This window comes from Triticum urartu, chromosome 1A (genome assembly GCF_056163025.1).
Source record: "Triticum urartu cultivar PI428250 chromosome 1A, HENAU_Tu73, whole genome shotgun sequence".
NCBI classification, from domain to species: Eukaryota; Viridiplantae; Streptophyta; class Magnoliopsida; order Poales; family Poaceae; genus Triticum; species Triticum urartu.
This window is the reverse complement of record NC_141873.1, coordinates 452416837-452559709: the sequence shown is the minus strand read 5'-3', so window position 1 is coordinate 452559709 and position 142873 is coordinate 452416837. Positions and strand designations below refer to the sequence as shown.

The 142873-nt window shown below is 44.9% G+C and overlaps 8 protein-coding genes, 1 long non-coding RNA gene and 1 pseudogene across 16 annotated transcripts; 4 read left to right on the top strand and 6 right to left on the bottom strand.

The window, feature by feature from the left end:
* Positions 1-44715: 44715 nt before the first annotated feature.
* On the bottom strand, positions 44716-48594 carry LOC125517862 (cysteine proteinase inhibitor 3). 2 transcript variants are annotated; one of them, XM_048682894.2, is made up of 4 exons: positions 48280-48592; positions 47226-47451; positions 46712-46803; positions 44716-45073 (listed from the first exon to the last, which is right to left on the bottom strand). In XM_048682894.2, exons 1-4 carry the CDS (start codon positions 48490-48492, stop codon positions 45059-45061), a joined length of 546 nt encoding a protein of 181 aa, XP_048538851.2. In that variant the 5' UTR covers positions 48493-48592; the 3' UTR covers positions 44716-45058. The 2 variants fall into 2 exon arrangements, with proteins under 2 accessions (XP_048538851.2, XP_048538852.2); XM_048682895.2 differs by lacking the exon at positions 46712-46803 and having other exon boundaries at positions 48280-48594.
* A 15047-nt stretch (positions 48595-63641) lies between these two features.
* Positions 63642-70316, bottom strand: LOC125517836 (uncharacterized). 2 transcript variants are annotated; one of them, XM_048682892.2, is made up of 9 exons: positions 70032-70316; positions 69433-69646; positions 69198-69311; positions 67742-68742; positions 66223-66396; positions 66015-66131; positions 65563-65742; positions 65037-65083; positions 63642-64263 (listed from the first exon to the last, which is right to left on the bottom strand). In XM_048682892.2, exons 1-9 carry the CDS (start codon positions 70080-70082, stop codon positions 63918-63920), a joined length of 2244 nt encoding a protein of 747 aa, XP_048538849.2. In that variant the 5' UTR covers positions 70083-70316; the 3' UTR covers positions 63642-63917. The 2 variants fall into 2 exon arrangements, with proteins under 2 accessions (XP_048538849.2, XP_048538850.2); XM_048682893.2 differs by having other exon boundaries at positions 67742-68715.
* A 971-nt stretch (positions 70317-71287) lies between these two features.
* LOC125517820 (RAN GTPase-activating protein 2) lies at positions 71288-74448 on the bottom strand. The gene is made up of 2 exons (XM_048682891.2): positions 74247-74448; positions 71288-73208 (listed from the first exon to the last, which is right to left on the bottom strand). The coding sequence occupies exon 2, from the start codon at positions 73178-73180 to the stop codon at positions 71525-71527; it is 1656 nt and encodes a 551-aa protein (XP_048538848.2). The 5' UTR covers positions 73181-73208; positions 74247-74448; the 3' UTR covers positions 71288-71524.
* Positions 74449-75081: 633 nt separating this feature from the next.
* Positions 75082-87522, bottom strand: LOC125517764 (nucleoside hydrolase 3). 3 transcript variants are annotated; one of them, XM_048682886.2, is made up of 12 exons: positions 87093-87522; positions 79522-79701; positions 79294-79404; positions 78837-79169; positions 78532-78708; positions 78158-78445; positions 77878-78000; positions 77210-77407; positions 76856-77091; positions 76455-76659; positions 76065-76370; positions 75082-75734 (listed from the first exon to the last, which is right to left on the bottom strand). In XM_048682886.2, exons 1-12 carry the CDS (start codon positions 87276-87278, stop codon positions 75459-75461), a joined length of 2619 nt encoding a protein of 872 aa, XP_048538843.2. In that variant the 5' UTR covers positions 87279-87522; the 3' UTR covers positions 75082-75458. The 3 variants fall into 3 exon arrangements, with proteins under 3 accessions (XP_048538843.2, XP_048538844.2, XP_048538845.2); XM_048682887.2 differs by lacking the exon at positions 87093-87522 and adding an exon at positions 80147-80778; XM_048682888.2 differs by lacking the exon at positions 87093-87522 and adding an exon at positions 80147-80778 and having other exon boundaries at positions 79522-79655.
* A 6158-nt stretch (positions 87523-93680) lies between these two features.
* Positions 93681-107800, bottom strand: LOC125517748 (uncharacterized). Of its 4 annotated transcripts, none has more exons than XR_007287787.2 (8): positions 107289-107800; positions 107092-107204; positions 106903-106982; positions 101331-101444; positions 101148-101225; positions 95143-95242; positions 94279-94350; positions 93681-94196 (listed from the first exon to the last, which is right to left on the bottom strand). It is a non-coding gene; the product is annotated as an uncharacterized LOC125517748 (long non-coding RNA). The 4 variants fall into 4 exon arrangements; XR_015603635.1 differs by having other exon boundaries at positions 101349-101444; XR_015603636.1 differs by having other exon boundaries at positions 101349-101444; positions 107092-107198.
* On the top strand, positions 95517-98622 carry LOC147991663 (uncharacterized). The gene is made up of 9 exons (XM_087542987.1): positions 95517-95562; positions 95646-95711; positions 95819-95873; positions 95960-96867; positions 96977-97063; positions 97143-97246; positions 97302-97397; positions 97498-97604; positions 98439-98622. The coding sequence occupies exons 1-9, from the start codon at positions 95517-95519 to the stop codon at positions 98620-98622; spliced, it is 1653 nt and encodes a 550-aa protein (XP_087399113.1).
* LOC147991662 (ATP-dependent DNA helicase PIF1-like) lies at positions 98896-100616 on the top strand (annotated as a pseudogene).
* Positions 103817-109665, top strand: LOC125535314 (uncharacterized). The gene is made up of 16 exons (XM_087524901.1): positions 103817-104224; positions 104908-105024; positions 105096-105272; positions 105372-105566; positions 105669-105891; positions 105992-106191; positions 106276-106452; positions 106544-106669; positions 106766-106896; positions 108063-108138; positions 108212-108504; positions 108584-108770; positions 108838-108957; positions 109045-109274; positions 109351-109426; positions 109507-109665. The coding sequence occupies exons 1-16, from the start codon at positions 104171-104173 to the stop codon at positions 109663-109665; spliced, it is 2541 nt and encodes an 846-aa protein (XP_087381027.1). The 5' UTR covers positions 103817-104170.
* Positions 109666-112554: 2889 nt separating this feature from the next.
* Positions 112555-119112, top strand: LOC125517692 (uncharacterized). The gene is made up of 17 exons (XM_087524896.1): positions 112555-112575; positions 113034-113118; positions 113262-113376; positions 113455-113558; positions 113658-113699; positions 115133-115354; positions 116096-116206; positions 116303-116437; positions 116550-116609; positions 117034-117136; positions 117215-117264; positions 117344-117450; positions 117542-117745; positions 117854-117998; positions 118116-118397; positions 118685-118725; positions 118872-119112. Exons 3-7 carry the CDS (start codon positions 113292-113294, stop codon positions 116162-116164), a joined length of 522 nt encoding a protein of 173 aa, XP_087381022.1. The 5' UTR covers positions 112555-112575; positions 113034-113118; positions 113262-113291; the 3' UTR covers positions 116165-116206; positions 116303-116437; positions 116550-116609; positions 117034-117136; positions 117215-117264; positions 117344-117450; positions 117542-117745; positions 117854-117998; positions 118116-118397; positions 118685-118725; positions 118872-119112.
* Positions 119113-125318: 6206 nt separating this feature from the next.
* On the bottom strand, positions 125319-126812 carry LOC125535305 (uncharacterized). Its single transcript, XM_048698363.2, has 2 exons — positions 125778-126812; positions 125319-125569 (listed from the first exon to the last, which is right to left on the bottom strand). Exons 1-2 carry the CDS (start codon positions 126709-126711, stop codon positions 125538-125540), a joined length of 966 nt encoding a protein of 321 aa, XP_048554320.2. The 5' UTR covers positions 126712-126812; the 3' UTR covers positions 125319-125537.
* Between the last annotated feature and the right edge of the window lie 16061 nt (positions 126813-142873).

Here is a 142873-nt window from a genome sequence, read left to right as displayed (position 1 = left end):
CAGTTGAACATCAAGATCGTCACCACGCCGTCGTGCTGACGGAACTCTTCCCCGATACTTTGCTGGATTGGAGTCCGGGGATCGTCATTGAGATGAACGTGTGCTAGAACTCGGAGGTGCCGTAGTTTCGGTGCTTGATCGGTCGGGCCGTGAAGACGTACGACTACATCAACCGCGTTGTCATAACGCTTCCGCTGTCGGTCTACGAGGGTACGTAGACAACACTCTCCCCTCTCGTTGCTATGCATCACCATGATCTTGCGTGTGCGTAGAAAATTTTTGAAATTACTACATTTCCCAACACTAAGACCAGTCACACCAAAAAGGAATTGTCAGTACAATTGGGTAGCAGACTTTCTGGATGAATATGGAGCATGGGATGTGCAGAGATTAAGAGAACACTTTTGGGACATGCATATTAATGAAATCTGAAAATTAGGACGTCACCAAGAAATAGACAAGATTTTCTTGCATGGTTCCGGGAGAAGTCCGGATGTTTCTCGGTCCGAAGTGCTTATCGACTAGCTACAGCAGAACATAATAGTCTGGTGGCGGGTGGGGCATCAAGTACTATTCCTAGTGATGGACGACCCATCTCGCAATCTATTTGGGGTTCCAAGGTATCTTTGAAAATGCGAATACTGGCCTGGAAGGTCGCATCTAGTGCTCTAACTAAATGAGTGCAAGAAGTATAGGCACTTATCAAGACATGATACATGTCCCCTATGTGAAAAGGAAAAAGAAACAACATTTCATGCATTGATCACATGCGATCACACATGCATGCTTTGGGATCAAATGCGTATGGTCTGGACACTCCTTGGTCAAAATTCTTTAATTGATACAGGAAAGAATTGGTTAGTAAATGTTCTTGCAAACTGTCGTCAAGATGAGCGTGATCGTATGATTATGTTAATTTGGAGGATTTGGTCGCTACGATCTGACTTGGCGCATGGCAAGAATGTGCCGTCTACTTCTGTTTCCGCTGATTATCTCCAGAGTTATATATGTTCACTTGATTTGTTCAGGAGATATAGCACGGAGGAAATTTTGAAGGGAAAGATGCCGCTAATGGAGGACGGCTCAACTACTCGTGTTGTAGTGGTTTCTAGCGCGCTTCCATGGTCACCACCGCCGACAAATCAGGTTGCACTATCTGTTGATGGGACCTTTTCTTCGATGGATGGCTCGGCGGCAGCTGGCATGATCTTAAGGAGACATGATGGAAGTGTGGTTTTTGCTGCGTATCGCTGCCTGTTTAATTGCGATGACGCACTAGAGGCCGAGTTGCATGCACTGATGCAAGGCATGGCTCTGGCGGCTCAATATAGTGATATTCCTATAATAGTGCAATTGGACTCCTCAGAGGCATTGACGTCCCTAACCGGTGATAACCTTTCTCGGTCGGCATATGGACATTTAGTAGCTGAGATCAAGCATCTTATGGTACTTCGTGAGTTTATTCCTCAGAAAATTAAGCGTGAGTAAAATAGGGTAGCAGATTGGTTGGCTTTGTATAGTCGTATTGAGAATGCAACTGCTATATGGCTAGATCGTGGACCACCGTGCGTAGAGGAATTTTTGCCTCTCTATTGTAACCCTATTCTTATAGAATAAAACTCTTTACCCTCGCAAAAAAAAATACAGCAGGGCCAACCAAAACGCGTCGTACATTCTTCAAGAATGAAGTCGATATCTCCAACTTGCCCTGAAAAACGATTCGAAAATGTTGTAGGATGGAGAAGGCAGATATCTCGTAATGAGGGAAATTACCACGCTTGAGGAAAACCAACATACACAAGATTAACCTGAAGGTGGGGTGGGTCTATCTGTTTCCGAAATGACAACATGAACCAGACGGGCGGGATCTGGGTGCGCTGCAGTGGCATTGCCCCAATTCGGACCTGGGGATTTGGACTCGCCGCACTTGTCCTGAAGAGCTCATGGTGGCACAGGGAAGCTTCCGCTCCGTGCTTTGTCGCCGACAACACTAACACTGGCGAGCGCCACTCTCTTCTCAAAGATGTCGTCATAATGCTTCTGTCTGTGTCCGAGTTCCGGATGAAAACCCTTGTCCGTTTTGGACTCGGCAACGACGACACTTAGCGTTGTTCTCCCTTCTGAGGGCATATTGTCACGGAGTTTATGTGTTATAGGGCGTAGTGTACCGTTGTTCTCGGTTCTTCCTATGTTCTCTTTCGGTAGCGCAGTCACTTGCAGTCTACATGATCCGGTTATCTTGGGACCGGCGTTGTACGATGGCTACCTCATCATCTTGTATCATTCGGTCATGTACTTTGTTCGGTTGTTGCTTTATATATAAAGCGGGGCGAAATCTGTTTCAGAACGAGAAGGGCAGGAAGGAAATCAAGTAAATAGCTATTTCATCTGTTTGTTAAGTCCCCCCCCCCCCCTTTCCTTATTTTGGTCAAAGTTTGATTATAAATTTAACAAATAAAATGTAAATATATGTCATAAAAATTATACTCCCTCCATTCTTTTATATAAGGCCACTTTATATTTTTACGTCTAACTTTGATCATTAATTTTACCAACAAAAAGTGAGTTACATGCCACAAAAAGTATTTCATTGGATACCCGCAAAAAATATTTCATTGGATGCACATTTCAAAGAACTTTCCAATGATATGTTTTTGATGACATATGATCCATATTTTGTTGACCAAAATTACAAGTCAAAGTTTGACACGGAAAATGAAGTGGCATTGTATAAGGGGATGGAGGGAGTGTCATGAAAAACTTCTTTCATATACAAATCCAATATTGTATTTTTTTGCATATCCTTTATATTTTGTTAGTCATATGGATGGCCAAAGTTTAATCTAAAATACGAGGAGGCTTAATAAACCCATACAGAGAAATTTTCTCGTGTCTTTGTATGTTATTGTCATTACTAATAGTAATCACATTGTGAATTTGTGATGATAGCTCGAAAGTTTCCAATCCAAGAGTTTATTTTACGGGCAATGCAAGAGAGTTACATGTGCTCTTTTAATCATTCGACTCCCATTTTTGGAGTGGCCTTATGAAAGTGAAAGACAATCTTCTTTTTTGGAGTGATACATTTCAACATAAAAGGTCAGCGGTGATACGATTTTTGGATGATGTTTGGGTTAATGGTTCCACATTTAGTTTCTGATATCAACATAGATGAAGGAAGCGTTGAGGGATTCGTGTGATCAGTCCCATGTCCCTGCAAACCCAAGAAAGAACAGTCCCCTAAACATCTCCTTCCGAGAGCTCTTGCGAAAACTTGTGGGGGCACGCACGTGCGGGAGCACACATGCATACGACCACATTGTCTCAAGATTGGTGAAGTTGTTTAGATTTAAGCCCTTAATTACTGTAGGGGTCCATGCATGCTTTTGGCAGAGTTGCACGTCTCACCCACCCCATCTTCTAGGCTTCTCATTTGACCTCTAAATTGGAATTGAATATATCTTTTGAACCAAAAGTCCAAATTAATTTTGTTTGCATATTTGTGTTCGTTGCAACGCGAGATTTCGAACAGACCTCTCTTGAATACATTTCGACAACTTTTAATTTTTTTACTAAGCTTCAGATATTAAAACTTGGTAGTATTACTTTTTACCAACTTTCACCAAGTTCTACAAAGTTTCTTTTTTTTAGTGTTCGGTGTTTAGGGTTCAGGGTCTAGGGCTTAGGGTATGGGGGTTGCGGCTTAGGGCTTAGGGCTTAAGTTTTAGTTTTGGAAGCTTGGTGAATTTATCATACTTTCCTTAGTTTCCTATAAAGTATCAGCAATTGAGACTTGGTGAAAATTTTAAAACTTGTCAAATTTTACTCAAGAGTAGTCTTGTTTTAAAGTGCTCGTCGCTAGGAACACGAATATGCAAATGAAACACAAATTAAACTTTCGGTCAAAAGATATAATAGATTCAAATTTTAAAATCAAAAGAAAAAACATAGGGATAGATGGAGCTGCCAAAAGCTACGGAAGTTGCATGCATGGACCTCATTAAGGTAATTAAGGTCTAAAGCACATGCAACAACCAAACCAATTACCGAATCGCGAGGCAATCGGACGGCCAGAAATCCGCATGCTCCTGCGTCTACGTGTCGTAAATCCTCTCCCAGTGCTCTTGTTGGACCTAAGTTAGTCTCCTTTAGAGAGCTCCTATTGGACCTAAGTTAGTGGTGTGGAATTATTTACGATGTTACATTCCTAAGTTAGTCTCCTTTAGAGAGCTCCTATTGACGATGTTGCTTCAAACTTCACTATTTTTCCAACTGGTTGTCCCATTAGCTTGCTTTCTTGGCATTGACGATGTTGCTTCAAACTTCACTATTTTTCCAACTGGTTGTCCAACTTCTTGAATTATTTAGTCCAACTGGTTGTCCCATTAGATTTGCTACCGGAATGGGGATGGGATACAATGAAGCGGCCCTAACATTATAGTCATGGTCCATTCCATATGCTCCCCTTCCCCACGTTGAATCAAATTCCACTTCAACTAAAGATAATTGACGGGGTAGTATGAATGTTGCTTGGATTGTCAATTAGCTTGTTTTCTTGGCATTGACGATGTTGCTTCAAACTTCACTATTTTTCCACCCCATAGCATCTCCCATTTTTTTTGTGAATTGACCATTTGTGGGTAAGTGGGTTTGCTCGCTCCTTAAATTGTTTGTGTCGCCTTTTGCTGATCGCGGCTATGCAAAAATGACATTATTTTTGAACAAAAAAAGTCTCTCCAATCCAATCCTTGCAGGTTACCTACTTATGTGTTAACTATCATGGTCTTGATTTTTGTTGCATTGCCATTAGTATTATTAATTGATAGCTTGTGTTTCCCAAAGGAAAGTCAATTGTCAGGGCTATATGTCCCTATTTGGCTGCTTCCTTTAACATGATTGATGTTTAGTTTTATGATTTTGTTACTCCTCCCACTTGCTTTGCCACTTGGGAGCAACCTTTGGAAATTGGGCTCCTTACCAGTGTAATACAACAAACATGAAACATGTAGAACATGTACTTAGCAAGCACAGCTGTTTCTTTCAACATTGCATTGATCATCTACCATCTCATGTCTTGCCACACATGAACAACTCGTTGGGCGATAAGGTAGTTCCTACCTCATGCATGGTCTTATTTGTTCCGACCAAGGCCTCATTGGAATTGAGTAAAAAAAACTAATTTGTGTCCATCATTCGAATTGAGTCACTAGTTTGTCACACGGCCTGTGCAAGTATTTTCGTCCAAGTGATCATATATGTGTTGTGGAATATTTGAAAGGAGCGGAATAGGTGAATTTTCAACGTCACCTCCCAATATGTGCTTGACATTGCTTTTCTAGTCATGAAGGATATTAACCAAGTGCAGTTAGCCCTTGTTACGGAGATGTAATAGTCGGTGCAGTTTCTTTTTTGCTTCTTATTTGTCACATAAATAACTTATATATTCCTTTTTTTCTATCTTAATGAAATGGCCAGAGCACTTGCCTCCCAAGCCAAAAAAGAGGTTTTTTGTCCATCACTATATAAGTATATATATGTCCATTAAAAAGCTATACTGAATCATGTTCTTGTATTATATACATTCCTAAAGAGCATGATTGGGCAATGCATATCTACTCCTTGATCCCTGCTTCCACTGTTGCTGCTCCGTCCTTGATGGATTGAAGAACTGCCTTTATTTTGCCTGCTTTTCTTGCGCTATTGCTGGAGCTAGAGTCTAGACAGCATCACTACATGAGAACATCCTCAATCAAACCTTTATTTTATTTTTTTGCCTTTGCCCTTGTGTCGTCGCCGGCGTGTCGATGAATGGTTCACTCGCTCGGGCAGGTAGACACTAAAGTTTGATGCATATGTGAATCCCTGGTCAAAGATTCATTCATCTTTGTTGCGCTACCAAAAAAAGCTAGGATCTTTAAGTTCAATCAGGCTCCCACTCAAGTTGGATGGTGCTCTCACTTTTTTGCTCTGATCCTGGAACAGAAAGAGAACTCTATACATTTTGCATGGGCAGTTGGCTTCCATTGGCTGCCTTGTTCTGAATTTGCCATTGCTTGCATCACTGGCAAGTATGCTAGCCTTCACACCTATTGGTCTTCTTTAAGGCTATGGTATGAGCTAACCTACATTGCCTAGATAACATTTGCAAAATGTGATGCATGGCTTTTCTCCGCACTGAAATGCGCACAGATGCCAGGCCTAGCTAGCAAAGCAGAGCAAAGCGAGCAAGGCCTATCATGCAAAAGAAGGGTGCAGTAGTCTCAAACTAGAGAGGCATATCATAGGGCGCATTGGCTTGTCTGATTCCATTTGGGATGGCTTCTTTATTTCCCTGTCACGGAAAAGATTCATGAATGGTCGGGGCGGGAAAGCGCAGTCAGCGGCTAGCAAGCTGGTCGCTGTGCTCCATCGTGCATTACGCAAAGCGCAAGCGCAAGAGGTTGTCGATCACAAAGAGCTCTTGGACGCCATTGGAGTGCTTCAACTAAATACGTACGAAAAGCTCTGATAAACTAACACACAGTCCGTTGGGGTTGTATATGATTGGAACGGATGCATGATTGGGCATTGCCATAAGAAACGCCTTGGCTTTGTACCAGTAGTACCTGCTGGTATGGTTATCAACTCAATCACCCGCAAAAGAGCTCAACGACGTTCGATCAGTTGGGAGCAACGGCTCAACTTGCGAGCTAAGTCGACGAACGAACGAGACAAACCGGACAAAGCCGTCGCGTAAGATAATTATAAGCGGCTTTCCGCAAAGGCGAGCGATAGATTAAAGCCGCTGCCGACAGCCGACGTACTCGCCGCTCAGAGGGCGACGAGAGAGAAAACAAACGGGCCGGCGCATGCAGCCTTTCGTTCTGCTTGCGAGTCGCGTAAGAGAGAAAGAGAGAGATGAACCGTGTTGAAGGGACCAAGTTCCTCGGTGGCATGTGTCGACGTGTCAGTTTGTGTGTGTGCGCGCGCACGCTTCACACACGAACACGTCATCATGTCGCCCTTTGCGTCGTGCACGATGCATAGAACACCACATCGGGAGCGCGATACGCAAGGCACGTCGGCGAGGTCTTTTGAAGATTCGAAACCCCACACTCCCGAAGGAACGACATCAGGAGGTGCGGCGGTTATGGTCTGCCATGTATTAATCTGACCACCGTTAGGGCCTCAAGGTTCACTCTCGTCGAACACAAAGAACGAGAAAGAAGAAAACAAGGGCCTCAAGGTTCATTTTGGACCATTTTGATCTTCTTAGAGAGAGTTATCCAATGGTATACTTCAATCTTTAAGTTGGCGTCATCTTCACGTAGGTTCAAGCCATTCTTTGTGATTGTGCCACTTTTGAGCGTCTAAATATGCCCTTTCACCTGTTTCTCTGGCAATTCCTTGTGTCAAAGAATAAATTGCGCCAAGTTTCATTCTATGGATGACATCAAAACTTCATTGGCTATTTTATACTCGGGACGATAAGTATATTAGTGCATGGCGTGCAATCAGTGAAATAGTAGCTTTCCATTTTTCATTTGCGTGCACTACTACCTTCAACAGTCAATAATTGCATTCAAAAAAAATATTATGTTGATTTCCTAGCAATAATCCCTTTCCAAATATTATGTTGATGTATTATGCCTAATGAAAATATACGCATACGCGGGCTATTATATCTAATAAAATGTACACATACCATAAATATTACTTTATAAAAAATATACATATACCCGTGGTATTATACTAAGAACATACACATACTCGAGGTATTATACTAAATAAAAATTATGGGTATACCTCGGGTATCTCAAATACCTACTAACAAGACGTAATGAATATATCCAGAAATATCATGGGTACGCAGATACTTTCAAAATATCATGAGTATGTACACGAATCTGGTATGTATATATATAAATGGTGTACGTACTCCAAATCATTGACACATGCTGTGGCGGATCCAGGACCCAGGCTGGGGGGGGGGGGGGGGGGGGGGGGCTGGGCCTGGGGCGTGAAGTGTAAGGCCAACTCCACCGCGCGACCCCAAACGGACGTCCGGTTTGGCCGGATTTTGTCCTTTTTGGGGCGGCAATGAGTTCGCTCATGTCCGTGTTTGTTCGATGGGTCGTGAGTGCGCCCAACGCACGGCCTCACCCCAAAACCTGTCCGGGGTGGACGTGAATAAAAAAATATATACAAACTTAAATGAAATGATTAAAAAAGTAAATAAACACAATTAAAAAAACATAAAACATATATAGGGGTCAAGGCCACAAAACGGCCCAGTTTCTCAGTCCACTTAAACGGCCCAGTTTCATAATTAATATAAAAAAAATAAAAAAACGCCGCCGCGAGCACGCTCCTGCCCATGCCCATCGATGTCGTCGCCGTCGCCGCCTTCAGTGGCCACCGGCGTCGTCGTCGTCGCTGACGAGGTCCACGTAGGCCGGCAGCGTCCAGAGGTGGGCCGGCGGTGCGTGGTAGACGGGGGCGGCTGGATGGCGGGAGGTGCCTGCACGACCTCCTCCCATGGCGACGCCTCCCGCTCCGGTGACCGCGGCGGAGTGACGCACCAGTTCACGCCCACGACGGCGGCCATCTCCGGTGCATTGCAGGACTAGCCCTACCCCTGGCCCAGCAGTCCCGGGTGGAACGCGGCCACCGGCTCCTCCTCCATCGCCTCCTCGGGGATGGCTACCTCGCCGCCGGCGGAGCGGGCCATCATCTCCTCCAGGCCCTCCCATTGCCTCTCATCGTGCGTGTACATGGAGTCCTCCATGACACGCGCCATGAGACGGGCCTCCTCCTCCTCTGTCATGCGAGGAGGTGGTGGTGGAGATGGCGAAGGCGATGGTGACAGCATGGGCATGAGGCCGCGCACCAGCCTACGCCCGCGCTCCTGGGGAGCAGGCACTGCGCGCTTCCGACATGGCCGCCGCGGCCCAGACGCCGTGCCGGCGAAGAAGGAGGCACGCCGCACGCCGTGCTCGTCCCTGAGCCAGGTATACTAGAGGAAGGAGTCCGGGGCGTACCTGTCGTCGTAGTACAAGTCGTCGGGGAGGAGGCGGCGGCGGCGCTCGATCTCTTGACAGTGCGATCGGCCGCTCGCCGGGACTGGCGAGATCGGCACACGGTCCGCGGACAGGTGCCAGTTGTTGGGGAGGTGGACGTCGCTCCAGGGGAGCGGCGTCCTCGTCTCCCAATAACGGCGAGACACCGACGCACGGATGTAGTGCCGGTCGCGCTCGCCGGCGGATGTGGGGCGATGGAGAACGCGGGCGGCGTGGGGGCCCGGCGTGGTGGTGATGCGGCCTCCTTCACGGAGCCGGCGCGGCGCCCCGACGAGGAGCCGGCCTCGCGGTCGTGCTTCCCCTAGCGGTTCCAGAAGCCCATGGCTTCGAGGTGGCCGGACGGCGAGCTCGAGGACAAGGGAGGGCTAGGGTTTGGCGCTGTCGCGTTTCGAGGAGGCCGCGGGATGGAGTGGGGCAGTGTGGACGACGACCGGTCCACGGGTTTCTCATTTAAGAAGGACGGCGACCTTCCACTGGGCCAATTATAGATGGGGCCGGCCACCCATGCGCATTGATGTTGGCGGGCGGGAGGTAGGTGGCCGCCCCGTCACGCGGCCAGACGGGGACGAGCGGCGCGTCCGTTCGGTGTCCGCGGCGACCCAAACCCGGCGCAAAGATGCGCTCGAAATGGGTCAGCCCAGACACAAAACGGACCAGATGGGTCCGGGCCGTCGCGCACTGAGCCGCCTCGTTTGTCCGTTTTACCCCAAACGGATGGGGCCGGACAGAATGGGGTCGCGCGGTAGAGTTGGCCTAAGCACTTTGTTCACTGCAGCATCATGTCCACTGTAGATGTATTATACATGCAGTGTAGCAGCCTGGGGCCCGGGGCTTGGCCCAATCCTGGCTCCACCCCTGGACACATGCCCGAGGTACCAAATACCTGCTAACGAGACACAATGTATATATATCCAGAAATATCATGAGTATTCAGATACCTCAAAATAAATTTGCGAGTATGTGGATTTTTTTTTATATCAAAGATATTCTCGGGTATGTCTATACCCCAAAAAAAATTGTGTATTTCGAGATTTATTAAGATGTACCTACAATCAGCTAATCCACCTACAACAAACATAAAAGGATGTACATATTTACTTTTTGAGTATTTTATATTTTTGGATACGTGAAACATGAGAATACCCAATATATTTCTAGATAACTTTGTTTATAATAAGATGATACATGCACATACTCTACATACCTCAGACACAAAAAAGGCCGCGTTCCTACAAAAATGAAGATATATATGACATATCAGGAAATATGATTTTATTAGTTTGGCATATACGTAGAGTATCCATATGGCTCCCTCTAGCAGTCACGTAGTTCATGCACATCCCAAATTTCGGATTCATTCCTTATTGTCGTGAACCAGTCAAATTAATTTCTTATTAAGAAGGCAAGTAAAAACGAGTTTAAATAGCGTTAATTGATGGCAGCGCTGCAGATTCTTTCCAAATATAAGGTACCATAACATGCGTGCTTACTATATTAGCACGTGTCCCAAAGCAATCTAACGGCAGGTACATAAGGTGTTTGGGCTCCTAGGTGTCTCAAACGGTCGTCCTGTTTAGGCTCGTGTAAACTCCATCCTCCAAAGCATGCATTGTCGGAATAAACAAATGAATTAACAAATCGAATATTTTGATCATTTGGATCAACAACAAAATTGTAGCTAATCAAATGTATAGTGATTTTGTAATACCCTTCATAATGTAAGAAATTGTATTGCATCCATTGATCAAAATAAGCCCATAGAGGATAACTGATACGTCTCCATCGTATCTACTTTTTCAAACACTTTTGACCTTGTTTTGGACTCTAACTTGCATGATTTGAATGGAACTAACCCGGACTGACGCTATTTTAAGAAGAATTGTCATGGTGTTATTTTTGTGCAGAAATAAAAGTTCTCGGAATGACCTGAAACTTCACGGAGAATATTTTTGGAATATATAAAAAATACTGACGAAAGAATCAACATCAGGGGGACCACACCATGTCCACGAGGGTGGGGGCGCCCACCCCCTGGGGTGCGCCCCCTATCTCATGGGCCCCCTGAGGCTCCACCGACCTCAACTCCAACTCTATATATTCACGTTCGGAGAGAGAAAAACAGAGAGAAGGATTCATCGCGTTTTACGATATGGAGCCGCCGCCAAGCCCTAATATCTCTCGGGAGGGCTGATCTGGAGTCCGTTCGGGGCTCCGGAGAGAGGAATCCGTCGCCATCGTCATCATCAACCTTCCTCCATCACCAATTTCATGATGCTTACCGCTATGCGTGAGTAATTCCATCGTAGGCTTGCTGGACAGTGATGGGTTGGATGAGATTTATCATGTAATCGAGTTAGTTTTGTTAGGGTTTGATCCCTAGTATCCATTATGTTCTGAGATTGATGTTGCTATGACTTTGCTATGCTTAATGCTTGTCACTAGGGCCCGAGTGTCGTGATTTCAGATCTAAACCTATTATATTTCCATGAATATATGTGAGTTCTTGATCCTATTTTGCAAGTCAATAGTCACCTACTATGTGTTATGATCCGGTAACCCCGAAGTGACAATAATCGGGACCACTCCCGGTGATGATCGTAGTTTGAGGAGTTCATGTATTCACTAAGTGTTAATGCTTTCTTCCGGTACTCTATTAAAAGGAGGCCTTAATATCCCTTAGTTTCCGATAGGACCCCGCTGCCACGGGAGGGTAGGACAAAAGATGCCATGCAGGTTCTTTTCCATAAGCACGTATGACTATATTCGGAATACATGCCTACATTACATTGATGAACTGGAGCTAGTTCTGTGTCACCCTATGTTACAACTATTACATGAGGAATCACATCCGACATAATTATCCATCACTGATCCAATGCCTACGGGCTTTTCACATATTGATCTTTGCTTAGTTACTTTTCCGTTGCCACTGTTACAATCACTACAAAACCAATACTGTTACTTTTGCCACCGTTATCATTACTTCCATATTACTTTGCTACTAAATACCTTGCTGCAGATATTAAGTCTTTCAGGTGCGATTGAATTGACAACTCAAATGTTAATACTTGAGAATATTCTTTGGCTCCCCTTGTGTCGAATCAATAAATTTGGGTTGAATACTCTACCCTCGAAAACTATTGTGATCCCCTATACTTGTGGGTTATCAAGACTATTTTTTGGCGCCGTTGCCGGGGAGCATAGCTCTATTCTTTGAGTCACTTGGGATTTATATCTGTTGATCACTATGAATAACTTGAAATATGAAAGAACCAAGATTTATCGCTCAACTACAAGGGGAGGTAAGGAACTGCCATCTAGCTCTGCACTTGATTCACCTTTTGTTATGAGTAAACTTGCGACACCTACTCCTGCTATTCATTCTGATATGTCGCATGTTATCGATGATGTCACTTCTTCTTTGCATGATGCTTATGATGACACTATTTCTATGCTTGATAATACTGTGCCAGTAGGTGAAGTTTTTGATGAATAACTTGCTAGCGTTAGAGAGAATGAAATTATTGAAACTGATAATATTGATGAAAGTGATGATGAAGATTCTTCCCCTAGATGTGAATTGCCTGTTGTGCCTGAGTGTTATGTTATGGATGAAGAAACTGCTAGAGACTTTTTAGCTTCCAATGATAGATATCATCTTAAGAAACTATTAGCTAAGCTGAAAGAAAAATCCTTGAATGCTAGAATGAAATATGACCCTGCTTTTTCTACTTCACCTATCTGTATTTCTGATAAGGATTATGATTTCTCTGTCGATCCTGAGTTAATCACTTTGGTTGAATCTGATCCTTTTCATGGCTATGAATCTGAAACTGTTGTGGCGCATCTTACTAAATTAAATGATATAGCCACCCTGTTCACTAATGACGAGAAAACTCGCTATTACTTTATCCTTAAGTTGTTTCTGTTCTCATTAAAGGGTGATGCTAAAACATGGTTTAATTATCTTGATCCTGGTTGTGTGTGTAGTCCCCAGGATATGATTTATTACTTCTCTGCTAAATATTTCCCTGCTCATAAGAAACAAGATGCCTTAAGGGAAATATATAATTTTGTGCAAAATGAAGAAGAGAGTCTCCCACAAGCTTGGGGGAGGCTTCTCCGATTACTTAATGCTTTGTCTAATCATCCTCTCAAGAAAAATGAAATACTTGATATCTTTTATAATGGACTAACAGATGCTTCCAGAGACCACCTGGATACTTGTGCTATTGAATAATATGCTGAGTAATGAAAATGATTGGACACTTACTGAACTAACTCCTAATCCAACTCCGAAGAAAAGGGGTATTCTATTTCTCAGTCCTGAAGATATGCAAGAGGCAAAGAAATCTATGAAAGAAAAAGGTATTAAAGCTGAAGATGTTAAGAATTTACCACCTATTGAAGAGATACATGGTCTTGATAACCCTACACAGATAGTAAAGGTAAATTCTCTCTATAGATTTGATGAAGGTGATATTTCTCGTTATAAGTCTGCTAGCCAATGCTTAGATGAGTTTGATAATTTTATTGTTAAACAAGAAAACTTCAATGCTTATGTTGATAGAACAATTGAAACGTAATGCTTATATGATTGAACACTTGAGTGATTATATGTCTAGAGTTAAAGGTGAACTTAAACTTATTAGTAAACATGCTTCTATGGTTACCACTCAAGTAGAATAAGTGCTTAAAGCTCAAAATGATTTGCTCACTGAATTAAATAATAAGAAAAATGATAATGTTGTTAGAGTTATGACTAGAGGGGGTAAAATGACTCAGGAACCTTTGTATCCTGAGGGCCACCCTAAGAGAATTGAGCAAGATTCTCAAAGAACTAATGTTGATGCACCTAGTTCTTCTAAGAGGAAGAAAAAGAAAAATGATAGAACCTTGCATGCTTCTAGTGAACCTGTTGTTAACACACCTGAGAATCCCAATGATATTTCTATTTCTTGCTGAAACACAATCTGGTAATGAACATCAACCTAGTGATAATGTTAATGATGATGTTCATGTTGATGCTCAACCTAGCAATGACAATAATGTAGAGATTAAACCTGTTGTTGATCTTGATAACCCACAATCAAAGAATCAACGATATGATAAGAGAGACTTCGTTGTTAGGAAGCACGGTAAAGAAAGAGAACCATGGGTTCAGAAACCCATGCCTTTCCCTCCTAAACCATCCAACAAAAAGGATGATGAGGATTTTGAGCGCTTTGCTAAAATGATTACACATATCTTTTTGCGTATGCGTTTGACTGATATGCTTAAAATGAATCCTTATGCTAAGTACATGAAAGATATTGTTACAAATAAAATAAAGATTGGAAGCTGAAATTTCCACCATACTTGCTAATTATACTTTTAAGGGTGGAATACCAAAGAAACTAGGAGATCCCGGAGTGCCAACTATACCATGCTCCATTAAAAGAAACTATGTTAAAACTGCTTTATGTGATCTTGGAGCCGGTGTTAGTGTTATGTCTCTCTCTTTATATCGTAGACTTGATTTGAATAAGTTGACACCTACTGAAATATGTTTGCAAATGGCTGATAAATCAACTGCTATACCTGTCGGTATTTGTGAGGATGTACCTGTTGTGGTTGCAAACGTTACTATTTTAATGGACATTGTTATTCTTGATATTCCCGAGGACGATAGTATGTCTATTATTCTTGGTAGACATTTTTGAATACTGCAGGAGCTATTATTGATTGCAACAAAGGCAATGTCACTTTTCATGTTAATGGTAATGAGAATACGGTACACTTTCCGAGGAAACAAACTCATGTCCACAGTATTAATTCTATTGGAAAAACTCCAACGATTACTATTGGAAGTTTTGAATTTCCTCTTCCTACTGTCAAGAAGAAATATGATATTCTTATTGTTGGGGATGTGCATATCCCCATTGAGGTAACCTAGTGTTATTAGAAAATTCTCCGATTTCATATTATTCGAAAAGAGTTTGTTAACAAGACTTGATCAACCTTGTTAGTGGATTCCTTTTGATGAGCATGAGATGGATGAAGTTAGAAAGCACAACTCTCTGTACCCTCCTTTTTACTTTCTGTTATTTAGATTAAATAAAGCAAAAATATTAATTTTTTTGTCCGTTTTCTGAATTATCCTTGCAATAAAAAATACCCCAAAATAGAAGTTCTCCAAATGCCCTAAAAATTTTACATGATTTTTTTAGAATATTTAAGAATTATTGGCACTGAGATCACACCTGGGGGCCACACCACCTGTCCACGAGGGTCCAGGGCGTGCCCACCCCCTGGGGCGCGCCCCCTGCCTCGTGGAGCCCACGTGGGCCCCCTCCACTTATTATTGCACCCACACACTTCGTCTTCCTCCAGAAAAAATCCTCCACCAGCTCAAATCCGAGTTCTAGCTCATCTTGTTGCCATTTTCGATCTCCTAGCTCAAAGCTCCATTCACAAAACTGCTTTGGGGGATTGTTCTTCGGTATGTGACTCCTCCAATTGTCCAATTAGTTTTTGTTCTAGTGCTTTATTTGTTGCAAATTTTTGCTGCTTAGGTGACCCTATTCTTGAGCTTGCATGTCAAATTTATGTGGTCAAAAGTAGTTTTAATGCATGATATAGCCTCTAGGCACTTGTAGGAGTAGTTGCTATCAATCTTATTGAGTTTGGTTCACTTTTATTTTGAGTCACTAAAAATTTCAGAAATTTTTCAGAGGAACAAATATGTTTAGGAAAATGTACCAAGGTGGTTCCTCAAGGAAGCAAGGCCCAAGGCCCGCGATATGTGAGCCAGACAATGAACTACCAAGGGAAGTGCGGCCTTGTGAATGGCCGTCAGAGGATTTCATGGTCCAGGCGGGTATCAAGGATGAATTTGGCGCATATGTGCGTAACGCTGATCTTGAGAGCTTCGTGTAAGATAAGTGCCGGCAATACCTCTATCTAACTGATTCATTTGTGAGAAGGTTTAAGTTTACATCCTCGCGCAATTCTCACACTGTCCTATTTGATCTTTATGATAAATCATATACCATGGACCTAGAAGATTTTAATACTGCTTGTAAACTCCCGCACTGGGGCAATGTTAGTGAAACTCGCAAATCTGAATATAAAGACTTTCTTGCTAGTATCACTGTGGGCGAATCTAGAGAAATCACACAAGCTACCATAGGGAACATTCATTCTCCTTCCATACATTATTTTGCTCTCTTCATTGGTAGATGCATTAACGGTAAAGATGAGGCTTGTCACATGTGTGTTCCAGATCTTAGTGTCCTCAAGAGTGTGGTATTAGGTGACAAACAATATAACTTGGGGGCTATTGTTGCACGTAGGTTGCATCACAACAGTATAAGTGGAGATTTGTTTGGTGGAATTCATGCAAGTCATGTAGCTAACTATCTTGATATAACCATACATGGAAATGATATTGAGTTGCCTCCTGCTTACCTAGATTATAATGACATGGTTCACCATCAGTTTGTTGAGAGGAACGATCAGTTCCTCCAGTACCGACTAATCTTTGATAGACGGCGCACCGTCCATGTTGCTCTCCCTGCTCCTGCTTTCTTTGACTTTCACGCAAAAATGAGATATGTTATAACCAGGGAGGAGGCGAACGAGTATGAAAGGAGGACGGAGGTAGCTCGCCTCCAAGCTGCAGCTTGTCAGGCAGTAGTTGCTGCATCTGAGTACGACCCCAGCTATAACTTTGGATATCCACCAGGCCAGCCGTGGTCATAGACCAACTTAGGCCAAAAGCCTAAGCTTGGGGGAGTACGTATTCCTCACCAACATTACATTCATGTTCACACACTCATGCCAGTTGTCGGTGCTCATACTTTTTCATTGTACAATCCATGCTAGTTTATTTTCTTTTCCAGCATTCTTCTTGTGTGTTTGAAAACCCTTAAGAAAAACAAAAACAAAAATTAGTTGTAGCTTTTAGCTAGTTTACTTTCCATGCTTGTAGTAGTAGTAATTAAAAGAAAACCCAAAAGATCTCTCGTTCTTCTTTTGCTTGTTGGGAGCTTTCCCGTGTAAATAGTTTTATTTCCTTTCTTTTCTTTGGGGGTCGAGAGGAGAAGACCATGATGAAAATGTTGAGTGGATCTCATATGCATTATTGTTGATCTAATCAAGAGCCCATATTACCTTGTCTTCTCCCTTATATTGAATGCTTGTAGATTCTAGCTTAGTCCAATGCACATGCACTATTATTATTATCCACACCGTTCGGTCGTGCAAGTGAAAGGCAATAACGATGATATATGATGAACTGATTGAGATGAGAAAAACTGGTATGAACTCGACCTATCTTGTTTTTGTAAATATGATTAGTTCATCGTTCCTGATTCAGCCTATTATGAATGAAACATGTTTGCAATGAAAATTAGAGATTATAGTTGCTCATGATATGCTTAATTATCTAGGAGTTTATAATGGTTTACCTTGCGTGCCAACATGCTATTAAGATGGTTGTGATGTTGTATGATAGGGTGGTATCCTTCTTTGAACGATTCGAGTGGCTTGACTTGGCACATGTTCACGCATGTAGTTGAAACAAAATCAACATAGCCTCCACGATATTTATGTCCATGCATGGTGAGTTATATCATACTCATGCTTGCACTCAGTGTTGATTAATTTTAATGCAGGTTCATGACTATTGTAGCTCTCTAGCTGGTCGCTTCCCAGTCTCTTTCTAGCCTTCACTTGTACTAAGCGGGAATACTGTCGGATTTTGGGTTCTGGCAGACCCTTGAGGTTTGAACACTGGGGTGTGCACGGAGATCTCTCCCCTACCAATCTACGTCCAATCTCCTCGCGTGATCTAGCTGGAAATAACGAACAACACAAGAGACACAATGTTTATACTGGTTTGGGCCACCGTTGTGGTGTAATACCCTACTCCAGTGTGTGGTGTGGTGGATTGCCTCAGGGGCTGATGATGAACAGTACAAGGGGAGAACAGCCTCGCGAGAGGTGTTCTTGAGTTGGTGCGATGAACTTCTTGGGTGAGTTCAATCACCTCTCTCTCTCTCTCTCTCTCTATCTCTCTTTTCGGTCCCTCCTTCTTGTTCCCCCCTACTCTGTGGTGGCTAGCTCTATTTATAGAGGCACTGGGCCTCTCCCCAAATAATGAGCGGGAAGGGCGCCAACAGTTGGCCATTTTGAAGGGAAACATCTAGTACAAGTTATCCTAACCAAAGGTGGTCTTCGGCTACCAAAAGCACTGGTGATGACGCCGTCTTGGGCTCCATGGTGACCTCCGTCCTTCCGCTCTGTTGGTCTTGGTCTCGTTGCACCGGAATGGTAACCTTTGCCCGGTGCCTTGGCCTGTGCTTGCCCCCTTTGCACCAAAGGGGAAACAAGGACACTGCACAGGCCGGCGCCTGCCTGGCGCCTTCCTGGTCTCGATCGTCATGGCTTGCATCACGGGCTCCTTGTGAGGTACCCCTGCCTTGATCTCTCCGCCTCCTCGCGAGCCTGCCTGATGAGGCTACCTCTGAGGAAGCTTCCGGTCGTCCGCCCCGCGAGGCTTGGCCCCTCGCGAGGGTCTTGAGCTTGAGCTGATGAAGATGGGCCGCGCTGGGGCCCCACTTGAGCCACGCCGCAGGCCGCAGGCAGGCAAGTCTGGGGACCCCCGTTCCCAGAATGCCAAAAGTAGCCCCCGGGCCCAAGGCGCGCCCGGGCTTGGCCTAGCAGGGAAGCGAAGGGGCGAGCGCGAAGCGCCGCGGGCCCCAAAAGCCTGCGGCCTTGGGCGCCGTGTGGCGATTGATTGGACGTGGGCGTCTGCGCTTCCCCATGATGCCTCGGCAACCGCACGACTTGACAAGTCCCTGCATGCAGAGAAACCGGTCATGATTACCTACGATCGTGGTGCTCGACGGTTGGCCTCCTCCGGCTATAAGTATGGGGCTGTGCGAGCCCCTTCAGTCCATCCCTTGCTGCCGCTCCTTTCCTTCTTCTTCCTCGTTCTTGCTTCTCCTTACGCCAATGGCACCAATCCGCCAGTTTTCTGCGGAAGAGAAGGGAAAGGCCCCCCGAGAGGGTCCTGACCCACTTCCGCCTAAGAAACGGCTAGTCCTCTGCCACCGAGATGTGGGTGCTCAGCCGGAGGCACCGAGGCCCTGGTACGAGCGGTCGCCGCCTGGGTATCCGCTACCCTTGTATGCCCGCGTCGTGGGTCCTGGGGGAGAAGGCGTTGAGCGACATCGACGGTGCCGCCGTCGACGCCGGCGAGTCACGGTGGTGCGCGTCGTTCCTCCTGGAGTCCACGCTAAGCGCTCCTCTCGCAAGCTCGTGCTCCACGCGGCCATGCCTCTGAGCTCTTGGATTCGCCTTCCTCCCTCCTTCGCCTTCGAGATGCCGCTGAGCGGGGCTCTGGAGCTCTGGCTGCAGCACGCTGACTGCGGTACCCTTGCGACTGGAGCGGAGGTCGCAGTCGTCGCTCCGGGCAAGGTCTTCATGACCCGGGGCTGGGGCGAAATCACCCGGGTCTGCCGGACGGTAGGTGCCCTCGTGATTCATCTTGAATAAGACGGCGCCTCCCTGATGTTCTTCAAGGTCTTCGATGCTGAAGGACGTCGGCTGGAGTGGTGCCCCAGGGAGAGCGACAGGGGCAACGAACCGACGAGGACCTGGCCCGCCCATCGGCCCTCCAGCAGCTCCCCAGGCGGCAGCGGAGGAGCTGGGGAATCCAGCGGCTCCCCCGAGCTCCTCGCGACTCCGGAGATGAGCGACGACAGCTACGAGCCCCCGAGCTCGCGCCGTGCTCGGAGCGGGGCAGCTGCGTCCAGCCGCCGACGCCACTGATCTGGATGGGGTTGGCGCCGGTGTTGGGCAGCCCACTGTTGATGATGGCGTCCCTTGTGGAGGTGCGGGCGATTAGCGTTCCTTAGGATTAGTACTCTTGTTCCCTGCGAGGAATCAAAGCAACACCCCGTGGGGGTATGTAAGGCGCCTGCCATGTCTTTTGTGAACATTATATCCTTAATATGAATCGAAGCGAGGTGCTTGCTTTGTCCTGGCTCGGCTCCCCCTTTCTATCCTCGCGAGGACTCGGCGCTCTACGCTGACAGGTCCTAGTCCCCAGGCGGGCTTCAGTCGTTGCTGGTATGCCAGGTCGCGATGCCGTGGTCAAGGCCAGGAGGTGAGCGGCCCGAGGTCCGATAAGAGCCCCCGAGTCGCGATGCTCGGGAGGTCCCCTTTAGCGCTCAAGCAGCCCTCGCTAGGCGAGAAAGGAAGGCAACGTCGCCATGACAGAGCCGCTCTGGGCGAGGGTTTGGCACTGCGTTGGTCCAACTCTTGTAAGGGCGTGACTTATCTCTTGAGTTTGGTGTAGTTCCTCGATGAAGCGCCCGGCCCAAGTGGTGGCAGCTGAGGCGCTGCTGGGTTAGGTCCTCACGAGCTCCTTCCCACCCCCCCTCCCCCGCACTTTCCTTAATGCTCTACGTCCTCAGGTCCCGGCCCTCGAGCGAGCTCAGCCGCCGCTGGTATGACAGGTTGCGATGCCGTGGGTCAAGGCCAGGGGTGAGGGCTGGAGAGCCAATAGGAGCCCATGAGTCGCGATGCTCAGGTACCCCCCCTTTTAACGTGCAAGTGGTCCATGCTGGAGAGAGGGTGAGGCGGCTCGCGACGTCCCTGATGTTGCTCCTGGAGTAGGTCCTACACACCAATCATGAAGAGAAACAAGACCTGTTGTTACGGTTGCCAGCCAACCTTTGGTCGCTCTGGGGAAGTGATTGGGGCACTGAGGGCCTCGTGAGGTGGCGCCTTGCGGGGCTGCCGCAGCCAGAGCTCAACCACTCAGGTTTATCAGCGTTGCAGGGACGGACCCATGCGCAAATGCCGTGCCAAAGCGAGCGGCTCCATAGGTAGGCGCCAATCGAGCGGGCGATTAGGTCGGGTATGTTAAGCACGCAGGAGGAAATTCATTTTAAATAGACGCGAGGAAAGCAAACGCCGATGGGCCAGGCCCGAGCAGCTCGGGGATGATGCAGCCGAGGGGCGCCCCCGACAAGGTAAGTAAAGAGCATAAGCAAAACAGATACATGCCGCAGGGACGGACCCACGCGACCTGGGAATGATGCGGCCCTGTGGGCGCTCCCAGATAAAAACGGGACTTAGAAAGATGTCACCTGGTGCCGTTGAAGATGAAGTGATGCTAAAGAAGCGGGCGATGCGCGATGAAGACGTCGATCCTCATGAGCCCCCACGCCCAAGAGCCTCGGGAGGCTCCGGGGGCACAGGTGGGTCTCCGAGAGCCATCTCCATCTCCGCCAGGAACGCACGATGCCTGACCTCCTGAGCCTCTAGAATGCTCCTCAGCAGGCGCTGATGAGCGGCGACCGCATTCGGCAGGCCGAAAGGCATGCGAACGTAGCTGTGAGGTGGACCCTCGCAACGCCCCACGCGTGAAGGCCAGAGGCGCTCCTGAGATGCGGCTCGGTTGAGCCCTGGCACATCGATGCAGACGCGCAGCCCACCATCCTCGCCTGGATGTGGGGCTACGGTGGGCAAGCGGCGGCTGCCGCGCATGACTCTCGACTCCTGTAGCTCCTGGGTGTTTCTTGCGATGAACTCCTTAGGGTTTGGTCTTCCTTGCCTTGTATCTTCCTGAGGGAAACGTACCTGGAAGCACCCCTCCAAGTGGTGCCCGAGCGCCTCCCTTGCGACCTTGGCAAAGTCGGTGGCTCTCCAAGAAAGAGCCCCCGAGCCCTGCCTGAGGAAGGCGCCGGCGTGCCTTCCTATGCGAGAGAGGGTGGCGCTCCCTGATTGGGCACAGATCCTGACGCAACACCTCCGGAGGCGCCTGCCTCCTTGTGGCTTGGGCCAGGCGAAACCTTCTTCTTCTTAAGGGTCGCCTCGGGAGGTCTTCCGTTCCTGTGGTCCGGGTCTTCTATTGCTGCGGCTTGGAACACGCGCTCGAGTGAACACACTGCGTCCCTTTCTTCACAGGGTACGGTGATGACTCCACCGCTTCCTGGCATCTTGAGGACATTGTATCCATGGTGAGTCACCGCCATGAACTTGGCCAGGGCTGGGTACCCAAGGATGGCGTTGTATGGCAGGCGGATGTGGGCGACGTTGAAGTCGATGAGCTCGGTGCGGTAGTTGTTGCGCTGCCCGAAGGTGACTGGAAGGCGAACCTGCCCTATTGGAATAGTGGAACCATCAGTGACTCCTGAGAGGGCTTGGTCGGCTAAAGCTGATCGTACGGCACTTGGAGATTGTCGAACGTCTCGACGGATAGGACGTTGAGTCCTGCTCCGCCGTCAATGAGGGTCCTGGTAACCTGCACGTTGCTGATGACTAGGGAGCAAAGCATCGGGAGGACTCCGGCCGTTGTCGCGCACTTGAGCTGATCCGCTGAACTGAATGTGATAGCGCACGCAGACCACCTGAGAGGGCGCGCGGCCTCAAGCTTGGGGAGGACTGCATTCACCTCGCGAGCAAACTGCTTGAAGATGCGCTGTGAGGCTGGGGCCTGCGCGCGGCTCCTGGAAGCCCCCAGCCCCCTCGTCTTGATGTTGGTCTTCGTTCCTCCTTGGCGGTGGCGGCAGAGGAGGAAGGCCTGTGTTGCCGTACGGGCGATCCTCACGAGGCTGATCTCTCCAGCCTCCCTCGCAAGGCTAGTCCTGCCAGCGATCCTCGCGAGGTCGGTCACGCCACCCTTGGCGAGGGCCACGGTCTTCCCATCGTCCGCCACCTCTTCCTCCTGCTCGGCCATAGCCCCTGCCGTTGCGCTCGGGGTGTCGGCCAACACGTCCATCTCTCACGGCCCTGAGCTCTTGACATTCGTTGGTGTTGTGGGTGTGGAGGTCGTGGTACACGCAGTATCGGCTGCCCTTGGATGACTCAGGCTGATCTGTGCCTCGCTTGGTGTCTGGTTCCACTGCAAGCACGGCAGCCCCCTTGCGCTTCACGTCCTTGGCCTTGGGTTTCTTCTGTCCTGGGTCGGCAGCCGGGAGTTCGAGGAGGGAAAGGCGCCCTTCCTCAGCCCTGGCGCACTTGGTCGCCAAGTTGAACAGCTCCAGGGATGTGCACAGGTCTTCATGGATTGCTAGCTCCTCCTTCATCTTGATGTCGCGTATGCGATCGGAGAAGGCCGAGATGATGGCTTCTTCAGTCACCTTGGGGATCTCGAGCGTTGTTGAAGCGCTGGATGTATTTCTATAGGGTTTCCCCTTGCTGCTGCTTAATGCGGCGCAGATCGCTCACGGCCGGGGGCCGGTCACGAGTGCCCTGGAAGTTGGCGATGAAGCAAGTGCGCATCTCGTCCCAGGAGGAGATTGTGCCAGGAGCCAGGTTCAAGAGCCAGGTGCGGGCCCCGTCCTTGAGCGCCATGGGAAACCAGTTCGCCATGACCCTTTCGTCTCCGTTGGCGGCTTCGATGCATAGCTCGTAGAGCTGTAGGAACTCCGTGGGGTCCACCGTGCCATCGTAGCGAGAGAGCAGGTCAGGCTTGAATTTGCCTGGCCATGCAACGCCGCGTAGCTCGGGGGTGAGGGCGCGACAGCCTGCTGTGGCCACCGGTGCCTTTTGCTGGTGCTGGGCTTGCTCCTGGGGATTACCGTGCGCCGCCGCTTGGAGCAGCGCGGGGTCTTGGCATGGAGGTGCAGGGACGCGATTTTGGCGCGCCGGCGCTGGGAGCGCGCGAGCACCTTCTTGGGGACGAGGGATCTCTTGGCAGCTCCTTTCTTGCTGCGCAGGTGTCGGACGCGGAGGGTCTCGCCCCGGGGCTGCGTGCCTTGGAGCCAGGGCGCCTTCTTGGGGAGGAGGTGGTGGAGGCGCCTCCTGATCCCCGCCTCCCGTGCGGAATGGAGGGCGAGGCAGCGAGAGGGACGGCAAGGGGGAGCCCCCTGCGGCGCTGACGAGATCGGTGATGCGGGCAAGCCAGTCCTCGTAGAGGTCGTCAATGGGGCGGTAGTGCAAGAGCTCTCTTGCCAGGAGCAGCGCGGCGTGCATGTCCGTGGGGGCGCGATGGGCGTGGGACGATGAAGCGGCTGGAGTCAGCGACGGTGTGGCGGTGCGGCCCTCTCGCCGCACCGAAGGATGCTGGGACGAGGCCTGCTGCTCGTTCCCCGCCGGGCCGATGGCGGCGTTGGCGGCAGGCGACGGGGAACGACGAGGGCGTCCGCCAACGGGTGCCGTCTGGGCGACGCGGGTGGCGAGAGCAGCCCGGCGCTCGGTGCGAGCCTGGCGGGCGTCAGCCATGAACACGACGGAAGATCGTACGCGAACAGCGGAAGAAAGATTCCGGCGCACCCCTACCTGGCGCGCCAAATGTCGGATTTCTGGTTCCGGCAGACCCTTAAGGTTTGAACACTAGGGTGCGCGCGGAGATCTATCCCCTACTGATCTACGTCCAATCTCCTCGCGTGATCTAGCTGGAAACAACGAACAACACAAGGGACACAAGGTTTTTACTGGTTCGGGCCACCGTTGTGGTGTAATACCCTATCCAGTGTGTGGTATGGTGGATTGCCTCAGGGGCTGATGATCAACAGTACAAGGGGAGAACAGCCTCGCGAGAGGTGTTCTTGAGCTGGTGCGATGAACTGCTTGGGTGAGTTCAATCGCCTCTCTCTATCTCTCTTTTTGGTCCCTCCTTCTTGTTCCCCCTACTCTGTGGTGGCTAGCTCTATTTATAGAGGCCCTGGGCCTCTCCCCAACTAATGAGCGGGAAGGGCGCCAACAATTGGCCATTTTAAAGGGGAACATCTAGTACAAGTTATCCTGACCAAAGGTGGTCTTTGGCTGCCAAAAGCACTGGTGATGACGCCGTCTTGGGCTCCACGGTGACCTCCGTCCTGCCGCTCTGTTGGTCTTAGTCTCGTTGCACCGGAATGGTAACCTTTACCCGGTGCCTTGGCCTGTGCTTGCCCCCTTTGCACCAAAGGGGAAACAAGGACACTACGCAGGCCGGCGCCCACCTGGCGCCCGCCTGGTCTCGATCGTCATGGCTTGCGTCACGGGCTCCTCGTGAGGCACCCCTGCCTTGATCTCTCCGCCTCCTCGCGAGCCTGCCTGATGAGGCTGCCTCTGAGGAAGCTTCCGGTCGTGCGCCCCACGAGGCTTAGCCCCTCGCGAGGGTCTTGAGATTGAGCTGATGAAGATGGGCCACGCTGGGCCCCCACTTGAGCCACGCCGCAGGCAGGCAAGTCTGGGGACCCCTGTTCCCAGAACGCCGACAAATACTGCTTGTGCATCCACTTCCATAAACCCCAAAAGTTATTCCATATGAGTCCACCATACCTTCCTATATGCGGTATCTACTTGCCGTTCCAAGTAAATTTGTATGTGCCACACTCTAAACCTTCGAATGAAATTCCGTTTTGTATGCTCGAATAGCTCATGTATCAACTAGGGTTGTCTATATCTTCCATGCTAGGCGGGTTATTCTCAAGAGGAGTGGACTCCGCTCCTCACTCACAAGAAGATGGCTGGTAACCAGGATGGCCAGTCCCATGCTTAAATTAAAATAATTGCAAACAAAACTCCCCCAGGATTGTTGATAGTTGGAGGGACCCGTTGTTTCGGGCAATCCATGGATTGATGTTTGTTGGTGGTAGGGGGAGTATAAACTTTACCATTCTGTTTGGGAACCGCCTATAATGTGTGTAGCATGGAAGATATCGAGATCTCTCGGTTGTTATGTTGACAATGAAAGTATACCACTCAAAATATTATTTATCTCTATTTCAAAATCGAGCTCTGGCACCTCTACAAATCTCTGCTTCCCTCTACGAAGGGCCTATCTATTTAATTTTATGTTGAGTCACCATCCTCTAATTAAAGAGCACCAGTTGGAGAGCACCGCTGTCATTTTCATGCATTACTATTAGTTTACATTGAGTATGATTGTGACTGGATCTCTTTTACCATGAATTACAATGTTTAGTCAGTCCTTGATCTTCAAAGGTGCTATGCATTTGTGTTTTGTGGTCTCAAAAAGGGCTAGCGAGATACCATCTTGTTATATCATATTATGATTGTTTTGAGAAAGTGTTGTCATCCGAGATTCACTATTATTGCTCGCTAGTTGATTATGTCATTGATATGAGTAAACATGAGACCTGAAGTTATTGTGAATATGGTTAGTTCATAATCTTTGCTGAAAACTTGAATGTTGGCTTTACATATTTACAACAACAAGATCAAACAGAGTTTGTAAAAGTCTTTCTTTATCACTTTCAGTTTGTCAAATGAATTGCTTGAGGACAAGCAAAGGTTTAAGCTTGGGGGAGTTGATACGTCTCCATCGTATCTACTTTTCCAAACACTTTTGACATTGTTTTGGACTCTAACATGCATGATTTGAATGGAGATAACCCGGACTGACGATATTTTCAGCAGAATTGCCATGGTGTTATTTTTGTGCAGAAATAAAAGTTCTCGAAATGACCTGAAAATTCACGAAGAATATTTTTGGAATATATAAAAAATACTAGCGAAAGAATCAACGTCAGGGGACCCACACCCTATCCACGAGGGTGGGGGCGCCCACCCCCTATCTCGTGGGCCCCTGAGGCTCCACCGACCTCAAGTCCAACTCTATATATTCACGTTCGGAGAAAAAACAGAGAGGAGGATTCATCGTGTTTTACGATACGGAGCCGCCGCCAAGCCCTAATCTCTCTCGGGAGGGCTGATCTAGAGTCCGTTCGGGGCTCCGGAGAGGGGAATCCGTCGCCATGGTCATCATCAACCTTCCTCCATCACCAATTTCATGATGCTCACCGCCATGCGTGAGTAATTCCATTATAGGCTTGCTGGACGGTGATGAGTTGGATGAGATTTATCATGTAGTCAAGTTAGTTTTGTTAGGGTTTGATCCCTAGTATCCATTATGTTCTGAGATTGATGTTTCTATGACTTTGCTATGCTTAATGCTTGTCACTAGGGCCCGAGTGTCGTGATTTCAGATCTAAACCTATTATATTTCCATGAATATATGTGAGTTCTTGATCCTATTTTGCAAGTCAATAGTCACCTACTATGTGTTATGATCCGGTAACCCCGAAGTGACAATAATCGGGACCACTCCCGGTGATGATCGTAGTTTGAGGAGTTCATGTATTCACTAAGTGTTAATGCTTTCTTCCGGTACTCTATTAAAAGGAGGCCTTAATATCCCTTAGTTTTCGATAGGACCCCGCTGCCACGGGAGGGTAGGACAAAAGATGGCATGCAAGTTCTTTTCCATAAGCACGTATGACTATATTCGGAATACATGCCTACATTACATTGATGAACTGGAGCTAGTTCTATGTCACCCTATGTTATAACTGTTACATGAGGAATCGCATCCGACATAATTATTCATCACTGATCCAATGCCTACGATCTTTTCACATATTGATCTATGCTTAGTTACTTTTTCGTTGCCACTGTTACAATCACTACAAAACCAATACTGTTACTTTTGCCACCGTTACCATTACTTCTATATTACTTTGCCACTAAATACCTTGTTGCAGATATTAAGTCTTTCAAGTGCAATTGAATTGACAACTCAACTGTTAATACTTGAGAATATTCTTTGTCTCCCCTTGTATCGAATCAATAAATTTGGGTTGAATACTCTACCCTCGAAAACTATCGCGATCCCCTATACTTGTGGGTTATCAATAACCAACCATCCCTGAGAAGAATTCCATGGCAAAGGCATCAATGGCATGGTTGAAGAATATGAATGATTTGCCAACCAAAGATTTGGTTGGGTAGATGCAAACCCTTGGCTTAATCGCTTACTAGATTCATTCTTCTCTTTCGTCACCTTTGTTGCACCTCTCGCAATAGAAGCTTGCACATCATTTCTATTTTGAGCACTTCCTTTGGGGACCCATGCCATGTTGTCTTTTTAACTCTTAAGCATTGAGGCTTTGCATGTTCTTATTTTGCCAGCTCGATAAGTTGAGGGGATGCCTCAATCGTGATTCAGCTTCAAGCAATGGCAAACTTTTCTTGATCTTGTCCACCCTCAACTTCTTTTCTTCAGATTTGACACAATTGATTGCTTTGCATCTTTCTCTTTAGTAACACATGTCAACACTTTGATTGATTCTTTATCATTTAAAATCAAGTCCCATCATGAATATGAACAATAATTAGCATATGGGGGGTATTGATGACATGGACATTATTTTGAAAGATTAAGACAATAGGAAAGGCTCCTATTTGTGTATATTAATAGTAGTAATACAAGGGTTTATATAATCATGCATAATACCCTCCTAACTAGCTATCATCCATCCACCCCAACATGGGAGTTATTGGATTAGATATGATAGGGAGGAGAGGGCAATTAACAATAATAGTTACAGTTTTTTAGACAATAGTGTTGACATAATTAGTTACATAGTCTTCCAGGGAGGGTTTAACCCTATGGACCAATAGACCATAGTTGGTTTTGAACCTCTCTATCTTTTTCGCTGCATAGATACTTCTTGGTGAAGTTCATCTCAAATTTCTATTCAAAAGTAACATTATTCTCAATACGACAGGGAATATTTCTCTCTGTATGCACTAGCAAATAAAATCAATCCCATACTGTTTCTGACAACAATCTCCAAAACACAAGGGGGCAACACATTGCACCAACAATCTCCCCCCTTTTGGATGATTGTTGACAAAACAGATAATCAATGATGAGTGGATTAAAATGTAATCGATAACGTGCGGAAAGAAAATCGAAGATAAAATACGCTCCCTCTAAATGTATGCAGCTCCTGAAAGATTTGAAGTTTGATACCCTGCATGTGTTAGAGTAAGACAATGGATGAATATTTATATCTTCGAAGATGATGCGTTGCATCGAGAAAGAGTATCTTAGTAAGGAGCATTTCAGTGCACCCAGTGAACTTTGATGAAAATGATTCCTGCAAAACAAAGTTTTCACAGAAAATGTGATGGGAATTCAATGTAATTTTGTCACATGAGTTCATGCAAGATTTTAGAGTGATTTCTGATACAAATTTCTCCTACAAAACATATTTTTGAGAAACATTACAACGGCGAATTATGAGCAAGATATTTCACAGATTCATAAACTCCGGCAGTATTTCCTCCTGCAAAATAGATACAATAGCGATATTACTGAAGGGGGTTATTTAACATTAGAACTAGAGTTTTAACCAGTATCGCATGTAGTACTTTAAAGTTCACACAGTCGAAAATTTAAACTAGTTGACGATGAAAGAAGCAAATGTTTAGAAGAAGAACCAAATGGCAAACGACCCAGCCTTGGCAAATAAACCCGCACATCTACCTCTCGATGTCATCTCCCCCTTTTTGTCAACAAGTGGAAAAAGGAACGAGAAGAGCATGAGGAACTATTTGTTCGAGGAAGATGAGGAAGAACTGGAGCCGCTCGAAGAAGGAGATCTAGCTCTTGCCAAAGATGTTGCTCATTGAAGAAGTTGTGCCAGCAGCAGCTAAACTTCCTCCAGCTTGATATTCAGGAGCAACGTGAGTAGACAGGCCGGTAGGTAAATCTTCAGTGGCATTGGTTAGGTCGTCCTGGAACTCTGGTAAGGTCACATCTGATTCACGATCAAGCACGACATCAGGCTTGAGAAATAAAAAATCTGTTTAGGAAGATTTGGCTGGAAGAACTGGAGTATCACGGTGTCTGTGATCAGTCTCAAAAGCATCAATGCAGTTATACGTCTTTTCAATGCTCTTGGCTTTGAGTTGATCTCTGGTGTAAAACTTCTGAAGAAGTAACCAAGAGCGCTTCTTCTTCTCCTCCTTCGCCACAAGCAACGCTTGGTGATCAGTGTTATGAACATAATTCTGCTCAATTGCCAGACGAAAATTTTCTTTTCCATCAGTTTGATATGCCTTTCAAGTGATTGTTGTGTCCGAGGACAAATCTCATACAGAGAGGGATTTTCATCATGAGAAATCTCAACAATTGTCCACTTAATCTTTGGTGCTTGAGCAGGTGCAACTTGTTCAAGCACAATAGGTGTTTTTTCCTTTGTCATTTTCCTTGATAATCTGAAGAGTATCGCATACATGGGGAATGAAGGATTTCGGGTTGAACCGACACAAGTACTCTTTGTCTTGGAATTGTTGGATGGCATATTGAATCCAAGGAGCATAGATCTTTAGATCCTTTGCATATTCTGTAGCAACAACATCAAGATTTTGAAGAAATATATCTTCAAGATCAATTGTATGCCCAAGGGAGATGGCGTAGAGTGTGTTCCGCACAATTCTTTCAACCTTTGAAGGCATGTCGACAGGTGTCCGAGAGTTGCAGATGATGTGAAAGATAACCTGATTCTTATATGTCAAATTCTTAGATCTTGATCATTAGAATAGGCATCACCAACCTTTGTAGGATCCATGACCACATGGAGTTGTGCATCAGTCACATCCCAGAAATGCAACCTATGTTCCCTATTTTCATCAATATCATATCGGGGAAAGTTCAGCTCCTCGAGAAATCTTCAGCACTACATGTGATTTTATCAGTTCCAGTCAACCATTAATATTTCCACATGCTCTAGTCCTTCCTATCTCCAGAAACATACAGTGTTGCATAAAACTGAAGAATAATTTCTCAGTTCCATCCATGATTGAAGTGGAGAAATCTCTTGGGTCGAATGTACGATCCCTCTGCGGTATCCACATGTTCCGCGTCAACAGTTTAGCAGTGTTATGTTGTCCAAGACAAAGAACAATCGGAGGACGTGGAGCAGCCTAATGGCATAAAAATGTAGAGAGAGAGGGGGAGGGCACAACCAACAAATCTAATCATTTGGAGGGTTGTCCCTCCCATCTATATATAGTAGCTAGGGGAGGTCACAATTTGGAGGAGGGCCTCCCTCCTCCTAGGGCCAACACACCACTTTGCTCGTCCTCCAAGCCAGGTGGGTGCGTATAACACCCCCAGTGTCATGCTACGGTAACCTCGCCCTAATGATGCTAGGTCACCATGCTTACTGAGCTAATTATCACTTGATGAAAAATCAAATTCAAATTATGAGTGAAATTCAAAATTTCTCAAACATGAAAAATAAAATGTTCATCATGTGGCAAATATTCATTTGTTAATATTGGTGGTGAACCAACATTTTTGTAAAGTATTTAAATGCCCTTAACTATTTAAAAAAGTGGCTAAAGCAATTGTTTAAATGCTTTTTAATTTATAAAAAAACTAAACTAATTTATTTAACTACCAAACTAATTGTGGAAGTACCCTAATTTGTAATAATAATTTAGGTTCAAGTTTTGTATTTTATAAAGCTATTTTGTTTAAAAAAAGAAATAGAAAAAGAAAAGTATTAAAAGAAAAGAAAAACTAAAACTAAAAAAAGAAATAAAAAAGGAAGCCCCTGTCCCAGTGGACCTCGGCCCACCCGGACCAGCCGGCCCAGCTCCCCCCCCCTCGGTTGCCTTCCACCTCGTTGTAGGGGAAGTCGACCGAGCGGGCGCTTGCTCCCGCCCGACCACCTCGCTGGCGGCTCCTCGGAGGGGGATATGGACGCCCCGGTGCCTCGGTCCTCTCCCCCCCCTCTCCACTTTCCCCCTTACTCTCTCACTCTCGCTCCCCCCTTCCCAGATCCACCACGGCGCGCCAGCCCGAGCGTAGCCATCGCCACGGCCTCGCCGTGCGCGTGGCCACCGGCCGCCGCCCTCCGTCTGCCCGTGTCCAGGAGCTCCCTCACCCCCGCTTACATAGATTTTGACAACCTCCTCAAGCTCGGAGCCCCTGCCCTGTCGGCTTCGAGGACGCCTGCAACCTTCCGGCACCCGGGATCGCCGCCGCCATACGTCGCCGTTAAACCGCCCCCGAGCCCTCTGGCGCCCCCTACAGCTCCGTCGTGAGCCCCCTACCTTTCCCCTCTCCCCTTCATCGTATGTGTGCTCTAGATAGCCATGCCGCCGTTGCCGAAGCTCATCGCCGCCGCTTGCAACGCCGCCACGGCCACCGCACACACAACTCGTGTTCGAGCCCGGCGCCGAGGTCTACACCTCGCCAGCAACCCAAGTTGTTCCTCGCTCGCTTTTTTGTGCCCCAAAATGCCCAGACCATACTCGCCTGATCTCGGCCGCCGCTTGCCGTCATCGCTTCGGCTAACTCCGACCGTTGGTTTCGTTCAACGCGCGTTGTCCCGGCCGTCCCGTAGGTACAAACCCAGGTCTAAATGGGCCACCGTAGGCAATTTCCGAGGCCGATCCGAGCGCCTCCGTCGCGTTGGGAAGTTGTCGGAGCCCCACCGCCGGTGCACCACTGGCCCGGGGCCACTAACGTGTGGGCCCTGGGCCGCTAACCACTAACCCCCTGTCAGTGGGCCCCGCTGTAACGCCCCGAGACCGTTGCGCCAGGTGTCTTCCAGTTATTCGTTGTTGTTGCCTTGTCATTTGTTTGCGTGTCATGCATTTCATATCATGTCACCATGTGCATCGCATTTGCATACGTGTTCGTCTCATGCATCCGAGCATTTTCCCCGTTGTCCGTTTTGCAATCCGACATTCCTACGTCCTCCGGCGTCCCCTTTTGCCTCTTTTCGTGTGCGGGTGTTGAACATTCTCGGATTGGACCGAGATTTGCCAAGCGGCCTTGGTTCGCCACTGGTAGACCGCCTGTTAAGTTGCGTGCCATTTGGAGTCCGTTTGATGCTCCAACGGTTAACCGAGGAACCGTAAAGGCATCATGTGTGTTGCAGCCCAACACCCCTTCATAGTGGCCCAAAACCCATCCAAACCCCCTCCATCCTCTCGGTCGTTCGATCACGATCGCATGGCCGAAAACCGCACTCCATTTGGACTCTCCTAGCTCCCTCTACCTATAAAAATGTGCTCCTCCCGGATTTTTCGCGCAATCTAAACCCTAGCCCTTCTCCACCACGCCGCCGGACATGTCCAACCGGCCACGTCGCTCCGACCAACCCCATCGCACCACATCATCAACCCCGCCGCCTCAGCCTACCACGCGCCTCCATGCGTCCCCGGCCCGGTCGCCCTCCGCCGCCACCCGCGCGCGGACCCGTGAGCCCATAGCCGGCCCTCCCGGCCCGAAGCCGCGCCACTGCCCGGTACTCTCCCCGCCGGCTTCCCGCTCCAGCCCCGCCACCGTCCGCCACCGGTGCCGGCGCCGCCGCCCGCCGGCGACCTCCACCGCGCCACCCCGCTCGCCCCCGGCCGCCGACAGGCGCCTTGCTCCTCCGCCGCCTCGCCTGCTCCTCGTCGCCGCCTCCCTCCGCTTTCTCGTCGCCGGCCTCCGCCGTCGTCGCCTCTGGCCGCCGCGCCGCTCGCCAGAACCCTCGCCGGCCGGATCCATGGAAGATGAATGAGATCCACCAGCACCCCCATCCAAATAGGCGCCCGCGTCTCGGATCTCCTCGTCGCGCTCCGCTCCGTCCATTTTTCCCGAGGTCCAATTTCTGCTAAGTCTCAGATCCTGATAATTTTATGCCCCTGTTCATAGCATCATAACTCCTCATCCGTAGATCTGTTTCATGCATATGATATATCGAAATGTTCGTCTGGATGTGCTCTTCATTTTGTTCCATTGCACCATGCTTGTTTGAGTCCATCTTGATGACCAAATTGCTGTTGCAAGAGTGCTATAAAATGTTAGTTCCTGATTCTTATCTGATTATGAGCATTTGTCATTTTTTCCATGATTATTGTGTGTTGCATATGAACTTGAGCCCTACATGTGTTTTGGGCTATGTCATGCCATCTTTACAGGGGTGTATTCCATGTAATTTTGTGATCAATGTGGTGACTAGCACAAGCATGCAAAGTAGCTCTCGTGATTTGCTGATCTCAGGGACTTAGAATTTCACTAAGTCATTTCCCTGTTGTTATTTTTATGCCATGTATTCATGTTGCTACCAAGTGATCCATGCTTCTTTTGAGTATGTTCAGTAAGGATGATTTGGGCATATGGTTGTGCTCTATCCATCCATGTCCCTGTTTGCATTTATGGAGTGCCCTAGCATGACTCAATCTTGCTCTACTTTTGCTATAAAATGTTCTTGGCAGATTGTTTACGTGTTAATCAATTTTGCCAAGGTTGTTGTAGTTGATCCATGCATGCTATGAGATTGTTCTTGCCATGGTTAGCTTCTTGATCATGTCGTCTTGCTGGTAGTATGCTTATCTTGTCATGCAATGCCTTGTGTTGAGTGCATCGAGCTCGCAAACATGCCTTCATAATTCTGTTTATGCCATGTCCAGTTTTCTGCTAAGTCTGAATCTGTTAACGAAACTTGCTATGTTTACATGGGTGCCATCATATCGTCTGATCCTTTTTGGCTTATGGTCAGTAAGGGACTTTTGTTATATGCTTTGAGTAGATTCATGCCATGCCTTGTGTTGCTATGTTCTGATCATGTAGCATGTTGTTATCTTGCTCTAAACATTGCTTCCCGAGGTTAAATCCTGACATGTTAGTATTTTCACTAAGTCTGTGATGATGATATCTTTTGCTCTTTTGCCATGCTTGTTTCAACCTGCTCTTGTGTGATTTAGCCCTAGCTCAGTGTTCATCTTTTGTCAAGCATCTTGAGTAGATCACTGCCATGTGCTTTGTTGCTATGTTGGAGTGCAGTAGCTTAGTTTCTTGTTGCATTCTAGATGGCATCGTGCTGTTAATCGCAGAATTGTGTCATTCTTGTTTTGCTTGCCATTTGCAAACCGTGCATCCAATTCCGGTGATCTTTATATTGATTTCGACCGAAATCAACTCATCTTTCCAGCGGCACTCTTGGTTTGCCAAGTTGAGGCCTGGTTCAATCTTTTCCTTCCAGAGCATGCATATGCATTGCATATCACATCCTGCATATCATGCCATGTTCTGCATCATGTTGCTTGCGCATTGCACCGTGTTTGATTGTTGGTTCCTTTGTTTGTGTTCTTGCCTTGGGCAGAGCCGAGAGAAGAGTTCGTGTTCGAGGAACCCGTTGAGTACGCTTACGAGGATCAAGCTTACGTCAACTCGGAGAACTTTGCAGGCAAGATGACCATACCCTCGAAATCACTTCTATCTTTGCTTGCTAGTTGCTCACTTTTTTGCTATGCTGCGATACCTACCACTTGCTTTATCATGGCTCCCATATTGCCATGTCAAGCCTCTAGCCCACCTTTTCCTAGAAAACCGTTGTTTGGCTATGTTACCGCTTTGCTCAGCCCCTCTTATAGCGTTGCTAGTTGCGGGTGAAGATTGGAGTTTGTTCCATGTTGGAACATGGTTATATGTTGGGATATCACAATATCTCTTATTTAATTAATGCATCTATATACTTGGTAAAGGGTGGAAGGCTCGGCCTTATGCCTGGTGTTTTGTTCCACTCTTGCCGCCCTAGTTTCTGTCATACCGGTGTTATGTTCCTTGATTTTGCGTTCCTTACGCGGTTGGGTTATAATGGGAACCCCTTGACAGTTCGCGTTGAATAAAACTCCTCCAGCAAGGCCGTGCTTTGCTTCTCTTCTCGCTCTCATTTGCGTAAGTTAGCCACCATATATGCTAGTGCTTGCTGCAGTCCACCTCACTACCTTTTTCCTACCCATAAGCTTAAATAGTCTTGATCGCGAGGGTGTGAGATTGCTGAGTCCCCATGACTCACAGATACTTCCAAAACTAGTTTGCAGGTGTCGATGATACCAGTGCAGATGGCGCAGCTGAGCTTAAGTGGGAGCTCGATGAAGATCGTGTTCATTGTGTTGTTTTCGTTTCCAGTTGATCAGTAATGGAGCTCAGTCGGGGCGATTGGGGACCTAGCATTAGGGGTGGTCTTCTTTCATTTTGGTTCCGTAGTCGGACCTTGATTGTATTCTGGATGATGTAATGCTATATTTATGTATTGTGTGAAGTGGCGATTGTAAGCCAACTATTTATCCCTTTCTTATTCAGTACATGGGGTGTGTAAAGATTACCCCTGTTGCGACATGCCTACTATGTGATTATGCCTCTAAGTCGTGCTCCGACACGTGGGAGATATAGCCGCATCGTGGGTGTTACACCCGCACTGTTTAATTAACCTGCTAATTAGAACACTTAAAATTAACTAACCTACACCCTGTCAAGGGGCCCCACTCACTAATTAGTCCACTAATTAATCTAACCCCCATTTAACCCCCCCCCCCCTTAGTATGACAAGTGGGGCCCTACCACTGTTCCAGTGGATAGGGCTGACCCAGTCACCCTGCTGAGTCAGCAGGGGCCCACCAGTCAGCCTCTGCTGACTCGTCAGTTGACTCTGTCAACTGGGCCCTCTGGTCAGTCGCAGTAGCAAACCCCTGGGTACACTTCTGTGTACCCATAGCAAATACCTCCTTTTATTTTGAATTAATTTAAATAAAATTAATTCATAAAATGTTTAAAACTTTGAAAAATAATATAAAATAATCTATAAGTCAGACGAAAATAATTGATATATGAAAGTTGCTTAGAAAAATCCAACGAATCCGAATATGCAATCTGTTCATCTGTCACATGCCTCTAGCATGCTGAATATGGAACCGCCCCCCTCTTTTCATATTTCCGGAAAACGCCAAACGTCGGGAAAACCCCTCTGGATGTATTCCCTCTTCGTTCGCAATGTGTAGTCCTGCGTTAGACCACCCTAGCACTTATCATCATGTCATGCATAGCGATGCATTTGTTTGCCTTGTATTTACTGTTTCTTCCCCCTCTTCTCTCCGGTAGACCCCAAGACTGATGCTGCCCCTGTGATCGACTACGTCACCAACGACCCTTCTTCCTTTTCAGCGGAGCTTCCAGGCAAGAAAATCCTCATTCTGATATTGCCCATTCTCTTCTCTCTTATGCTTGCATCAGAACTGCTACTATTTTTGTATGATCCTATTCTGATGCATAGCCTTACCTGCTTTCATACCTTACTTGCTTATCCTAAAATGCTTAGTACATATTGGTTAGTGATCCACTAGTGACCCCTCACCTTGTCCCAGTTGCCCCTGCTTTATGTTCGATGACTCGATCAATGTGATCGATGTCCAGGCCCCGACACAGCACATCACACCCCCTTAGTTGTACGACTCTGCAGGGTTACTATCGGGTGCCGAGGGTGATAACTCGTATAGCACTTCTGATGTTAACTCTGTAGTGTAACTATTCGGTCATGGTCATCCAGGGTGATTCCTCCTTCACCACTCCCGATAACGACTCTGTCATGCAACCCTTCAAGTGTGGACCATCGAGGGTGATTCCTCCAAGTCCACCTTGATGGTTACATCGAGTGGGAATCCATCGAGGGTGATTTCTCGATTTTTCCCCTTGCTGTTTTGGACACAGTGTTACTTTGACTTTACCCAGAACCATGACTGAAGTTGGGTCGGCCCCGAGGGGTACCCCTGACAGAAACGTGAAGTCGGGTTGACCATGAGTGTACCCATGAGTTGATGTGTAGTCGGGTTGACCTGGAGGGTGCCCGCGAGATAATTACGTGGCACGGCCGGGCATTCTTACCCTTGTTGTAAGTCCACGAGACGGGGTGATGAGGTCACATGATCGTGAGTCTCTGCTCGTTACCGTGCGCTACCAAGACACTAACGGTCTGGATATGTGATCCGAGTAGGCATCTGGCCTTTTCGCACTAACCACCACACGACAATAAGTATGAGCACTCTGCGTCGTATGTATCAGCCGAAAGCTCTTCGAACGTCAGCGACTGAGCGGCACGCGCCGGGATGGACTGCTTAAGCATGCGCTTGTATAAGGGGGCTAGGTCTGCTCACGGCCGTGTACGCAACATGCAGGAGTGCAAAGGGCGATGGGCCCAAGACCCCTGCGCACTTAGGATGTAGACCGGCGTGTTGGCCTCTTTGTTGAGCCTAGGTAGGACCGCGCTGTGTCGATCGGCCGAGGCTGGTCATGACCTGATGGTGTGTTCGGTCACAATTGATCGAGCATGTTGGGTAAGTTTGTGCAGCCCTCCAGGGAAGAATGATATATTTGAATAACCGTGTCCACGGTAACGGACGCTCGGAGTTGCATCCCGATCGATACAACTAGAACTGGATGCTAAGGCATGAAATGGAAATGATGGCTCTGGGATTGCTTTATCGCAGGGAGTCGAGTAAGTGATCTCTGGGTGATGTTACAACATACTTACTAGTATTATAATATGTTACTCTTACCTCTTCTGATGCTGCAAGATGCTTGAAGATGCTAGTATTTGATAAGCTAGGATTTCTGTCTATTCTGGCATTTCTGCAGTTCAGTCCACAGATACAGCCCATTCCTTTGATACAGATGCATACTCAGTTTAGATCTGATGTAAGTCTTGCGAGTACTTTGGATAAGTACTCATGGTTACTTTGCTACCTCTTTTCCCCTATACCCGATTGCTACAATCAGATGACAGATCTTAGGAGCCAGTGGCCACCACCGACGACTACTGCTACCCCGAGGGAGCCTACTACTACGTGGAGACCACCGACGACCAGGAGTAGTTAGGAGGCTCCCAGGAAGGAGGCCTTGCCTTTTTGATCATTGATACTTTCGTGCTAGCCTTCTTAAGGCAAACTTGTTTAACTTATGTGTGTACTCAGATATTGTTGCTTCCGTTGACTCGTTTGTATTCGACCTTATGTATTCGAGCCCTCAAGGCCCCTGGCGTGTAATATAAAGCTTGTATGACTTTAATGTGTCTAGAATTGTGTTGTGATATCTTCACGTGAGTCCCTAATCTTGATCGTACACATTTGCATATATGATTAGTGTACGATTGAATCGGGGGTGTCACACTGCGCTACACATGAATTGTCGCCAAGTTTTGCTCCTTGTTTAAGATCATTGATATGCGAAGCTAAATTCAACAATTCAAATAATGCAAAACGCCGCCGCTCCAGATCACGTGCAGATGAGAAAAGGAGGCGATCGCGGCTTCCCTTTGCGTGTCGCCGGCGCTGCCGCTAGTTCCCTCTCCCTCCGTGTAACGCCCTCGATGCGTCTATAGCTCCCATGTGTCGAGGCACGACTTAGAGACATAACCGCATTGAAAGCAATGTCGCAAGTCAGGCAATCATTACAACATCCCATGTAATATATAATGAAAGGGGGAGATACATAGTTGGCTTACACTCGTCACGTCACATCAGAGTACATAAATAACATGCATCATACAAACACTCATGGCCCGACTACGGCGCCAAAATGGAAAATAATCCAACATGCGACAAGGCCCTGAATCAAACCCCAACTAGGCACCACTACTGATCATCAGGAAAAGACACGTAGTAACGCTGAGAGTCCTCGTCGAACTCCCACTTGAGCTCGTAATCGTCACCTGGAGCGGAATCACCTGGACCTGCATCTGGAGTTATAGGATCTGTGAGCCACAGGACTCAGCAATCTCGCACCCTCGCGATCAAGACTATTTAAGCTTACAGGAGGGATAAGGCAAATTTATGTGGAGCTGCAGCAAGCGACTAGCATATATGGTGGCTAACTTATTCGCAAAAGGGGGCGAGAAGAGGAGGCAAAGCACGAGCGAGAAGCTAGAGGAACAACCTGCGCAAACATTACTCCAACACCGTGTCCACTTCCCGGACTCCGCCGAGAAGAGGCCGTCACGGTAACACACTCAGTTGATTCATTTTAAATAATTAAGGTTCAAGTTATCTACAACCGGACATTAACAAATTCCCATCTGCCCATAACCGCGGGCACGGCTTTCGAAAGTTCAATCCCTGCAGGGGAGTCCCAACTTAGCCCATGACAAGCTCTCACGGTCAACGAAGGAATAAACCTCCTCCCAAGACGTTCCGATCAGACTCGGTATCTCGGTAACTCAAGACACTTCGACAGGTTAAAACAAGACCAGCAACACCGCCCGAATGTGCCGACAAATCCCGATAGGAGCTGCACATATCTCTTTCTCAGGGCACAGTCAGATTGTCCAAACTTCCGGTAGGCCAGCCCAGAGTTGCCCCTGGTAGCCACCGGCGGCTGACGGTTTGGACCAACACTCAGAGGAGCACTGGCCCGGGGGGGTTAAAATAAGATGACCCTTGAGTCTGCAGAACCCAAGGGAAAGAAAAGGCTAGGTGGCAAATGGTAAAACCAAGGTTGGGCATTGCTGGACAAGCTTTAATCAAGGCGAAATATCAAGGGGTTCCCATTATAACCCAACCGCGTAAGGAACGCAAAATCCGGGAACATAACACCGATATGACGGAAACTAGGGCGGCAAGAGTGGAACAAAACACTAGGCGAGAGGCCGATCCTTCCACCCTTTACCAGTATATAGATGCATTAAGATAACATAGCAAAATAATGATATCCCAACAAGTAAAAAAAATGTTTCCAACAAGGAACGGCCTCCAATCTTCACCTGCAACTAGCAACGCTATAAGAGGGGCTGAGCAAAGCGGTAACATAGCCAATCAACGGTTTGCTAGGACAAGGTGGGTTAGAGGTTTGACATGGCAATTGGGAGGCTGACAAGCAAAAGGTAGGCATCGTAGCATTGGCATAGCAAGAGCGAGCAAACTAGCATAGCAAAGATAGTAGTGATTTCGAGGGTATGATCATCTTGCCTGCACAGTTGTCAGAGTTGACTGGATCCTCACAAGCAAACTCAACAGGCTCCTCGGTAGCGAACTCGTCTCCCGGCCCTACCCAACAAGACAAACAAGCAACAAGGATACAATCAACCACGTGCAAGACCAAGCAATATGATGAAATGATGATATGCTATGCGGGATGCGATGCGGGATGCAAAATGCAAGATATGGCAGGGGATGCATGAACCTGGCCTCAACTTAGAATTCCAAGGGTGCCACTGGAAAGATGAGATGAAATCGCTTGAAAACGATATAAAGATCGTCGGAATCGGAGTTACGGTTTGGAAATGGCAAGCGTTTTAAGAATGACACCGGTCTGCGATTTACAGCAAGTAGGCATCTAAATGCAATGAGATGAACATGCTACAGCCACCAAACATGACAACAAAATACATAGAAGGGATGCACACAAGATGCTTAACAAAAGACTAGCACTGAGCCACGGCCAATTCATCCATTATGAGGTTCAAACAAGCATAGCAAAAACGCAAATGCAAAACAGATTCCAGACTTAGTGAAATTAACACTTGTCTGAAATTTCAGATCACGAAGCCCTCTTCGGAGCAGCAAAACAACAAGATGCATGACCTGATTAAGACAAGTAAGAATATGGCATGGAGCTACTCAACAAGCTTAACAAAAGTCCCAAAGTGACCTGGGGCCAAAAGGGATCACCAAATATACTAACGGGCACACGAATATAGCAAAAACATAATCAGTTTGCAGACTTAGTGAAAACTGAGACATGCTGAAATATAACTCACAAAGGCATGTAGACGAGCTCGATGCACTCACTACGGTGCAAGTCATGGCAAGACAAGCATACATCCTTTAAGAAGGCGCAAAATACAAGCTAGACATGGCAAGAACAATGGCATAACATGCACGGATCAATTACAACAACGCCGGCAAAATCACAAACGAGTTGACGATCTGCCCAGATTCACAACGAAGCAAAAGTAGAGCTCGATTGAATCAAGCTAGGGTGCTCCATAATTGCAAACAAGGACATGTATGGATAGAGCATAACATGATTAACAAAACTCCTTTATTGATCATCCTCAAAAGAGGCACGGATCACTAGGAAACAAGCTGAACATATGGCATCATGAACTAAATAATCCCAGACTTAGTGAAAACAACTAAGTCTCTGAAAACAGATTTACCGGGTGCCTCACTTTGCAAGCTTGCACAAGTCACCACACACATCCTAAAAATGCATGGGTTGCACCTCTGGAAATAAGACAAAATTCTTAACAAAACATATGAAGGACTCACAGGCATATCATGCACACAATAATCATGGCAAAAATGACAAAAGTCTAAGATGAACTAGCAGATCTGACAATTATCTCACGAAGCCTCCTTCTAACAGCATTTTAGGCATCAAGATGAACTCAAATGAAAATGATGCAATGGATTGAAATGATGTACTCGTCGAGACGAACATTTTGATATATTATATGCATGAATCGGAGCTACGGATGCAAAGTTACGGGGCCTCGAACAGAGCAACTTGGATCAAGAATTTCAGGACAGAGAAAAATCCACCTCGCGAAAATTAGGGTGACTGTAGCTGGATTTAGATCGGGCACGGATCCCGAGGCGGCGCTGCACTATAGCTGTCGTCGGGGAAGAAGAAGAACAGCGGCCGGCGGGAGGAGGCGATGGCTGGCGGCCGGGTCCGGTGGCCGGCGTCGCCGGGCGGCCGGTGGCTCCCCGGGGCGGCTCGGGCGGCGCCAAGGCGTGCGGCGGCGGGGCGCGCGGTGGCGTGCGGCGGCGGCGGCGGCGGCCCGCGGTGTAGGCGGCGGCCGGCGTGGTGGCGGCGGGCGTCGGGGCAGAGCAGGCGGCGGCGCGGGGCGGAGCCGGCGGCGAGGCGGCGGCGGATCCGGGCCACGGGGGCCGGAGTCGGGCTCCCCGGCCGCGGCGGCGGCGGGGACAGGCGAGGCCACGTGGCGGCCTACGGTAGGCTGAGGGGAGCGGGGCGGACACGTCCGGCTCGCGCGGACGTTGTCCGGCGGCGGCGGGGAGGTTTTTTAGGGTTTCGGGAAGGGAGAAGATCCGAAAACGGAGGGGTGTATATATAGGCATAGAGGGAGCTAGGAGAGTCCAAATGAGGTGCGGTTTTCGGCCATGCGGTCGTGATCGAACGCTCTAGGACATGGAGCGGAGTTTGGTGGGTTTTGGGCCAAACTGGAGGGGTGTTGGGCTGCAACACACACGAGGCCTTTTCGATCCCTCGGTTAACCGTTGGAGTATCAAACGAAGTCCAATTGATACGAAACTTGACAGGCGGTCTACCGGTGGTAAACCAAGGCCGCTTGGCAAGTCTCGGTCCAATACGGAAATGTTTAATCCCCACACATGAAAGAAAGGTAGAATTGACCACCGGAGGAGAACGAAGCGCCGGAATGCAAAACGGACAACGGGGAAAAAGCTCGAATGCATGAGATGAACATGTATGCAAATGCAATGCACATGATGACATGATATGAGATGCATGAAAACGAAAACAACACACGGAGACAAAGACCCGAACCCGAGAAATAAATATAACTTAACGCCGGGAACGGCAAGAGTTGGAGTACAAGAAGGGAAAGTTACATCCGGGGTGTTACACTCCGCTAGCAGCGACGGCGGAGGGAGGGAGGGGTAACCTCGGATCTGTGTGTGGGGTGGGTTCGCAGTAGGGTTAGGGTTGAGAGAGATGTTGTTGAGGTCGTTGCAGCGGCGTTGCGTATGAATAAGTTTCCCCGGGCTCTGTTCATGGTCAGGGGGAGCTATTGCCTTCATCTAGGGGGGAGCAGGGTAGGAGATCCCGGGGATCTCGCTGAGGTCGTGGGCTATGGTGTCTGAAGGTCGACCGGCACTAGCCGGTTGGGTCCTCAGATGGGAGGTGGTTGTGTGGAGACAGAGATTCTTGTTTCTCCTCGTCGGTATGATTTTCCGTTGTTGTTCTTCCTCTTACTTTGTGTTGTTGTTCGAGGGATGTCCTGCTTTGCCCAGGCGGTTGGCCCGACCGCGGCGCCAGAACCGATCCTAGTTCTCTTTCATCTGAAAGGGACACATATAGCGGTACTCAAAGCCACAAATTATAGGTGGCCAAACGGGCCGGGATAGCTGGGCCGGCCCGGTAGCACGGCCGGCACGGCACGGGCTAGGCACGGCACGGCACGTGCTAAATGGGCCAGGCCCGGCACGCGGCACGCCAGGGGCCGTGCCTGGGCCTGAAGGCCGAGCACACGGGCCGGCACGGCACGGCCCGATTATCTTTTTTTATTTTTTTTTATGTATCGTAATGTGGCCCAACAGGTAAAAATAGGCTAAAAAACGCCCAGTGCGCAAAATAGGTGGCAGATTAGCGGGCCTAGCATGCCTGTGGGCCGGCCCGATTAGCATATGGGCCGTGCCTGGGCTGCAGGCTGCAGCATGCGGGCTGGCACGGCACGGCCCGTATAATAATCGTGCCTCGGCGGGCCGAGCCGTGCCAGGCACGATTAGGATGGGCCGTGCCGTTTGGCCAGCTATACCACAAATGGTGAAGGCTGATGCAGGCATGTTGGATGCACATGTGTGTGTCCTTATCTTTTCGGCGCCAGTGCAAAGAAAAGGAGAGCAAAGCGGCGGCAATTATGTCGTGGTTAAAGATGATGACCTACTTGGGTCTGATTGCAGAGTCTTGTATTGCATTGGTCTTCTTGTAAGGTTCAGGAATGATGACACAAAGCTCCAGAGGTCATCGTATTTTACTAGTTGTTTTAGGGTGCTCTCTATTTTCCTGGTTCATTGTGCGTGTGTTAGGGTGCGCTTGTACAGGTCAAGAACTTTGCATTATTTCGTGATTTGAATGCAAGCAACTTTCTCAAGAGAAAAACATAATGCAAAACGCATTATAACATATTCAATTGTGTGAATAGCTTGGTTTTGTATTGAGTTCTGACAACGTTCTTTAGTACTACCTCCGTATCAAAATATAAGACGTGTTTTTGACAATGTCATAGTGTCAAGAAAGGTCTTATATTTTGACACAAAGGGAGTAGTGACTTGTATGTGTGTAGATTCGTGGAACAACATGCCTTGTCCTTGGACACATGAATGAACAATGAACGCAACACTAATGATGCCATAATGTACATACCTGAACATGAACCGTATGCAATATACAGAGTCCCCACGTTTCAAAACAAATATACAGAGTTCAGACGTCTAACTGTCAAAGGCTCAAAGCATGTCCGTGTGACAGCATATAGTAGTACTATCTAACAGGGGATGAAGATGCGACTAGATGCCATTTGATAAACAGACTAACGGCGGATAAAAACTTTGCACAGGGGAAACTACTAGTAGTACTTAGGTTCACAGGTTGCTGGCAGCTACATTTCAGAACCTCATGTTCCGACCTTCACGCCTTCCAGTTCCATACTCCATGGAAGAAACCTTCACACCGTGTGTGCCTGGAAATCAAAATTGGGTTATATTTTGCCACAATGTGCTCACAAATAAACAAATGGAGCAAATAAGTAATGCTCAACTACGACTTGGTTCTTGTGGTTATACCCCCAATAACAGAAGAGTGTTTAAATCAATCTGCACAAAATACCTCTTATAACCAACAAGCACCAGCAATCAGGTATGAAATGTACCATGATGGGTATAAATAACATGGGTATTTTCGGAAATTTCACCATGCGGTTAGGGAAATGCCAATAATTTAGGAAGGAAAACATCACACGTGTCAAAGCATGCTGTGAATGATGTTGACTTTTTTTTTACTTTGGGCACTATTTCTTGTAATTTTGTGTTCGTGCAGATTTAAGTACTTCTAATGACAAGTCCAGTGACATATTTCACATGTCCTATCTAGATAGTTTCAAACATATAGATGGGCAACTTTAAGTACGTTTGGTGACGTGAATCATAACATTATACTCCCTCCGTCCCATAATATAAGAACGTTTTTGACACTAGTGTGGTGTCAAAAACGTTCTTATATTATGGGACAGAGGGAGTACCTATGAATTATTTACTGGCTTCCAACACATTTCAGAATATCAATATTTTGAAAATCTACTGTGAAGGATAATAGAAAGCCATGAGAGTGGATGGTCTGATCAAACCAAATCCAAAAAATCTGAAATTTTGAGACATCAAACCTTATCAAATGTTCGAGCATCTTGCAAATTTTCAGCCAAAAATAACACCGAGGAGCTCTCACCGAAAAAAACAAAATCAATGTTCAAAGTTTTGTGCACTTTTTAAGCATTGATATTGTTTTTTTCTTTGTGAGAGCTCCTCGGATGTTATTTTTGGCTGAAATTTTGCAAGAATCTTGAGCATTTGATATGGTTTGATGTCTCAAATTTTTCCGATTTTTTTTATTTGGTTTGATCACGTTTTTTCAGTTTTTTGCAAACTCAGGTGTAGTACACCCGAGAGTAGTGGCTACTTTCCGGAACGCCATGGCACCAGCATCTTGAAAATAGGGGCAGCCTGGTGCACGTAGCTCCCGCTTTCGCAGGGTCCGGGGAAGGGTCCGACCACTTTGGGTCTTTTGTACGCAGTCTTTCCCTGCATTTCTGCAACAAGCTGTTTCCATGACTTGAACCCGTTACCTCATGGTCACAAGGCAACAGCTTTACCGCTGCGCCAAGGCTCCCCTTCCAGCATCTTGAAAATAGATTACTCAAAAAATGGATAAATTATGTCATCACTGCGAGTTGCAAATGATTTCATGGGGAAGGCCTGGTACTGGTGTATGATTGACTATACTTTCTTCAAACCGAGAACAGAAAAATGAGGGTCTGTAGGTGGTGGTGGATTGCAAATGCTTAGATCTTTCATATTCATAGTATGTGAATAATACACTTGCGACAGGAAACTAATTTGGATTGGAATGTTTGTCAAATAAAAAAGCTTCTGCAGTAGCAAGACAACAAGATAAGTCCTTATTTATTTCTTACTCCTAGGGAAGTTAATCATCAAGCATTAAGACATATTAGCCCATGAATATATAAACTACTCCTTGACATTTTGGTGATGACTGGAAAAGGCATTGTGATGAGTTGAACATGAGAAGGAGTGATCAAACAGACCTGAGAAGAGGATGAGTCAACAGAAAGTCCAGTATTCTCGTTGCTGTGCATCTTCGGTGCCATGTCGGTTTGAAGAGACAGCTTGAGGATAGCTGGGAAATTTTACTTTTATAAGCAGAAATCATCTTTCTTAATAGGTTGAACTAATTAATTACCAAATCATGAAGCATTTGATAAATGTGAATAGACAGATGTGATAATTTGATCTTTCCAGAGATCTCTTGCTGGATTATTTTCATTTTATCTGGCCCAATCCAGGTGTTGCTGAACAGGACATGTTTTCCAGCATTAAAGAAGTTATTCAGATCATGTGGCAAGGCAAATCATCAGCATTGAAATACTTTCAGAACTAGATAGTACTCCCTCCGATCCAAAATAACTGTCGCAATTTTGAATTAGTTTTGAACTGGGGTTAGTTGAAAACTGTGACACTCTTTATGGATCGGAGGTAGTACTTGATAACATTCAACACTATCACCTTAGATGTTAAGAAAGCTAGTGAGACCAAGAATACCTTGCCCAGTGCTAGCATCAGAAGCAACGGAAGACTCAGACTGGAAGTCACCGGCATGACGGAACTCGACAACTGCCTTGAAATTTTGCCACGGCTTCACCCATACCTTTGCCTTGTACATACTTTTCTTTCCAGAATCCACTACCTCCACCATCAGGTCGTGCAAGGTCCCAGCAACCACTTGCCTTTTTGCATTCACAACTCGTGTGAACTCCAATGCAGAACCCTACACAGCAAGATTAACATCAGAGGAAATCTAACATGTTTTCATGAAGACTGCACAACATTATCAGAGGAACTTAAGCATTACTCCCTCTCAGAGGGAGTATATATTTCTTATATTTCTTTACAGAGGGAGTATATATCAGAGGAACTCGTGTGAACTAAGTGACTAAACGATCTTATATTTCTTTACAGAGGGAGTATATATTTTGACGAAGAACGCACCCTATCAGAGAATATAAGCAAACATTAAAAAAAATCCCATATAATGACAAAATCTGGAAATATTCAAGTTCCCATAGTACCGTGGGAGTATCTCATGATGATCCAAAAAACGTATCAGGGTGCAACTCAATCCATGATCAGTCATCAGATATATTCCTAAGCTAATAAAGTGCACGCGAAACTGCAATCATCGGAACATGAAAGACGCAGCGATGGATGCTAGCTGTTTAAAACGTATGCATAGTATAAAAAAAGTGGTTTCTAAAAGTTGCTTATGTTTCCACTGGAGTCTGAAGCCAACAAACTCTGCAATTTAGCAATCAGGTCTCAAAACATGCTGTTGGGCGCTTAAAACGCAGAATAAATAGTAGAATTGGTACATCCGCACACGTTTAAAGTCAACGAAATTCTGAAATCAACAAGTAGATCCCTAACTTGCATGCTATCTTGCATCATTATGTACCTGCACAGATCGGACCTACGCCAAGCCTTGCTTCTCCGACTCCTGGACCTAACTGTAACACGCCGTAGGGCGACACAGCTTACTCCGACGACGCGATTCACATCGACCGAATAATTCGTTCCAAAAAAAAAAAACGCGGCGCACCTGCTTCCTGTTGTGCTCGGCGACGGCGAAGCGCGCGGCGTCCTCGGCCTCGGCCCGCTCGCGGACGGCGGCGAGCATGCCCCGCACGAGGCCGCTCTCGTCGCCGCCGAGGTGGAACCCGGCGGCCCCGGGGACGACCGGGGCGGCGAGGAGGACGGCGAGGGAGAGGGCGAGGAGCGCGGCGCCGACGGGGCAGCCGCAGCGGCGGGCCATCGTCGCTCCTCCCGAGCCTTCGATTGGTCGGCGAGTTTGGCGTCGGCGTGTGGTGGCTGGCTGTCTGTCTGCCTGCTTGCGTCGCGTTGCTTCTCGGGTCGGGGGGAGGGGAAAGCGAGAGTGGGGGCAGGTTCGGTTGGCGCGGGGGAGACAGCGACGGGTCTAGGCATCCCGGCCGTCCACGGCCTGGATCGGGCGGCGGATGGGAACGATACGGACGCGACTTGCCCGGCACATCTCGTGTTTGGTTCACGCGGAGTATTTTTAGTGCAAGCTAACGTCTTCTAGTCGATTGCGACGCGCTTGTGGTGAGATGGTGGTTTTATTAATGTTGAAATTTCATGATTTTGGTCGTCTTTTTATTAGTTTTGATTGAAAGAGTGCATTTTCTCCCTAAAAACAAGTGTTGTCTCCGTGGGTTTGATGAAGGTTTTGCCTAGTCACTTCATCACATAGATAAAAGAAAATGAACCCATCCGGTTGAAGACTTCGGTGGCCATGGAACGCCTGCTCCTCCCCGCACTCTCTCCGGCCGCTCCTAATCAGCATGATCGAGACATTGAAGGATATCCTCCGTGAATGATTCAAATGACAACAAGCTGACACATGCATGTGATATTGATTTTTTTTTAATATTGTACAAAGGCAGACGCTCACATAGACGCACCCGTATGACATCCATTCTTGATATTAATCACACTGTCTTCTTAATGTCGCCAATGTCCCCCCTCCCCCCCAAGCAGAAGTACACCACGAAAGTAGACACATTTTGCTCACTCAAATAAATCCCCTCTTTGAATTCATCCCCCAGCATCCTCAAATCCCGAGAAAGGACGGTAGGCTACACCGGCTTAGAACTTAGAACTCTTTGTTGTCAACACCGTGTCGTCGAGGAAGAGGCCATGGTTCGAGAAGATGCAGGCCGACATGCTCAAGTTCGACGGCGAGTGATCTATGGCTGCGACCGCCATCCCTTTTTTTGTATGCTGGCAAGTGTGATGGCATGACCATGGCCGAGATGGTGTGGTCGAATTTCCCGCCCCTTTTGTGTGTTGGCATGTGTGCCGACCAATGGCAAATGCGTCAGCATGAACTGTGTGGTGGGTTTTTTGAAGGCTGGCATTGTATGCCGACCGCTGGCATAATGCCGGCATGAACTTTGGACGACCGCATGGCCGTTGGCATGATCTATGGCCGCGTGCCTTTTTAAATTTGTGCGCGGACATGAAATGAGTCACCAGCGTCGGGTGCACGACCGACCCCCAAAAAAAACAGGACAGGCCTACCCAAACAGATAAAAAATGGACAAAATCATCGTCCGTTTGGGTCAACGCGTTGGAGTTGCTCTTGACTCCTCTTTCTCAATGTCCGGAGCGGCCTCACTTCACACGCGCCCCACGTCATGCCTATATTCACATATTTTACACGCATGGTCGTTGCCCATTGAAAGGGCATGTAGCCCCTAAGTGTGGTTTTGGTAATTAAATGACAATCTCTATGGACTAATGTTTCTCAATGAGATATATTTGAAGGTTTTGTCCATAGATGGTGCCTCAAGGATATTGGATGGAATCAAGGATGAAGTCCATATATATGAAGATATGTTTGCTATATGCTTTGGAGTTAAATGACAATTCCTATGGAGCATCAAGTGCATTGAATCTTATATGAAGATATGTTCCATAGTGATGCTTGAAGTGTGTTGGGTTGTTTTGTGAAGTCTTCCATCAAAGCATCTGAAGAAGTCCTCATGGTATCCTTCTCTGGATACCCCTTGCACACGGGCTTGTACCATGCGCATGGGGTCGAGTGTCAACTCTCTGGATACCCCGTGATCACGAGGCCTAGGTGTTGGCTCTCGAGATCGCATACCCAGTGAGGTTTCAAGTTGGTCTTCGAGTACTTCTATTGAATCCATCAAGATTGATTTCTATGCCTAATCTAATTATGTTCATGGTGGAGTTCATTGGAGGATCTCTAAGACTGACATATTTTGGCTTTTAAGGATCAAGGGCTTGAGAGAATAATCAAAGAGAAGAATTCAAGTTATGGTTTCAAGACAAGATCATGGTGAGCTTATGTGTTGGGTTTAGGTTGATCAAGTCTTGAAGCAAGCAACTAGAGTGAAGAATTCATTGTGCCTCTCAAGATATTATGATGGAGGACTTTTAAGGATCAAGGGTTTGAGAGAATAATCAAAGAGAAGAATTCAAGTTATGATTCAAGACAAGATCATGGTGATCTCACGTGTTGGGTTTCAGTTGATCAAGTCTTAAAGCAAGCAACTAGAGTGAACAATTCATTATGCCTCTCAAGAGATTGTGATGGGGTTTTTTAGAAGGGAAAGTGGTGATCAAGATGATATTCATAGTGGAAGTTATGGTCATGAAAGAGTCTTTGGTGATATTGTCCTGAAGCAATGAAGGGAAATGAAGAGTTCATTGTGGTTTTCAAGAAACCAAGATGGAGCTTGGAGTAAAGATGTTGGTTGACCAAGATGAAGCTCGAATATTATATCTAGATGGTCAACTCTCAAAGCGCAAACATTGTACCACGTGGGATCAAGTGATCTAGTGGTATGGTAAGTAATTGTGAATTGTGCTTTTTTACCTAACCCATGCTATGTGTTTGTTATGTCTATGTGGGTTAGGTGTTTCTCATGGGCTTGCATCAAAAGTAAATATCTCAAGTAGCCTATGTGTGGATGACATCAAGTAGTGATGGTCATCGAGTTCGAGGAGTCCAAGTACAAGATGAGAAGCCGGAGGTTATATGCTTTGAAGCTTGCGGTCCACATCATGATAATGCTCATGTGAAGATGGGCTTAAGTTAAGGCTTCCCTCATTGCAATATGAGAAAGCAATTCAAGCATCTTCACCAAGTGGTTGTGGACAAGAAAGGGATTCCAACTTGAGACAAGCATTGGAGTCATCACCAAGCTCAAGTTGAACATGCAAGGCAAAGGTATACCTTAGCTAGGTTTTCCTAGTTTTGCCGGTCTCATGGTGCTTGGAGGGAGACCGAATTATAGGTTTGATAGCCGTACTATCAAGAGGGACTCTCGGGCATAGCTTGATCATGTCGCATGTAGAGAGCTCAAACCTTTGCATTACTTGCATCATTATTTTGAAGGAAATATGCCCTAGAGGCAATAATAAAGTTATTATTTATTTCCTTATACCATGATAAATGTTTATTATTCATGCTAGAATTGTATTAACCGGAAACATAATACATGTGTGAATACATAGACAAACAGAGTGTCACTAGTATGCCTCTACTTGACTAGCTCGTTAATCAAAGATGGTTATGTTTCCTAACCATGGACAAAGAGTTTTTATTTGATTAACGGGATCACATCATTAGTTGAATGATCTGATTGACATGACCCATTCCATTAGCTTAGCACCCGATCATTTAGTATGTTGCTATTGCTTTCTTCATGACTTATACATGTTCCTATGACTATGAGATTATGCAACTCCCGTTTGCCAGAGGAACACTTTGTGTGCTACCAAACGTCACAACGTAACTGGGTGATTATAAAGGAGCTCTACAGGTGTCTCCAAAGGTACATGTTGGGTTGGCGTATTTCGAGATTAGGATTTGTCACTCCGATTGTCGGAGAGGTATCTCTGGGCCCTCTCGGTAATGCACATCACTTAAGCCTTGCAAGCATTGCGACTAATGAGTTAGTTGCGGGATGATGTATTACAGAACGAGTAAAGAGACTTGCCGGTAACGAGATTGAACTAGGTATAGGATACCGACGATCGAATCTCGGGCAAGTAACATACCGATGACAAAGGGAACAACGTATGTTGTTATGCGGTCTGACCGATAAAAGATCTTCGTAGAATATGTAGGAGCCAATATGAGCATCCAGGTTCCGCTATTGGTTATTGACCGGAGACGTGTCTCGGTCATGTCTACATTGTTCTCGAACCCGTAGGGTCCGCACGCTTAAGGTTACGATGACAGTTATATTATGAGTTTATGCATTTTGATGTACCGAAGGTTGTTCGGAGTCCCGGATGTGATCACGGACATGACGAGGAGTCTCGAAATGGTCGAGACATAAAGATTGATATATTGGAAGCCTATGTTTGGATATCGAAAGTGTTCCGGGTGAAATCGGGATTTTACCGGAGTACCGGGAGGTTACCGGAACCCCCCGGGAGCTATATGGGCCTTAATGGGCCTTAGTGGAAGAAGAGGAGAGGCAGCCAGGGCTGGGCCGCGCGCCCCTCCCCCCTAGTCCGAATAGGACAAGGAGAGAGGGGGCCGGCGCCCCCCTCCTTCTCTCTCTCTCTTTTCCCACCCCACGAATCCTATTCCAACTAGGAAAAGGGGGGAGTAGGACTCCTCCTGGCGCGCCACACCTTGGCCGGCCGGCCCCCCTCCCTTGAACCTTTATATACGGAGGCAGGGGCACCCCTAGAGACACAAGTTGATCCACGTGATCATACTCTTAGCCGTGTGCGGTGCCCCCTTCCACCATAGTCCTCGATAATATTGTAGCGGTGCTTAGGCGAAGCCCTGCGACGGTAGTACATCAAGATCGTCACCACGCCGTCGTGCTGACGGAACTCTTCCCCGACACTTTGCTGGATCGGAGTCCGGGGATCGTCATCGAGCTGAACGTGTGCTAGAACTCGGAGGTGCCGTAGTTTCGGTGCTTGATCGGTCGGGCCGTGGAGACATAAGACTACATCAACCAAACGCTTCCGTTGTCGATCTACAAGGGTACGTAGATCATACTCTCCCCTCTCGTTGCTATGCATCACCATGATCTTGCGTGAGCACAGGAATTTTTTTTGAAATTACTACGAAACCCAACAGTGGCATCCGAGCCTAGGTTTTATATGTTGATGTTATATGCACGAGTAGAACACAAGTGAATTGTGGGCGATATAAGTCATACTGCTTACCAGCATGTCATACTTTGGTTCGGCGGTATTGTTGGACGAAGCGGCCCGGACCGACATTACGCGTACGCTTACGCGAGACCGGTTCTCCCGACGTGCTTTGCACATAGGTGGCTTGCGGGTGACAGTTTCTCCAACTTTAGTTGAACCAAGTGTGGCTACGCCCGGTCCTTGCGAAGGTTAAAACAGCACCAACTTGACAAACTATCGTTGTGGTTTTGATGCGTAGGTAAGATTGGTTCTTGCTTAAGCCCGTAGCAGCCACGTAAAACTTGCAACAACAAAGTAGAGGACGTCTAACTTGTTTTTGCAGGGCATGTTGTGATGTGATATGGTCAGGACATGATGCTAAATTTTATTGTATGAGATGATCATGTTTTGTAACCGAGTTATCGGCAACTGGCAGGAGCCATATGGTTGTCGCTTTATTGTATGCAATGCAATCGCGCTGTAATGCTTTACTTTATCACTAAGCGGTAGCGATAGTCGTGGAAGCATAAGATTGGCGAGACGACAACGATGCTACGATGGAGATCAAGGTGTCGCGCCGGTGACGATGGTGATCATGACGGTGCTTCGGAGATGGAGATCACAAGCACAAGATGATGATGGCCATATCATATCACTTATATTGATTGCATGTGATGTTTATCTTTTATGCATCTTATCTTGCTTTGATTGACGGTAGCATTATAAGATGATCTCTCACTAATTATCAAGAAGTGTTCTCCCTGAGTATGCACCGTTGCGAAAGTTCTTCGTGCTGAGACACCACGTGATGATCGGGTGTGATAGGCTCTACGTTCAAATACAACGGGTGCAAAACAGTTGCACACGCGGAATACTCAAGTTATACTTGACGAGCCAAGCATATACAGATATGGCCTCGGAACACGGAGACCGAAAGGTCGAGCGTGAATCATATAGTAGATATGATCAACATAGTGATGTTCACCAATGAAACTACTCCATCTCACGTGATGATCGGACATGGTTTAGTTGATTTGGATCACGTAATCACTTAGAGGATTAGAGGGATGTCTATCTAAGTGGGAGTTCTTTAAGTAATATGATTAATTGAACTTTAATTTATCATGAACTTAGTCCTGGTAGTATTAGCATATCTATGTTGTAGATCAATAGCTCGCGTTGTTGCTTCCCTGTGTTTATTTTGATATGTTCCTAGAGAAAATTGTGTTGAAAGATATTAGTAGCAATGATGCGGATTGGATCCGTGATCTGAGGTTTATCCTCATTGCTGCACAGAAGAATTATGTCCTTGATGCACCGCTAGGTGACAGACCTATTGCAGGAGCAGATGAAGACGTTATGAACGTTTAGCTAGCTCAATATGATGACTACTTGATAGTTTAGTGCACCATGCTTAATGGCTTAGAATCGGAACTTCAAAGACGTTTTGAACGTCATGGACCATATGAGATGTTCCAGGAGTTGAAGTTAATATTTCAAGCAAATACCCGAGTTGAGAGATATGAAGTCTCCAACAAGTTCTATAGCTAAAAGATGGAGGAGAATCGCTCAACTAGTGAGCATGTGCTCAGATTGTCTGGGTACTACAATCGCTTGAATCAAGTGGGAGTTAATCTTCCAGATAAGATAGTGATTGACAGAATTCTCTAGTCACCATCACCAAGTTAGTAGAACTTCGTGATGAACTATGATATGCAAGGGATAACAAAAACGATTCCCAAGCTCTTCGTACTGCGGAAATTGACGAAGGTAGAAATCGAGAAAAACATCAAGTGTTGATGGTAGACAAGACCACTAGTTTCAAGAAAAGGGCAGAGGGAAGAAGGGGAACTTCAAGAAGAACAGCAAGCAAGTTGCTGCTCAAGTGAAGAAGCCCAAGTCTAGTCCTAAGCCTGAGACTAAGTGTTTCTACTGCAAAGGGATTGGTCACTGGAAGCGGAACTACCCCAAGTTATTGGCAGATAAGAAGGATGGCAAAGTGAACATAAGTATATTTGATATACATGTTATTGATGTGTACTTTACTAGTGTTTATAGCAACCCCTCAGTATTTGATACTAGTTCAGTTGCTAAGATTAGTAACTCGTAACGGGAGTTGCAGAATAAACAGAGACTAGTTAAGGGTGAAGTGACGATGTGTGTTGGAAGTGGTTCCAAGATTGATATGATCATCATCGCACACTCCCTATACTTTTGGGATTAGTGTTGAACCTGAATAAGTGTTATTTGGTGTTTGCGTTGAGCATGAATATGATTAGATCATGTTTATTGTAATACGGTTATTCATTTAAGTAAGAGAATAAATTGTTGTTCTGTTTACATGAATAAAACCTTATATGGTTACACACCCAATGAAAATAGTTCGTTGGATCTCGATCGTAGTGATACACATCATAATATTGAAACCAAAAAATGCAAAGTTAATAATGATAGTGCAACTTATTTGTGGCACTGCCGTTTAGGTCATATTGGTGTAAAGCACATGAAGAAACTCCATGCTGATGGGTTTTGGAATCACTTGATTATGAATCACTTGATGCTTGCGAACCATGCCTCATGGGCAAGATGACTAAAACGCCGTTCTCCGGAACTATGGAGCGAGCAACTGACTTATTGGAAATAAATACATACTGATGTATGCGATCCGATGAGTGTTAAGGCTCGCGGAGGGTATCATTATTTTCTGACCTTCACAGATGATTTGAGCAGATATGGGTATATCTACTTGATGAAATATAAGTCTGAAACATTTGAAAAGTTCAAAGAATTTCAGAGTGAAGTGGAAAATCATCGTGACAAGAAAATAAGGTTTCTACGATCTGATCACGGAGACAAATATTTGAGTTACGAGTTTGGTCTTCAATTAAAACAATGTGGAATAGTTTCACAAATTCATGCCACCTGGAACACCACAGCATAATGGTGTGTCCGAACGTCATAAATGTACTTTAATGGATATAATACAATCTATGATGTTTCTTACCGATTTATCACTATCGTTTTGGGGTTATGCATTAGAGACAGCTGCATTCACGTTAAATAGGGCACCATCTAAATCCGTTGAGACGACACTATATGAACTGTGGTTTAGCAAGAAACCAAAGTTGTCGTTTCTGAAAGTTTGGGGCTGCGATGCTTATGTGAAAAAGCTTCAACCTGATAAGCTCGAACCCAAATCGGAGAAATGTGTCTTCATAGGATATCCAAAGGAAACTATTGGATACACCTTCTATCACAGATCCGAAGGCAAGACTTTTGTTGCTAAATTCGGAAACTTTCTGGAGAAGGAGTTTCTCTCGAAAGAAGTGAGTGGGAGGAAAGTAGAACTTGACGAGGTAAGTGTACCTACTCCCTTATTGGAAAGTAGTACATCACAGAAACCAGTTTCTGTGACACCTACACCAATTAGTGAGGAAGCTAATGATATTGATCATGAAACTTCAGATCAAGTTACTACCGAATCTCGTAGGTAAACCAGAGTGAGATCCGCACCAGAGTAGTACGGTAATCCTGTTCTGGAAGTCATGTTACTAGACCATGACGAACTTGCGAACTATGAGGAAGCGATGATGAGCCCAGATTCCGCGAAATGGTTTGAGGCCATGAAATCTGAGATGGGATCCATGTATGAGAACAAAGTATGGACTTTGGTTGACTTGCCCGATGATCGGCAAGCAATTGAGAATAAATGGATCTTCAAGAAGAAGACTGACGCTGACGGTAATATTACTATCTACAAAGCTCGACTTGTCGCAAAAGGTTTTCGACAAGTTCAAGGGGTTGACTACGATGAGACCTTCTCACCCGTAGCGATGCTTAAGTATGTCCGAATCATGTTAGCAATTGCCGCATTTTATGATTATGAAATTTGGCAAATGGATGTCAAAACTGCATTCCTGAATGGATTTCTGGAAGAAGAGTTGTATATGATGCAGCCGGAAGGTTTTGTCGATCCAAAAGGAGCTAACAAAGTGTGCAAGCTCCGGCGATCCATTTATGGACTGGTGCAAGCCTCTCGGAGTTGGAATAAACGCTTTGATAGTATGATCAAAGCATATAGTTTTATACAGACTTGCGGTGAAGCCTGTATTTACAAGAAAGTGAGTGGAAGCACTACATCATTTCTGATAAGTATATGTGAATGACATATTGTTGATCGAAAATAATGTAGAATTATTCTGCAAAGCATAAAGGAGTGTTTGAAAGGAGTTTTTTCAAAGAAAGACCTCGGTGAAGCTACTTACATATAGAGCATCAAGATCTATAGAGATAGATCAAGACGCTTGATAAGTTTTTTCAATGAGTACATACCTTGACAAGATTTTGAAGTAGTTCAAAATGGACCAGTCAAAGAAAGAGTTCTTGCCTATGTTACAAGGTGTGAAATCGAGTAAGACTCAAAGCCCGACCACGGCAGAAGATAGAAAGAGAATGAAAGTCATTCCCTATGCCTCAGCCACAGGTTCTATAAAGTATGCCATGCTATGTACCAGATCTATTGTATACCCTACACTGTGTTTAGCAAGGGAGTACAATAGTGATCTAGGAGTAGATCACTGGACAGCGGTCAAAATTATCCTTAGTGGAATAAGGATATGTTTCTTGATTATGGAGGTGACAAAAAGGTTCGTCGTAAAGAGTTACGTCGATGCAAGTTTTGACACTAATCCAGATGACTCTAAGTCTCAATCTGGATACATATTGAAAGTGGGAGCAATTAGCTAGAGTAGCTCTGTGCAGAGCATTGTTTGACATAGAAATTTGCAAAATACATACGGATCTGAATGTGGCAGACCCATTGACTAAACTTCTCTCACAAGCAAAACATGATCACATCTTAGTACTCTTTGGGTGTTAATCACATAGAGATGTGAACTAGATTATTGACTCTAGTAAACCCTTTGAGTGTTGGTTACATGATGATGTGAACTATGGGTGTTAATCACATGATGATGTGAACTATTGATGTTAAATCACATGGCGATGTGATCTAGATTATTGACTCTAGTGCAAGTGGGAGACTGAAGGAAATATGCCCTAGAGGCAATAATAAAGTTATTATTTATTTCCTTATACCATGATAAATGTTTATTATTCATGCTAGAATTGTATTAACCGGAAACATAATACATGTGTGAATACATAGACAAACAGAGTGTCACTAGTATGCCTCTACTTGACTAGCTCGTTAATCAAAGATGGTTATGTTTCCTAACCATGGACAAAGAGTTTTTATTTGATTAACGGGATCACATCATTAGTTGAATGATCTGATTGACATGACCCATTCCATTAGCTTAGCACCCGATCATTTAGTATGTTGCTATTGCTTTCTTCATGACTTATACATGTTCCTATGACTATGAGATTATGCAACTCCCGTTTGCCAGAGGAACACTTTGTGTGCTACCAAACGTCACAACGTAACTGGGTGATTATAAAGGAGCTCTACAGGTGTCTCCAAAGGTACATGTTGGGTTGGCGTATTTCGAGATTAGGATTTGTCACTCCGATTGTCGGAGAGGTATCTCTGGGCCCTCTCGGTAATGCACATCACTTAAGCCTTGCAAGCATTGCGACTAATGAGTTAGTTGCGGGATGATGTATTACAGAACGAGTAAAGAGACTTGCCGGTAACGAGATTGAACTAGGTATAGGATACCGACGATCGAATCTCGGGCAAGTAACATACCGATGACAAAGGGAACAACGTATGTTGTTATGCGGTCTGACCGATAAAAGATCTTCGTAGAATATGTAGGAGCCAATATGAGCATCCAGGTTCCGCTATTGGTTATTGACCGGAGACGTGTCTCGGTCATGTCTACATTGTTCTCGAACCCGTAGGGTCCGCACGCTTAAGGTTACGATGACAGTTATATTATGAGTTTATGCATTTTGATGTACCGAAGGTTGTTCGGAGTCCCGGATGTGATCACGGACATGACGAGGAGTCTCGAAATGGTTGAGACATAAAGATTGATATATTGGAAGCCTATGTTTGGATATCGAAAGTGTTCCGGGTGAAATCGGGATTTTACCGGAGTACCGGGAGGTTACCGGAACCCCCCGGGAGCTATATGGGCCTTAATGGGCCTTAGTGGAAGAAGAGGAGAGGCAGCCAGGGCTGGGCCGCGCGCTCCTCCCCCCTAGTCCGAATAGGACAAGGAGAGAGGGGGCCGGCGCCCCCCTCCTTCTCTCTCTCTCTTTTCCCACCCCACGAATCCTATTCCAACTAGGAAAAGGGGGGAGTCCTACTCCCAGAGGGAGTAGGACTCCTCCTGGCGCGCCACACCTTGGCCGGCCGGCCCCCCTCCCTTGAACCTTTATATACGGAGGCAGGGGCACCCCTAGAGACACAAGTTGATCCACGTGATCATACTCTTAGCCGTGTGCGGTGCCCCCTTCCACCATAGTCCTCGATAATATTGTGGTGGTGCTTAGGCGAAGCCCTGCGATGGTAGTACATCAAGATCATTACCACGCCGTCGTGCTGACGGAACTCTTCCCCGACACTTTGCTGGATCGGAGTCCGGGGATCGTCATCGAGCTGAATGTGTGCTAGAACTCGGAGGTGCCATAGTTTCGGTGCTTGATCGGTCGGGCCGTGGAGACATACGACTACATCAACCAAACGCTTCCGTTGTCGATCTACAAGGGTACGTAGATCATACTCTCCCCTCTCGTTGCTATGCATCACCATGATCTTGCGTGAGCGTAGGAATTTTTTTTGAAATTACTACGAAACCCAACATATTTCTTGTTGATCTTGGGTGGTTCTCTATGTGAGGACCTTGGGCTTTTCCATAGCTTCAAAATGAGCCCAAGATCATCGAATTCGGAGTCCGTATGCCAAAGTTATCACTGTTTTAGTGGGCTGCTGCAGGCTGTTCTGGGTACCCCGTGGACACAGGGTTTTTGACCCTCGTGGGCACGGGGCCCCGTGCACACGGGCTTGTACCGTGCGCACGGGACCCCGTGGGCACGAGGTGTCCAGGAAGTGTCCGTTGGAGCCCCAACGGCTAGTTTTAGAAGTTGGCTATAAAAGAGCCCTTCCTCCCCACCGGTTTGGGGGTTGTTCATTCACATTCTAAACATCATTTTGAGCCTCTTACCACCTCTCCCAAACCCCTATCTCCCCTCTAAGTGAAGGGGGATTTGTGGATGGATCTTGGAGTCATTTGTTGATTTCCTCCATTGCATCCCCTCTCTTCAATCCCCTACTTTCTTGAGTTGCATCTTGTGAGATTGAGAGGGTGAGTTGAGCATTTGTTGCTTGACCTTGCATTGCATTTGTTGCTTTGGTTTGAGCTTCCCGCATCGATTTGTTCGAGTGAGAGCCCGTGAGTTTATTACTCTTGGAGGCTTCGCCTCCTAGACGGTTTGGTGATACATTGAGAAGATTGTGAAGAGGCCTATGTGGCCAAGGTTCCCCCAGAAGCTTCCTTTTGTGGTGTGCTCCGGGGAAGGGTGTTGAAGTGGCATAGGTGGTCAAGTTCCTCCGGAAGCTTCCGTGGTTGTGGTGTGCTCCGGAGAAGTTTGTAAAGGTGTGGTGGTCGCCTTCAAGACCAACCCCGAGTGAACCGAGGCTCATCCGTTGGGGGTGACTCGAAAGGGAGAATACGGTGAGTCACTTGGTGACGCCCCGGAGCTTTTTCTTTGGCACCGCTCTAACGGAGATTAGCACTCTCATGAGTGTGAACTTCGGGATAAACCCGCGTCTCCGACTCACTTGTGGTTATCTCATTCCCACACCCTTTACTTTCCACAATTCATACTTGCTCATATTGATATATCTTGTGCTAGTTGAATTGCTTAGTACTTCCTACATTTCCTTATCTTGTGATATAGTTTGTGCTTGCTAGTTTCTTTTAGTGCCTATCTTGTTTAGCATAGGTTGTTGGTGCACTTAGTTGAGCCTAGCATATTTAGGATTTGTGCATGAAAAGTATCCGTTAGTTTAATTCTGCAATAGGATAAAGCCAAATCCGTAAAAGTTTTAAAACGCCTATTCACCCCCCCTCTAGTCGTCATCTAGATCATTTATGTAAGAGCATCTCCCCAGCCGCGCCCCCAACCGCCCCCCAGGCAATTTTTTAGCGCCAATGGCCGAAAATCGGCCCAGTCGCGCCCCCAGGATCTCATTTAGCGCCGGTTTGGGCGAAATTCAGAGCCGGCGATCCCCCGAACCCAAGCGGCCGGGTGTCGCCTGGGCGCGCCGGCACAAGCGAAAAGCGACGTGGGGCCGCTCTGTCGGCGACTGAAGCCCTTTTCCCGCCGTTTGCTCCCGCTTTCCCCCCTAGACTCCCCTCTCTTCTTCATTCCTCCTGCCAAACGCTCGCCTCCTCCCTACCCTTCCGCCCGCCATGCCGCCGAAGAAGTATGTGATGCCGCGCGCCGCGACAGATCCCACTGTCGCCGCTGCCGCCCAGCCGAAACAAAGGAAGCCGAGGGCGCCGCTATCCAAGCCCCCCGGCATGAGCAACGCCGAGTGGAAGGCGGATGTGGAGCGCCGGGAGGCCGTCACCGCCGACAGGCGCAACAGGGCCAAGAAGGCCAGGGAAAAAGCGGCGCACGCTGCGGCTGCGGCGGCGGTGGAACAAGCGGAGGCGGCGCACGCTGCGGCTGCGGCGGCGGTGGAACAAGCGGAGGCGGAGCGCGCGGCGATGATGAATCCACCCGGTGGGCACTCGTACGCGACCTGGAGCCAGCAAAGCGTCGGCTCTCCGGCCGGGTTCTCGTCGTCGCCGGGGTATGCCCATGGGGGCGCCCATGGTGGCTTCAACCCCAACATCACCTTCCCTCATGGGCGCCCTGTCCAACGCACGCCCTCGCCCGCGTTCGCTGGCGTGCAGTACCCGCCGTACACGTACTCGTCGCCGGACTGCGCAGCCTCACCGACGCCACCTCTTCGCCACGTCCTCTACTCGCGGCCGTCCGACGCACCCTTGCCAAAGCCAAAGAGACGTACAAGCCAGACGCACCAACCGCGGGCGCGGCCGACAGGCGCCCGGACAGCAACAAAGGCGCCAAGAAGGCGAAATACGCTGAGTCGATTGCCGCGCGCGTGCAAGAGTCCATAGAACACTGCCTCGCCGACGCCAAGACCAGGGCCGCCCAACAAGAAGAGAAAACTGAGGCGAGGTAGGATGTTTTGATGACGAACATCGCTGTCAAACTCGACTTGCTCCGGACCAATGCCGCCGCGAAACTCAAAGCTCAAGACGCGAAGAAGAGGAACAACGACCTCGCCTTCTTGATGGGCGGCGCTGACATGCTCCAGAGCGGCGACGAGAAGCTCAAGGCGTGGTTCTTGGCGGAGCACGGCCTCATTCTGAATCAGATACCGGTGACGCCGACGCCGCCGCCCAGCCCGGCGGCTGATGACGATGCCTCCGCGACGCCCAGCCCCACCGACGATGCCTCCGCCGCGCCCAGCAACACAGAAGCCGCGCCGACTCCTTTCGGCCCGCGTACGCCGATGACGACGCCGCCGGAGATTGAGCTCGATGTTTGATGTATTCCTTCCGCGTCCTTACTTTTCTGTACACCGAACTACTGCGTGTCCTTTTATTTGATCGCCGAACTGTGGCACCGAATCGTCGAACTATTGCGATGATCGCATGTTTGTTGTTTCTTTGAGCAGGAACGATAGAGTTCGAATATGGGACGCCTTGCGAGGCGGCACCTGGGGCCGTGGCTGGGAAGAAACGAACCCCAGGGGCCGATCTAGCGCCGACTCGCCCCCAGGCCGCTCTTTTTCGGCGCCCTGGAGGGCCGAACGGCTGGAGATGCTCTAATACCCCTCCATCACACACACACACACACACACACACACACAAATTACAAGGTATAGAGTTTGTAGGATCATGCTACAATAAAAAAATGGTAGAAAATATGTAGCTTAAAGGTATCTGCTACGATTAAGAAGATGTAAAAGCCTTTACAATCCGTGTGGGTACAAGGTACAGAGGTGATAACCCCTCCCTCCCCCTAATTTTAAATTACTCATTCTGTTATCAATTCGCTTGAAGTTCTTTGTCTTAGGTAAAATTCCGTTACATCTGATTCAAGTTTATAGATATCATATTAGCATCTACTACTACATATATTTTCATAAAAGGAGATTGAGTTAGGACAAAGCAAAAACTGCATGTACTGCGACAATAAATAAAATGTAATCGCACGGAGTACATTGGGTAAAGCTTCCATGTGCTGAGACCAAGCGACTGTGCAATAAAATTGGCATTGACATGGCACCAATCATTTATTTATACTATAGATTAAGCTAGAATATCGGTATATACATATCATGTCAGCACCATTTTAACTTACTGATATTCAGTCGCCTCCCAAAAGGCAAAGCTATACCATGACAAGTCCCGCAAGTTCACTAATTTTGCTCGCACAAAATAGAGACGGTTCTAAATGATTATTACCGCCATTTTTATTTATTTATATGGAGCAAACTCAGGCAAACCCTGACGATCTTCAGCCATCTTCAGTTCAGCACAGTTCCCAGCCATCCTCGTTGGAACCCCGCTGCTTGCTGTTGTCTTCACCCACTGAGCTTGCACCTTCACTGTCACAGCCATCTAACATTTCAACCTTTTTCCCGTCGACATCCGGATCCTCAGCCACTGGCCTTGCAACTTCAGCAACTGTATGTTTATCTTTAGACTCAACGGCTTCGGTGGTCCTGTCTGACGAACTAGCACTCCTGTGAAGTGAAGAATGCAGCGAAGAGGAGAGACTTGACATTGTTGATCGCTGCAACTTGCTCCAAGATAAGCGCTCATCCACTATTTGCTTGAGTTGAGACACATCCTCGCAAATGACAGCCATCTCACCTCTGCGTAAGGACAAGGATATGTTTCAGTACTCCGTCTATAAACTGACACAGCATTATCAAGAATTTAAATATTTATAGTTTTGACTGATCCTTCAGATTAGATGCATGAACAGTTCCAAACAACACTGAAATAACAAACAAAAAAAACAAATGGAATACTCACGATTTGTAAATAGATGATGTTGAAAACATGGGCATGGTTCCCACTTCCCAATGTCTAACTTTAACGTTATTCTTTGTACTAATATGTCGGGGCGATAATATTGCAAAAATAGTTTGCATGAAAACCCTACTAGAACATATTCCCCTTGCCTTCTCAGAAAGAATAGTTTGCAAAAAAAAAAGTTTTTGCTGTCTCTGTAAGCTAATGTAAGACGTTTTTGCAGTTCAATTCATATTAGTGTAAAGAGGTGGTATATTAGTTGTCCACCCAGGGGAGTTTGAATGCATGAGTTCTAAAATGTCACTCATTTCTGAACAGAAGTGCTACACAAGAATCATCTTGTTTACAATGTCATTTCTTGCTTCACTGAGAAGACTATTATATATTGTCTGAAAAATAGCCAAACTACATAAGCATAATGCTGACATTAAAAGGTGCAAGAGTAGTAAGCATGTTGTTAACTTCCAAAGATGGCACAAGATATTCTGAAGTTCCAGAGTCATCGAAATTCAGTTTAATTTCAGAGATAATTAGTTAAATAAGCTATAGGGCAGTCTTGCTATGGAAAACTTTAGCGCCACGAAGTAGCTGACATGAAATGATAACTTACTGTAGTGTATCAACAATTCGACCCCGCTCAACCAAGAACTCCTTCAGCTGCACATCCAACAATAAATATGCACCATTAACAATTGAAATCAATTTCAAACTAATTCATAATATGGGCTCCCAACACATACTACTTCTAGCAGTGCTAAAAGACAGATGTGTATAAACTCCATAAGAACAACACTACCCATAAAACCTTTTATAAGACAGCATAAATAATGATAATCAGTAATCCCTCTGTTCCATATTAAGTGTCACTGATTTAGTACAAACTTTAAATCAGCGACGCTTAATATGGAACGGAGGGAGTATCAAACATAAAGAAGCATTTTTACCTTTAAAGGGATTAACTATTGCTCTGTAGATTTAATTAAGAGACACTTTGAGCAGTACCCATAAAAGATTTTATTATACAGTAAATAATGACATTCAGTATCAGACGTTGATAGCAGTCCAAATTTATATTATTTATTATCAGGAAAGTTACAGACACAAAGGTAAAGCATATAAAGGTTGCACAGAAATACCTTCAAATTCTCCTCCGCTTCTTTCTGCAACTTTCTTGATTCTTCAACAATGGAATTCATCTCCTTTTCCTGTTCACTAAGTAGTGCCTGAGCAGAAGCTTCCTTTTCGTCTTTTTCCTTCACAGCTGCTTCATATTCCTGTTGTGCAGCAACCAATCTTTCCTCGAGAGTTTGCCGTATCTATATAGATCAGATCGGAGATGTGTTTAGATGCAACTCAACTTTTATAATCTAAAAATACTTCTGCAACTCAATATATCCAATATGAAATTTAATTTTTTTAACTTGTACTAGGTAATTATGCTTTCTCATAAAATTAATTTGTGTAAACAACATCATTAAAGGACAAACAACTGAAGACAAATAAAACATGATGGACCATCCATTCCATGTTCTGTCAGGAAGCTCAGTAGATGAAGAAAATACCATCAAACAAAGCATTAAGATAATACCTCTTCAATAACAACTAGATAACTATTCCTCTCGTCTGACAGCCTCTGAAGTCGAGATTGGAGCTCCCGCGCCTCCGTGGTCAAAATAGATCTCTCGCCGAAAACCTCACCAGCATGCTGCATATAGCACAATTGATGACTCATTTAGGTTAGACAACTAAAGAGTTCTCTCTTTTATAAAGTTTGATCAGGGGATAAAAGGACAAACCATATCATTTGCTTCTTTTGCATGATTCAACATTTCTTTGAGCTCCTCAACTTTGGTGAGAATGCTTGTACCAGAAATAGATGATTCACGCTTGGCTACTTTAGCTTTTTCTTCAAGAAGTTCTACATCCTCTATCATCTTAGTAACCAGCTCAAGTGAGGGTAACAGATCGTTCTGCATTAATGTCACAGCAGAAGAATAAGTGTCCAACTTCAGCAGTTATCGGCGAATCAGTCACTATAATATACAAAGTGCATTTTGCATCTTAAATTAATCAGTGTACATAGTTTTTTTTTAATTCAGAGAGTAAACCAAAACAGATAAATCATGGTCGATTCAGTTTCTTGCACAGGAAAAAAAATTGATGTGGCAGATGATTATCTGTATGGCAACTTCAGAAAGTTTTAAGATTATATCTCCCTAGTACACTAGTACAGACCTTAAGGGTGCCAGTGCCTAGTTTTTAGCTCCTTAGACACTGAAAGAGCTGTTAACTGTTCAAAATATGAGGAAACTGTAGGTAGAATGTGGCTTGCAAAAAGTTAGTCTAGGATGAATCGAAGTGTGGCTCCTAGACCAGCAATAAGGCAGTTTATTTTCTACTATTAAGTTTGGCATGCCATCCTAAGGGGATGCAAGTGGCTAATATGCCGAGAATCACTGACAGTGACCACAGTGATTCCAGTCAACCTACTACAGCCTGGACTTGACTAGTGACTACAACAAGTCAGCTAGCACCAAATGCACATTGCTTCAAGAAATGCAGCTGAATCTCCATACGATCATATCAGTAATTCCTACTACTCATTTCTGCTATAAGTGCTTCTGAATCTGTTGACTGAAATGGTATTTTTAGCATGATCCTTCTTTCACTTCATTTCAGTTATTCAGTGCATGAAACATAATCTATTGAGGTTAGCTTGTGAGTTTAAAGCAAAACATTCTCTTTTAACACAGTGCCCTTCATGTCTAACCTGCCAATTTGATCTATATACTCCCTCCGGTCCTTTTTACTCCGCACATTAGCTTTGTCTAAAGTCAAAGTTTGCTAAGTTTGACCAAATTTATATTAGAAAATATTGACATCTATAACATTTAATAAATATAGTATGAAAATATATTCCGAGATGGATCTAATAATAAATGTGTTGTTATGTGAATGTTAATAATTTTTTGTATAAACTTGGTCAAAGTTGGATGAGATTGACTTCAGACAAACCTAATATGCAGAGTAAAAAGGACCGGAGGGAGTACTACTACTAACACAAAATGCCAAAGTGGCTTCATTTTTCTTCTTACATTTGGTAAGCAAGTCATCAATCTAAATGTAAATATTCATGCCATGCAATTTTTTCAAGATAAAGGAAAGGGTGTGCAACTAAGTATAATCCACATAACCACAGGCACGTGTAACCATACACGCATGCAACCACATGAGAGTAATGTGCCCAAGGAAGTGTATATACAACAAATGTTTTGAAAAAAGCCAGCGTGGTGGGAGTTAAAATAATTGGAGTACCTTTTTGTTTTTTGCATCAGCAATGGAATCCTCAAGTGACTCAATACTAACAGAGTGGCTTGAATGAGTTGAAGCCACGGAGGCAAAGTGATTTGAATTCAAATCAGGTATCAACTCACTTGAAGAAGACAAGAATGTGTCACCATGCTGAACTCTATCCTCGGAGTTGTAATCAATGTCAGCACAATTGTTATCCATGTGTACTAAGACTCCACCAGAACCAACAAAGGATTCTTGGGTGTCTGGAATAGGAAAATCCAGCGCAGGTGCAAGGGTGTCTTTTTCAGTACTGAGAAATTTAGGTGAGACTACACTGTCAGGAACACCAGTAGAAGTCTTGGAACAAAAGGAGTTATCCACATCTGCATGATAACAAGGAAGCTCCAAAGGATTATCCTGGGAAATGCAATCGCCAACTGGGACTGTGATGTCAAAATCTTGCTCTTGGACTTGTGCAACATTAAGATTTATGCTGTCGCTCCCATTTTTCCTCATGAGTGATTGAACAATATATTCACTTGATAAAGATCCACCATTTCCAACTTGATTAGCTGAATGATCTGAGTAACACGATTTTAAGAAATCTTCAAGGGTCATAGTGCGCTGCTGATGTTCAGCGTCAGAGATAGCGTCAGAGATGGATTCCCCAAATGGGCCTGTGATGTCCACATCATGCGCATGGACTTCAGCAACATTAAGATTTATGCTGTCATTGCCATTTTTCCCCAGGAGTGATTCATCAATGTATTCACTCCACAAAGACCGACCATTACATGCGTTTAAGAAATCTTGAACGGCCAAATCACACTGCTTATCATTAAGTGCAGGCACAGAACAGGAAGGGAAATCTAGTTGTCCATTCATCAATTGTAATGATGAAGTCACATCTAGTTCACCCACAACATTTTCTTGCATGTCAGTTGTGATTGCAGAATCAACATTTCCATTAGCTTCATCAACATGAATATCAGAACCTGATTTGACTCCATTCATTAGCATAACTTCAGAAAACAGGAAAGGTTCTAATGAGCATTATATATCAGAGAAAATGTTCTTGCAATTTATTGAAGATAAGGACTTTGTACAGATTAGCTCTGAAGTTAAACCCACATGAGCTCAATGAGCAAGATAGAAATTTAAGTCAAGAATAAGAAAGCCCATATAACACAGCCTTTGGGTCGTTACTTAACACTTGTATAATTGTAATAAGTTAAATAGCAAAACTGGCAGTACTATGTTTCTACCCAAACCACCAAGTGCTTACTGCTACATGAGTTAACTTTGGGCCCACAGCTTATCCTAAACCCAGAAGATCCCAAACACTATCCCTACACAACGATAAAACCTATGCATGCAAACATTTTGATTAGATCTAAGATAATCAATAGAAGCACCCTGATGGAGCGTCTTTTACACTAAGCATAGATTGGCCCATAATCTCAATCTTTTTACTTACCAGCAGATGATGAAGTTCCTGTCTCACCCACAGTATGATTAGCAGATACATTTCTGAATAAATCTTTCGTAAATTCCGCAGGTTCATGATGGGCACCAGAAATTCCGACTGGACCTGCCATAGATAGCATGACTTCGTCAAGGACGGCTACCACCATTAAATCAACATCTCTATTGTGCTCTATGGCGACAGCCTTCAGATACAGAGATCGAGTAATATGAGTCTTCATACTTACCAGCAGATGACGAACTTCCTGTTTCACGTGCATCTTGATTCACGGTTAAGCTTCTGAAAAAATCAAACTTAGAGACCGCAGCCTCGTGGTGGACGCTCGAGACTTCGACCGAACCCATCATAGATGGCATGACTTCATCAAGGACGGCGACCACAGCGGAATCAGCATCTTTATGGTGCTCTATCGCGACAGCCTTCAGCATGCGGGGATCAACCTGCGAAAGGGCGCACAAAAAGTGTCACCACTTAGACGGCAGCCATGGACAACCCAAAAACTAAATGGCTTATTATTACCCGTGCAATTCCCCTGACAAGAATAATCGAACCCTTTCAGAGGCAGTATGAATCGATCTAGAAATAATCCTAGTTCCGCAGGGGACTAGAATCAGACCCCCGCCCCACCTCACGGCAAAATCATAGTGCGTCCGAATGGAAATCCACTATTCCCAATCTGTAACAGGTTTCCTCCCGCAGGTGTAATTAATTACCAATAACCCAAACCCTCGCCTCGCCGCCGAACAAAATTACAACCATCCCCCGTTACTCATCCGAGCAACACCGATATCCCCCATGCGAGATGGAAAGGGGGATCGGGCGTACCTGAGGGAAGAGCTCGCGGAGTGAGCGGAAGACGGTCATGTGGTCGCCCATCTCCGAACCCTAGAAGCCAAGGAACCAGGATCGGCTATGAAGCAGGGGAACCCGGCCACAGGTGGATGGTTCCGGCTGCGCGGAGGGGAGGGGGATTAGGGTTTGGAGGATTCCTCTGATCGCGGGATTGGAGGGGAGGAGGCGAGTTGGAGTGAAGAGGGCGAGCGAGAGAGGAGGCTGCACCCGGGAGAGAGGCCGAGAGAGACCCGCTCAGGCTCGAGCGGTGTGGTTTTACCGGCTGGACAGCGCGTAGGTTTTACGTTTAGCCCCTCCTTGTATCCTCTTTTCGTAATATACGCCCTCCGTTTTGGATATTATGAGATGTTCTAATTTTTTCATGAATCAGATGTACGTAGACTATTTTTAGTGTGTTTGTTCACTCATTTCAGTCTGCATATAGTTTATATTGAAATATGCAAAACATTTTATAATTGAAAACAAAGGTAACAGTAACTATTAGTGATTTCCTGGTCAACTAAAGTTAGCACAGTATATATATTTCCAAAATATACAACTGCTTCATTTCAAAAAAAATATACAACTGCTCGATCTTTGTTGGAATCATAAAACTTAGATATAAGATTGTCCCAATTGACTTAGAAAAAGGATTGTCTTTCTCAAGAAGAAAACTGCGTAAAAGTACGTGACAAGTAAAGGTGAAGGATGGTCTCGAAAAAGAATACAGGTGACTGAATTGGACCGCCATTGTGTTTTTTCTCCAAGGACAATTTCGGAACAAATCAAAGCACCACATACTGAAATCATGAAATGGAGCTCGGAGGAAGGTCCCAGTTGCAAAATTTGATTACTCCAAAGAAAGGGCATGCAGCTGCATGATTCAATTCAAGGAAACGGAAGAGGGCGAGGGGACGTGTGAACGGGAGAGCCGCGGCGGCATTAATCATGTCTTAGCCACGAAGGAAGTACGAGTACGTAGTAGTACCAACATATAGAACAATGTACGACATGTATACAACCTTTTACGGCGGAGAATACAAAAGCCGAACTGTCGCTCTAGGCCGTTGGCTCGTCCAACTCAGCGGCAGTGCCCATGCAGATGCAGGCTGTATCATATCATTATTCTGTATCTGTAGATAGATAGAAACCACACGCACACGGTGCTTGGATCAGTCTGCCACTGCCGACATAGGCACCATCTAGTCAACCCCATGGATCCAACGGATAACACATCACGGCATAGTGCAGGTTCCGAAAATATCTCAGCGATTGTGTTAAAAACATGAAGAAAAAAATGTTCAACGGAAGTTAGTACAGAAGTACAGATAAACCGCCCAACTGGCTGCTTGTGCTTGACTCGGTTCAAAACAATTGAGCCACAGTGAGTTCTCTTCATGTGAAAATTTTTAACCCGTACGGTGAACATTTCAGAAGCTAACCGGAGCAAAAGACAGGAGCTAATCTTGCCACAACCCTAGACACGACTAGTCCTCCTCCTCCACCTTCAGGCCCTGCAGCTTCGAGCCCAGGCCATCGCCATTATCGTCCCCGTCCTTCTCCTCCTCATCGTCATCCTCCTCTTCCTCGTCATCTTCAGGGTCCCCCTCGGGGTCGTTCTCATCCAGCGGGCCAAGCACCTCCAGCGAGTTCTTGCCTCCCTTCAGGATCTCCTTCACCTCGTCGACCCCTTCGTCGGAGATGAAATTCGAATTGATGTTCAGCAACACAAAACCTGGCTTGTTTGCGACAGCCTGAGCAAAGCACCGGGCTCCAGACCTCTGAAACAGATTCGTGCTCACGTCAAGCTCCTTCAGACCCGGGTGGCCTTCCTGCAGAGATTTTGCGATTGTCACCGCCCCATCATCCTTCAGCTCATTCTCAGCGAAGGTCAGCTTCTTGAGCGACTGCATTGCCGTTAAGCATTCTGCTACAGCTTTGGCTGCTTTGGCGGTTATTTCATTTCCTGCCATTTCAAGGACCTCTAACTGAGGCGCTGACTGTTTGAGGACATTCACAATTGCTATTGTACCCTCATTCTCAAGATTGAGGTCACTAAGATAGAGCTCAACGAGGCCACCAAGCTTCGGAAGGGTTTTGCTGAGAGCTACCCCTGCCTCCACACCAAATAAGTTGTCCCTGATATCAAGTTTCTTCAGACGAGTACATGTCCCTAATGCCTCAGCCAATGCCACTCCACCATCAGATCCTATCCTTGTCGCGGAGCACCTGAAGCTCTCTAGGTTTGGAGAACGCTTAACCATCTCAGCAATTGGCATAGCACCTTCATCACCAGTCATATTGTTGTGGAAGTGGAGAACCTTAAGCTTCTCAGTTGATGGAATAAGCTCAGATAGAGCTTTTGCAGCTTCACCTGATATGCCATCATTCATCACATATAGTTCTTCCAGGTCGCCCTGTGATTTCAGCAGCTCTGTGAATGCCCTCACACCCTTCTCACCTAAAGCATTGTCGGAGATGTTCAGGTACCTCAGTACACACCCTGCTAAAGCTTTGGAGAATATGCGCATTACATCAAGGGCTTCGTCCTCGGGTCTTCCAGCGACAAAATCTGAGATATCTACCTCTGTGAGCTGCGATTTTATTGATTCAAGAATTGGGCCAGCAACATTGGCAGCACCAATACCAAAGCTCCTGTTGCTGAAACAAATCCTTTTATACGAGTTTCCTGGTTTTGTTAGTGGACTGAGAAGTTCCTTTGCTTCTTCTGCCTCAATGAAAGCGCGCTTGCCACCAGATATGTCAAACACAGTATCAGCAGGCTCAAGAGGTGTATCAACAACAGGTGCTTCTGGTTCCTCGGTTGTCCTTGGGCCTTTTTTCAGGACTTCAAGCATCAGCTTGCTAGTTTCTTTTGCGTATAGCTGGACAGCAGAACTACCATCACCATCAGGCTCCTTCTTGAAATGCTCCTCTGCAGAAGCAAAGCACGCCTCTTCGATCCTCTTAGCATTCTCATGAGCCTCTTCTTTGCTCAAAATGCCATACTTGCGAGAGAAGATGCACTCGGCGGACAGGTTCTTGGTCATCCTCTCTATAAGCATCAGACGAGTGCTTTCACTCGGTGGCCACAGTTTGATGGAGAATGTCCGGGGCTGGAAATCTTGCGCTGTTGAATCCATGTGGAAAGGTGGCACTTCACACAGCAACCTACAGGTAAATCACCAAGAATAGGCATTAGCATGATCCCAAATTACAGAAACTAATGCAATATTGAGTAAACAGCGAAATTAGTGGAGCAATTGGAGGGCCTATCCCTGAGGTACCAAACACTAGTACCAACAAGGATATATACAGCTAAATACCAGTTGGTAAAACATAGTTAAGTCTGCAGTGTAACAACAACATCATTTTTCTTCTTCTTAAAGGGGGCACCCATCTTCATTTAAGAAAATGGAGAAGGACAACAACAACTTCATTCATCCGTGATGAAAAGCATTTTGCTCAAAGTGGTTGGTTTACAGAGGAAATCAACAATATCAATTACAGAATAACAGGAGTTCAACCTAGCACCAGGGAGGGGGAGGGGTGACGTTACTATGTTTACCATTATTGTGTACTATCTCTGTACACGAATGTAAGACGTTTTTGCAGTTCACAAAAATGTCTTACATTAGTGTACAGAGGGACTATTATTATATATACTGCTTGGCTGGATAGAACTAGCAGACAACCAGCAGTCCAGGCATGGGGCATATTGCTTTTCAGAACACAATAAGCTACTACTATTGGACAGATCCTCCATATCTATTTGATATTTCGATCAAGCAAAGCTTAGAGTTACTGCAAATTGTAGTCTCCCAAAGGCCAAAGTTATGCATCCACTCCAGCTTCTTGTTTGTATATAAGTATGGATTGTGATTTACGAGTGCCAGTTCAATCAGCTAAAACATAATAACTCAGATCTCTCTCGTTGTATCTCCAGTCTTACCTGAGCAAAAAATAAAATGAAGTTGAACTAAGCCAAACACATACACAGCGTCTAACTACTCCAAACATGGATCGGTTGAAATAAGTTACTCGCTTGGGACATAAACGTTACCTCCCAATCCCCTGCCCGTGCCAGCGGGGAGATAGAAACATACGGGACAACCAAATTTATACACATTCATTTGGTTTGATTTGAAAAAGCAGTAAGAAGGATTTGCAGACGAACCAACACGGAGATAAGATGCGCACTCTCCTTACCTTGGATCCAAACGGCGGCACCGTCTATACTTGAGGGACGACGGCCGCGGCGACGGAGTCGAGGCGAGGGCCGGCGGCTTCCAGCGAGGCCGGCTGCGTCGATGGGAGGTGGGGCGGCCCGGCGGAGAGCGTGGAGAGGGCTCGCCGGAAGATACCAGCAGGGTGGGGGTGGGGGGTCGAGTCCTCGAGGGGGGAGGGTTTGGGCGGGGGCACGGTAGTGGAAGGGGAAGAAGCGGCGGCCGGCGGAGCGTGGGGGGAGGGTTTTCTCTTTCTGGACGAGGACGCGACTCGCGCGAGGTCGCTCCGTGGCCGTCCGATCGGGGGATGCCCTTAACCGACGGTTAGTGGAAAGAGTCCCAGGGGCGTGGATTAACTAACGTAAGCGCGGCGGTGATCCGGATTTCGAAATTCAAATCTTGGCTGCGCTGGACTCTGCTGCCGAGGCGAGCGGATCCGTTGGATTCTCTGCCAGGCGGCGCACTCGTGCTGAAAAAAAAAACTGTTCGTTCTTCAAAAAAAAAAAAAGTATGGAGGCAGGAGCACGAGATCTGCTACGGCCGTTGCTGCGAACTTGTGATTTGTGAAGTCGTGATGGATATCTTGAGTATGTGATGATGTTAACTTTCAAATATATGAGTATGTCCTTACAATTGGATTTGTGGATGGATCCAAGGCGGTCTGCTGGTTCACATGATATGGAATGGACACGAGGTCAGTTGCCATGGTTCTGGGAGCAAACAAGGGCCCTCAAAATTCCAACGAATCATACGCCAATTTCAGTACATGTGCAATGTTCTGAACCATGCATCTGTAATTTCAGAATTCTCTATCATCATCATACCACAAAACTACCTTGCATATAAGATAATCAACTATTTCCTTACAGGACGTGGATTTCACCCTCCAATTCCCATCAAACAGAAAAAACATAAACCAAACTATCACTACAAGCAAAGCAAAAAAAAAAAAACATCATCACCATCTTGGTTGCTGAGTGCTGACTCCCTTCTTTCTCACCGGCAACCATCTTGCAGCAAGCCAGCAGCAGCAGGTATTCGAAAGACAGATAATGAAAATCTGCAGTGTTCCACAACTGCTTTGAATTTCTCCTCCGGCGAGCTTTGCGGTGTTGACATTTTTACAACAAAAGGAGGAGGGCAAGCGAGAATCATATTTTCCTCTCCACGCGCCAGACTATCTAGCAGAACCGCGTCATTTGTTCCACATTCTTTTCTGCTCATCAAAGCTACCCACGACCGCAGACTGCTTCTTCGCATTGAGCAGCTTCGCAAACTCGGTGTAGTAAGCATCTGCGTCGAGATGATCTAGTACCTTTACTACCTTTCCGTTCGTCCGGCGGAGGATGGTCTGACCATCGATGCTCACATGACCAGATCTAACAGTGATGGCCCTTTGGGTGATCGAGTGATTCAGATGTGATTGCTGAACCAAGAACACAGCACCAAGAAGCTCACCAAGGAACATGTCCTGCAATGGTGACAAACAAAAATAAGAGGAAATCACAAATTTGCTGCTACAAATATACGACTTGAATACGAACTGTTCAAATGAAATAACTGAAGTGGTTTCTTTCACTATTGAATTGTGGTATATAATTGACGGGCCTTTGTGAATATATAGATGATGCTAACTGAAACTAGATAATCCAGATAAAATTACTATGGAAGTTTTTGCCTTTTATTTGGATACTGTATGTATAACAACACTATCTATTGTTACTCTATGTATAACAACGCTATCTAAAATGGTTTTTTCCATTATGGCAGTTTAGATATAGAACCTGTAAAACCAACTTACAATGTGACGATATGCTTGGTTATTCTTTTGCAGTTTCTGCATTGACAGCAACAACTGGTATGCAAACGATGATTCAGGAGTCTTCTCAGCAGTACACAACGATCTTGTGACTTCTTTGAAAGAAGCCACCTGGCGTTGAGCTCTCAAAGGAATGAGAGTGATGTCTAAATCAGATTCTACAACCGCCTTGGCAGCTTGAGGGTCAAGAAAGAAATTGAACTCTGAAAACTTATTTGATGGAACAGTGAACACATTGCCTCCATCTCCATTTCCGCCAGCCAAATGACTCCCGACTATAAAAATGCGCTGCTCAGACATTTGAAACTTTTTAGTCAAATAAATTTCCGCTGAGCTGAAGTAATGTGTATCTCAAAAGCTTTTGGAACTAACCTCAATTACTGATTCTGCTTTTGTGTCGGATAGAATGATGTTTGCTATGTTTGTGAGAGGACCATTGGTCAGGATGGTTATCTTGTCAGTTGGTTTGAGTTCTTCTCTAATATGTTGCCAAACTTCAAAAGCCAATGGCTGCCTGAGCTCAGGGCGCGCGGTGTCCCTTGGAGCACCATATTTTACTGAATTTTCTGCTGTGTACCTGATAAAATAACATGATTAGGTACCACGTGGTCTACATTTCTGTCATACTTGACTGTGTGCCAGTAGTAATATCCAGATTTGTCTTTATGCATACAGAATGAGGCTGCAAAATCATATTTTTGATACGAGACCCCAAGATATCTAGATGTAAGACGTGTATTTTTAATTCATTAATTAAAACCATGCGTTGGTACCTTCTAGGACTTCTGGGCAACACCCGGGCTAGTCCAAAAAGGGTGTCAGTGTCAAGAAAACCACCAGAACCATGTGGTATGGCTTTCACGTATTCACATCCAAGGTCAGGGGCACGAAGCGCAGTAATTTTCCCAAGTCCTACTGGAATGTCATCACGGCCCATCATATGAAGAACGTCATAGATAACATCTACTGTAGCTGGGTTTGCCCAACCATTGCCACTTACCAATATCCCCTGCATATGTAAGAACATAAATGACTATTAGACTTATAACAGGCAATGTTTACCGTATGATTTTGTAAATATTTTTGCAAGTTTATTGGAAGGGGAGATTAGCACAGATGATACTGACCCTCAAATCAATTGCTTCCATAGGTGCTTTCAGGAGGCACAAGAGGGCAAGAAAATCTCCAGGACTCATGTCCATGTCAAATATGACAGGCTTTCCTCTAATCTGATGTTTCAAATCAGGTTTGTACATAATCTCTTTGTAGTGACGAAACTGATCGGTGAAATTGAAGTGCCCAGTGTGTTCAGGGCGATTCAGGACCTGCATGTGGTGATGAAAAATATTTGACTTATAAACAGTGCAGCAAACAAGTTGATTGGAGAGAATTATGTTATGTCATTGTTCATTTCCCATCTAGATATTCATTACTAGTACATCCCTATTGCTCCTTTTTTATTATGTATTCCCATGGTGTTGCTATGTTTCTGAACCCCTTACATCTCGACTGCAATCTTAGATTGCAGAATTAGATGTTTAATCAGATTTAAAAAAATACTTTCCTACTGCTTTTGTTGAAGTTTGTTTGTGAGATTCAACAATCATAGAGCTTGTCTCAAGTGCATAAAATAGACAGGAATGTAAGGCTCTTCCTGGATCATCATCAGTCATCACATTTTTCTATTCATGACTCAAGGTTTAACAAATGTTTTGTCAGAAAATGACATCCTTGAGAATATTCAGAACAACAGAGGATCAAATCAAAAGTAAGCATGTACTTCAGAAACAAATACCTCGAGAAAGTGGTCAAAAAACTCTCTATCAAGAGGACTTTTAACATTTCTATTAGGTTTTGCCTTCACTGCGACAAGTACAGCAACCGAGTCAGGACCTTGCACTTCTTTGGTGTATCCATCCTGGTAAAATATTTAGCCCATCATGTTATATACAACGATGAACCAAAAGTCTTCAATAATATAATGATGAAATCTTTAGATGCACACATATCTCTACTGATTTGCACTTTCTGATGTTATGTAATAAGTATATATTTCCATTTTAAACTGCAGTTACCTGGCATTTTCCTTTAGTGCCCCCTTTCAAAACACAAAATGAATCATTGAATCCTATCTGAACATGACCACTATGTACACCACCTTTCAATAAATCAAATTTTGGGCTTGCATGTCCATCAAAGAATGGATTTGATCCATCATGCACACCGTATGGTTCATTGGATGTAACCACAGTTATGTTCATCACTTCCATCTCAGCAAAATCGTTATCGCCATTCAGTTTCTGACCATTGCGCATTATTGAGAGTGCCACACCAGACATGAAAGAATCCCACATAAAGTAACTCTGAATTAAAGCAAAAAAAGAACAAGGTTAAACCAATAACACAAGTACACATGCAGATTAACATATCACCACATGTAAAAACTTACTGTGTAGAACTGGTCATCAAACCAGGTATCGCGAGCAATCTTCAAAGACTGGAAGGAGTACTGTGCCTCATAAGTGCTCTGTTGCTCCTCAAATGCCTTGAAGAAGGACTCAGTGATTGGTATCGTGTTGGTTGCATCGAGTGGCACAAGGGTGATCGGGATACCAGAATGAAAGACCTGTAATACCAGATAAAGAGATAAGACTAATTCCAGATGCACAATAACATAGTTGATTCCTCAAAAGAAGATAGCGCAGTTAAATGCTTAACACTGGGCTGCAAACAATTGGTGTGCCTCTAGATTACCTGATACGCGCCAAAAGGGTCTCCATATATGTTGAACTCGGCATATGGATTTTTGGTGTAAGTTGTAAACATGTTGCCATGATCACCACATTGTCGTGGCACGCATGATGTGTCGTTCTTGGGGCAGCAACCAGTGGGATTTTGCGATCTCACACCCCCACCCATTATGTAAATGTGCTTCACGTTTTTCTTTAGGTGAGGGTTGCTCATGAGGAACAGCGCAAAGTTTGTATGTGTTCCGACGAGGAAGACATTCGTTGGCCCAGCGGATATGGTGTCAATCATCACTTGTTGAGTTGTTGGCTGTTGAAGAGGGGAGTAACTTCTATTTCCCTGATTCAAGGCCAAAAGGAAGTTAAGAAATGCACTGCCTTCCAGTACAGTCTTCCTGAAAGAATCTACAACCATGTTTTGAGATAAAAGGCATGAATGGTGGGTTACTATCTTTGTTCTGTACCTGAGGAAGAATTTCCCGTCGAACTCCATAATTCGCGTTGATGTCCAAGCGGCCACCTGATCCCTGTGGAATTGATTGTCGGTATCGACACTCCCCTATTGTTGACATTCCCTGAGGAATTGAAGTCACAAACAGTTATTTTTACCGAACATGGTAAAATTACAATGTAGAATTTGGTAGTGCAGAACTTGCAAGGAGAATCAGATGGACATGGGCCATCTATTTCACCTGGTCAATTATTGGGAAATAGCCACCAACGTGAGGATAAATTCTACCATCATTGGATATACCACCCTCCCCTCCGACTCCCACCGCAATGTCATCACGGCCCATCATGTAGAGGAGATCATACAACTGGTTGACTGCATGACCAGCATCAGTCCATGAGTTCGCGTTGATAGTTATAGCCTGTGAAAGCACTAGCAAATGAAAATTTCGAACAACAGGGTCATGACTCATGAGAATACCGGAAGAAAAGACAAAATGCGGTTCAGTTCAGTTGAGCGCACAACACTACTACACTAGGTATTGTCCCTCTCTCTCAGCGGGAATCACAACTACTCCCTCTGTAAACAAATATAAGAGCGTTTAGATCACTATTTTAGTGATATAAACACTCTTATATTTCTTTACGGAGGGAGTATATAACTACACCTACTGCACAAACGACATTAGGAGCCAAAATCATCAGTGTTCATAGCAGAAAAGTATCATAATAATGCGTAAGGGCGCAAAAGACTAGTATATTAGTATCAGCAAATCTGAGCTAGATAAAACCATGCGAGCATTTCATCGAGCAATTTCTGGGCGCACATGAGATGCCGGCGTAACACCATTTTTACGGCACACCTACCTCTGAAGCCTGATTCCTGAAGGAGTAGGGATGTCACGGCGCCCGTCGACCTAGCAAGCTGTCACGCAAAGGACTGGAATTGCGGTGGCCGGCTGGCCGCCACCGGCCGGAGCACTCAGAATGGCACTCAGAATGGCATGCCGTCAAGCCGTATCTGCCTCGCCGCGAGGAAGGAAAACACGGCTTCCGGTGGGCTCTCCGGCGCTTACGAACCGAAGAGCAGCGCGCAGGTGGCGCGTATGCGTCCCCCCACGACTGCGCGAGAGCACGACCATGGATTCACGGTTACAGACCAAGCTGCTAGGTGGAGAACGAAGGCCGAGCGTGCAGTTAGAATGCGCGGCCATTGGCATCCATGCCCTCCTGCCTGGACATTGGGCTGGGCGCAGGTGTTCTCCGCCGCACCGACGCGCCTCCCGATTCTCCTCGTGCGCGGTAGGGGGCACTGCCGCGCTGTATCGCCGATCCGTAACCACTGATGGCCCGCCGCCGTCCCTGAGATCCAGACCATGAATCTATGTCAGGGAATCGCAAAGGACCTTCTCCGAACTCCCGGAGCTGACCGGCGCGCGAGCTCTCTGAACTGCGGCGAGGTGTCTGACGTGCCCCTCGCCTCCTTCAGATAGAGAGGGAGGAGGAGACGGACGAAGGAGAACAACCCTACCTTCTCCATCGGACGGCTGAACGGGATCCGACGAGGCAGCCTTTTTTAGCCGATTTTTTATTAATAATAAATGATAAACCAATTATTCCATAACTGGAAAAGGTAACTTGAGATTTTGAAAATGGGAAGGACGCTATGAGTAACAGCGTCCAAGCTGGCCGCTATTGCAAACCATATCCAGATTTGGACGCTAGTGTTAGCGGCGTCCAATGCATGATTGAACCACCCAGGAACCCCTGGATCGACTGTCTCCAACCTAATCCGCTTGTCTGTCCAAAGAAATGTCGATTGGTGGATCATAATGGCGAGCAGCCGATGACACGGTGTCTCGGCTGTGATGGTCGGCGTTGTTGGCTGTAACATCCCGATCGCAGCATCAACACGCGAACGTCGCAATCATACTATGGGTATGGCCGGAGTAACACAAATTTGAAAGAGATGATGCAATTGGTTGGACCCCGCAAGTTAGCGAGACCCTCCACTCCCTTCAAGCGGCACGCTTACGTTGAGTGTGTCAGATAGAAGAGGGATATGCCAATTAATTATGTTGTTAATGTGGCTATTAGTAGTGTTGCTCTTATTCCTATAGCTTATCCGAAGCGATCATGAAATGAACTGAAGGACTCTAATAAGGATTAGAGCATCTCTAGCCGATCCTGAAATCTTCTAGAGAGTAAAAAACGATTTTACTCCTCTAACCGGGATCTAGCTGATCCCGTGAATTCTATAGTGGAGTATATATTTTACTTTGAGCCGAGCCGAGTGCCTAAACTTACTCGACTGCTCGGTCGCAGAGTAAAACCACACCATGCCTCTTTGCCTCTCTCCCTTAATCCCTCGCCGCACTCATCTCGCAGGCCACCCCACAGCTCCCGCACCCCCACCCTTGCCGTCATGGCCGGATCCCGTGGATGCCCTGCCTCGCCGCCCATCCGCAGCGTGGATCTGCACAGCCGCTAGCATAGCGCCGACCCACTCGCCTCCCGTTGTCGTTGCGGCGCTTCCTCGAGCATCGTCCCATCAGCCTCCTTCGGCAGGCTCTCCAGCTTCCCCGAGCTCCCGGTGCCGCCGCCGCCTTAGAGACCATACATTGGCGTGCGATAGCGGGCATGGGGACGTGGGTAGACGAAATCACGGACCGACACACCCACGAGAAGCTTTGGCTCGGATCCTTCCACTCCGCCGAGCAGGATGTCAAAGAGTATGACATTTGGTTGGTCCGACTGCACGGCGTCGACAGCCACCGAAACTTTGAGTTCGGTGAGATGTCGTGGCTAGATGTCGTTGACCCGCGAGTGGTCTCCACACGGGAGGAAAGGAGGACCCGGACGCGAGGGAAAGGCTGGGGCAGAGGCCTTCGACGAGGCGTACATGGCAAAGCTCTGCCGCTGTCTACCCAGAGCGCAAGTCGAGGCGGAGCTAGAGATGCTCTTAGCTCTCTTCCTTCCCAATCTCTCCACTCTAGTATTTCCCCTCCTGTAATTAGACCTGATACTTGAATGAATCAATACGAGAGAGCAGTAATCCCCTGTGTTTGATGGAGTAGTGGCAGGGTTTGTAACATCTCGGCTGAGGTTGCTTACCGCGCAGCAAGGAGGAGGAGCAATGATTGCCAGCGAACTAGGTTTTACAGCTCATGCAACTCCATAATCAACTCGAAACGACTCCGTTCATTACTTATGTGTAAGACATAAGTAATGGCGTCCAGACATGGACACTGTTGGACATGGCGTCCAGACATGGACGTTGTTCTTAATGGCGTTCAGGTCTGGACGCCGCTGTTTATGGCGTCCTTCCTATTTTAAAAAATTGCACGTCTTCTTTACTAGTTTTGGAATTACCGAATTAATAATTATTAATTATAAAAATCGGTTTTTTAGCCTCGCTTTTTTTACCGTTTAGCGACTGTTTTTCGTTCTCTTTCAAACCTTCCTTACCAACACTATCAGAACAACGAAAATATAACAAGAAAGTGGATGGTATTTGAACTATAACTTTATAATAAAAGATATAAGGTACAAAATAAGTAGAAATCCAATTCGGCTTTTGGGAGCATATGCTCCTGCAAGCAAAAATTGTTATATGCAAATGTAAAAAAAAAAAAAAAATTGTTCATTGTCAAATTAAGATGCTACCTGCAAATTTTTGGGTGAAAAGCTTAGGTATTTTGAACTGCGCAGAAAGGAAAAGTTGAACGCCAAATGTTACGCTTAATTTTTGTTTTTTTCATCGACAAAGTACCGCTATCTCGTTTCGCATAAAAATTGTCAAGCATGCAAGTTACAATAAAAATTGTCAAGCATGCATGTTACAGAAATATGAACATCTACAATTTATTTACTTTTTTTTGAATTTACTATTCATCCAGGTGCATATCCCCCCCCCCCCCCCCCCCCCCGCGCCAACCCAAAACAGCTCTCCCGAAAATAAGTGAATGAAAACAACAAGTTATGTTGACAACAATGAGAGCAACATGAGGACAATTGGCTTCTTTTCCGAAGTGGGTTAGACGCCTTTCAATTAGTATCACATGACACGATGAAAATCAAATAGCATGTCTTTTAGGAGCAACAGAAGGAGGGTAAGGATGACAACCTAATCGGGTCTAGATCATGCCGACGTTGTTGCATTAAGTTGACAACCTTTCAACCCAACAATGATGTTGTCATATGACTGTTGTGATTTCATTCTTTATATAAGAGCTTATCGAATATAACTGCAAAGGAGCAACTGCCAAAGTGATAAGGCTTGTGGCACGTAATATGAAACCCGAAATTGACCGGGCGAGGTAAAGGGGAAATCAGGATATGAATAGCATTCATGTGTACTATCTACAATACAATTGACATACAGTTTTAGAATGATAATTACTTATGTGTAAGTGATTTAATAAATGAATGTATTTGTTCCAAAAATCATGGAGTGGTAGGGGGCGGCAAATGGGTCCCCACTTTTATAGTACAACGGAGAGATCATGTGGCACGTGTTCGAGAATCATAAGCGCCCATAGAAGGTCATTTGCAAGAATTAAAGTGAGAGAATTTTTGAATTTCGAAACATCTAGATCGAGTAGGGGAGCGAGGTATATTGTCGCATTGGAATTGCAATTTGTTCGCCCTCTTATGCTACGATATATAAACATAAAAATAAAATCGATAGCATAATTTTGAGTTGCAGTCTCATTTCTGCAGCCATATGTTTTACGTAAGTGTTGGCCGCACAAAAAAAAATACAAGTATACATGTCAATTTGTGTTAAGTCCCGTATGTGAGTGAAATACATTTAATTATATCTTTTGAAAGGTTGACAATCAATACGTGAGTAAGAGTGCATAAATCATGTCCCGCTATGGCAAGCAAGAGGAAACGAATACGTCCGCAAAACGATGAGTCGATTCTGAATGCACTGATCAATTCCAGAGAAGAGCACAGCAGCGTTGCATGCAGTATGAATGTTTGGTTTTTTTAACACAGTATAATCACAGCTGCTTACATACACACACATACAAGCATCTCTGTCACTCTATGAAAGCATGCACACTATCTTATCCCTATGAGTATCTTTAAGATACTAAGAGCAACTCTAGCACACCCCGCATCCGGCGTGAACCTGCATAATTTCAGCGATTATACGAACTCGGCCTATTATTCTGGCCAGACCAGAGCCTGCATCGGTGTTCGGCCCGTAAATATTTTTGCCGCAGCCCACAAACGCTACCCCCGAACCAGTATAACTGCGAGTTTGCGGGGCAGATGCGGGTCGAAACCCTATCCTCCCGCAGCCGCGTTTGCCCCCAATTCCCCACCGCGCCGCTCGATTTGTCGTCGCCGGTGAGCCTTCGACCGCCATGGCTGACTCGGGGGATGAGGCGGAACGCCGCCGCCGTGCCAGATCTGACGCCGTTTGTAAGCGGGGAGCGCGTCGGTGGCTCAACCGCGGTACCCTGCCTCGACTCCGACTCCGACCGATCGCCGCCGGTGGGCAGCTACCGCAGGAGCTCCGGTGAGCTCAATTTTGTTGTAGTAGTGCGGTAGCTTAGGCCCTGTCTAGCATCTCTCACCTTTAATGTGTATGTATGTGGAGTGTGCGAACTTATTATGTGAAGAAGAACCATCTATGCGAGCGAGCTCCGGTGAGATGCTGCTTAAATTTCTCCCGCGAAACTGTTTTTTTTTTAAATATTACGGGTTTGTTTGCGGTTTTCTGTTCTGCCGCCGCGTTTTTCAGCCTGCATAAGCGCCTCCGCGCGACCTGCAAACACAGTTTCCAGTTCGGCAAAATGCAAGTTCTGCTAGAGTTGCTCTAAGCCGACATAACATCTAAAATTGACAAACTCATAACAGGCGCCGTGTTTTTTTTTCCCAGAGGAACAGGCGCCGCGTTGTCGGCGTCCTCTCTAACTGAACGAATATCATTGAAAAACCTGAAATAAATTCAAGAAATTGCGAGCACCAGTTCCAAGTCTAGCATTTGAATCCTGGTAGGTTTGTTCCACCACACACCACATGAAACCTAACCAGCCGAGCTACGCGTAGTTCCCTTTGAAACGTCTGCTCTTCGATCGGCGCCTCTGCCCATAGTGTCCACGAGGAAGGCGTGCACGCTGTCACGTTGCTAACACACAGATCAAACGGTGCACGGCGAATTTTGGTAGGCCATCCACGGCCAGCGTCCGACACCGATCCAACACACCTGTATCGCTGACACTGCATGCATGGCCCATGGCCCTCATGCATGTCACGCGGCATGTCTCCATTTTCTTCCCCACGTCGGGCCCTGCGTACGTGTTCAAGATGAGAAATGACGCGTCTTTTTCAGTTTTTTGCACCGAAAGGGCGGTCGTCCGTCGATTTCCGGAGTTAGAAAATGTATAAGCGTCGTGCCTGGGCAGTGCATTTGTTCGTTCGAATTGCGAGGATAGTGGAGAACTATTATAAATAAAATGAAAATAGAGGATAAGCTAGCGCTCAGGCATGGGCGGGAGAGGATATGGTGACGTGACACTGACACACAATCATATGCACCAAGACGACGAGAACAACAATGTTCTTTTGCCCATATCTGAGCATGATAACCTGTCTTGTCGCATCCATCGCCCATTCATTCATTCGCACATTTTTTTTAACCTTTCATTCACATAAACTTGGATTTTTTTCCCCTCTTGCAGTCCTAGAGTATCACCTGATACTCTCCCAGTACCAACAATACATAGACGTTTGAAGCGAGCGTGCTTCAAACAACACAACGAGAGAGAGAGAGGAGTGAGGGAGAGGGAGAGAGAGGAGTGCGGCGTTGCAAAGGCCGGGCTCCATGAAAAATATACTTAAGAGTTTCAGAAAATATCAATTTCTTCGTGCAAATTATGCATGTTCGTCAAGTATGTAAAATGTTTCATCATGGTTTTTTAAAGGAATACCTATTATTTGCATGCTACACAAAAGAAGATAAATATCTGGCCCAAAAACAACAAAGATAAAGCCCATTTTAATCTGTATATTTATCTTTTTGGTATACATTACATGTGAGCATATTTATTCATGAAATTTTATATGTGTACGTGTATACTACAAATATACATCTATGTATATATTCTTTTTTCAGATTTTTTCAGTATATGAAAATAGTGTTTTCTTTGGAAAATAAAATAAAGAGCTCTATGCTGCTCGGCCTCTGCAATGCTCGAGAGAGAGAGAGATGTGATGAGATGAGACGACCGAGAATACTCAAGCTAGGGAGCAGCTGCTGCATTCTTGTTGCTCCGGCCAGCCATCCAAGACTCGCAATTACGAACTCCCTCCGTTCGAAATTACTTGTCTTGAAAATAGATGTATCTAAAACTAAAATATATCTAAATACATTCATTTTTATGACGAGTAGTTCCAAACGGAGGAAGTACAATGGAGAATCAAACCTTTTCCCCACGTACTCCTCGCACGAAAGCAAGCCCAATGCTATCCGCTAGGCAGGGAAAAGCCCCGCCGCTCAACTCCGGAACAAAAAGCACTCCCATTTCTGTGTTGTTCCCCCACCACTGTTCACTATTGCCGTCCAAATCACCGCACCCGGAGAGGAAACCGGTCCATGAAGAAAGAACACGAAAAAATGCGCAGAATCCACGAAACGAAAGTATATGCTACTAATAGAAAAGCGCACGCTCAATGACGAGGGAGCGGGATCTCTTGGATGGTCGTGGACGCACGGGCGAGCCGAGCCTCGCAGGCATGCAGCGGCAGCCGCCATGGGTGCAACTATATATACAGGCAAGCGAGCAGTGGCGGTTACCTTGACGTCGAACTCGGCGCGGTCGTGCTTGAGGAGGTAGAGGATGGCGAAGAGGTCGTCGGTGTCCATGTCCGTGTCCACCAGGATCCGGTGAGGCGGCGGCCGCGGCATCCCAGCCGCGGCGAGCCGCGCCAGCGCCACGAGAAGGAGCAAGGACAGCGTCCTCGCCACCGCGAACCAGCCCATAATCCCGAGCCGCCGGCGAGACGGTCTTCTCCTCCCCTCACCCCTCACGTACAGTACGCTACGGTCGCACACGATGGCCGAATGAACGGGCTTATGATCTGTGCGGGTATACGCAGCTGTAATAAGTAGGCGACCCGAGCCTAGGGTCGTTGCTCGATCGCTGTCCCCTGGACGGGTCCAGGGAGCCTTGATTGGCCATTTCGGTACGCTCGCGTACCGAGCGTGCGCGTGTTAATAGTGGGAACGAGCGAGACTATGGTCTGTTTTTCTTTTTCTTTTTGTGAGCAAATACTGTGGTCTGTGAGTGTGTGCGGCGGGGCACGGACGTATGCCCAAAGTCCGAGATCCGGTTAACGGTTAATGGTGTGTTTGTCAGGGAGGTTTAAATGTTGGTTCCTGTTCTCCAGGCAGTGAACATGGGGCTTGATGAGGACATCACTTTCATGGTTACACTCACTGTTCTTCGGTGGTGTTTGGTTCTCTAGTCCTAAGATTTTTTTTTAGTCCCAACTAAAAAGTCCCTAGTTCCTAAAAAGTCCCTCCCTATTTGTTTCCAGAGACTAAAAAGTCTCTAGTCCCTTCCTACAGGCTATTAAATGACCATGTTGCCCATAGTATATAGAAAAATAATAATCAAACAACATCATGGGGTGGCGGGCCAATGGGTGCATGGAGGGGCATTGTTGAAAAAGTCCCAAAAAGTCTCAGAAAGACTCTCCTTGAGAGTCTTCTTCATTTAGTCCCAAATGCCTATTTTAGTACCTAAAAAGTCCCTCCCGTTTGGTAAAAAAGTCTCTAAGAAGGACTTTTTCTAGTCCCTGCATAAAAAAGTCCCTGAAAACAAACACCCCCTTCATCAGTTGTTTCACCTGCGCGTTACAAGGAGCATTTACATTATTACTATTTTATACTCCCTCATTTCCAGTTTATAGGGCTTATCTCAAAATTTTAGTTTTTACATTTTATTTACATTTTATAAGGCTCAATTTGGTTGTTTCTCATCACATGTTCAGACTTTAAGGTGCATTAAATCATTGCACGCAAGTATTAAGAGAAAACTGACCAATGCATAAATGCATGCATGCATTGCAATTAATGCATTCGTAAACATAATTTTTTAAGGAAAACAAGAGCATTAATTGGGTGCTTTTGCAAACTATAAAAAATATTCCATCACTCATCATCTATCTTGGTTGGTGAGATTTTTGAATTGAGCCTTATAAACCGAAAAGGAGGGAGTAGTAATCTAAATACTCTTACATTTCTTTACAGAGAAAGTACATATGATTTGACTGACAAAAATACGATGCTACACTCACTGGCGGAGCTTCAGCAAGGCTGAATGGGCCATTGCCCGCCCAGCCCATGAAGTTTTATACAGTATACATCTAATCTTGGGCCTTAAAACAGCAGCCCATCAGCTATGTTCTTCTTGTTGGCCCGCCCATGTTTGGGCTGAAAGCTCCGCCACTGGCTACACTTATGCTCCAATTTACTTGTACTCAGAAATGAAAGACATATTAGAGATGAAATCAACCGTGCACTCAAATCAGATGGAGCAACATTGCATGCATGTCCACCGAATCCATCAACCATGTCACCTGCATGCATCCACATCGAACCATCCATCATGCATGGTTGCATGCGGTCACGTGTACAAGGGCCACGACCAAAGGACTTGATTAGGCATTAGGCTGGTCGTAACGGTAATATCATAGCTAGTATCATGCATACCAACTAGGCAATTTTAATGAGGTGTCATAGCATTAAATGAAGAAAGAGATGATGGAGTATCATATTATGATATCGTATCATAATAAATGCTATGCTACTTTGTGTCATGCATGGTAATAAAAAAGTACTACATGATACTAATATATGATATTATGCATTAGGGAGGTAGTATCATACACTAGTATCATATGCATGATACTACTATATGATACTCCCCATTACAACCAGCCTTAGAATACTTAGCGGCCTGTGCAGGCCCACGGAGTACGCCTGAAGCCGTCCGTGTCTGTATTGGCCGCATGTTTGTCTCTACGCACGTCTACTTTTAATAAACAGTCCTTTAATAAACAACTACTACTCTAAATTAGATTTTGGACCTGAGTTTTATTAGGCATGTACTAGGAGTGCCACGTAGGATAAACGATGAGATGGAGGAGGAAAAACTCATAAAAAAGGCTTGTCTTTTCTTATTTAAAAGAAAACAAAAGATGATCTCTTAGTTCAATATATCTCACCATGTTTTTATGAATCGCTAGTTATTGAAGATAAGGCTAAGAGATGACCCATTGTAGACTCTTTTTTTATCATCTCTAGATTACATGCAAAACTTAAGATAAGATTATTTTATCAACCATTATACATGCCCTTATATTGTCTAGTCATTGCTACTCCATGAGACTACGGTAGTTCTATCTGACAAGACGGTAGTATAATTTATCTACGAGACGATTAGAACTATCGTCTTGTCAGATCCATAGTGGAACCTTAACTTGTTCATCTATTTCGTGTGGTTGATTTATTATCCGCAATTTTAGATTGCAATTCACCTTTGTTCTTACCGGTTCTTTGGTTGCTTGCAAGAACTCGAACCTCGTTGTGCAGGTTGATTGTGCCTACGGCAATGTCAATAACCATCAAAAATTGGTTTAGCGATTGTCGAGGTGTATTGTCGGGTACAGTATAACCGGAACGTCAAGGTCAAAAACCACCAAATCAAAAGTTATCCCCACTCTCATCAAAAATTCAGGCCGCCGCCACATCAGGGTTGCTCTGATCGATGATTAAAATTGTACTTCTTATATTAACAGAAGAAGACGTACCATGGGTTTCCTTAAGCCGGCTTGCCAAATACGTCGTGCGAAGGAAATATTGGTTTCTAAGGGCCTCTTTGATTCACAGGATTGCAAAAACACTGAAATAGAAAGAATACAGAAAATCTATAGGGTTGCAGTTGTAAAACAGAGAATTGAAAAACAGTGAAAAGTATAGGAATATGAAACAAATGGAACGCTTGAAATGCAGGAACTGAAATCAAAGGAATGCATTATTTAGTAGAGAAACCATGCGCTGGTATGCAACTTTGTTCCTCTTGCCTCGATCTTTGTGTAAAAAAGAGGTCTGACTCAATGTTTCACTTCATGCGAAATCACATGAAACCAACAGTGTTTCTCTGGATTGCAACAGTATTCCTCCATACTGGTTTTTGCAAATCAAACATCACTACAGTAGCAAATCCTATAGAATGAGAATTCCTACGTTTTTTCTATGAAAAATCCTTCAAATCAAAGGAGGCCTAAGTGGCGGATTGTTGAGCGCGCGTGGGTGGCGTGGGCTTTTTAAATATTGCTACACGTGATCTCGTGAGATTCGCTTGCGTCTGTATACCTGGCTGGCAGATGATCCCGCATACGTATCTCCAAAAAAAATTGTCGGGATTAGCGCGCGACCCTTCCGCTTGATCCACGCAGTTTACTCCAACGACGTACTTTGTCCGGCAGAGAGCGAGAGCGAGAGCGGGACGATCCACATGTCCGGCCGGGCCGTCGATGAGGATTGACGACCCGTATCCGGCCCATCTAGATGCAAGCGTGTCTACTGTTGCACATGCTCATGGTGCACGTTCCACAGTCCACACCGACGTGTGAGGACGCAGCGGACTGCGTATCTGTCCACGCGCACAGAAATGTACTTCCTCCATTCTGAATTACTTATCGTAGGTATGAATGTATCTAGATGTATTTTAGTTTTAAATACATCTACTTCTGCAACGAGTAATTTAAAACGAAGGAAATACTATGGAGTACTACAGAAATCTGCTGTGAATGCTTTAATAACCGTGTTTTTCGTAGTAAGAACACTACTAATACGCACGGCAATCTTTTGCCCGATTTCAGCACGATGGGTCCAATCGTTAAATTGCAATCATTTGGCTAATCACTGCCGTTCAAAGTAGCCATCGATAGTATGTGGACCGTCGTGTGCAGAGCACTTTCGGCTTTCTTTGGTTTGTAGAATTTTTGTAAAAATTCTATATGATGGGATTTAAAAAGGAAAAATTCCTTTGAAGCATTTTGGTTTGTAAAAAATGGATTCCTATTTCTAGGTAGGATAAGAGTCAATCCTTCATATTTTGGAGGAAAAAAACATTGGCCTAGATTCAATGGAGAAAATCCTATTGTATGCATCAAATGTCATCTCTTTCTCTGTAGGAATTGACATGCATGTTATCTCACTTCCTATAATTTTTCTTTTTTTTGCATGTCAACAAGTGTATATATTAATTAAGCAGCAGTCTTACACTCGTTTTGAAAGAGATATACACAAAATCAACTGGTCCTGAGCCTAGCCAGGTAGCAGTACGCCGCGGCGTGCGACCTAGCTGAGCCATCAAGTGAGCAGCAGCATTCAAACTACGCTTTACATGTACTAAGGAAAACTCACGACCTTCATGCAAGAGGTTCTTTGTCTCCTTGACTAGCGTTGCCACTGGCGAGCGATTAGTGCTTGTTTCCTAAATAAATTGGATGGCCAGCAAGCAATCGGACTCCACTATCAGGGGCTTGTCCGTCCGTTCCAACGCCAAAGAAATCCCCTCCCTACATGCAGCGACTTCCGCCTCCAAAGGTGATGTACACGACAACAGAAAGCGACAAGAAGCAAAGATAATCCTACCGGTATCATCACGCAGTACCATTCCAGCACCACCAGTGTTCTCACCATGAATATACGACCCATCTATGTCCAGCTTCGCCCATCCTACTGGTGGTTTCTGCCAACGATCAGTGGTTGTAGTACTTACAGGTTGGGTAACATGCTTCAGCTGGGGGCTCTGGTTGCCAATGTTGACCACCATTTTCCCCTTCACGGTGTCACCGAGATCTGCTTAATGCATATGAGAGAATTGATATAGCTATCAAGAAAACGCCTGGAACTTTCAACTGAAGGCGCTGGTTTTTGGTGCGTGACTTCATTCCGACGGTGCCACACACGCCAGAACGTCATGAGAATGACCAGCCTCTCCGTCTCAGTACACCTATCCAGTAGGTGCAACAACCATTCGTCGCCCATGTTCTTGATGCTTCTGAGATCTGGAATAGGCCATGATTCTCGCATAGCTGTCCAGAGGGCCGTAGCCATCGGACACCTGCACATAGCATGGAAGGTATCCTCCCGTTCAATACCACATAAAGCACAAATGTCAGAAGTTCCAATATGTCGACTCAGTTTATTTGTCATAGTAGCCAAAGCATTTGTTGCAAGACGTCAACCGAAGATCCGTACCTTTGGAGGAGCAAGGCACCTCCACAAAACTGTCCAGACGGCACAATTGCCCTCCGGTGCCCTGCTCGTGGGGCCTATAATTTTTCTATTCTTATAATTTTTCTATCCTATTAATTAAAGAAGACCTTCGTTTTTATAGTGATCACTAGTACGAAAATAGTGAACATCCTTCGCCTGCATCTCGATTCACGACTCTAGGACGGGAGGTTGCTCCCGCGGTCGAGTAGTCCTATTCTTTCAGCCTCGGTGGAGAAGAAAACATGTCAGGATTTAGGGTGTGTTTGGATTTCTTCCTCACAGCGTATGGCCTGGCCTGACACGTGCCTGGATGCTGCCTGGGGTTTGTTTGGTTGACAACCTGGACATGTCTGTACTAGCCTGGCCTGAGAAGTCTTGTCATGTGTTTATCCTGACCCATAACATGTGCTTAGCCTGGCCAGGCCTAGGAAGTTGGACGCCTGGTGGCCGTAACATCTGCCTAGGGAGTACTAATCAACTACTTTCTCCATTTCATAATGTAGTGTTTTCTCTATCCACGTGTTTTAATTTTGATCATAAATTTAACTATCAAGATCGATTGCGGCGGGAGCAAAAATTATATCAGTGAATTCATATTCAAAAGAAGTTTTTTATTATATAATTTTTTCTCCCGCCGCAGTTGGTCTCGTTGGTTAAATTTATGGTCAAAGTTGGACTTCGGGAAGCGCGGACACACTATATTTTAAAATGGAGGGAGTACTAGCACTTGTATATGGGCGGTTTCTTATATTCAAATAAAAAATGACAGGGCCAGATTATAGTAGCCGCCAGGCAGGTCACTAACCAAACACATATACAGCACACGCTAGCCTGACCAGGCAATAAAGACCATCTTCTCAGGCTCAGTCTAGGCACCTATCTTTTCCAGGCATGACGTTGTGGACACCATCCAAACTAGCCTTTACTGCCCGTGGGTGTCGTGCCCTCTTTGTTGAAACCGTCAGATATCTATCCTACGGTGGCTCTCGATATTGCTTATTTGCGTCGACAACCAGGTTAGTCTGACGAGTACATTGTGCAGATTGTAGAACGTGGTAAAGTTGGGCTGTGGTAGTTCAGTTAGCAGAGTTCACACACACACCGACACACGCGCATGTTCATCTCCACTACTGTTAAAAGAGCCAACAAGGGGCAGACGAAAACTGCCCTCCCACCTTCGGCCAAAAAAAAAATAAAGTCCACCTAGAAAATATTAATATGCTTACAAAGGAAAACATCACGTAATCTCCGAATGGGTTGTTCAACTGCATAGGAACAAAAAAAAAACAGAACCGGCCCTCCAGGCATCCAGATTGACCTACGCCGTACGCAGCCGCCGAGGCACCCGGCGACGGACGCGACGAGGAGTACGCCCTACGCAGCCGGCGAGGCACCCGGCGACGACGACTACTTCGCCATCACAGGTCTACGCTCTTCTGGACTTCGTGAGGCTTTTACATGCCGCCACCGTCCAGGCTTGGTGACGCTTTAAGACGCCGCCGCCCAGGCTGTCCTGCCTTATCGCCGTTGAGCTCTTACCACGCCGTCACCGTCCACGAACTCCTCTGCAATGCAGGTGCGCCCTCATTCCCTCTTGTTTCCATCCTGCGATATATACTAAAACACATCAGCGGCGGCCAGTCTGTAATTTAACCAACACATGAAAGCAGTGAAGAACCATTCTTACATCCCAGATTTGTTAGACTCTCTGTAAATTGCAGACGAATAATGAGGCACCTATGAAAACTCATCCATGTAACTGCTGAAGATGAATTTCATAAGAAAATTAGTCACAACTTCCAGAACAAATCACTACTTTTAGATCTGAAAGTCCTCAGTCAGATGCCACTTCAATTATAATTGTATTATAACAATTTGCCATTCACAGGGTTCAAGAACTTCGTATGGCCCCTACCACTCCCAACGGGGCGCGCACACCGTTCCAGGATATAACCAACACCCACTCCTTGGGTACTTAACCCAATCACTCGATTTCTTATTTATTTTGCTCAGCTGTTGAACGGTGTCATGACTTGCAGACCGTAAAGAGATAAAAAGGCAGAGGGAAAGAGAGCGGTATGCACAAAATAGGGATGAGATAAATAAGAGACGACGTGAAGCCTACAAACAAAAAAAATATCGCAACAGACGTCAATGGACTGGAAAACAAAACACACATACAGTCGGCTGTATCACAAGGTAATGAATGTCGACTTTGATGATGTATAGCCCAATGGTATTGCCATATAATGATCTACTCTTTGTCTATTTAGACCATAATGGGCTGGAGATACGGGGGGAAAGGGAGCAGTATGCACACAATACAGATGAACTATTAAAGGGACAACCCATATCCAGCGAGCATAATAAGCATATTGATGCCGTCGCCGATGGCAGTAACATTGTCTCACAGGTGCGAGTTACCGGACAAACGACAGTCACACAACTTCAGACGATAACATGTGTACAAGAGCCTAGACCAAATTCAACTTCAGACGAGAATATTTATGACGACAATGAGACCGATTGGTTGCACAGAAATGATGCGTACCAGATGCAGCGACATTCACGACAATTGCCATTCACCCAGCTGTCAGGGGAGGAGAACCCCCAACTCAGTACAATCGTGAACCTACATAACCCAGATGAGTCTTTACAAAACAAAGGTTAGTTCATTGAAATATTTATGCTACAAATATAATATTTCATTCAGCTACAATAATGTCATGATGTACCAATACAATATATAAAACAACAAAATGGGCCCTCTTTTGAGTGATTGTACTGAGTTGGGGGTTGTCTTTTGTTCATTCAGGTCTATTGTTGCTACAATAATTTGGGCCCTCTTTTGTTCATTCAGGTACAAAGTCTATTTATGGAAGCAAACAACCTGTACCGATCCAGTCAACTTACAATAGTCCAAGAATGGAAACGATCCCTGATGCTCGTCGTGCCACTCAGATTCCTCATGGTATATTTTTACTAACACCTAGTTCATAACTTCAATTCATCTCTGATTCTTACTCATTTTCCCATATAAAATGTTATTATCAGGCGACAACCACGGCGAAGATCCATATGGAATACTAGAGCCTGATGCCCACACGATTAATATTGATGGTACGCATAATTATCATTTTAAGTCTCCTCTCCCCCGGTTACCTTTGTTTCATGTCCTAAGAATTATTTGAAACACCTTTTGCATTATCGAATGTGTTGGCGGCTAGACTGCTTGGCAGGCGACAACCTTGGAGATGATGACCCTGATGAGGAAGCTAGGATGTTCGCCCAACTAGGTCTATTGTTGCTATCATGATGTACCAATAGACTATATAATACAACAAAATGGTTTGTTTTGTAAATTAATTTAATGCAAATGTCTACACTTTTCCAGATGTTGCTTTCCAATCCTACCTTGTGGATCGGAATCATGATGATGGAACTCGCAGTAATGACACTCATGACAGACTATACATGAACCTGCCCAAAAAGCACCATGTCCTTAGAAAAGTTAGCGACTGCTGCCACTGTGGAGCATTGCGGTTTCAATACGAGGGGCCTGCATTTTGTTGCAGAAAGGGCAAAGTGGGTGTGTTTACTCCAGAAGTTTCTGACGAGTTGAAACGGTTGTTTACAAGTCAATCTGATGAGGATGCTAAATATTTCAGAGAGAATATACGTTATTTCAACTCTCACTTCTCATTCACAACTCTTGGTGTCACTCTTGATCGTCAAGTCAGCACTGCCGCACGAACCGGCGTCTACACATTTCGTGCGTGTGGCCAGTTGTACCACGCTCTTGATGATCTGATGTCCGGTGAATATGGCCCTCGGCATCTGCAGCTATATATTTACGATACGGATGAAAACTTGATTCACAGGGTTAAGAGGTCTCCAGATCTTAGGCTAGATCTCATACAGAAGATTCTGACAATACTACAACATAACCCTTATGCTCAAGCTTTTAGAAGCATTGGTGTTGTTCCGAATCTGGATGAATATAGGATCTCACTGAACACAGATATCAACCTTGATCAGCGAAGGTACAATACACCAACTACTTCGCAGGTAGCAGCAATATGGGTTGAAGGAAGTGACCCTCAAAATACCTTTGATAGGAGTGTTGTCGTGTACGGCAAAGGAGATCGTCCCGTGTATATTAGAGCATACTATGGCTGCTACGACCCATTGTCATATCCACTATTCTTCCCACGTGGGGAGATCGGTTGGAATCGTTGGATGCCATATATTGGGCTCCCCGATGCCACAACCCAAGGTTCAGTGCATGATTATGCACCACAAAGGACCCAAGCTACTGATTTTCGTTCAAGTATGATGTTCATAGCAGATTTATATACATATTGGTCAAATTAAAACTTAGACAGTCGTCCATCTTACAAACAACAACATGATGGGAGAACAAGTTGGTCATACCACACAGCTTGAAGACCAGACCACTGATTTACCTGCAGGTATTGCATGTACTTGCTGTTTTTTATATTCTTATGATTCTATCTATCATACCAACTTTTTTTGTTAATCAATTTTTAGATGACAATGATGATAACCTAGAGGAGTTTGGAGACAATGAGATTAATGCCATAAAATCCAGGAAATTTGTTAGCGCGAGGGAGTACTATTGCTTCAAGCTACAGGTCCGAAAAAAGCTTTTTAACATCATCTTATTCGGGGGGCGCCTTTTTCCAACAGTGGGCTGTTGACATGTACATCAAGATTGAGACAATGAGGCTTGACTGGTACTCATGGCCAGAAAATCAAAAGGTTATACGTGCTGACCTATACCAGGTAACATGCTTCTGTTAATACCAATAAATCACATTATATATGATGCACTCATTGCTTCAACCTTGTACACTACTTACCGTCAAATATTGATTCATTATAGGGTCTTGTTGACACCGTCTATGCCGGCGAGTCACGTGGTGATCGGATTGGCAAGAGAATAGTGCTTCCACGTACATTTCCTGGTGGTGACCGTGACATGCAGCGCAGGTTTCTGGATGCGATGGCAATAGTACAACGATGGGGTAAACCGGATTATTTTATCACCATGACATGCAATCCCTACTGGGAGGAGATAACTAAGGAAATGTTGCCTGGACAACTACCGCAAGATCGTCCAGACCTTGTGGCAAGAGTATACAGAGCTAAACAGCGAAGTATGATGGACCTACTAATTAAAGGTAAGCATTTCGGAGAAGTTGCGGCTTATGTACATGTCACCGAGTTTCAGAAACGAGGTCTCCCTCATGAGCATATACTTTTAATCATGAAAGCCAAAAGCAAGTTAAGGACCCCAGATGACTATGATCGGGTGATATCTGCAGAGATACCCGACAAGAAGAAATATCCTGTTCTCCATGATCTGGTAGTCAAACACATGTTGCACGGACCATGTGGTGCGCTGAAGAAGAGTTGTCCTTGCATGATAGATGGACAATGTCGGTTTCATTACCCACGAGATTTCTGTGATGCCACATTACAAGGGAAAGATTCATATCCGATCTATAGAAGGAGGGACGATGGGGTTCGAGTTAGGATCAGAGGAGCAGATTTGGACAACAGATGGGTGGTCCCTTACAACCCATTCCTGCTAATGACATACAACTATCACATTAATGTCGAAGCATGCTCGAGCATCAAGGCAGTCAAGTACTTGTTCAAATACATCTACAAAGGGCATGATAAGGCATCATTTACATTTGAGCAAGATATTATCAATGATGGGGGAATCATCAATGAAATCCGACAGTATAGGGATGCACGCTATATATCTCCTCCGGAAGCTATTTACAGGATATTTGGCTTTAAAATATTTGGTGTCAGTCCATCTGTGTTGCAGCTCCAACTTCATCTACCAAACATGCACAGAGTTGCATTTAGGGCTTATGAAAATCTGGAAGATGTTGTCGCTCGGCCATCTTCATCCAAATCCATGCTTACCGAGTACTTTGAGATGAACCAGAAGTATCCAGAGGCAAGGAAATGGATGTACAGAGAGATCCCATAACATTATAGGTGGATTGCCGGTAATAAGAAGTGGCAACCGAGAAAAAATAATAGACCACAGATTGGAAGACTGGTGTATGCACACCCTGCTGAAGGAGAGAGGTACTACTTGCGGGTGCTGCTCAGCCATGTCCGAGGTGCCACTTCATTTGATGATTTAAAAACAGTGAATGGCAATCCATGCAGTTCCTTCAGAGAGGCGTGTGAGCACTTAGGACTCATTGAGCATGACAGGACACTTGATGATTGCATGACAGAGGCAGCAACATTTCAGATGCCTTCTGCTCTTAGACGGTTGTTTGCAACTATATTGGTATTCTGTGAGGCAACAAAAATCCGTCAGTTGTGGGACAAACACCTAGCATCGATGTCTGAAGATTACCGCCGTACTCAATCGAATGAGGCTGCACTTGAGCAAATGGTCCTTAGGGATATCAGGGATCTGATGCAATCCATGGGAAAGGATATTAAAATGTATGGGCTTCCGGATTTGGTTGACACAGATGGTTCTTCAGACGCCGAGTATAGGGAGATAACAGAGGAGAGGCAAGTCAAAGCAGATCAAGAACATCTAGATCTATTCAACTGCCTGAACAATGAGCAACTGGCTGGTTTCAATGACATAATGGATCATGTGACGAACCAAAAAAGCCAGATATTCTTTGTTGATGGTCCTGGAGGCACTGGGAAGACGTACTTGTACAAGGCATTGCTTGCGAGGGTCCGTTCGATGGGCCTAATAGCGATCGCAACTGCTACGTCAGGTATTGCAGCGTCCATAATGCTCGGAGGCCGGACTGCACACTCCAGGTTCAAAATTCCAATCAAGCTCACTAACAACAGCATGTGTAGTTTCACAAAGCAGAGTGGTACGGCAGAGTTGCTTAAACAGGCATCCTTGATAATTTGGGATGAAGTTGCTATGACAAAGCGTCAAGCAGTTGAGACGCTTGACATATCGTTGCAGGATATAATGGAATGTCCTCTACCGTTTGGTGGAAAGGTTGTCGTCTTTGGTGGGGATTTTAGATAGGTCCTCCCCGTTGTGACCCGAGGGACAAGAGCACAGATCACGGATGCTACACTTTTGAGATCCTATTTGTGGGAGAAGATCCGCAAGATACGCCTCACGCGTAATATGCGAGCACAAGCGGACCCTTGGTTCTCCGAATACCTCCTTAGGATAGGCGATGGAATGGAAGAAACAATTGGCGACGACTATGTGCGTCTCCCTGAAGACATTGTGATTGCTTATACCGAGGACGAAGAACCTGTTAACAAGCTCATCAAAGATGTCTTCCCATCCTTGCACACCAATGCTAGGTCGAGGGAGTACATGAGCAAACGTGCAATTCTCTCGACCAAAAACGAGCATGTGGATGACCTGAATGACAAGATGATCTCTAGGTTTTCGGGAGAAGAAAAGGTATACCATAGCTTTGACTCTATCGAGGATGACTTCCAGAATAATTACGCGATTGATTTTCTGAACTCCATCACACCAAATGGCTTGCCCCCCATGTCTTGAGAGTAAAATTCAATTGCCCGGTCATTTTGCTATGGAACCTCGACCCTCATAATGGCTTGTGTAATGGAACACGACTTATGATTAGAGCCTTCCAGGATAATGCAATCGATGCGGAGATTGTTGGTGGCCAGCATGCTGGAAAGAGGGTGTTCATACCTAGTATCCCTATGTCGCCATCGGAGGACACCTCACTTCCCTTCAAGCTTAAGAGAAAACAATTCCCCATCCGCCTGAGTTTTGCGATGACCATTAACAAGGCACAGGGTCAAACCATCCCGAATGTTGGTATTTACCTTCCCGAACCTGTTTTCTCACATGGCCAGCTATATGTTGCATTGTCAAGGGGTGTGTCAAGAAAGAAGACACGAATTTTAGCCAAGCCTAACAAGGAGGTTGATAAATCTGGGAAGAGCACCAAAAACATTGTCTACAGAGATGTTTTAGAGGGGTGAGGCAGGTACGATCTTTCGTGTATTCTTTGCACCTTTGCTTTTGTATCTATATAACTAATTCTCGACCTAACACTTTTCTTTCCTTTTATTTTCAGGTCTTGTTAGGGACAGAGTGTGAAGCTTCCTTTACTTTGCGGTGGAGATGAGTGATACAATAAACCAGGCGCCATATTAGCCATATTAGGGAACGGTCTATGTTGTATTCTGTGCTATCTAAATATAATGTAGCGTTATGTTCTGTTGAAGATGTTCTCGAACACCAAAGTGTCCTGTAGTCTTTGAACCCCTTTCGTTTCTTTCATGTAAAGTTTTTTTGAAGATGTCTCTGGCTGTTGAGTAACTTAACTTATGTTAGCTATGTCATATATTTGTGATGAAAACTGCAAGAGTCTACGAGATTTGCAGAATGTAGTGAAGTTGAGAGGTATTATTACTACTGTATGAACATACGTCGTTCCCGAATCTATGGTACATGAGCTCACATGCTTTCTTTTTTCAGAAAGACAATAGAATATTAGATGGCTTTAGGTTTTCTTCAGTGTTTACCTGAAAAATGGGGACAGCAACAAGCGCGGAATCGATTATGGAACCCTTAATCTCCTGCACCGCTGAAGGATCTTGCCGCTGCAAATTGACATCAGGATAACCACACATTACTAAACACCGAGTCGAAAAAACAGACAGCAGAATAGGTACAAGAACGTTCCAAGCAAAGCAATCTTTACAAACAGGATCCCCTTGACTTGCCTTACAGACTTGACACTGTCTCACATTCTTGGAACGACTTAAAGCACTTCCCTGGCCCCTCCTATCAAGCACGGCCGCTGAGGGTACATTAACTAGCTGGCAAGACAAATGATACAAGAATTATATTTCTATACAGAGAGGTAAACTTTATGTATATAAAAAAAGGTAAGAGAAAGCACACAAAAGTATCGATGAAACGTTCCATGAGCTGAACCCAATAATTCTGTATACAAATGTATTATGAAAATAACTCCTTTAATTCTGTATGTGTGGGGTATAAGAAAACAAAAAAAACATTGGGCCTGAGATAAACGAGGAAAGCATGGGGCCTGAGATACTCTTGCTCCTCAATGAGTACTCATGCAGGTCAGCCCTGCAAATACTGTTGGAAATATGCCCTAGAGGCAATAATAAAATGATTATTATATTTCCTTGTTCATGATAATTGTCTATTATTCATGATATAGTTGTATTGTCCGGAAATCATAATACATGTGTGAATACATAGACCATAATGTGTCCCTAGTGAGCCTCTAGTTGACTAGCTCGTTGATCAACAGATAGTCATGGTTTCCTGGCTATGGACATGGGGATGTCATTGATAACGGGATCACATCATTAGGAGAATGATGTGATGGACAAGACCCAAACCTAAGCATAGCACAAAGATCGTGTAGTTCGTTTGATGTAGCTTTTCTGGATGTCAAGTATCATTTCCTTAGACCATGAGATTGTACAACTCCCGGATACCGTAGGAGTGCCTTGGGTGTGCCAAACGTCACAACGTAACTGGGTGACTATAAAGGTACATTACAGGTATCTCCGAAAGTGTCTGTTGGGTTGGCACGAATCGAGACTGGGATTTGTCACTCCGTATGACGGAGAGGTATCTCTGGGCCCACTCGGTAATGCATCATCATAATGAGCTCAATGTGATCAAGTGGTTGATCACGGGATCATGCATTACGGAACGAGTAAAGTGACTTGCCGGTAACGAGACTGAACAAGGTATTGGGATACCGACGATCGAGTCTCGGGCAAGTAATGTACCGATTAACAAAGGGAATTGAGTACGGGATTGATTAGGTCCTCGACATCGTGGTTCATCCGATGAGATCATCGAGGAGCATGTGGGAGCCAACATGGGTATCCAGATCCCGCTGTTGGTTATTGACCAGAGAGTCGTCTCGGTCATGTCTGCTTGTCTCCCGAACCCGTAGGGTCTACACACTTAAGGTTCGGTGACGCTAGGGTTGTATAGATATGAGTATGCAGTAATCCGAAAGTTGTTCAGAGTCCCGGATGAGATCCTGGACGTCACGAGGAGTTCCGGGATAATTCGGAGGTAAATAATTATATATGGAAAGTTGTCATACGGTCACCGGAAAGGTTCGGGGACATATTGGTATTGTACCGGGGTCACCGGAAGGGTTTCGGGGGTCCACCGGGAGGGGCCACCTCTCTCGGAGGGCCTTATGGGCTGTATGAGGAAGGGATCCAGCCCAAAGTGGGCTGGGACGCCACTCCCCCTAGGGCCCATGCGCCTAGGGTTGGGGGAAACCCTAAGGGGGGCGCCCCCTTGCTTGGGGGGCAAGCCCCCCTCCCCTTGGCCGCCCCCCCTCTAGATCTCATCTAGAGGGGGCCGGCCCCCTTCCTCCTTCCCCTATAAATAGAGGGGTGAGGGGAGGGCTGCAAAAGGACATCCAAGGCGCAGCCCCTCCCCTTCCCAACACATCTCCTCCTCCGTCACGAGCTTGGCGAAGCCCTGCCGGAGTACTGCTGCTCCACCACCACCACACCGTCGTGCTGCTGCTGGAGCCATCTTCCTCAACCTCTCCTTCCCCCTTGCTGGATCAAGAAGGAGGAGACGTCACGCTGACCGTACGTGTGTTGAACGTGGAGGTGCCGTCCGTTCGGCGCTAGGATCTCCGGTGATTTGGATCACGTCGAGTACGACTTCCTCATCCCCGTTCTTTGAACGCTTCCGCGCGTGATCTACAAAGGTATGTAGATGCAATCCGATCACTCATTGCTAGATGAACTTATAGATGGATCTTGGTAAAACCGTAGGAAATTTTTTATTTTCTGCAACGTTCCCTAACAAATACCACCAAGGTAGTTCAGTTAACCCAGTTGTGGTATATGGATGATGGTTTCTTTCATATAAGAAATTATGTATGAAGTTTTTCCAGACCAGGCTATATTACTAGCGTGCAAGAAATATTGAAAAAATTTCTTGTATACGTTAGCAGCAACAATAGTAATAATAAAACATAAGTACGAAGGTCATCTTGATGGTTTAGTATTATGTTTGTGAGGGTACGTCATTTAATCTCAATGAATTATACTTCTGTACAAAGAAAGGTAAATTTTCTTTCTGTATATTAAAACGTAAGAGAAAGCACACAAAAAATCAAATAAACGATCCGATGAGCCGAACCCAATATTACAGTATAAAAATGTATTACGAAAAATGATTACATTAATTCTGTATATGCGTCGGGTATAAAAAAGCAAAAAAATGGGCCTGAGATAAATCAAAGGAAAGGTGTCGGCCCTGAGATAACGACCACGATTCCTTTCCTCCTCACGCTATAGAAATCCTTCCCGTGATTTCCGCCTTACATATTGCCTACAACTAACGATCTCTCGATCAGGAGCACAAAGAACCAACAGGTTTTGCACCGTAGGGTTTTCTTCCACCTCTCCATCCTCTCTCCCAAGCCGCATCCTCACACCCCTCCACCGCGCCGGCCTCCTCCACCGCAGGTCTCTCCAGCCTGCCGTACACATCTCTCCGTGGTGAACTACCATCTTCCTCCATGTCTGCGTCGCAATCCCTTGTGAGCTCTGCGGATCAATCTGCCATCATCATGGTATTGATATCTCTCTGTGATTACACAATATTCACGATTTCACATCTAGAAGGCAATATGGTCACTAGAGGGGATCCAACAAAGTGAATCAACATGCTTTGTTTGCCCCCGCAAAATTACCAAGATGCTCTGTGTGCCTAAGGAAATTCTTATTACTGCATCCACCTGATTACTTGAGAGAATAGTCACCCAAGTGACTCTCAAAAAGTTGACTGGATAATAAAACAAACAAATACATATTGAAATTTAATTGGAAAGAATGTCCTCATACCACTATGTTAAGAACATATGCAGTATGTGCATCTAGGTGTGATGTAGAAATAAGAATGAGACTAATGTTAACTACGTGCTAATAATAAATGCTTGGGTTTTCAGGAAAACACCAACAAGGGAGCCAAGGACGAGGATATGAACCACGAGTCAACAAAGGCATCACAAGATCAAGAAATCATGGATGATACGGAAAATATGCAGATTGATCGGGTGCTACCCTAAGACAAGCATACAAACCCCGATGCAACAAAGGCGCTTTTTACTTTCACATGTCATTATTATTCTTATTCTGGCAGGACGAAATAATATGTATTTTGTACTAGATTATCATACATACAATTCTTTACTCACATGAATAATATCTTCTCTTTTGTAAGTACTGGATAATATTGTATTATTCTGTGTTCCAGTTACTAAGTGAGGGAGAATCAAATGGAATAGCCAACAAAGATGAAGTGGAGAAAAATAAGAGCACGCAGTCCACTGATTCCGAGGTGACAAAGACATCTATTCCTTTCCAACTATATGTCCCAAATAGTTCTTACTATAATTATATAAATTCCTGCATATGTATTATTCTTTGTCACCTCGCTCTCAGGAATTAACCTTCAACAAAACAAGTGAAGAAATGCAGCCAAATCAGGACGAGCAATTAGCACAAACATTTGGCACCAAGGGGACAGAAACTATAGGGGACAAGCTGGCAGATTCAACTGGAATAGCCGACAAAGATGGAGTGGAGAAAAATAAAAGCACACAGTCCACTAATTCCGAGGTGACAGAGGCGTCTTTTATTTTCCAACTATGTCCCAAATAGTTATAATTCTAATTATATCGTGCATACGGATTATTATTTTTGTAATGTTGCTCTCAGGAATTAACCTTAAACGAAACAAGTAAACAAATGCAGCCAGCTCATGAAGACAAATTAGCACAAACATTCGGCACCGAAGGGGCAGAAACTATAGGGGGCAAGCTGGCAGAATCAAATGGAATAGCCAACAAAGATGAACTGGAGAAAGAGAAGAGCACGCAGGACACTGATTCCGAAGTCTCCAAAGTGACACAGGCATCTTCTCCAAATATGTCCCAGATAGTTCTAATTCTTAATTATATTATTAATCCTTTATTAATCCTGCATACGGATCATTCTTTGTAATGTTGCTCCCAGGAATTAACCGACAACGAAACAAGTGAACAAATGGATGCCCCTAAGGACGAAGAATTAGAACAAACGTCCGGCAGGGAAGGGGCAGAAATTATAGTACACAAGCTGGCAATGCCTATGCAGACAGGGAAGCCTGTCCGACTGCATAACAAACCTAAGAAGGCACAAGACTACGTGGTCGCTCCAGAAGGCACGGACAAATCCTTCTATGCCCTGCTTTTGCTAAATTTATTTTTGTGGTCATCATTAATAAATTTTGTTACTTACATCATGATATATTATGCCTGTTTTTGCTACATTTAATTTCTATGCCCTGCTTTTGCTACATTTATTTTCTTTGTTATTACTAAATGTTGTTACTTACATCATGATAGATTACGTCTGCACCGGCGATGATTGGTCCGTGATTGAAAATATCATGTCTGAACCGAACGGTAAAAGAAATTTAGTGAGCATCGATGACTCACATCTCAAAAGACGACACTTAGAACGTTTATTACTCCCCGAAGAATTTCTTGGCGACGAAGTAAGTATATATAGACAAGACAATGCTATTTTAACATGAGTTTTTATTCTCTCCTATAACCAAGGTGTGCACTTAATATTGCAGATCATAGACGCATACATACATTGCATAAGTGCTAAAGAGCATCTACAGATGAGGTCAGGTGGAAGTGTGTTCTTAGAAAATGCATGCATCTCTAAGATGATAAAGGAATTTAGCTCTATACGGGATGACGCGCCAAGGTGGGTATTAAACAGAGCTAAAACTTATTTAGAAAATGGGGTGAGTCTCAGTTCCATACATATTACTATGAATTCAATCAAGGACGAATGTTTGTATATGGGACCTAGACTAACAAAAACCCTATTTTCAGATATTCCTTCCAGTTAACATTGAACACTTCCATCGGTACCTAGCAGTTATAAATACAGGGCAGCGATGCATCCAGGTGCTCGACTCGCTGGGCCCAGGAATGAGCCGCAAAGACCTCACTGCTATGGTTAGTCATTAGTCCCACTACACCATCTTTTGATAAGACGATTTCTGGGCTTGTTCAGTTGTGATGCTAATACTTTGTCATTTATTCATTCAATAGCTCAAAGGACTGGAAAATGTATTCGAATATGCATCGCTTCAAATGGAACTAAATACTGATAAGTGGAAAGACTTAAACATCTCAGCATGGCCAAGAGAAGAGTATATTAAGAGCACACTGCAAAGAGATTGGTATACCTTCTAACTCAAAGGCTCAAAGTAATTGACATTATTTGTATTTTTGTATTTCCCCATTAGTTGCAGCACAAAAGAAGTTTCTGCACAGCAAGAGTAAAGCATGGATATGTCAAAGTATACGAGCTGAAAGTATACACATATGCACCGATTTGACGGGGACCAGCAGGCGGCGGGGTCGAAGAGACTAACCTGGACCCGGAGGAGCGACGAGAAGCATAGGGAGGGTCCCAAGCACAGCACGCAGAGGTCATCGTGGTGATCCTAATCAAGATGGAGGTCTCCAGCAGCAACTGCTCCTGCTCCTGACCGAAACGGACAGGGTAATCAAGATGGGGTCAGAGTGCAGAGCATCCTGATTGAGGGGAGAAGAACAGTCGGAACCGGACCTTCATGGCGTCCCGAGCAGGGTGGAGGGGGAGGGAAGTTCCTGCCGCGGCGAGTGCATCAGCACGAGCGAACCGCGGCGTCGCTGGTGAGCATGCCCAGCTCTAGCGCCCCGCCGTCGCCACGAGGAGGGAGGGCCCCGGCATCGCCGACGAGCATGCCCGGCTCGAGCGCAGCGCCGTCTCCAGGAGGAGGGAGGGCCCCGGCGTCGCCGGCGAGCATGCCCGGCTCGAGCGCCCCGCCGTCGCCAGGAGGAAGGAGGGTCCCAGCGGCACCGGATAGGAAGAAGGGACGGGCAGAGCAGGGGCGCTCGCGTCCGCCGGCGTTGCTGACGAAGGGGGAGGGCGGGGCAAAGCAGGGGCCTGCGCGTCCGCCGGCGTTGCTGACGAAGGAGAGGTGCGGCCAGCAGAGAGCTCCGGCGGCTGTGGATGGGGATCGGGAAGGGGAGGGGCGGCCAGGCTGTGGATTTGGAGGACTGAGTGAAGAATGGTGAAAAGATAAGCGTGAGGGGAGGGGGCGGTGGTAGGTTGACTCAGTTTTTTTTAATCTCTACTAAGCCAGTGACCCATTGTAAGTGAGTGTGGCATTTTTTCCAAACAAAATCCAAATGTCTTTAGATTTCAAAGGGCATGTCCGGTTCACATGCTGCATGGGTGAAATTTTGTTTTCATCGCGGCTTGTTATAATCATGATCATTTGATGATTTAAAAAAATAATATGAATCCCTTTGAAAATGATAAAAGTGGATGATAAATTTGAGTTTTGTAATCATGCAGGTCATCTTGTGGTCTGTGGATGATAAATTTTATGGAGTACTTCACAGGAAATATTTTGTATGACATTCCAACACAGGTATTTTTCACTCTGTATCATTATACTTATTCTATGTTGTATCACTATTTAACTCTTATTACTATTTTAATAGAAACATATGACAGATTTTAGAACAAAACTAGCTGTCATTTTAGTGGACTCGGAATTGAATGATGATAACATAAGAAATCGAGACATGGAAGATGACGACAACAACACAGATCCCACGGAATGTATGATTTTGGATACACCTCCTGAGAATTTCAAAACATCAAATACATCAGGAGAAGTCGAGCTAATCTCGCAATCATTTATACTTTCATCGTCTGTCAAACCAACAAACGATGATTTAATAGATGAACTATGCTTGTTCATCAGCATGGTTGATGATGTCGCTCTACTAGAGTAAGCCATATTTTTTTAATTCATTTTGTATTATTCCAATAAATTACTCTGATGTCATTAAAGTATTTCAACTTTACAGGAGCGAATGGGTGAAAAGTTCTGATCCGCACCCTATTAGCTTAAATTTGAGACAAATAAAAAACATATTGAACAATGATGAATACATGGATATACATTGCTTTAATATGGCTGTGCGGATACTAGCGCGCCACGAAGTCCAGCTTCTCAGAGACATTCCATTTCACTATATGGATCTGAACTTTTGTGTAAGTTACTATAATCATGTATTACATTTTTTCTCATTGCACTAATATTTTCTCATTCTTATTTTAGTCGATGTTCCACTATGCACGAGACTCAAGTCATCGTGAAAATGTGGAAATTGCTACATTGAAACGGTTGTTTCATAGTTGGCCTGACAGTAATGATTATCATATCTCACAATGTAATACGGTAAGATTTTAATTTTTCATCTCTAACAGTGCTTTGTTTGGTCTTAACTAATATTCCATTTATTTCTAAACTATCTCATCATTGCAGATTTTATTGCCTTGGTATATGTTTGGGCTATTTCTATCGTTTGTGTTGGATCAAAACAAAAAAGTTGTCTCAATTTTTGATCCGATACCAATACCTACTTTGGGGAATAATGTACTTAAAATTGTGGTCGACAACCTAAACCTTGCGCTTGAAGTTGCAAACCCTGCATTCAAGGATGATATCTCTAAATGGGAATGCATAGTTCCTGTTGCTCCAACAAATTCACATTGGTATGAATCTTTTAAACGCATTACAATATTAATTGATTCATTCGACTCACATTATGTGTTTATTTCATACATGCAGTGCCCTGTCCGGTTATTTGGTTTTTAATTACATGCACTCATTATGCGATGGAAAACTATATTTCCCCATACCTAACGTAAGTATTGACACTATGCTTATTTGTATACACATTGCACATGCAACTTGTTACAACAATGTTGTATAATGCATATGTAGGATGGTTTTCAGCTGAGGAAGCAATTTTTGGTGCATCTTTTAAAGTATGAAGAGAACGAAGCTCAAAACAATATCCCATACATTGAACGAAGCATCATTGATCGCATCTATAGATGGACCTTCATTGCTTCAAAAAGTGGACCTTCAAGACATGCTTAGTTGCGGTTTTTAAAATATATTTTTGTAATAGTTATAATACAATTATTATGTGACAGTGAATTTTATGCGAAAACATGTTTCTGGATCATGTGTTACACACGCGCTCATATCGTTGTGCATAAGACACATTTAAATGGCTTGGTAAAAGAACTCACTGAAATAAAAATTAGCACGTGTTGGATCAGAAATATGTCACATTTTTTGTAAATACAAATTGAAAGATAAAACAACATTTCGGATCAATCTAAATTTTTTGTAAAAAAGCATATAAACTTGTTTTATTTGAGACGTGCGTTGAACGTGCATGCTTACTAGTGTGCATACGAATGATCGTAAATGCTTTAGCTGGGCCAACCTGTGTTTTGATTTTCGGCCGAGAAAAACAGATTTCGGCCGAATTTTGGCCATCTTGGCCTAGGGCGAAAAGTCTCTTTCAGCCGAAATTGGTCAAATTTAACAAATTTTGATCAAATTTTAGTCAAACGTCAGTCAAATATTGGTCAAATTTTAACCGAAATTTTTAAAAACGGCCGAAATTTGGCCATCTCGCCCTGGGATGAAAAAAATCTCAAACCGAAATCCAAAACGCAGGGGCCAACACGTGTGACAGGCCAGGGTTGTTTACAACACGGCCATGCATATGCTGCAATTGTTGAACCGTAGTGAACATATTTGTACATCAAAAACTAAAAAAATACTGAAAAAGTCCCACCAAAGCTTCTTTGTCTCCTTGCTTGTTAATTTTGATAGGCTGGAAAACCGAAAAAATGCAATGAGTTTTCTCAGTTGATTGGTCCCAACGCCTACTCATTTGCCGCTGCAGAGAACCTTGCTCCTCGCCCCTCGCGTCGCCCCCGCGGGCGACCCGGTGGAAAACCTAGCCGCCACCCCTCGAGTCTCCTCCTCCTCTCTCCCTCCTCGCCGCCATCCACAGTGCCACCGGGCGAAGCCTGGCCGGCTGGGCGGCGGCGGAGCTTCTCCCCATCCTCTCCGTCTTGGCTGGCGCGGGACAGCGGGATCCGGAGGAACGCCGGGCGAACGTGGGGTCCGGCGGCGCGGCGGGCGGGTCTCCCATTGACGTCGTGCGCGGCGCGGCGGTGGCGACCTGCGTGTCTTGAGGTGGTGGCTGCGTTGGCCTGACCGGTGGTCGCGGGTGCCGCCGGATCCAGATCGGATCCATCTGGATCCTATCTTCGGACTCCGTCGGCCGCCACGGGGTGGTGATGATCGTCGCTGGCCACGTCGGATCGTTGGATTCGGCGTCTGGAGATCTACGAAGAGTTCTTCTCGATCCTCCTTTCTGGTGGGTTGAGCCCCATGGCTCTTTCATCTTCACGAGTTTCGGATCGTGGCTTGCCGGATCAGGAGTACACGGAGGTTTGGTGGCATAGGATGGGGACCGGAGGAAACTTTGGTCGGCGTGTTCGGCCCGGCATCGGCGACGTCACTTGACGCCATTACCCTTCCTGGAGGCGAAGCCGAGGTCCCCCCTATCCACTCCTGAACCCCTCCCGGACGAAAGTCCAAAATTCAGTCTGGATTGTGCAGCGGCGGCGTCCTGCGCGTCGTATTCTCCATGGAGGCGTCATCTTGGGAGGAGCTGTTCGGGAGAGAGATGTTGTGGATGGTGGGCTCCGAGTAGCTCCAGCAGTGGCGATGGTGCGGAGGTTGCTAGGTGGTGCGGCGTTGTATCTACCGCGTCATTGGCGACGAGTATTGGCGGCATGGTGCAGCTGCATTTCGATGACGGATGCAGCTGGATGGACGAGCGCAGGGTGGTCGAGCTGTCTGGCGCCATGGTGGCGTCGACGGCAGGCCTGGCAAGGTCTGTGCGTCAGTGCCTGCTCTGGAGATGGATCGGTGGAAGAAGGCGGCGGCAGCCTCGGTGAGTGCGCCGGACCGGTGTGTGACACAGTCCCGGTATGTGGCTAGGACGGGGCATCCGACATTAGATGTTAGGATTTGGTGCGATGTTTGTTTGGTATTAGGCTCGGACATTCGGCACTACTGCATCAAGGGGATAAGAGTAGCGACAGATATTGCCTAGATGGTGGCTTCAGGCTCACTGATGTACTATTTTGTAAGGTCTTTTGTGCTTAATAATTAATAAAGTGGCCGTATGCATCGTCGAGATGCATGCCGGGGGTGCATCCTCCTTTTCTAAAAAAAGTTGCATATTTGCCACACAAAAAAATCTTAGTTTCTCAGTTTTATATTTTTTCTCAAAGAACTGAAAAACTGAATAACACAGCAATTTTCCTCAGTTTATTGTTTTCTCTAAACATCAATTGCAAAATCCAAAACAATAAGGTGCGCATCAAGGGCACCTCCTCGCGCATTCCACCTCGTCAATTTTACTGTGTTAGTGAGAAAAAAAAAAGTAAAAAAGCGCAGGACGTCGGTGCCTTCTTTTCTTTCTCTCTTTATACACGCAACCTCCCCTTTCCTCCCTTCCCTAGGCTGCCGCCGCCACTGCCCCAGCTCCTCCGCCGCCCGGCACCACAGTACGCCGCCTCTATCCCCGCCCCGAGCTCCGCCGCCTCCACCACCGGCTCCTTGCTGTAGTGCCAGCACCGGCCCGAACACCAGCTTCCTCACCCCTCCCTTTCTTCCCCGAGTACGGCAGCGGAAGGAGGGCCGCGACGCCGCTGCCGAGCACGGTGGGACCACTTTCGTCTGATCTGTCGATTTGCCAGACTCAGGTCGACATCGCGGCCGCTGTCCAAGGTGAGGAAGAGGAGTGCGGCGGCGAGCTCTTCGAGTCCGGGCCCTCGCTGCTCGTCTTCCTGCTCATCATCCAGGGCGGCGGCATGGACCTCTCCTGCTACGGCGAGAGGCTGCTCAGCTCTGCGCGCTTCGCGCGCTCCCTCGACCTCCCCCCTCCCCGGCCCCAACCCCTTCCTGCTCGAGGTATCGCGTTGCTCCCTCCCTCCCTGCCATCCACCCTTCGTCCTGTGTTGCATCCAGCCATCCAGTGATATTGATTGGTTGCTTTTCATTGTGCCATGCGCCTGTAGGTTCCAGTTTGAGCTGCTGATGCGACAGCCGCTGGATTTGATAAAAGGGCTTGCAAGCTGCAGAAATTTGGGAAAAAAATACATGATGAGCCTATTAAACATGGTTTCTGTTTCACGTGGATCCTACTTAGTACAATATCCAACAATTTAGGCAATCGGACACTGATTTCAAGCCATGGTTCATCATGTTGCATATATTTGTACCGAATATTCACTCAGTTTTTTGTTAAATAAGCTACCTTTGTAGCTTCCATCATTTGGAAGATAAGTTTTTTTAGTTTAATAAATATAAGTTACTTCTGTCAGTTGTAATGGAATATTCATGTTTTGGACTTTGGCCATAATTTGCAGAAGGAAATGGATACTGCTGTCATTCAGAAGGACTTGGGCCTTCCAGTTGGAGAAGCAATATTCGGGAAAACAGTATGCTTTTCGTGTATAAGTTACTTTTATCTACTTTCCACAAGAAAAATCCCATTTGAGTAGAAACTTGTATTTACTGTGCTAGATACTGTTACTTTTATCTACTTTCCACAAGAAAAATCCCATTTGAGTAGAAACTTGTATTTACTATGCTAGATACTTATCCTGGGGTTCGGAGCCATTGGCATGGAAATTGCCAAGAGACTAAGACCATTTGGAGTGAAAATTCTTGCTACAAAAAGAAACTGGTCATCAAATACAGTGTCTTGTGGTAAGCTGCAGTAGTTGCAGTATCATTCCCTTATTAGATGTTGTGTTATCTTCCTCTCTCAAAATATTGCTATTGCAGATCTTGATGGGCTGGTTGACAAGAAAGGTGGTCCAGAAGATATGTATGAACTCGTTCGAGAAGCTGACATAGTTATAACTTGCATGACGTTAAACAATGAATCAGTTAATTCTTCTCTTTGTTCATTTATTTAATAAAAATTCTGCCAGTAATATCTCTATTTGACTTCAGTTAGGCGGTTACTAAGCTATAAATATTTATAGGTTGGGATTGTGGATCACAAGTTCCTGTCAGCTTTGAAAAAGGTACATGTATTTTTCTCCAATATACTTGTCTGCATCGTAGGAGATTTACATCTTCTCATTTCTTAAATCTTCTTCTGAGATTTATTTATTTTACGGAATAAATAAGCCATCATTCTTGATTCATCCTGTAAGAAGAAAATTTGTATATGAGGAAACATTAATCTTAGAATAGTGTTGGAGGATCAGATTGTGCTGGTGTATTCATTGGAGTAACCATCAGAAAATGCCAAAGTGATCCCAGGAGCATATGTTCTTGTTTCAAAGAACAAGCGTGCTGCTCCAAGTTTTCAAAAGGAAAAGATATCAAGAATATTCATAGACGTTCGTGGAATGATACTGTATGTACAGCTCTTTTGGTAAAGTCTATAAAGAAATGCATACATATAGCGTCGTGTGTTCCCCGCAAAAAAAAAGCGTCGTGTGTTCCCCGCAAAAAGGGTGCCGTGTGTGTGCACCACTGCAGATCAAGGTTTTTTCCGAGTGGTAACCGAACAGAACTTTCGCTGACCCCCAAGAAACAGTGTAACTGTTCGACTTTTTTGAAAAAAAAATGAATTCAAATGCTAAGACTGTCAAATAGGCTCTGTATGCATATGTTATCACAACTCACTGCCTCGTGTGGTGGTGAGGTCCATAACTTACACCCTTGGAGGTCTTGGGGATTCCCCTATTGTCCCATCAATGTTTGCAGCTTCTTCAGCTGTAAATGGTGCATAGCAAAATAGTGCAGCAGCGAGGGTTAAAACCCACACCCCACACGGAAAAAAGGCATGTGCGAGGTGACCAGTGGAATCCGTGAGAGTATGTGTGTGTGCCAGGTTAAAATTACATATTGTGACGCAAAAAAAATCAAGAATTTGTTTGAATACGTTCAGACGGAATAATTCTGAGATTTCCGAGATTTATCGCAATTCGGTTCTTCCGGCCCATTCCAAAAAAGAAAACCGGTATCGGAAAAAAAACTTGCTGCAGAAACACATGTGACAGGCATAACCGACCCCAATCGGCACAAATTATGGGATGTTTTAACTATTTAAATTAGGAAGATATCTTGTAACCTGGCCCTTACGCCAGCAGAAATAAGATATCCTGTTTTTTATTGTTTGGCTCTATGTAAAGAAGATCCTCTTAGAATATATTAATGAAACAAGAAATAATCAGCCTTATCTTCGAGCCTGTCCTCCACTATCAACCTAGCCGTACCGGGCTGGCGGTATTATCCATCATGAACTAAGGTTCATGGCATAGAGTTGATATTTTAGTATTTCTCTCCTTGCACACACATAAATGGACATATTTCATGACAAAAACTTACAGAGTGCATATATTATTTTGCAATCTACATATAGGATCTGTTTTTGATTTTTGGAAAACTGTGAAGTATGCACCTGACAGCAGAACTCCCATTCTCAATAACTGCCATGTTCTTGTAGGGATCATATCTCATCAATATTGCCAGAGGGCGCCTACTGGACTATACGGCTGTGTTTAATCACCTTGAGTCAGGTCATTTAGGTGGTTTAGGCATTGATGTTGCTTGGACGGAGCCATTCGATCCAGAGGATCCAATTCTGAAATTTCCAAATGTTATTATAACACCACATGTTGCAGGAATCACAGAGTTGGTTTGCACTTGTTTCTTTGCAATACACAGAGTTGGTTCTCATTTACCAATCATGTAGTTGTCGCTAGTAGTTATATCTTGACAACTCCTATAGTGACATTATACTATTTGTGTTAAAAGAACTTCTAGATTCAGAAGCGCCACATTTATTTATTTATTTTTGAGCCAACTATGACGTTTTAATATCATTAGGTAGCATCAATTACATTAGCCTCTATAATACGTCTGGTGGATCATCTTTCCAAACAAAACTAGCACTAGAATCATATGATTTATGAGCTACCTCATTGGCTTCATGAGCACACTGTTTAAACATCACAGTGCCAATTTGGATGATCAGCTTTCCTGGCCACAGGCCTGGTATGAAAAGGCAGTATTCTGTTGGAAGAACTTTTTTTCTCATGACTAAAAGCATCAGTAAACAAGAACATATATGCTTAAACAAAATGGTTTATTCTTTATTGATATTAGCCACTTAGCAACCTCCTCTTTCTCTTTGCGCATAAATTCATGATTTTCCTTGTGGATTGTTGCTTCCTTTTTCGATATCCTAGAATTACTTTGAACTGAAGGACACCTCATTCAACCCCTGCTTAGATAGGCGTGTCATGTGCATTATCATTTCATTCTTAATAAAGGAAGTCACCACCATCATCATTAACTGTGTGTATTATCATTGAAATCTTCGACGCAAAAGAATTAAAGCTGGCTGACTTGTGTGACCATTTACCATTTCCTCTCGTACTGAATTTTGCTCTGCCTTTGTGTGCAGGTTGTTGGTGATGTTGCCCTCAAGCTTCACGCGGGGGAGCCATTCACCGAAATAGAATTTGTGAACTAGGCAAACTGAGTAGATGGCGGCATTGTTGATTTAATTTAAGACGTATAACTAGACCCAGAATCCACCCTTCGTCCTGTGTTACATCCAGCCATCCAGTGATATTGATTGGTTGCTTTTCATTGTGCCATGCGCCTATAGGTTCCAGTTTGAAGCGGACACCGTCGTCGTCCCTTAGATTCCCTCCTCCACCGCAGATCGACTGCAGTTGCGTCGACTCCCGCCGCCGCCGGGGTATACTCCGCCAAGATCGCGCCACCACCGCTGCCGCCACTGGTATTTCCCTGCTCCTCTCTCCTTGCGCTAAACTGTACAAAATATATTATTTTCGTGGGCAAACTTATAGAAGTAGGATGGTCCTTTTTACCTTGGAGACATTGTCTTGTAGTTGAGGTTGGAGATGCAGAGCTTGGTGCAGCATATGGATAAGGCACGCCCAGTTTGACTTGTAGGTGTTGTTGATTTTATCATGCACTTCCATACAAAGATTAGAAGTAGAAGGTGTTCTGCTTACATTTTCCATGCAAAAAAATTTGACATTTTCATAGCATTACTGAATACAATTGTATTTGCATGACATTTATACACATTACTGAATGTACATCGCTGAAATTGAGCTCTTATGTACTCAGTGTCAGATACAAAGTTCAAGTATCAGTTCATATAAGGAATAGGCATCCTTACTTTGTAAAAGTAGATATGATAAACATAGGAACTTACTTCTGGTACTAATCCTTTGATGCTTTTCTTTTTATTGCCACCAGTATAAGATTAAGCTGGACAGCAAAATCTTGGATAGTATGTAACACCCTTTCTGCATATTCAGAATCTGTATGCAAACACACTCAATTTGATCTAACTTTTGTTGATAGGCATAAACCACTACACAACATTATATGCTAGGAACGACGGGATGCACGTCAGAAAACTTGTCATGAATGATGCTTCAACGGATGCTGCAGTCATCTCATCTCTGTCAGTCATGATGAAAAAACATATGATAATCCCCATAATCCAGTGTCAACATTACTGATTTCTCCATGTGCTATGCAGCTTACAGGCATGGAAAGAGAATAGGAAAAACGATATACTTGCAGCTTCAGGTTTTCTCTAAACTTTTGTTTGCTATCTTATTTAATCACATGTTCAATTGATAATACACAAATATTTGTCTACTTTCAGGCAGCATTGAGTTTGCTGCACATAGTTAGTTCCCTAGGGAATGTTCAGTCTGGTGAAACATGTTAAGAAGAAGTATGGAAATCCGCCTGTGTTCATTACTAAGAATGGTAAGTCGCTGAAGATTGTATAGTTCCCTGCCGATAAGATTTTTGCCCTTAAATAAATTGTCAGTGATAATTAACTACTTATATATGGCAGGCATGATAGGTTGAAATATGTCTTCAAGATGATAAGAGGATACAGTACCACAACGAATACATGTTAGATGCTATAAGGTGATTTCATTTCTCTGTGCATATGCTAGAACTGAACCACCAACACTGAGCATCATCAATGTGTGCCACTGTAATCGCTGACCAGATTGGTACTTAAGTGCTCGATATGCAGCCTGAACTACTGCAGGTACTTTGTGTGGTTCTAACTATCCATGTTTATATTTAAATGTCAATAAGATCAGTATGGATGTGGAGCCATGGTTCTGCTCACTAGCGACAATGTGTATTCTTGCAGTTAGAATGGAGTTGTTTTAAATACTAGACTATCTACAGGACTGAGCGCTACAGGTGCAGAGGATAGTTCTTTCGATTAATTGTCGTGTTGAGGCAAGTGCACGGCGGACCTTTTCTCCGTATACTTGACTGTGTTGTTGACGCAGGTACACACCCTCCTCTCTTCTTCCTGATATTTTCCTTCCCCTTTCTTCCAGTGCCCTACTTCTAGACCATCTCATCTATGTAATCATGAAATTTCATTTTTCTAAAATTTAATTCAGGACTATGAAAATAAGTTGAGTAGTCTGACTAGGGGATGACAGAGGACGTCGAGATTTTGATCCAGCAGCCTTGCCCCCTTTCGTCCGGCGTGCCGCCTGCAGGAGGTTACGTTCTAGATCTTCAGAATTTTTAGGTACTCACTCTCCCTTGATGCTCTTTGATCGAACCTACTTTGCAGGAAAGCGTGCCAGTAGTAAGAAGTTTTAGCAAGTCTGTTATTGAAAGTGCTGTAGGCACTGATGTGATCCGAGGTGACCAACCTGAGCAGCAGTTTAGTGAAGGTATACTCAGACCCGAGGATCCTAGAAAATTATAAATTATAGTTGTTTGCATAGCCAGATCATTGATGGGTGCATATTATTGTTTACACAAGCAAACTTAGTTGAGTAGTTCATTGATTAATTTGGACTAACTGAATGTGATCTTCCCAATCTAATATGTGTACTTCTAGCTCTAAGGACTAGCAAGAGTTAAATATTGCAGGTTGTAAATGATGGAACTCATATAACTGAATGTGAAGGAAGTACCGAGAGTTGCTAATTTCGTATTTTTGGTTTGTACAACTCAGGTGTTTGATACGGTTCTCCTAAAAAGGGAGAAGTGTCTGAGGTGATTTCTTCTTTGCATGATATTACAGTGTCCTCCCGTTTTTTTTGTAGGCATGTTAAAATGTTGTTGTTCCTTTTGACCACACTAATGTGTCTGTCCACTCACCAGTCACCACGCCTAACTATTTTCTATTTATTTTTTTGTAGGAAATCTACTTGCTCTTTCAAGCTATGAATATTTTAGATCAGTATATTTTAAGGTTGTAAAGACTGATGTGTCGGCTAAAGCTTAAAGATCATAAATTCATTGTTTACCCTACCAAGTTTATTTCTCATTGAAGATTATTCTAGAAACTATATTATAAGCCCATTGCTACTTTTTACATGTAACTTATGGTATATCCTCATATATGTCAAGACTATAAAACAAGTGTCTTCGTCCTGCTCATACATCTTTTCATTATATGATCTGCGTTAACCTCTCCCATTGCCTTGAGGTGCAAAGTGAATGTGTTGATATTGATGTCATTTTATTCTTGACTAGATAAGGTCTAACCTTACTCTTGAATTTTCTTGGGGAAGTGTTCCAACCAAATGATGTGTGCACCCAATCATACAATAATGACCAATTGGTTGTAAACTTGTAGCAACCTGATAAGCTTTGTCCCATCGATTAGCAGGATCGGTGTTTCTCTTAGACATGTAAAGAAAGGTTACATGAGTTGAGATTAGGGATCAAACAAGACAGAAAAATGTGCTGAGTCAAGATAGGGCCGCATAGGAACGCCTTAGGAGGCCCGCCATTGGCGGGCCCCAACCACTAGTAAAAGAACATGTGTGCAACTCACACCACTACAGACACACTCACACAGCCTACTGAAGATCCGATTCGGGTTGTGGAGCTTTGAAGTTGACAAAGTCATCTCGTTATCTATGATAATGTCGCTTCCCACTAAAAGGGTAATTCACATAAAAGAGACACTGAATCGTCAAATATGGAACTTGATCCAAAAACTCATTGATTCTCAAATTTTTGTTTATCTTAAAGAATTGAACAAAAACAACCACTTGTTCTATGCTTGCGGCGATGGATTTTGTCATACAAACACACGAAAGCTCCCTACCAGGCACTAGCACGACCCGATCACGACATAGCTTATAGTTTATTTTTATTTTGGGTGATATATTCTTATCTAATAGATTAAAAATATTATTAGAACCAGCTTAGAATAAATGAAATCTTCCATATCTTGAAAAATTGGCAAAGTATTCTTATACCTTAATACAAAACTTCATATAGGAGTATTTATAAAATGAACTGTCCACCTCATGTTTTAAAAAACATTCTTCATACAGGAGTACTTAAAATGAGTTGTCCACCTCATGTTATAAAATGTCCGTTTGTTTTTAAAAAAGGAGTTTGTGTATTCCAAAAAGTTATTCATGTTTTGAAGAAAAATGCTCAAGTATTCACCCCACCGCCTAGCCCCCAAAAATAAAAAGGTAAAAGACAAAAACAAGATGATAAGAAAATTAGAATATCTTACTACTTAAAAAAAGAGCAACGCTCCTTTTACTGCCAGACGGAGTGCTTCATCCAACATTCCATATTTTTCCTAATGATCACTACTTGAAACCGCCTTAATTGTCACATCTTTTATTGACTTATCAAATAAACTATTTTTTGATAACTCAATAAGTATTTTACAATGTAAAATCATGGATAGGATTTGATAAATGTTTATTTACACAATCATATAATAAACACATGTAAATTGTGGGCTAATGTACTAATATTTATACCCCGTAGCAATGCACATGCAAATACCTAGAAAAAACAGAAATCTCGAAATGGGCCAACACACGTAGCTGGCCTTCAAGCATCTGGGGTCAATTTCCACTTAGTGTTTTTTTCCAGTTGATGCGGACGAAATCCTAAAAATACCTATATGCATGCGAGATGTTCCTGACTCATGGGCATGGTATCCGGATAAGAAAGGTAATTTCTCGGTTAGCTCAATCTACCGAATGATTATCAGCACAAAGATAGAAAGGGAGAGTTGGTTAGAAGGGCGCGCGGGCCCCTCAAAAACCTCATCAGAAGAGAAGGCTTGGAGCTCTCTCTGGAAGCTGCAAGTTCCATCCAAAGTTCGAGTGTTCTTATGGAGGCTGGCACGACATTCGTTACTGACAACGGATGTTCTTCGAAATAGAAACATGTCAGTGCAAGATGCATGTCCTCTGTTCGGAGGGGAAGATTCATGGAGACACGCTCTTGTCTCTTGCACTATGGTTAGATGTACATGGGCGTTATCAGATGAGGAGATTGTTGACAGAATGAGGGAGAATGTTCAGTCAAGTGCCAAGCATTGGCTGTTTGATCTCTATGATACTTTGAACCATGACAAGTTCACAAAAATGGCAGTGACCCCGTGGGCCATTTGGTTTGCAAGGCATAGGGCGATCCATGAAAACATTTTCCAGAGTCCGCAACAAACTAGTTCTTTTGTGAACTCTTATCTTCAAGAGTTACAAACTATCCCTAAACAGTCCAGACATGCGCGCATAATTGTGGCACAACCATCGACTGCTCCTCGATGGCTTCCTTCTGAGGAGGGGGTAGCAAAGATCAACGCGGATGGGGCCGTTTCTGGTGATGGTAATATGGGTGTGGCGGCTGCAATATGTCGAGATCACACAGGAGAATACCTTGGCTCATTGGCTGTTGTGTTCAGTGGCATCACAGATCCTTTGACCCTTGAAGTATATGCATGCAGAAAGGCAATGGCCCTGGCCGAAGACCTCAACATCCACAGGCTACGCATTGCAAATGATTGTCAAGGGGTGATCGCGGACATCAACTCCGGAAGCAGGGGACCACATGCAGCGATTCTACATGAAATATCAGAACGGAAGAGTCTTTTTCTTTCTTGCAATTTTGTTTTCGAACGTAGAAATTTTAATTTCGAGGCTCATGATCTCGCCAAGTTTGCTAGTAGTCTTTCGGTTGGTCGTCATGTCTGGCTGGGCATGCCTCACAACCTAAACCTTGTACCCACAAACATTTTGTTGGTTTAATAAAGACTGGCGAGAATTCCCAAAAAAAATTTAATGTTTTTTAGGGGACGCACTTAAAGTAGATGATTGCATTTGCGTTGGGCGCATCTTTGTAGCAAATCCTAAATGGGCCAGGCCCAACAGTGCAAGAGGTGCACTACAAGCTGCACTTTGTTCTTCAACCTTTTCTTTCTTTTATTTATATTCAATTTTTTTACAGATGTGTATGAAAATAATTACTTCACTTAAAAGCGTTGATGGCACATTTAAATAATGCCAAATGGAAGCGGAAATTTTGTTCATGCAATCTTAATAAATGTTTGTACCATTCAAAAACAAATTTTATGAAATTTCATAATGTCTGTCACATTTAAACATGTTTGCATAATTTTTAAAATTTATGTATGATTCAAAAAATGATCATGACATTTAAAAAATGTTCCTAAAATTTAAAGAAATATTTGCGCAGTCAGAAATATGTTCATGACATTTAAAAAAATGTTTATACAATGTAAAAATGTTTCGTACCACTCGAAGAAATTATTCAATGTGTATTAATAAATGCTGAAACATGTATTTGAAAACAAAGTCATAATGTATTGGAAAAATGTTCATAGTGTACCCGAATATCTCACATTTATATGAAAAAAGTGTAGCGTGTATTAAAAAAATTCAACATGTATTTAAAAAAAACAGAACTGGTGCAAGACTTCCTTTGTGGTAGGACACTCATATTGTTGTTGCCCGACGTCTCCAAGATTCTGCTCGCTCCATAAAGTCTTCAACATCTCGCATTTAATGAAATAGATTATCCCCATCTTCATCCAACCGTATACACATAGGGCAGATGATATCTAGCTTATTTTCTCTTTATACTGAGTCTACTGGGCAATCTGTTGTGAGCAAGACACCAATTAAACAGCCTGGCTTTACCTGGGACTTGCATCTACCAATATCTTGTTCCTTATCGAGTCACTCGAGGTTGGAAAAAACGATGTGCTAGCAACATGATTCAGACTCTTGTCCCGTATGCTGACCCCTAGCTGATACGCTGATTTGATTGAAAATATCCCCTATTTATCGTAATGCCATGATATAAAGTCTTACATGCCCGACCTAGTAGGGATCGGGAAGATCAAAATGAGCATCTTCCTCGATGAAAAGCTTGCAAACAAGTTCCACATCCCAGCTCTCCGTAAAAAGATTCATTCGTTCAACTACTTTGGAAATTATTATCAGCCCATGGTATGCCACCGATCGTCTAGTCCTCCCTAGGTATCCATGCGTCGGACCACACTTGAACCGATGAGTTGTCTCCAATTCTCCACACAGCTCCTTCCTATAAGAGGTCACACCACGTAGGATATTGCGCCATACATATGAAATACGCGACTTGCTCATGGCCTCGAGAAAAGAACATCCCATATACTACCTAGTTTTCAGGCACATAAGGAGTTGGGGTGCCGCAACATCCACCAGCTTTGCCTCACTAACATTATCATATAAATGTGTAAGTCTCGGAAACCCAGACCGCCTCCATGCTTTGATTTCGTCATCTTTTCTCATCCAACCCAATGACATTTATCTTTCCTATCATGCTGGCTCCATCGCTATGTGCAAATCATGTTGCTGATCTCCTCACAAAGCATTTTTGTCAGGTCGAACACGACCATGGCATAGGTCGGGATAGCCTAAGCGACGATTTTGATAAAAATTTCCTTGCATGTCGTCGTCGAAAGAAGTTTTTCCTTCCACCCATGAATGCGCTAACAATTTTTCTCTTTGAGATATTCAAACTCCTTGGCCTTGGTTGCCCCTTAATGAACCGACAAACGGATATGTCTCACATTTCGGGACTTTGTCGGAATACCTAGCGTCGGCAGTACTTGTTTCCTATGCAAACATGCACCCTTGTTGAAAAACACGTCGATGATTATCCTATTTTACCATCTCGACTGGGCTTCATACACAGCCAAAATCTGCTGCAATCTCTCGACACTTGCCACAATAGCCTTCATGACTATTAGGGAGTCGTCTGCGAAGAACAAACGATCAATACTATGCGCCTCTGAAAAGATCCGTATACCTTCAATTGAATGGTCCAACTGCACGCGCTGCAGCAAGATCGAGAACGCCTCCACGCAAAGGATAATGAGGCACAGTGACAACGAGTCGCCCTGCCAGATGCCTTGCCATGTTGTGGAGAATCTCCTTTTAAACACGTTTTGCTCCGGAACGTTGCATTCTACCCGTCGTATGCCTTGCTCATGTCGAGTTTTATCGCTACAATGCCATCACGACCACCCTTCTTTTTATGAATCATATGTGTGATTTCGTACGCGAACAGAACATTATCCATGATCAAGCGCCCCAACACGAATACAAACTGGGTTGGAGAGATGATATCCAGGAGAGTGACCTTAGGGTCACTTATATTGACTGAGTTTGTCTGAAAGTAAGTTATATTGACATAGTTCGAGAGGTCAGTTATATTGAATGTGTATCTTTTGTGTAATCACTTTTTATTTTTTTCGAGTGATACGTACATGCATGGCAGTACATGTTTGGGCTTTTGATGGGCCTTTGTAGGTTTGCTTGGGGCTCCGTACTGATTTTCAGGCGAAACATATTCTTATGCCTCCGTGAGGGGCACACCTATTTCTCACTTTAAGTTAGATAGGGGGAAGCCTCAAGTCGGGGGGAGCCCCAGATGGGCCGGCCTAGCCGCGCGGGAGGTCACCATCTATTTTTTTCTTTTCTGTTTTCTGTTCTCGTTTTTTGCTTTATTTATGTACTTTTCTTTATACTTTAAAATATTCTTAATTATATGTTTATATAAATTACAGTACTCTTTAAAAATGCATTTGAAAAATCTTGAAGAAGTTTTTGAAAAAAAGTAGGATACCTATTAAAAAAATCAAACAAGTATGTGAAAATGTTCAATAAATATTAAAAATATTGAAAGAAATGTTGAATAAATATAAAAAAATGTTGAACGAGTATTTGAAAATGTTAAACAAATACTTAAAAAATATTGAATAAGTACTAAAAATGTTGAAAAAGTATGAAATATTGAACAAGTATTTTAAAAATGTTGGATAAGCATTCGGGGAATGATGAACGTGTGTATAAAAAATGTTGATCACTTTTTTTTGACATATGCGAAAATGTAGAGTGAAAACGAAAAGAAACATAAGAAAAAAGAAAAAGAAAACAAAAAATAAAGAAGAAGAAAGAAAAGAAAACAAAAAATGGAGAAGAAAACCAAAAAGAAAATAAACCAAAAACATGAAAAGAAAATGAAAAAAGAATGAAAAAAAAGGAGAAATAAAAACCAATGAAAGTAGTGAAAGAACAAAAGAAAAAGAAAACCTGAAAAACCCGAAAAAGAAACAGTGGAAACGCGGCTTGTTTCGACTTAAGAAGGCCCGACCTACTATTTAGTCACGAACGGGAGTCTAGGGTAGGCTAGCTGCGGCGCTCTGTTTTCTTTCTTTTCCTATGAGAAATAGTGCTCGCGTCCGCGAGGACCGCAACGCATCACTCACAAATGCAAACGGAGCCACATAAAATCGAATAAGCATGATGAATCGAGCAAGCTCAGAAAGCACACAAATGGTGACTCGCATATGTTTTGTAGGTATACTTCGAATGTAATATGACACTGATTTCCTAATCAAAGATTTATGCCGCAGATAAACATTTCAGTCGCACTAGTTTTTGTCTACACAAAAGTATTGCGGCGGTACACCAGACGGCGGAGGTAATCATGGCGGCACGAACTGCTCGTCAGTGGTCACTTTGGGATGAACACCGTCACATGTTGGCTATTGATCCGGACGACAATCCTGCACCAGAGGTAGCGACATCTCTATCAGGAAATGAAATGAGAGGCACGAAGAACTAGAAACGACATCCAAATTCAGATCGGTCTGCTGCGTTTAGTTGGTCAACTAATCCCACAATCGTGAGGTGATCGAGGTTGCGAAATGCATGATGAAAAATATATGAGATGATGCAAGAGACTACTGAAATGTGCTACGTCAATATGTTTACCTGAGGCGAGAAGGGCCAAGAGAAGAGCGGCAATGGCGGCGCCAGGCGCCGCGGCGCTTGACGGCGCGGCGTCCGCCGAGGAGTCGCAGTTGGAGGTGGAGTTCCAGTCACCGCAGAGGCAGAGGTCGCCGCGGCTCTCCACGTCGTGGCCGCACACCCCGCCCGTGGCGCGGCACGCGCCGCAGAACCCCCGGTTCGCCTCCGGCAGCGCCCACGCCACCCGGATGCCGTACGCCCAGCCGCCGGCCCCCTCCGCGCGCACCGGCGCGAGGCTGTACGCGCTGCTGTACCCCTCGCACTGGAGCCGGCTCACGTTCACCGCCCGGATGGCGCCCCACGACACGGCGCAGCACTCGGGCGGCACGGCCGACCCGTACGCCGCGCCCGACGGCCGGCGCCCGTAGTCGTCCCACGCGGGGCAGCCGTAGTAGTCGCCGCACCCCATCCCGGACACGTTCCGGCACGGCAGGTGGCGGTCGGGGAAGCCCTGGAAGAGCGGCGAGCTGGCGCGGCAGCCGAGGAGGAGGAACACGTTGTCCGGGTCCGGGGCCAGGAACGGCGCGCGCCACGGCTCGACGACGAACCCGTTGCCCCGGCCGCCCGGGGAGCGGTCGATGGCGCGGCAGTCGGACATGGCCGGGTCGTGCAGGGTGAGGCCGCGGTAGGCGTAGTCGACGTCGAGGACGCGGTAGGAGCCCGAGGGGAGGTGCAGCATGAGCGTGCGGTCGATGCAGTAGAGCAGGTCGCGGAACCCCGCGTGGCCGCACCCGGCGTGGAGCGCGAACGGGTAGTCCACCGTGATGTTGCCGCAGAAGGACCGGCACGTCGTGATCGACACGTTGGCGCCGGCCGCCGGCGCAGCCATGGCGCACGCGCACAGAGCGAGCAGGGCGGCGGCTAGGCGCGGACGGAGGAGCGCCATTGATTTTGCCATGTCACGGCTTGCGAGATGGCCAATCTGTGTGGAGGCTGATACAAGAAGATCGAGAGTGGCTAGAACACCGGCATTCTAGTTAAGCAACAAAGCAACACGGATCGATTCCTTGCTTGCTTTTGGTGAAGAGCTGGGAGGCATCATTTGCTTTTCTTTTTCGGGGCTTTTGCTTTTGCTTTTCTTTTGAATTATTATTATCTCATTAGTCTTCATGTCCGCTGCTTTCGAATTCTTGCTCTCTCTTACATCTTGTAAAAAGTGAAAGTTGCAACAAAATAGTAGATCGCACCCTTCAGGTCCAGGACAAAAAAAAAAAATCTAAACACCCTAAACTCTTGAAATTGTTTACATTTCACATTTGAGAATTCTGCAAGGCAGGCGTGAGTCCCGGATTTTAAGGATGGGCATTCAAAATTAACATATACTATAAACAAACAAAAATGCTAAACTTATATTCGCAATTTTTTTTGCTAAACTTACAGATCAAACTACTACATATCAACTATGAAGGTGTAATAGTTTGTCTTTAGTAGACTAGATAATTGTCCGTGCGTTTGCAGGGGGTACAAATATTTAAGTATGTTAGCTCGTGATTTAATAGCTCATATTAATGTGTTTATTATTTAAATTAAGTGTTTATAAAAAAATTCTAGAAATTGCCGTCTTATAAAAATTGCCGATATTATATATATGGAATGATAACACACAGGTTCTTCTAAAAATTGGCTATTCAGCTGAATACCCTTGAATTAAAGTGCGTCGGGCCTTGCTGCAATGTGGTATCCAGTCAACAATTTTGATAAATGGGCCCTAAGTATTTGTAGGAGAAAAGCACAAGAAAAAGAAAATCAAAATATATGGGAAACGACAATTTAGAATCTGCAGGGAAAATAAAATCGTACAAGTACTATAAAACCATAGTGAAAAATAAAGATTTTAACCGAATCTAATAGACACCCTTGAGCCTCTTTGATTCAAAGCATTCTTATATGAATTTTGAAAGAATGATTTTTTAGGAATAATTCATGTATGGGTTGTTTGATCCAACAATTTTCTTATAAATGCAAGTTCTTCGGAGAAAAATGGATTACACAGAACAACAACATAACAAAATAGAGGAAGAACTAAAGTGAACTGAATAGAGGAAGAACCAAAGTGACTATGGTGGCTGGGGTGACGATGACGGTGAGGGAGGGAACATCGCCTTAGCCTCTAGATCCCCCGTCCTCTTCTCGATCTCGTATGCCTGGGACTGCAGCCACACAAGCGCCTCCACTTGCCTAGCGCTCTACGCTGTCAAGTCGATCAACTTGTTGAGAACTTGCTTAAGCAGCTTGGTCAACACCACACCTTGAGGAGAGACCTTCGCCATGGACTTGGATACCTACTCTTGAATCCGCGCAAGTGGACTTCCTCGGTGCTAGGGTAGTAGAATCCGATTGCCACTTAGCTAATAGACCTCACATCAGAATTAAGGCAGCATAACAAATCTGCCACCATCCTATCGCCAAAAATTATGATCTAAGCTAGAAGCAGGGATCGATGGCTCCTAGTATCAATTGTAACCCATGGCCATCCTTTGAATTGATTCACCTATTTGAATTGGACACGAGAGATGATGATTTGGGGACCAGAGGGTGTAAGGGCATATTTATCCCTTGGTAGTTTTGGTGATTGATGACAATACTTTTGCGGACTAATCGTGTGCATTGATCATTTCAGATATATCATGTCTAGGCACAAGACGATTTGGTGCCCCTCAAACACTATAGAAGACGACGTTTCTCTATGTTTCTTTTTGGTGGATTTGTGTAAGTGCATCTAGTGCCCCTTAGTGATTTTGGTGTATTGAAGACTTATATGTTAAGGGACTGATGCGTTTGTGAGTGTACACAGGTCTATAAGTCTATGAGGAGTTTGATATTTATAGAGAAAGTCGACCTCTAAAAATGAAGTTCTTCAACTGAAGTCTTTGGATTTCTGAAGACTTTGAAAGTGAAGAAATTGGTGTGATGTGTAAGTGCATCTAGTGCTCCTTAGTGATTTTGGTGTATTGAAGACTTATAGGTTAAGGGACTAATGCGTTTGTGAGTGTACACAGGTCTATAAGTCTATGAGGAGTTTGATATTTACAGGAAAAGTCGACCCCTAAAAATGAATATCTTCGACTGAAGATTTTGGTATTTCTGAAGACTTTCATGAAGACTTTGAAAGTGAAGAAATTGGTGTGTCCGTGAAGACTTGATATTCATGCGAGGAATATGAAGCTTGAAGACTTTTGTTTTCATAGTTTTGTTTTTCTCTTTCTTGAGTCATAGGAAACACCGTACTGTTAAAGGGGGTCGAGAAAATACTAAGGAAAAATTTCCATGTGATGCTCAACTCAAAATCCTATACCTACCAATCCCTTCGAGTGAAGCCATTGGAAATCTCATATAGTTCAGTCAATTTCTTCAGTGACAGAGACGAAGTTCTTCTGGTCTCTGAGGAATTTTTCCTGACTGAGGAGTTAGGAATTCGCCAGTGCGGATTGCCTACACAGTGAGGAACATGATAGCCTTGAGGATTTTGCTACTCAAAATTCCGACCATTGTTGTGCTATGCGCCAGCTGTCCCAAAATATCTATCCACCTAACGGTCATATCATTGAAGGGCATTTATGTCTTATCATGTCGGGCTGCTCCCTAGGCTATAAATAGCCGCCCCCTACAACCACTAGCTGGTTGGCTGCTCCAAGAGAAACTGACACTTGTCATTTGAGAGCAACCCATCCTCTGAGGACTTTGAGTGAAAATCATCAAGTGAGGAAAAACCAAAAAAACCCAAAACCCAAACACCCACAAACCCCAAGTGATTGAGCATCACTGAAGAGATTGATCCTGAGTGGATCCGACGCTTGTTACCTTTGAAGACTGTGCTTCTTCCAGACGGTTAGGCGTCATGGTCTAGAGCATCCAAGAGGAATTGTGGATCGCCGAGTGACCAAGTTTTTGAAGGTTTGGAAGTCGCCTGAAGACTTACCACGAGTGATTGGACGAGGTCTGTGTGACCTTAGTTCAAGGAGAATACGGTGAGGACTGGGTGTCTTGGACTAAGTGTCCTTGACTGGGTGTCCGGGACTGTGTGTCCTCGAGTTTAAATACTCAGCCGCTCCAACCAGACGTACAACTGAGACAACAGTTGGAACTGGTCTACCAAATCATTGTCTTCACCAAGCTTACTGGTTCTATTTCCTCAACTCTTTCATTTCCTCATAACTGTGTTGTGTGTTTGTTCATATCTGTGTTTGAATACTTTGACTAAAGACTTTCTCAACTTCCTCAGTTCAATTTCTTCAGTCTGTTTGTCTTCATCCTGTGTTATCCTGTGATTACGTTTCCTGTACTCTGTGCCTGTCTTCATTTCATCATGATGACTATGCTTGTATTCTATTATGTTTACTTTTGAGTACTTATTCTGCTGCTAGTAGTTCTTCGCTAAGGAATTTGCTCACTGGCAAATTCCTCAGTGAAGAATTTCATAAAAATCGCCTATTCACCCCCTCTAGTCGATATGACGCAATTTCAATTGGTATCAGAGCAAGGTACTCCCTTGTTCTGTGTGATTTTGGTTTAACCGCCTGGAGTTTTAGTTATGTCGACCGCAGGTATGATCAAGGTCTCTGCTGGGTGTCCTACCTTCGATGGGACGGACTATCCCTACTGGAAGAATAAGATGCGAATGCATCTTGAAGCAATTGATAACGATCTCTGGTATGTTGTGGAAAAATGGTGTTCCCTCAGTCACACCTTCTCTGAATGCTGCTGATGTGAAGAGATTCAAGCAACTCGACTCTCAAGCGAAGAATATCATATGTGGCCATTTGAGCAAAGGACAGTATGGTAGAGTGAGTGCTTTGGAGACAGCAAAACTTATCTGGGACAGGTTGTCCAAAGTGAATGAAGGAGTCTCAACTCAGCGTGACTCTCGAGTTGATGTTCTTCGCAATCTCTTCAACTGCTTCAAAAGACTCGACAATGAAAATGTTCAACAAACCTTCGATCGCCTCACTGACATCTCAAATGAGCTTCAAGCACTTGGTGCCACTGACATCACCGACCATGAGGTGGTGAAGAAATTGCTGAGATCGCTTGATTCCTCATTTGACACTCTGACATTGATGATACAAGAACGTGCTGATTACAAGTCACTTGATCCCGCTGATATTCTCGAGAGGCTAAATACTCATGAGTTCCAACTTGTTGAAAAGAGAGATCTCTATGGTTCACGCTATGGCAGAACACGTGCACTGAAGGCCAAGGCAGTATCTGAGTCCGAAGATGAAGACTCTGATAGCAGCCTTGGTGATCCTGAAGAACTGAGCCATGATCTGGCTCTGCTCGTGAAGAAGTTTCAAAAGTTCTCAAGATGTGGTCGCCTTGGAAGATCCTCAAGGAGCAATGATTCCTCACCCAGTGACTACAAGAGGAGGCTCTGTCACAAGTGCAAAAAACCTGGACATTTCATTCAAGATTGTCCTCAGTGGGAAAAGGAATCAAAGAAGAAGAAATACAAGGATTACAGTTCTGATGATGCGAAGAAAAAGAAGAAATCCACAAAATCTTCATCATCAAAATCCTCAAAGTCTTCATATCACAAGAAGAGCAGCTCCAAGAAGGGTAGGGCATTCATTGGCAAGGAAATGGACTCTGAGGCTGAATCTGAAGAAAATGAGGAAGAGGAGACATCTGAGGAGTCCGAATCCGGAGTGGCGAGCCTAGCTCTTGCTACTGCATTCGTCAGCAAGTCTATCTTCAAGACTGAAGAAAATGACCTCACCAACAAGGCTGATGAAAGCGATGGTGACTACGCTCCCACCTATTGCTTCATGGCAAAGGGTGCCAAGGTACTCAAATATACCTCCTCTGAATCAAGTGATAATGAATCTAATGAAAACCTTAAGCCCAGCTATTCTAAACTTGTTAAGATTGCTATAAAACAACAAAGGGCTTTAGAAAAGGTTCAAACATGCTAAATAAAAGTGATGATATGTTGGGTGAAGAAATGGATCGCACTGAAACTTTGACTGAAAATCTTCAAAGACTTCAGTCCAAGCTTGACAAACTTCAAAGTCATCATAACACTCTCTTATCGGATCATGAGAAGCTTTCTTATGAATTTCTTTAAAGAAAGCAAGATCTTGAGAAGCTAAGAGTGAGTTATGAAGATCTTCAGAAGGAGCGCAATTCATTACTTGCTCAACAAATCAGCGCTTCTCAGGAAGAATTTGTTCCTCCATGCTTGAAGTGCATTGAACGTGAATCTGCTAATTCTTCACCTGAATGTTCAAATGCTGCTAATGTTTCAAATTCTTCACATGCCTCTGCTATCACGAATTCCTCATCTGAGGACATTGCTAGTATCACTGACGATGCAGGGCTGAAGGAATTGTACATGACAGGCATGTACAAAAGCCTCAAAGGGCATCAGGCTCTTTGTGATGTGCTTAAAAAGCAGATCCTCAACAGGAACCCTAGGAAAGAGGGTATCGCCTTTGAGAGGAAACTCAATGCTGATGGTACATATTGGAAGCCTGAGCAGTACCCCAAAACTACATGGGTTGTTGCAAAGGGACCTCCAGTTGATCCATCTAACTTATCTGGCTTTGCACGTGAATCTCCTCATTCTGATGATGAGTCAATTGACTCCAACTATAAACTGTTCAAAAATCAGAATGGTGAAGTATTTGCTAGATATGTTGGCACTAACTGCAGGAACAGCTCCCCTATGAAGAAAATCTGGGTTCCCAAAAGATGCCTTGAAAATCTTCAGGTGAATGTCATCATGACGCCACCTGTGAAGAATACGAACCCCAGACCAAATTCCTCATACGGACCAAATTCCTCATATGGATCAAAGTCCTCATATGAACATCATCATGCTAACTCGTCTATTTCGTAGGGAAGATCTAAGGATTATGGATATGTGCATTATTCTTCAAATCATTATGTCCATAAGTCCTCGAAGAATTTCTCTGCTTACTCTTATGCTTACTCTAACCCATCTTATGTGAAACGAAATGGATTGGCTTCTATGCCATCCTTCTCGCATGGAGCTCACAGAATGATGAACTCCTTGCCACCCCTTCAGATGTGGGTGGTGAAGAAAAAGAACTAATCTCTTCTGCAGGGTCAGGTCTCCAGATGCACGTAATCGTCTGAAGAATTTGCTGGAGACCTGAGCAATGCCTGATAGGACGCAGGCTAATCATGAAGAAATGAACTTTCATTTCTCACATCCTCATATTGCTATATCAGTTATTTTACTTGATAAAATTGATCTGATGGATTGATGTCATATTCTTCACTGATGAAGTATATGAGTTTGTAAGCTGCACTAATTCGTCTACAGGATGATCAACCCAAAGCCACTGAGTGAGTCCTCGATAGTGGATGTACAAACCACATGACTGGTGACAAGAATCTATTGATGGATGCTCCGTTATCTCCGTCGCATCTGAAGCATATCATCTTTGCTGACAAAGGCAAAAGTCAGGTATTGGGTCTAGGTAAGGTTGCGATTACAAAGGATCGACACATGGACAAAGTCATGCTTGTTGAGTCCTTAGGATACAACCTTATGTCTGTCTCAATGCTTTGTGATCTTGATATGGTTGTTGTCTTTGGCAAGTACCGTTGTGTTGTGGTTATGGAAGCTGACAATTCCAAAGTCTTCGAAGGATTTAGGAGAGGAGATCTGTATATTGTTGATTTCTCTACAGGACCACAACCAGCCGTGTGCTTACTTGCAAAAGCTTCAGAAGGCTGGCTCTGGCATCGACGACTTGGTCATGCAGGCATGAGGAATTTGCACACGCTTGCGAAGAAGAAGCATGTCATTGGCATCGAGAATGTCAAATTCCTCAAGGATCACCTATGCGGAGCCTGTGAAGCTGGGAAGATGACGAAGGCCAAGCATCCAGCAAAGACTATCATGACCACGACTCGCCCGTTTGAATTGCTTCACATGGATCTCTTTGGTCCTAATCATTATTCTGCTATTTCAAATGAAGCATCTCAATATGGCTTTGTTATTGTTGATGATTATTCTCGCTATACATGGGTACACCTTGTTACTTACAAACATGAAGCGCAGGAAGTCTTCAAACGATTTTCCTCGAGGGCTTCAACCAACTTTGATGTGAAGATCAAGCACATCAGAAGTGACAATGGCACTGAGTTCAAGAATTCTGGTCTCGATGACTATCTTGATGAACTTGGTATTACTCATGAGTTATCTGCTCCTTACACTCCTCAGCAGAATGGCGTCGTGGAGCGCAAGAACAGGACTCTTGCTGAGATGGCTCGCACTATGCTTGATGAATACAAAACGCCTCGTCGTTTCTGGACCGAGGCAATTGATACTACGTGCCACATCATCAACAGAGTATATCTTCACAAATTCTTCAAAAAGACTGCCTATGCACTTCTCACTGATAAGAAACCCAATGTAAGTTATTTCAAAGTCTTTGGTGCTAAATGTTGGATTAGAGGTCCTCATCACAACTCAAAATTTGCACCGAAAACACATGAAGGTTTTATGCTTGGTTATGGAAAGGACTCGCACACCTACAGAGTCTTCAACAACATTCTTCACAAAGTTGTTGAAACTGTAGATGTGCGGTTCGATGAAACTAATGGCTCGCAAAGAGAGCACCTACCTACTGTGATAGATGAACCAGCACCTGAGGAAACTATCAAGTTCAAGGCTACTGAGGATGTCATTCATACTGAAGAATCTGCTGAAGAATTCATTCCAGAACATGAAGAACGTCGAGCTAATGCACCTGAAGAAAATACTGAAGAAAATGGTGCTGAAGAAAACGCTGATCAAACTCTTCAACGACAACCAGATCATCCTTGCATTGCAAAAGAAGTGCAATTTGAAAAGATCATCAATGACATCAAAGCGCCAGGTCCTCTCACACGCTCAAAAGCTTCACATTTGTCTAACTTTTGTGGGCAGTATGCTTTTGTCTCTATTACAAAGCCCACTAAGGTAGATGAAGCATTTCTGGAGTCTGAGTGGATTCAGTCCATGCAAGAAGAATTACATCAGTTCGAGCTCAACAATGTCTGGGAACTGGTCAAACGTCCAGATCCTCGCAAGCACAATATCATCAGCACAAAGTGGATCTACCGCAACAAGCAAGATGAAAATGGCCTTGTGGTGAGGAATAAGGCACGGCTTGTAGCTCAAGGCTACACTTAGGTTGAAGGAATTGATTTCGATGAAACTTTTGCACCTGTTGCTAGACTTGAGGCTATTCGCATATTACTTGCTTATGCTAACCATCATCATATCACTTTATATAAAATGGATGTGAAAAGTGCATTCCTCAATGGTAAGCTTGAAGAAGAAGTATATGTTGCTCAACCCCCAGGTTTTGAAGATCCAAAGAATCCTGACAAAGTCTTCAGACTCAACAAGGCCCTCTATGGCCTCAAGCAGGCCCCACGGGCTTGGTATGATACCTTGAAGGAACTCCTCATGAAGAATGGCTTCAAACCCGGTTCACTCGACCCTACTCTTTTCACTAAATCTTATGATGGTGAATTGTTTGTGTGCCAAATATATGTTGATGATATTATCTTTGGCTGTACTGACCAACGTTATAGTGATGAATTTGCCTATATGATGAGTGAAGAATATCAAATGTCTAGGATGGGAGAGTTGAAATTCTTCTTAGGTATTCAAATTCGTCAACAACACAATGGCATATTCATATCTCAGGAGAAATACCTCAAGGATGTACTGAGGAAATTCGGCATGCAAGATTGCAAAGGCGTCAAAATTCCTATGCCCACAAATGGCCATCTGTGCACTGATGAAAATGGTATTGACTTCGATCATAAGGTATACCGCTCCATGATAGGTTCCTTATTGTACTTATGTGCATCTAGGCCAGATATAATGCTTAGTGTTTGCATGTGTGCCCGATTTCAAGCTACACCAAAGGAATCACTCCATAAGGCTGTGAAGCATATTCTTCGATATCTAGCTCACACACCAACACTTGGATTATGGTACCCCAAGGGCTCGGTTTTTGATCTTGTTGGATATTCTGACTCTGACTATGCTGGTGATCGTGTGGATCGCAAGTCAACATCTGGTACATGTTATTTCCTCGGACGATCTTTGGTCTGTTGGTCCTCGAAGAAACAGAACTGTGTATCACTATCTACTGTTGAAGCTGAGTACATTGCCGCTGGTTCTTGCTGTGCCCAATTACTATGGATGAAGCAAAATCTCAAGGACTACGGCGTCAACATGAAGAATGTGACTCTCCTCCGTGACAATGAGAGTGCCATCAAGATTGCTCACAACCCAGTTCAGCACTCGAAGACAAAGCACATTCAAATTCGTCATCATTTTCTTCGTGATCATGTGTTGAAGGGCGACATTTCTATTGAGCATGTGAAGACTGAAGAACAGCTAGCCGATATCTTCACAAAGCCCTTGGATGAGAAGAGATTTAACAAGTTGCGGTGTGAGCTAAATATCCTAGAATCTTCGAATGTTCTTTGAAAAGGACACTCATCCTAACACTTATGCAAAATTGATGACTTATATGTGCAACACATGAAGAAACGTTTTTCTTCAATCAATGAAGAATGACACTCTTAGTGTGAAGAAATTAATGAAGAATTTGATTCTCAGAACCCTACGATAATTGTACGCGGTGTCAGAAATCATCATTCTTATACGGTGGGTCACGCCACCACCAAAAGTTGAAATTCCTCAAATTATTCGTATTCTTCAACTTTGCATAGTCTTCACTGGTTCCGTCGTTTTTCTTCATTGGCTATATATATATATGAGTTTATGTCCTCTAGAGCATTCACTTATTGCTATTTCTTCAAGTTGGTTTTCTGCTAAGTGAATGTGATCGGACCCTTCCCCTCTATGCTATACTCAACCCAATCTGTTCACAAATTCTTCATGTGCGTTCTATTTGAAACTCGCTCAAAATCTTCACTGTGTCCTTGTCAGTTGAAGAAATTGCAAACGGAACTTTAAAACCTATCTTATCTAAATTTTCGGCTTTGCCGCTCAAACTGTTTCGCATCCCACAATACACTTATCCACTCACCCACGATCTAACACGATCTCCACCTCTCACTACGTGGGTGACACATGTCATGCGAATGAGAAGGGTCAGGGGCACATTCGTCCAATTTCTTCGGGCGAGCAGTTTTTCACCGTGGCTATAAATACACCTCCTTCCCTTCCTCACTTCTTTTACTCCGCTCGACCTCTCTCTCTTGCTCGAGCTTCTCAAACCCTAGCGCCGCCGCTACTTCATCGCCGCCGGTGAGGAAGAGCTTCACTGCCTCGACCTCGTCGCCGACGTACTCGCGCCGACAGCGGAAATCTTCACTCCGCCGCCGCCGTAGCCGTCTTCCTCCGCCAAGTTAGGGCGTGGAAGATCTGCACAGACGAACTTCACCCCTCCACTTCACTGTTCGTCGTGTTCTTCATCCAGGGTAATTAAAAGTTACTTTTACTACCCTCATTGATTCGAATGATTATCTACAAAATCTTCAAAAGTGTTTTTCTTCATAGCTTCACACACTAAACACCTCACAAGTCATCTGTTCTTGATTCGTTTCTCTAAGCATCATTTTTCTTCAAGATTCCTCAATGTGTGGATCTTCGATCTATACAACTCTGGAACCTAAGACAAAGAACGCTTAGTGAAAATCTTCAAGACTCATATGGTCAAATTCCTCAAACTTGTTCTTTTTGAAAAACCTTCTGAGAACGCATATGACCTCTCCAAATTCCTCGCAACTATACTCTATTCACAGGTACACATGTCAGCTGCTGAATCACTAGGTTCTCATCAACTTAACTCATTTGCAGCATTCCTCGAAGAAAAGTTGCATACTTCTTCAGAGAATTCAATTGTTCAAATTTCTCAACTGAAGAAAATGGCTGATGGTAAGAAGCCACAGAAGGGAGGAAAGAGGCCTGAGGTAAATACATCGTTTGAGATCCCTGATGACATATATGCTGGGTACTGCACACCTACTGAGGAAACCAAGAATGAGCGCAAAGTGCGCAAACAGAGGATAGAGAGGAGATGGGCAAGAGAATGGAGGGAGTACAGATATGTCACTCCTAAGTACATGAAGAAATTCGCACTCAATCCTTGTAGCGACCCGACCCGAATGGATCAAGTCTCTGTGCTTAAGTGTCATCCCTGGATCGGTATGTTGACACACAGAGTACTCGAGGATTTATAACAAAGGTAAATCACATATATAAGTAACGTAAATACTATTACCTCAATCCAAATAGCGGAAGTAACAAGGTTGTGGATTCCCATCAACACCAACGGCAAAGTTGAGTGTAGAAATCGTAACCCTAACGTATCACTTACTCGTCGTAAGAAGTCCTGCAATATGAGACGTTGCAGCCACAAAGGGTCAGTACATTGAATGTACTGGCAAATTCACACCATAGAGAATGATGAACAATGGCTATCACTACATGCATATATGGCTGGTGGAAAAGCTCTATAGTTATAAGGTTTTTGCGAAAAGCCAATTTTTCCCTACTGCAAAGGAATACATTTTATTTAACTATCATGGTGGTTGTTGAACATTGATAATGGTTGACAGCATTCTCAATCCCAATTAAGTAACATCATTAAAAAAAACCCAACAAAAATTAAATTTTAGAGTAACATGTTGAGATTCACATGATAATCCAGGTACTAGATACTCAAGATGTCCATAACCGGGGACACGGCTAATCATGATTAGTTTATACACTCTGCAGAGGTTTGCGCACTTTTCCCCACAAGACTCGATCGCCTCCGTTTGGTTTCTCGCACTACATGGTGTTTGAGAAGACGAATGACCGAGACATAGTCTTTCAGAAGCGCTAGCACCTTACGATGGATAGACCGTTACACCTACTTTCCCCTACATCTGCTAGTCTACCCTGTAAGAGTTCGCACGACTTAATCAACTATGCTAGAGCCCATAATAACTTGTGGCTGCACACGAAAGTTTCTAGCATGAATAATCTTATGATCCCTTTGAGCCTGGGTGGCGGTCCATAAAAAACAGGCAATCCTGGTCTACCCAGGTGCCTAGACAGGCAATCCTAGAATAACTAGGTGCCTCAATCCACCCAGATGTGTGTTTAAGTTGCCACCTTAAGTAAACCATTAATTAACAATCTCACATCTGTCATGAATACTCTCAAAACCCAATCCACGTCTACGGGCATAGCATGGCAATGTAAGCATAACGTAAATGTAACTCCCAAGGTTTGAATGCAGGGCAATAGGTTCCTACCTCATCAACTACTTCCCATCCCACAATTTAATGAGATCCTAATCATGCAATGTTGGAGGTTTGATCTAATGCAATAAAAACTTGGTATGAAAAAGGTATGATCAAAGTGTGAACTTGCCTGCAATGTTGATGAAGATGATTCGCACTCAAAACTCTTGATAGTTCTGCTCATCACACACCGGTCAATCTATCGTAATCAAGCAATAGTGACCACACATAAGCAACCACTCAAAGGATCAGAAAGAACAAGAAGACGATTCGGAAAACATCAAAACCAAGCAAATAGCTCTTGCAACATAAATTTTTTTCTAACATTACCAAAATTATGTGAATTTGGCCTTATCAGAATGTTTAGGTCAAGAGCTTTAATTTGCAAAAAGAATCAACTGAAACGGAGCTACGAAACTCAAGTTATGATCAAACGAAGTTTGAATTCAAATCTGTTCTAATTCAAATTTTAAACTTTTCAAAAACATGTTTAAGTTGTTTATCTAGATAGAGGAGATCGTAAAGAAGATGTGGGCATTGGTTTCGTTGGATTTGGATAAACGGGTAAAAAGTAGTGATCGTTTGATGAACAGGGACTAATCTGTAAAGAAAATCCTCACATATAGGTCCCTGGCCGAATTTAATAAGAAAAAGAAAAAGAAATCTACAGAACGAGCGTTCGCTACAGAAGCATATGTGACGAATTCGTTCACTACAGAGGCTAATCTAATGAACGTTCGCTACATAAGTAAATCTAAACAAAACCGGTTTTTTATTTAAAAAAACTGATCTAGGGTTTTTTGAAAAGAAAACCTAAGAAAAGAAAAAAAAGCAAAGCGGTTTATTACCGGTTCGTATTTTCAACGAAACCCAACGGTTTTTCGGCGGTGGACCGGGTCGGGCGTCCGGCGGGTCGAGGTGGAGGCGAACTCCGGCGGGGCGGCGGTGTCCGGCGGGTCGAGCGGCGCAGCGCAGAAGCAAGCGCGCGGCAAGGGCGGAGCGCGGGACGGCGGTGCGGGCGATCATGTGGATCAACTTGTGTGTCTAGGGGTGCCCCCTGTCCCCGTATATAAAGGAGCAAGGGGAGGAGGCCGGCCGGCCCTATAGGCGCGCCAAGGAGGAGTCCTCCTCCTAGTAGGAGTAGGACTCCTACTAGGAGGGGGAAGGAAGTGGGGAAGGAGAAGGAAAGGGGGGCGCCGCCCCCCCTCTCCTAGTCCAATTCGGACCAGGGGGGAGGAGGCGCGCGGCCCACCCTGGCTGCCCTTCTCTTTCTCCACTAAGGCCCATATGGCCCATTACTTCTCCCGGGGGGGGGGGGGGGGTTCCGGTAACCCTCCGGTACTCCGGTTTTCTCCGAAATCACCCGGAACACTTCCGGTGTCCGAATATAGCCGTCCAATATATCAATATTTATGTCTCGACCATTTCGAGACTCCTCGTTATGTCCGTGATCACATCCGGGACTCCGAACTAACTTCGGTACATCAAAACTCATAAACTCATAATATAACTGTCATCGAAACCTTAAGCGTGCGGACCCTACGGGTTCGAGAACAATGTAGACATGACCGAGACATGTCTCCGGTCAATAACCAATAGCGGAACCTGGATGCTCGTATTGGCTCCTACATATTCTACGAAGATCTTTATCGGTCAGACCGCATAACAACATACGTTGTTCCCTTTGTCATCGGTATGTTACTTGCCCGAGATTCGATCGTCGGTATCTCAATACCTAGTTCAATCTTGTTACTGGCAAGTATCTTTACTCGTTTCGTAATACATCATCTCGCAACTAACTCATTAGTTGCAATGCTTGCAAGGCTTATGCGATGTGCATTACCGAGAGGGCCCAGAGATACCTCTCCGACAATCGGAGTGACAAATCCTAATCTCGAAATACGCCAACCCAACATTTACCTTTGGAGACACCTGTAGAGCTCCTTTATAATCACCCAGTTACATTGTGACGTTTGGTAGCACACAAAGTGTTCCTCCGGCAAACGGGAGTTGCATAATCTCATAGTCATAGGAACATGTATAAGTCATGAAGAAAGCAATAGCAACATACTAAACGATCGGGTGCTAAGCTAATGGAATGGGTCATGTCAATCACATTATTCTTCTAATAATGTGATCCCGTTAATCAAATGACAACACATGTCTATGGTTAGGAAACATAACCATCCTTCATTAATGAGCTAGTCAAGTAGAGGCATACTAGTGACGTTTGGTTTGTCTATGTATTCACACAAGTATTATGTTTCCGGATAATACAATTCTAGCATGAATAAGAAACATTTATCATGATATAAGGAAATAAAATAATAACATTATTATTGCCTCTAGGGCATATTTCCTTCAGTCTCCCACTTGCACTAGAGTCAATAATCTAGATTACACAGTAATGATTCTAACACACATGGAGCTTTGGTGCTGATCATGTTTTGCTCGTGGAAGAGGCTTAGTCAATGGGTCTGCAACATTCAGATCCGTATGTATCTTGCAAATCTCTATGTCTCCCACCTGGACTAGATCCCGGATGGAATTGAAGTGTCTCTTGATGTGCTTGGTTCTCTTGTGAAATCTGGATTCCTTTGCCAGGGCAATTGCACCAGTATTGTCACAAAAGATTTTCATTGGACCCGATGCACTAGGTATGACACCTAGATCGGATATGAACTCCTTCATCCAGACTCCTTCGTTTGCTGCTTCCGAAGCAGCTATGTACTCCGCTTCACATGTAGATCCCGCCACAACGCTTTGTTTAGAACTGCACCGACTGACAGCTCCACCGTTTAATGTAAACACGTATCCGGTTTGTGATTTAGAATCGTCCGGATCAGTGTCAAAGCTTGCATCAACGTAACCATTTACTATGAGCTCTTTGTCACCTCCATATATGAGAAACATATCCTTAGTCCTTTTCAGGTATTTCAGGATGTTCTTGACCGCTGTCCAGTGATCCACTCCTGGATTACTTTGGTACCTCCCTGCTAGACTTATAGCAAGACACACACCAGGTCTGGTACACAACATTGCATACATGATAGAGCCTATGGCTGCAGCATAGGGAACATCTTTCATTTTCTCTCTATCTTCTGCATTGGTCGGGCATTGAGTCTTACTCAATTTCACACCTTGTAACACAGGCAAGAATCCTTTCTTTGCTTGATCCATTTTGAACTTCTTCAAAATTTTGTCAAGGTATGTGCTTTGTGAAAGTCCAATTAAGCGTCTTGATCTATCTCTATAGATCTTAATGCCTAATATGTAAGCAGCTTCACCGAGGTCTTTCATGGAAAAACTCTTATTCAAGTATCCCTTTATGCTATTCAGAAATTCTATATCATTTCCGATTAGTAATATGTCATCTACATATAATATCAGAAATGCTACAGAGCTCCCACTCACTTTCTTGTAAATACAGGCTTCTCCAAAAGTTTGTACAAAACCAAATGCTTTGATCACACTATCAAAGCATTTATTCCAACTCCGAGAAGCTTGCACCAGTCCATAAATGGATCGCTGGAGCTTGCATACTTTGTTAGCTCCCTTTGGATCGACAAAACCTTCCGGTTGCATCATATACAACTCTTCTTCCAGAAATCCATTCAGGAATGCAGTTTTGACATCCATCTGCCAAATTTCATAATTATAAAATGCGGCAATTGCTAACATGATTCAGACAGACTTAAGCATCGCTACGGGTGAGAAGGTCTCATCGTAGTCAATCCCTTGAACTTGTCGAAAACCTTTTGCGACAAGTCGAGCTTTGTAGACAGTAATATTACCATCAGCGTCAGTCTTCTTATTGAAGATCC

Coding starts and splice junctions, on each gene's coding strand:
- LOC125517862 (XM_048682894.2), bottom strand. CDS start 48,492: ATGGCCCGCCGCTGCGGCTGCCCCGTCGGCGCCGCGCTCCTCGCCCTC. Junction 47,452..48,279: donor CCGAGCACAACAGGAAGCAG/GTGCGCCGCGTT, acceptor CTTGCTGTGTAG/GGTTCTGCATTGGAGTTCAC. Junction 46,804..47,225: donor TGATGCTAGCACTGGGCAAG/GTATTCTTGGTC, acceptor AAAATTTCCCAG/CTATCCTCAAGCTGTCTCTT.
- LOC125517836 (XM_048682892.2), bottom strand. CDS start 70,082: ATGGGCGACCACATGACCGTCTTCCGCTCACTCCGCGAGCTCTTCCCT. Junction 66,397..67,741: donor CTGATGCAAAAAACAAAAAG/GTACTCCAATTA, acceptor ACATTAATGCAG/AACGATCTGTTACCCTCACT. Junction 66,132..66,222: donor CAAAAGAAGCAAATGATATG/GTTTGTCCTTTT, acceptor TGCTATATGCAG/CATGCTGGTGAGGTTTTCGG.
- LOC125517820 (XM_048682891.2), bottom strand. CDS start 73,180: ATGGATTCAACAGCGCAAGATTTCCAGCCCCGGACATTCTCCATCAAA.
- LOC125517764 (XM_048682886.2), bottom strand. CDS start 87,278: ATGGGCTGGTTCGCGGTGGCGAGGACGCTGTCCTTGCTCCTTCTCGTG. Junction 78,446..78,531: donor TTGATGACCAGTTCTACACA/GTAAGTTTTTAC, acceptor GCTTTAATTCAG/AGTTACTTTATGTGGGATTC. Junction 77,408..77,877: donor TTTTTGACCACTTTCTCGAG/GTATTTGTTTCT, acceptor CACCACATGCAG/GTCCTGAATCGCCCTGAACA.
- LOC147991663 (XM_087542987.1), top strand. CDS start 95,517: ATGGAAACGATCCCTGATGCTCGTCGTGCCACTCAGATTCCTCATG. Junction 95,563..95,645: donor TGCCACTCAGATTCCTCATG/GTATATTTTTAC, acceptor TGTTATTATCAG/GCGACAACCACGGCGAAGAT. Junction 95,712..95,818: donor CCACACGATTAATATTGATG/GTACGCATAATT, acceptor GTTGGCGGCTAG/ACTGCTTGGCAGGCGACAAC.
- LOC125535314 (XM_087524901.1), top strand. CDS start 104,171: ATGTCTGCGTCGCAATCCCTTGTGAGCTCTGCGGATCAATCTGCCATC. Junction 106,192..106,275: donor AAGAATTTCTTGGCGACGAA/GTAAGTATATAT, acceptor TTAATATTGCAG/ATCATAGACGCATACATACA. Junction 109,427..109,506: donor TATATTTCCCCATACCTAAC/GTAAGTATTGAC, acceptor ATGCATATGTAG/GATGGTTTTCAGCTGAGGAA.
- LOC125517692 (XM_087524896.1), top strand. CDS start 113,292: ATGGAAATTGCCAAGAGACTAAGACCATTTGGAGTGAAAATTCTTGCT. Junction 113,700..115,132: donor TCCTGTCAGCTTTGAAAAAG/GTACATGTATTT, acceptor ATGTTCTTGTAG/GGATCATATCTCATCAATAT. Junction 115,355..116,095: donor GTTTCTTTGCAATACACAGA/GTTGGTTCTCAT, acceptor CTTTGTGTGCAG/GTTGTTGGTGATGTTGCCCT.
- LOC125535305 (XM_048698363.2), bottom strand. CDS start 126,711: ATGGCAAAATCAATGGCGCTCCTCCGTCCGCGCCTAGCCGCCGCCCTG. Junction 125,570..125,777: donor CTTGGCCCTTCTCGCCTCAG/GTAAACATATTG, acceptor CCTCTGGTGCAG/GATTGTCGTCCGGATCAATA.